The 144179-nt window shown below is 42.2% G+C and overlaps 4 protein-coding genes across 5 annotated transcripts; 1 reads left to right on the forward strand and 3 right to left on the reverse strand.

Annotated features, from left to right (window-relative positions):
- The first annotated feature begins 5154 nt into the window (after positions 1–5154).
- Positions 5155–105738, forward strand: disp1 (dispatched homolog 1 (Drosophila)). 2 transcript variants are annotated; one of them, XM_030722275.1, is made up of 11 exons: positions 5155–5286; positions 35800–35882; positions 74889–75579; positions 94646–94675; positions 95062–95185; positions 96135–96262; positions 100484–100578; positions 100871–100968; positions 101114–102703; positions 103073–103336; positions 103429–105738. In XM_030722275.1, the coding sequence occupies exons 3-11, from the start codon at positions 74930–74932 to the stop codon at positions 105244–105246; spliced, it is 4797 nt and encodes a 1598-aa protein (XP_030578135.1). In that variant the 5' UTR covers positions 5155–5286; positions 35800–35882; positions 74889–74929; the 3' UTR covers positions 105247–105738. The 2 variants fall into 2 exon arrangements, with proteins under 2 accessions (XP_030578135.1, XP_030578136.1); XM_030722276.1 differs by lacking the exons at positions 5155–5286; positions 35800–35882 and adding an exon at positions 66373–66617.
- A 5986-nt stretch (positions 105739–111724) lies between these two features.
- tlr5a (toll-like receptor 5a) lies at positions 111725–119883 on the reverse strand. The gene is made up of 5 exons (XM_030721591.1): positions 119758–119883; positions 117684–117743; positions 112946–115223; positions 112499–112587; positions 111725–112064 (listed from the first exon to the last, which is right to left on the reverse strand). Exons 2-5 carry the CDS (start codon positions 117729–117731, stop codon positions 111819–111821), a joined length of 2661 nt encoding a protein of 886 aa, XP_030577451.1. The 5' UTR covers positions 117732–117743; positions 119758–119883; the 3' UTR covers positions 111725–111818.
- A 13717-nt stretch (positions 119884–133600) lies between these two features.
- Positions 133601–135726, reverse strand: LOC115774304 (thrombomodulin-like). Its single transcript, XM_030721513.1, has one exon. The coding sequence runs from the start codon at positions 135526–135528 to the stop codon at positions 133894–133896; it is 1635 nt and encodes a 544-aa protein (XP_030577373.1). The 5' UTR covers positions 135529–135726; the 3' UTR covers positions 133601–133893.
- Positions 135727–139436: 3710 nt separating this feature from the next.
- Positions 139437–141182, reverse strand: LOC115774700 (thrombomodulin-like). Its single transcript, XM_030722082.1, has one exon. The coding sequence runs from the start codon at positions 141093–141095 to the stop codon at positions 139533–139535; it is 1563 nt and encodes a 520-aa protein (XP_030577942.1). The 5' UTR covers positions 141096–141182; the 3' UTR covers positions 139437–139532.
- Between the last annotated feature and the right edge of the window lie 2997 nt (positions 141183–144179).

A 144179-nucleotide genomic window follows, 5' to 3' on the forward strand; every position in this document is an offset into this window, starting at 1 on the left:
AATTTATTCTCCGTGTGAAGAGTTGACATAGAGGATACTTTCCCAATGAAACGATACAAAAAAGCCCGATATCAGACAAACCTGTTAAGTTGTTACTCACTGACTCTGACACCTGGACTCAGGAAAAAAAAGAGTAAGCTGTGCCTCCATATGTGTCCAGAATAACAAAGCCTATGCCTGAGAGCCTCACTGCATTATTTTAACTTTTGTTGAACTGAGAGACGCCTTTTGTGCTTTACATAATTAGACTTCAGCTATAAAGTAATGCGCAGAAAGTACAACTTGGTTTGTAAAAATATCACCACAATGCAGGCTCACACTGTTCTGGATGAGTGGAACCCCCATCCCCCCACCCTCAGATGAAATCTGTGTGGACACAGTTCTCAGCCTTGGTGAAGGTTGTTATCTGAAAGTTTATATTGTGTTTATATAACACCCATTTTTATTTATTTGTAATTAAGTAACCATAAACTGTTCCATCTATTTTCTTCTGCTTACAAAATGCAGGGTTGTAGTGACACCCAGGATGGATCACCAGTCTGTTGTAGGGTTACCACATAGAGATAGACAACCATTCACCCTCTCATTTACAATCACCAATTATCCTAACATGCAGGTCTTTGGACTATGGGAGGAAGCTGGAGAACCCGGAGAGAACACACACACGAACACACCAAGGAAAACGTGCAAACTCCACACAGAACGACCCCAGGCCGGCCAGTGGATTCAGACCCAGGACCTTCTTGCTGTGACAACCATAAACTGATCGCTTCCTAACATATACCATACACAGTTCCCAAGGAGAGGCAAGAATCATGAAGATGTCCCATAGAGGGTAAAGCTGATCCTAAATGTTGATTTTCTTGAGCTCGTCAACAAACAGGTGGTTCGGGCATCTGACCAGGATACCTCCTGGGTGCCTCTTGGGTGAGGTGTGGCAGGCGTGTTCTACTGGGAGGAGGCCCCGAGAGATTATATCTCTTGGCTGGCCTGGGAACGCCTCGGTGTTCCCCTGGATAACCTGGAGGAGGTGGCTGGGGAGAGGGAGGTCTGGGCTTCTCTGCTTAGGCTGCTGCCCCCGTGACCGGGCCCTGGATAAGCGGAAGAAAATGGATGGATGGATATAAACAAACCTAATATTTCAGATGTGTACAGGATCAAGCTGTTCACTGTTCAAGGAGGTTATCCATAAGGAGCAATTAAAAGCTGCTTAATTCTGGAGGGGAGAGGGATCCAGGTGGGTAACCTAGCCTGTGTATCCCTCAGACACTTTATCTGAAAAACGCAGCTCATTTAAGTTAACCAATAATGTTTTTGTTTTTTCCCCGCTGTGCTGTTTCTGCTTCATTTCAGCGAGCACCTGCTTTGCCTCAGCAGAGCAGTTGCAGTTGGACTTGTCATATCATTCTCTGCACCTTATGAGTCAGAGAAATTAATTTGACAGTATCAAAATAGGCGGATGAGCACAATTTGTGTCGACTAAAGTTCTATACAAGATAATGTACTCATGCACAATTTGATCCAAATGGTCATGCTGGGATGTGCCACAGTGACAGTGTTAAGTATCGTCTGATGCTGTTTTAAACATTTGTGCTGCACAGTAGAGTAGGGTGAATACTAATGCTGTCAAAGCAGCTGTCTGTGGCGACTGCTATTGTTCATGAATAATGCATAATGGACTCACGCAAGATGCTTGGCGTATTTACAGCAAGCTATATGAGATGCACTAGCGCATTCATTCTGCCTGGAGAACCACAGAGATGGCAAAGTGAATGCTGCTTTGCAGAATCTGTGCAATTTCCTGTATAGCTTGGTAGTCACACTGCCCCCATGTGACAACTACTGTCCAAAAATAGCACAATGAAGGAGTTGGTTTCTAGATGTCATTGTGTGTTTTTTCTGTATTTATGGAGAAAAACATTAAACTTGTCTTATTATAATTAATCCACTTGTATTAATGTAGATGCGAGCCATACAAAAGTTTAAATATTCCTTTAAATGGGACCTATAATGGTCCTTTTCTCCTCCATATTTGTTATTGTTGGATTCTTGAAGATCTCTGCGTGATTCAAAGTTCAAAATGATCCTTATTCATGTTATAGTGGGCCTTTATGGAGCTTGTCTCAGTTCATCCACTGTCTGAGACAAGCTGTCCAGTCCCTCTGGAAGCAAATCATCAGCCACCTTGAAAGGTCTCAGGGAGCTTGTTTGGGTGCTTCATTTTAAAGCATTGAAGTGCATGTCTAAAATCATGATCCATTTTCTTAACTGCTTATCCAATTTGGGACTGCGTGGGGGCTGGAGCCCATCCCAGATGTGACTGGGGGAAAGGTGGGGTACACCCTGGACAGGTCACCCATGTATGGCAGGGCTTATACAGAGAGAGACGGACAACCATTCACTGTCACATTCACACCAGTTTAGAATCTCCAGTTAACCCAACATGCATGTCTTTGGACTGTGGGAGAAAGCTGGAGTACCCAGAGGGAACCCACGCCGGCATGGGGAGGACATGCAAACTCCACACAAAATTCCCCCAGAACAGCCAGCCTGTGGGCTTGAATCACAGGTCCTCTTGCTAACCACTGCAGAGCCATGCCACCCCAAAATCATCATTAAAAAAAAGGGGGCAAATTCATTATTTTTAAAAATAATTTGAAAGAAAACCTTAAAGCTTTTGCTGACTTTGTGCCAAGAACACTGGTTAACAGACCCAGGACCACGAAAACCTCATACTTGAATTTTTTTTATTTAGAGTGTTGCCACTGTAATGTGACTAAATAAATAAATAAATTTGTCATTGGGAAAATGAGGCCATTTTTCCTGGTCTGAACCAAAAGAACAACATATTTAATAATGCCGGCATTTTGCTCTCGGCATTAGATGTTCTGAAATGAAATTAGGTTGCTACCAACATAATCTGAGGCCTTGGCGGCATGATTGGAAAATTTAGGGAAGCAGATGCGGATATTGCACATAAAAATGTCAAATTTGGTTGATTTGTCAATTTCTTTCTTAAAAACAGGCGACTGTTAGGATTTGTTTTCACTGTTTGTGGTCTGAGTAAAACTTGGAATTCTTGCAGGAATCCGGCCTGTTTCTCCGTGTTACACCAGAAAATAACTCAGCTTTCACTCGATATTTTTACTTTCTTGACCTCTGTGTAATCTGTTCTGCCCCCCACACACACACACACACTCACTCAACTGTCCCATCATTGATTACACCTGTGTTTTCCTGCTTTGATAAGTCGTATTAGCTCTCTTTCCTTGTAAAATCGCTGTCTATGCTTATCTATACAACACACACACACAAGTGCTGTACTGACTGCTTCAGCTGTTTTAATCTTGTGTGAGAGTCACTCTTTCTTGGTGTGCAGTGGAATATAAAAAAAAAAAACTGTCTCACTTTTATCACGTAAATCAAGCTTCCAGCGTCCAAGTTAATGATCCGACCTCGTGTGACATTATGAGTCTGATGCAGCTCTGAAACACAATGTGAAAGAGGCGTCAGCTGCTCGAGCAATTTTAATTGCACTCAAGTTGAAGCATCGAGCCGGCGTGAAAAGTGAAAGGTATATTATGAGGTGACCCTGATGTACAGCAGAGAAGAGCTTTTAATGGCTCATGCTTTCTAAGAGTACTTTGATTTTTGCCAGTTTTCTCCAGTTAGTAATTCTTGGCTTCCATTTGATTCAGTATAGATGGCAAAAATCGTGGCCAAGGGTTGAAAACTCATAAGCTTATAAAGTGTAGCATTATTTATTTATTTGTTAGCGGATATGTAGTTCTCACAGCAAATATTTATATATCAATTAATAACTTTTCTGCATGTGTTCATCGTAAAAATGTGCTTATGTATGTACAACCAGCCAGAATTCAATCACTCAATCAATTACAGATATTCATGATCTCAGACCTGCACAAGGCTGGAATGGGCTTTAAGACCATGAGGAAGAAGCTTGGTGAGAAGGTGACAACTGGAAGAAATATCAAATGACCATCATTCGCCCTAATGCTGGAGTTTCATGCAAGATCTTTCCTCACGCGGAGAGGATGATCATGACAAAGGTGGTGGATCAGCCCAAAGCTACACAGGAGGAGCTCGTTAATGATCTGAAGGCAGATGGGATCCACAGTCACCAAGAACACCATCGGAAACATGCCACGCTGTAATGGATTGAAATCTTTCAGTGTCCGCAAGGTCCCTATGTTCAAGAACACGCCTGCCTTATGTTTGCTAGTGAACATCTAGATCATTCAGAAAAGGCTGGGGGGGTATGAGTATGCTTTGGGGCTGTTTTTCTGCTAAGGCTACAGTACAAGGCAATTTCACTGCACCGAGGGGCCAATGGACAGGTCCGTGTACAGCAAAATCTTGGACGGGGACCTCCTTCCCTCAGCCAGAACACTAATGATGGGTTGTGAATGGGTCTTCTAGCATTACAGAGGAGAGGGCCAAAATCCCTCCTGAGATGTGTGCAAACATCTCAGTTTAAACAGAAACATCTTACTGCTGTGCTCACCAACAAGGGTTTCTTCACTAAGTACTAAGTCGTGTTTTGCTTGGAGATCAAATATTTATTTCACTCAATCACATGCAAATCAATTTATAACTTTTATGTAATGTGTTTTTTTTCTTGATTTTTGGTTGATATTCTGTCTCCATTAAAATGAAACTACCATATAAATAAGAGACTGTTAAGCTGCAAACTTAGTTCAGCAGAGGATTAAATAATTATTTCCTCACTGTAACTGACGCCACTAAAGGACAGACTGTGCAGCTGCTGACTGATATATTGTATGTTTCTGTGTGCCAGGATGTAATTCATATTTTTATTCAGGGGATTATAAAAGAAGACCATCCTTCCTGAGTTATTAGTCATTTTCTGTCCTTCAGTCCACTGCTGTTTAACATTTGTATCCCTCTCCCAATCCCAATCTAAACCCATGGCACCAGTTTAAGTCCCCTACAGAATAACATCTGAAAGACTACGATCGTCACGTTTGTTACAATAAAACAAAAATACTTCTAGGAGAGAGGATGCTAAGGCGCATAGTCGCCTCCTAGTGCCCTTTGAAGTTTCCTACATTGCTCCAGAAACCTCCCAATAGCTTCGGAGTGCAAACAAGAACTCAGTGCGCAGCTGCCCACCCGACATGGTTTGATGCATGGAGAGTGGATTCATCAGCATCCGCAGAAACAAAAGTAGAAACCCGGGAATACTTCTCCTATCGGCCGTTAGCGCTTGCCCCGTGTTTTGCTTCCACACCGTGGGCTGCTCGAGTGAGTATGCGGCCGGGTTGGAAGAGAAACCAGAGGAACCGCTGCTGTTTAGCCAGCTGTTCTGGTCAGCCAGGTTAGCCGGCTAGCAGCGGCACTCAGCTAACGTGAACTTAACTAGCTTGTTGAGGGGAGGGGGGCAAACATGAAGGCTGGGTGGGTCTTTTCGCAGGTAAAAAGAAGCTGTTGTGTAGAGTTTGTAGCGCTCAGACGTGATGTGAAAACGAGGTGTTTTGAGGTTTGGCTTTGTTGTGGTTAACGCTAGCTCAGGGGTCAGCTGTGATTTGACATCAGGCCGAAGCTGCAGCGATAACGGCGGATGTGTCTGTTCCTGTGTCCTAAAGTGACAGTTAAAGCACTAAGCGCTGCCCTTTACGTGTAAACGTGTTAGTTTTAGCTCCTGCTAAGCTCTAAAGAGTGAAACATTTAAAAGTGTTTATCAGTTTGCATTATTAGTTTGTCTAAAACGGCCAAACTCTATAAGCAAAGTTGTATTTTCCATTTCACTCAGAGCTGTGTAAGCTGGCACCGAGCAGCTGCTCTGTTTGCCTCATTGTTCCAGAACATGTGCTGCGCTCTCCTTTAAAGAGGACTTGCTTAAGTCGTTTATTTGAGCTGTGCTTTCCCTGCAAATACTGACTGTATTTGCTTGCCCGCCACTTCATTAGGTACACCTGTTCATGTGCACATTAAAGCAAACCTTGTATCAGCACAGCCCATTGCATTGGAGTATTTTCTTGGCACGCTTTTGGACCTGTTAGTACCAATCAAGCATCGTTTAAACACCACAGCCTACCTGAGTATAAGCTGCTGACCATCTCTAGCCCTGTATGATCAGTGTGCCCATCTTCTGATGGCTGCTAACAGCAGGATAACACACCATATCACAAAGCACAAATAATGTCAAACTGGTTTCTTGAACATGGCAGTGAGTTCACTGCACTCAAATGGCCTCCAGAGTCACCAGATCTCAGTCCAATAGAGCACTTTTGAGATGTGGTGGTGCGGAGTCACATTACTGATGTGCAGCCGACAGATCTGCAGCAACTGTGTGGTGCTGTCATGTCAATATGGACCAAAATTTCAACGTGGTATTAGCAAGGTGTAATTAATGAAGTGGCCGGTGAGTATATAGTCTGTGGCTGGGAAATGAAGTTCAATTCATTTAATCCAGCACTTTAGTTTATCAACCTGTAACTTTTTTTTATTTTGCATCTTGCTAGAGTAGCTTTGGACTTAAGTGTGTAGTAGTTTTAAAAAAATAAATAAAGATGTGGAGTAGCCTTGCTTGGTCTTCTGTCTGAAACAAGCTACTTTAGCTCCTTTTCCTTTGAGCCAGCTTTCTGCTGCTTAGCTGCACTTTGGGAACAGAAGGGGTGAACAGCAGGTGGAGGCAGGCCTTCTACCTGTGTGACTGAGACGACTATAGTAGGGTTAGTGGGCTCCCACTGACATACAGAGGCAAGATTAGAAGAAGTAATCTGAAACTGAGCATTTAGAGCAATGTGAAGTCTGAGCTTTTGGCTCAAAGGGATCACCTTTACATATTCTGACCTTGTCGTTTGAAACTTTGGACTTTGCTTAATATGACAAGCACGAGAACATATGAGAACAAATTTAATGATTTTTAACTTTAATGAAATTTATATTATTGTCTATCCTGGCTAGTTATTTTCCTGTTTTGTATAATATTTACATCACTGCTTGTTAAAAACTGGAATATTATATATTATATATTTACTTTCTGCCAAGGAACCACGTCGGTTCACTTTACAAAGTTACCCTGCCTTGAATTTGATGTATTTTCTTTCTAAACCAACTTAGACCCCACTAATATGGACCTCTGCAGACTCTTAAATCTAGTAGATGAGCCAAATATTCTGTCATAAATGTTGATTTCAAAGGTAGACCATCTATATAACCACAACAATGTTTCAGTGTTATTGCAGGGATTATTGATATGTGGCTCATGTTCATTTTAATGCAGTAATGTTGGGCCTACAGAATAAGCCTTTAATACCATGTGTTTATATGGACTGGTCACCAGGCTCTCCGTTAGTAGTTTGCTGTAAATGTGTTTTTCTCACGAGCATTAACAAACTAATCCTTGTTTTATAGCTTCTCAGCATCATACCAACATGGCCAAGAGCTCTCTACTTGTTTACAAGTACAAGTGGGAATTGAAACTCAAAGATTTCTTGTGTTCTGTGAACCATTGTATGGCCTAAATGGGGCTGCAGGGACACCAGCTGACACTGTAACATAGACTTTAACTGAGATGTGGACAGGTTAGAGAGAAGCTTCAAGCTCTGATTATACTCTGTTGTGGACGCAGACATGGACAGCTGGAGGAACAATGGCTGAGTAGTCATTGCTCTTACACTTGAAGTCTGCTTGAATTCCACTTCCTGGTTCATTACATTGTAAAGTCTCCACTGATGGGTCACAAAAAATTGGCAGGCACGTGGACATCCTGGGACACTCGCATCTGATAATGAAATTCACATTACTCTGTCCCAAGTGGACCTTAGTGGAGACAGAAAGTATAATCAACACTGAAAAAGTTTCTTTCAGGCAACATTACAGATTTCCTCACTGGTTGATCTAATGGCTCCATATGAAGGCAATGAGGACTGTTAGAAAATGTTTGGACGCTAGTAATCCTAGATCAGACACCTGGAATATTTCATTCTTTCTCAAATCTTTGTGATTTTTACCTCTGTCCACCACCACAAGAGTCAAGGTGTGATTGACGTGCAGACTTTTAGCTTTAACTCAAGGGGTTTAACAGAAGTAACGCATTAACTGTTTAGGAATTACAGCCATTTATTTCTTTGCCTTCATGAACTTTTGGGTTGCTTTTACAGCATGCTTCAGGTCATGATCCATTTGCACTGTGAAGTTCTGTCCAGTCCGCTATATCTGTTTTAGTGGAGAAACTAACTGGCTGTTCAAGGTCCAGCTTAAGATACACTATATTTCCAAAAGTATTCACTCGCCTGTCTTCACAGGCACACGAACTTGAGTGACATCCCTTTCTTAATCCATAGGGTTTAATATGATGTCGGCCCACCCTTTGCAGCTATATCAGCTACAACTCTTCTTGGAAGGCTTTCCACAAAGTTTAGAAGTGTTTATGGGAATTCTTGACCATTCTTCCAGAAGCACATATGTGAGGTCAGACACTGATGTTGGATGAGAAGGTCTGGCTCACAGTCTCTGCTCTAATTCATCCCAAAGGCGTTCTACTGGGTTGAGGTCAGGACGCTGTGTAGGCCAGTCAAGTTCTTCCACACCAAACTCACTCATCCATGTCTTTATGGACCTGCTTTGTGCACTGGTGTGCAGTCATGTTGGAACAGGAAGGGGCCATCCCCAAACTGTTCCCACAAAGTTGGGAGCATGAAATTGTCCAAAAAAACAACCCCACACCATAACCCCCCCCCAACCACCAAAATTTACAGTTGGCACAATGCAGTCAGGCAAGTACTGTTCTCCTGGCAACCACCAAACCCAGACTCATCCATCAGATTGTCAGATGGAGAAGTGTGATTCATCATTCCAGAGAACACGTCTCCACTGCTCTGGAGTCCAGTGGCAGCATGCTTTACACCACTGCGTACGATGGTTTGGATTGGTGATGTAAGACTTGGATGCAGCTGCTGGGTCATGGAAACTCATTCCATGAAGCTCTCTACACACTGTTCTTGAGCTAATGTGGAGGCTACATGAAGTTTGGAGGTCTGTAGCGACTGACTCTGCAGAAAGTTGGTGACCTCATCTGCTGATCCTGCTCTGTGATTTTATGTGGCCACCCACTTTGTTGCTGTCATTCCCAATTGCTTCCACTTTGTTATAATCCCACTAACAGCTGACTGTGAAATATTTAGTAGTGAGGAAATTTCACTATTTGACTTGTTGCACAGGTATCATCCTATCACGGTACCACGCTGGAGTGCACTGAGCTCCTGAGAGCAACCCATTCTTTCACAGATGTTTGTAGAAGCAGTCTGCATGCCTAGGTGCTTGGTTTATACACCTGTGGCCATGGAAGTGACTGAAACACCTGAATTCAATGGTTTGGACGGGTGAGTGAATACTTTTGGCAATATAGTGTAGATGTGCTTGTCCTAAGAATTTACATCAGGTATTTGCACATACCTCTAAACATGCACTGTGTCTAATATGCAGCATACCCAGTGCACACAGCCTCTAATGTCAAGGATTCACACACCATGGATGAAGTTTTCTGCATTTGAATTTCATAGCTGTCATTTGTATACTTCAAAAAGGCCACTAGGGGTCACTCTTTAGCTTATTTCTCTGATCAGCTCTGTAGCGTGTCATGAGGATTTCCTGTGTGATGGCCTGTTGTGATTTAAAGTATGAAAAATGTATGTAAACAGTGCTTGTGAGCCTGCTGCTACCTTATAATTGCCTTCATTAACAGAAGTTGCAAACCATTCACGGTTCGTCTTTGGTTGTGTTTTCATTTGTATTTCTGGGCTCATCAGATATCTGGATTTGATGTGGCTAGAGCTTGTGTGCTCTTTTAGCCTTTGTGGATGTGAAAGTCTCCAAATACTGCGCAAGTAAAGAAAAATAAAGAGTTCTAATTGATCAAATGCTGCTGAGCAGAACTCATTGTTCTTTTTGTAATACGGATCCATTATGATTTGTTGTTTTTTCTTATACAGCTGTAAGAAAGTGGCGACAGTCCTTGGAATGGTTTTCTGTTCTTTATGTCATAGTGAACTCTTAACTGTTTTTCTCTCAGCTTTTTCCACTTTCCTCCTTCCCTGCCAGCCGTTAACATCTCTGACTGCTTGTTACACCCCCCCCCCCCCCCCCCAATGTCTCTGAATCCCTTCATCCTGGCCTCCCTGCCCTTATGAACAACTGGTCAGGACAGCTGGCTGGAACAGCTGCTTGTTCTCTCACTTTGGCCTCCATCTACATCTGTGTGTGTGTGTGTGTGTATATATATATATATATATATATATATATATATATATATATATATATATAATTTTTTTTTTTTTTTTTTTTTTCTGCAGCCTGTCCTTTTCTGTGCGAATCTTTGTGCTGCTAAATCAGTCTTTGTGCTATCTTTGTGTCACCATATCAGCATATTTTCCACTCATTCAAGAATTTTTCCTATTTTTTTTTTTTTTCATGTTAGAAGCATTTGTAATGCCTCTATTTTCTCTTGTGGTCTTGATTTGTATGCGGCATTCAATAGATTACATCCTCTTTTGACTTTTGCCAGTATCAGTTAACAGAATAGCTGTGTTCTGCGTCAGCATATGTAATGCTATCAGTGTTTCTTTGTTTTCTTTTTCTGTTTGCTGCCCTTACCTTCCGCTGACAATGCCAGCATTCATCTTCATTGCCTCAGAATGAATCCCATGTGTCACTTGAGCTGAAATAGGCTGGACTGAATTGTCTTTTGTCCATTTGCTGATGATGTACTGTCATTTTTCCAGGCATTTAGTTGAGGGGAATATTCCCTGAGCTGCAACAGGAAAAAAAAAAATGAGGTAATGCACCAACAGGTACAACAGTTTTGGAAAGAATCAGCAATATATGGTAGAGCTGCATAAATGGAAAAAATGTGATCCTAAGTAACAAGACTATCTTTACAAAGAGCACTGAACCAGGGAAAATGGCAACTGAACTTTTAAAATAAGAGTCGGGGGATTTTTCGCTAATAGGATGCCCTTGTTATCTTGGACAAATAATAATAATAAATAATAATAAAACTAAAATTAGCTGCAGTATTCTTAGACAGACACAGAATTAAATTATGTTTGTGGTTGTGTATGTGTGCAAATGGGAAGGACAGCCATAATTTAAAAAAAATGAATAACAGCATAGACTCAGTGGTCACATCAGTAGTTACACCTCACTAGGACTGGACGGACCCCTTTTGCCATCAGAAGTGTCTTAATTCTCCTGTTCCGCCACATCGCAGAGGTTCTCTGTTGGACTGAGATCTGGTGACTCTGGTGGTGATCATTTGAGTACAGTTGTTATGCTGTTATGTTCAAGGAACCAGTTTGGGATGATTTGAACTTTGTGGCATGGCACGTCTTCCTTCCTAGCTAGGGTTCCTGACCATTCTCTCTGAACCCTAGCTGTGGTTCTGTGGGAAAATCCCAGTAATTCAGCAGTTTCTGAAATAAAACCAGTCCATCTGGCACCACGAACTATGCCACGTTCAAAGCCACTTCAGTCACCTTTCTTCTCCATTCTGATGCTCAGTTTGAACTTCTTCAGCAGGTTGTCTTGATCATGCCTGCATATATTGGGTTTGGTTTCATGTGATTGGCTGATGAGAAATGTGTGTTAACAAGCAGTTAATCAGATGACCAGTGAGTGTATATACTATGTAACACAGAATAAAGAAGCAGGAAGCTCTCTCTCCACATCCTGTGGATGGGCATCAACTTTTCTGCCAGCCCTTTTGAGCTTAGCATAGCAGCACCAGTTTTCCACCTGCTGGCGGCTTTGGTTAGAATGACCCTTCAGATCTCCAGAGCAGAGCAAGGACCATCTTCGCCTTCTGTGCTCCGAGATGGTGGAGTTGGATCCGACCATTGGATTTGAGGCAGCTAAATCACAATGAGGACTCTTACCATGACAACCTGACTGGCCTTCTTTTACAAAAACTTGGAAAATCCTGGACTGCTCGGACAGGAGCTAGCTGGTTGGCAGTTATTTAACTTTCAAATAGAAGCAAAAGGACTTTCCACCGGTCAGTCAGCTGTGTCAGTGTTATTGGCAGATGCAAAAATAGACGGCACAGTTTGTGCTGCAACCACTACACCGCTGTCACCTCACAGCAAGAAGGTCCTGGGTTTGAATCCACCAGCCAGCTGGGGTCTTTCTGTGTGGAATTTGCATATTCTCCCTGTGTCTGTGTGGGTTCTCTCTAGGTACTCCGACTTCCTCCCACAGTCTGAAGACATGCATAGGGTTTAGGTTAATTGGTGACTCTAAATTGGCTGTAGGTGTTAATGAGTGTGAATGGCTGTCTAGCTCTCTGTACTGGTTAGTGATAGATGGACAGTGTGCATGGACGGCCTCCGTTATATCTCAGGCAGCCTGTCAGAGTAATGTCTGTGTGTGAAACATGGGCATTAGAGCCAGAGACTGATATGGGAAGACAGGTGGTTGGAGGTTGGTTTCGTTACTGTATCATGCTGTAATACAGAGAATATGGCAGAGGTTAAACCTGCTTTAGCGCACACTCTTCATTCCCTTGGATTGGAGTTGCAGTTGATTGAACCATCAAATATCCCGATGACATGAGTGGCCTTTAGTGTTGTTGCTGATGTGCAGTTGTCGGTACTGCAATTTATCTTGCCTTGCTATGGGCTGTATCCTCTGCTATTCCTCCTCAGCGTGGCGCAGGGGTTAATCGGGTTGGGAGCTGGATGCCACCGGAGGCATGACTGCACACTTGCTGTCTATAATTCAAACACATGGCGCTGGCTCCTTTGATGTTGAGCTGAAAGATGGAGACACTGGTGGATCTTGAGGAACCCTGTGGCACCAGCATGCCTAATCTCTTGTCTGGCTTTGTAGAGACTTCACATTGCTACACAGGATGGATTTGTGTCTCCTGGTGCTGACAGGCAGGCTGGCTAGATCCGCGGAGGATTTCTGACAGAGAACTGTTGTTCCAGTTCTGACGACAAAAAAAGCCTTTTGCTATCTGGCCTGTCAAGGATATGGATTTAGCTTTATCTGAGATTAATATTTTTGCTTTCACTTGGGATGAAATCCAACCCAGAGTTCATATTTCACATTTTCAGCCTTAGCCTGGGAGCACAGACCGACTAGTCTGTGAGAATTACAAATGGGCTGTATTAACTTGTTTGAAGTCAAACGTTAGATTTCTTTTTCCTTTTTTGGCCACATGGGGGCACTAGAAACTATGTGTGAACAGATTTCTGAAAAACCATCAACAAAACTTAGCAGCTGCAACATTATCCTTAGAGTCATGTTAGTAGGCATTACATGAATGGTAGGCCGGTATTCACGGCCTTTTAGCTCTGTTTTTGGTCTCTACCAACAGCAGTTGTGTGTCTCTAGCTGTATAGCTAAACTATGTTCAGCAGGTAATTTTGCATGAAATTAAATATTTACATTAAGGAGCAGTTAAACAGCTGTACAAGGCCAGTGAGTGTGTATTATATACATATCATAGTGCTGTAAAGCTGATGGAAGTTACAATATCTAATGCATAATGTCTGTTACAGTAAAATTGAATTGCTTGACGACAAAAATGGTTCTGCTTTGAATCCAGTCCTCCAGTCAGATGGAGGACAGACATACCAGAGTTTTGATAGTGATGCCAAAAGCAGTAAATAATAAAAGGAGTGCTGCACCGTCCATATTTTAAAGAGCTTCACCTTGTGTGCCCCTTGCATGGTGTTTGCCTTAAGACCCAGAAGCCATCTGCCCTCTGCAGAAGATGGAGAGGGCAGATGGCTTGTAGAAAAATGTGAGTTTCACATTCTCGGTGATCTGAAAGGAGACGCGTCCCCTCCCCAGACGGTCTGAATAAGTGAACGACTCTTTTTAAAAATGGCAACCATGTGACTGCTGCAGTTAGAATTATCTACCAGCTTCCTCCGTGACAGACTCTCGCTCATGCATTCTTTGTTATTCAGTAATTTAGCGTGCAGGCTCCAGCTGCCTAACCATCCACTTTTATCTCTTCCAATACACGAATGGATGATCTGATCAGATAAAAACATTTTTCTTATGAGGGAGATTTTATTCACATTTTTATTTGCACATCGTAAAAAAAAAAGGGCAAATGCAGGTGTGTGTGTGTGTGTGTTTTCCTGGTTGGCTGGGCTGGAAAAGATGGCACATTGATACCACTGTGACATAGCAGGGGTTTTTCCTGGCTCAGAAGGGCCTTCGGTGGGCAACTACGCACGTAAACCCTATTAGTCCACATGTAGTTAAGGCAATGAGTGTGTGTTACTGTACTTAGTCTGTGCAATTTCCTGTTATTTCTGTCCACTTGATAAAGTAAAATGTGTTTTAATGCTTGAGTAAATGCTGCCCCAAAAGTTAGTAGTTTATATTCATATAACGGTATTGGATGGAAGGTTGCGTTTTCTTCTGCCTGTCAGGGTTACTCAAGCCTCAGCAGACAGAGGCGTGGCTGCTATCACAGACCATCCATTACCTCAGCTCCTATCTGCGTGTCTTTATGGACCTCATAATTGAAAGCAGGCAGCCTGATGGTCCCTTTTCCTTTTTGTTCCTAGGCTTGAGCTTAAACTAATCGATAGCGCCTGGTGCTCCTCGAAAAGCATATGTGAAATATTACAGGCTCTGGCCACTGCACTCAGCTTTAAGCTATTTGCCCTGGAGAGAGCCCTGTGTGGGAATAAGTGCTCTTAGAGACGAGGCTCGCCTCGGTCTTGCGCATCAGCCGGGGCCCGGAGCATCGGCGTATCACTGCCGGCACCACAGCTGTCACTGTTTTTATATTTGATATACTGACGGATGGCAGACAGGAACAGGTGCTGCACATTTGTGCCTCTATTTTATTTTACCCCTGGAAAAAAAAAGAGGCTAACTGTAGCCAATAGAGTTGTCAGAGTGTTTCGTTTTAGACGGCAATCTGTCTTTTTTTTTCCTCCTCTGTTAAGCTGTCCTTTGCTACAAAGCAGTATACTCCCAGTTGTCCTGAGGAAGCAGGAAGGGGCACTGACCCCAAACTCACATCAGAAACATGTCTGAGCAACAGACGTTCCCATCCTGCTGTCTTTTCCCGCTGACAGGAACACAGACCAGGAATCACTTTTTTATTTCTAAGGCAACGTCAGGTTTGGGCAAACCTGATGAATATGAAATATAGCAGAAGAGATAAGTCCATTGAAGAACATATTTACTGAATTGTTGTTTTGTTAGTAAGATGATAATGGAAAGAGGAGTGGGATAAATAAATTTATAATTTGAGCTGCGTGTCTGTGTGGCGGGGGGGGGGGGAGAAACCGCTGTGATAGTAAATAACAGCAGTTTGCAGCTTAATGATTTTCACTTTGATCTAAAATGTTATTTGCAAAGAAATGACATGAACGACACCAGTACGTTATTATTTTTTCACTTAATTTATCCCGGGCCTGTTTTCATTTATTTTTTCACTTATAAATATCAGCAATTCCGTTAATTTAAAGTCTTGGAAGTATTTGTTGCATTTTTGTGTTACAAAGTTAGGAAAGCTGTTTCTTTAAATTCCCAATCTCACAGTTAATCATTTATCCCTGGTGTCAGGTCAGCGCTCGGTATCGGCAGTTTGAGGTTAAGTGAGAAATTCCTGAGCTTTTGCTGCAGGTTTCCTCATTAATATGTTAGCACGCCAGCTAGCAGCTGGTCACCATGCATACTAAACAGCATCGGCGGGAACTGGAAAGCTCGGCGCTGATACCCAGTCCGGCTCTCAGATCGGTGGATTGATGATTGACATTTGACCCTTAATTTTCACCTTTTATTTGAGTTTATCAGAAATTTTCCCTAAGTTGCAAACTTGATGCCTTACATGGGGGGTATCGAACCATCTTGTTTTCCTGACGTGCTGCCTGAAGTTTCACCTGGTATTTTGTCACAGACCATGTCACATCAGCCTTTGCTTGTTGGTGAATATTTTATGCCTTCAGTCTTTTACTGGACCCATTTTTATTCTTTTGTCATTCTTTGGCCTGCAGAAAATCATTTGCCTTATCTCACCTCATCAGTCTTTGTGTGTGTGTGTGTGTGTGTGTGAGTGTGTGTGTGTGTGTGTGTGTGTGTGGGAGAGAGAGAGAGAGAGAGAGAGAGAGAGAGAGAGAGAGAGATGTTAAGGGAGTATATTGCTTGACTGCATCTTTCCTTGGTTGTGTAGCTCTCCAGACAAATCCCCACTGACAGGACCTCGGTTCCCCCCACAGAGAGCAGCCTCATTAGGATTTGTTGCACAAGCTGGAGAACGCTGTCGGCCGAGGGAGCAGCAAGGCCTTCTCTCCCGGGGACACGTGTTCCTTGCTGTGGCCTGACCCTGGAGTTCTGGGCCTTGTCGAATCATATTTGGTTCATGTGCCTCCCAGTCATGGGCTCAGTCACCTTGGAACTAGTCTCACTGAGGCGTGAATGCAAAACGGAGCTGAAAGTGGCACTAAATGGAAAGCTTGTTGAGGAAACAGAGCGTACTCATGTTTCTGTCACGAGGTCTTTTATTGTCTATATCACAGCCTGTGCTGTTACTCATAGGCTGCTGATGTAGGGAGTTAAGTTATAGTGTGAGGTGTCTGGAATGTGAGTCAGATGGTTTGTACAAGGTTACACATCAAAACATTTTGAGGAGAGGTAGAAGAATCATGGTGTTTGAAGGTGGGAGGTCTTTCCTGACTGATATAAACATTTTTATACAGTTTGTGCAGTTGCACATTCCAAGCACGTGCTGTCAGAAGCTTGAGATGTTTCTTCTTTGTTGTCTTCTGATGACTTTCAGTCGGCTGAACCGTTGCCTGGTTTTGGACCTTACCTTCAGTTCTGGGATGTTTTGCAGCATTTCGCTTGAGTCAAGTTCAGGACTCTCACTTAGCCTCTTTTTCAGCCACTCTGGTGTTGATTTACATTCTCCTACGCTTCAGCTTCACGGACTGCTGACCGAACACTTTGATACAGTTTGTTGTTCTTTCAATGATTACAAGGTGTTCAGACCCTCTGGCAGCAAAGCAGCCCCAACCCGTGATGTCTCACTGCAGCCCAGACGTGCGCTCCGTTCCTTCAGTCTTCAGTCGGCATTTGAATGTGTAACCTTCACGTTCGAATGAGCACCCCGGTCACCTTTCTGTCAAAGTCATGATGGTAATTTGACTGAGTCACACCTGCTGTCTTACAAAATACTTGTAACACAGCATGAACTACAAGCACATTCATAGATGGGCTCGCACAAGTTTCTGACTTCACCTGCTTTTTGTTAATAATCATTAGTTGTTCAGCTCTCTAGAGGACCTGAGTGGTAGTAATGTTCATATTTATTTATTTTTTTTCCTGGCATTTTAGCCTTTATTTGACTGGCTGATATAGAGAGTTGAGAGAGTTTAGGGAATGATGCCTGCTCAGCCAGGTGAGCGGTACACATAACTTGCAGGTAGTGACAGTGGTGAAGAAAGCCAGTGGCTCAGTAGTGTGGTTATTTCACTAGAGTGGATTAGGGATCTGCTGATTATCAGAGCCCATATTCAACCCTTCAAAGCTTTTTTCTGATTATCTTTAAAAAAAATTTTTTTTTTTTAATAACAATCCACCCATCCATTTTCTTCCACTTATCCAAGGCTGGATCACGGGGGTAGCTGTCTAAGCAGAGAAACCCAGACCTCCCTTACCCTGGCCCCCTCCTCCAGCTCGTCCAGTGGAACCCTAAGGCGGTCTCAGGCCAGAATGCTGATTTCTGATTTTGACACCAAGATTAAAATCTTTGTTTTTTTTTTTTTTTAAGTTTTTGGCCGCAGTAGAGGAGAGACAGGAAATCAGGGGAAGACACACGGGCTCGAACCTGCACTTCAATGCGGCATATACATGTGGTCACCGGCTTTAACCACCAAGCCACCCAGGCACCCAAGATTGAAATCTTTTTAATTAGAGTGGGGGGGCACTCTGTCACTGTACGTAGCAGTGAAAGATCAAAGGTGACTTTCTGACAGAATGATGTCACTTTAGCTGAATGCTGAAGTCTGCAAAGTTGCATATCCCATTTCTGAAAAAAGCACATGTAATTCAATTACTCGACCAATCCACTGCAGTCCTTAGTTTTTTCTTTACTCAGCTATCTGCACTTTGGCCTGTTAAAGGGGGAGAACAGCTGATGAGTTGGAAAACTGTCCAATGTCACCTTCACTTTATGAGGATAATAAAAAAGGAAATAAAAACAAACAAAACAAACCCCACAATAAAAATGGTATTTGTGCATTAAATATGATTGTGTCATGCACAACAAGCAAAGGAACAGAGGTCTTTATTGTCCAGTTCCTAGCCCTGCTTAATCATTTCCATCTCTTCTGGCTCCGTTTGTTTTTTTTAAATGAATCTTCAGTGTTTCTCATGTCTGCGTCTCACTGGGACTGAATCTTTCTGACAGCCATTCAGTGTAGAGTGACTGAAAGGGCTTGCCCCCCCCCCCCCCCCCCCCCCCACCCAATAGGAAATACTATCAACCAATGTAGTGTAATGATTGATAAGAAATTAGACCTGAGAGTTAAGTTGAAAAATGACTCAGAACAGTTTCATCACACACAGTATACCACTGACCCCCTGTAAGCTCAAGGACAGCACAAGGCCACATACCTCCAATTCTTTACTCTGCTTAATCATTACTAACAGGTCTCAGGCTGTGCCAGTTCTACTCAATGGAGACAGTTCACCTTCCAGCTAATCACCGAGATAACCATTACAGGTGAAGAAAAACAGTGTGCGACTAATCCATGAGCTATTCTGTTAACCAGCCTTGCTTGCTAATACATTGAGAAATGATTGTTTGAAAATCAGGAAATAATGGGCGTCCCCTGTGACCTTTCAACTTACTGGGCCTAGAGGCACTATGAAATAGTGTTTGTAAGAACTGCAAAACTCATATTTTGATATTTGTCAGTTCTCAGCAGACCTTCTTTATGAAACTTTGGTCATTACTCAACCTTGTCACACAGTATCAATCAATGGACACTATAGAGAGCCATAATAGAGACCTATAGTGCCCTGAGACAAAGCTGAGATGGAAAATTGGACTTGATCACAGATGGAGAACTGGTTCACTCAGATCCCGACAGACCAACACTTTTTCCTCATCTGGCTTTTTCGTCACTGCCTTAACATCAGTACATTCAGCAAGTGCTTAGCCCAGGACTGTGCTGTTCCCCAATGGCTCTTTCATGGCACCACTTTCACAGGAAAACTGTTCTAAAGAAACTGGGACCACACGCTTCCTGCACCAGGAAGCGTGTTTCACAATGATTTTGATGGGTGAACTTTACCATTAATGCCTATAGCCCCAAACGGAAGGATGTCCAGAATAGATGGTTTTGAAATTTATTTTTAAACCGCTTAAGTTTAGTAGTTCATCTTTTAGTTTGGTGTTACATGTGTGAAAAACCCCAAAACAAAACAAAAAACGTACGGGTTACATACATACATTGCCTGACTTCATATGTATAGTGCCTAAAGTTTGTTCTGTATAACATAATCTAATTATTAATAAAAAAAAATTCAGACTGTTCACCTAAGGCCTCAGTCACAAACATTTAAAGACCAATCACCAGCCTCCTGACAACCTCCAGTTGCTAGGGAAAAATGTCTTCCCTGACAGGTTGGCGAGTGGTTGCTGGTGAAATCGGTCCCAAAGAAGGTGTTTCACCAAAACCCCCTTGCTTTGGTTGCTAGCATGGAAGATGCCAAGCTTTCAAAGTTAAAGTTGTGCCTTACCCTCAAACCAAGACATTTAAAAAGAAAAAAGCGCAACTTTTCATCTTTATTTTGAAGGCACGCAGTCTCTGTTTCTGGTTTGTGTCACACTCTGCACAGTTTCACTAGTTGGTGAGTGTTTGTAGACAAGTTGCCAACTTGTCTACAAACACTCACCAACTGCTTTAGCAAATAAAATGACTGCAAGGATGGTTTTTGGTACACACTGTTATACCTCCTTGTAACCAGTTTCACAGCAACCTCCAGCAACCAATCACCAACCAGTTGGGTAATAAACATTTTTCCTTAGCGACCGGTAGTTAGCAGCAGGTCACTGACTGGACTCTAGGCCTGTGAGACTGAGGTCTAGTTTATTTTCACTATTCCTATGTCAGCAGAGTTTCAGAGTTTTTCAGAATTTCTCCTTTACCTCAGTCTCAGTCTGAGTGCTCCTCCCTCTACTGCTCCTCACACATGCTTTGCACTATGGATTAGAAGCTTAAAAGAGAAAGGTGACTTTAAATAATATTACTGAGTTGATGACAAGATGAGGAACAGTTGAACTGTATTGCAGACATACAATGAAAAGCTGCTGGTGTAGCAAGGGCTGCAACGATCACATTTTGGTCCCTTTGTAACTAAATGGCTCTTTCGTTTTCTCTCTCCACATGTCGTGAATCGCGCCTGAGTTCTGTCTGCTTTTTTGCTGTAGAACAGTTGAGAGAGACTTTGTTAGACTGATGCAAACCAGAGAGGGTTTCTAAGGGTGGGAAGGTGCTCCCAGGGAGGGAGAACGAGAGCAATCCTGGCCTGGGCCCAAGCCGCTGGACCTGGAGGGCCTGTTTTTGGGGTCACACCGCAGAGACGGGTGGATAGAAACAGATGGAAGGATGGAGAAATTGACAGCAGAGGGCTAGAGCAGAGGGTGAGCTCAATCCATTACTTTGTGTGGTTGAGTTAAACTGGACTAAAAAGCTGAGCACAGAGCTGCTGCTAAACAGGGTGAGTTAACCCGACATCCTCCTCCTCTTTGTATCTCCATCCCTCTCTCACTCATTCTTTCTACCCCGTGTCCTCTACATCCATCTGTGCATTTCCACATCCTTCTCCCTCATGTTCTCCCTTTTCACACTTTTCATTTCTTTCCTTCTCTCTTTTGGTGCTCATTTGTAAAGGAGCAGCTTTTGCACACTTTCATTGTTTGGGGGGAAAAAAATCAGTTTGTGTGTTTAACTTAATGCTTTATATCTGTGTTTATTTTATGCTTTGCTTATGCAGCCTGCTCTACTGAAGAACCAGATATTTTTCTTTCTCAGCCAGAGAGTTTCCCGTCTTCCACGTGGATTAAACCTGATGAAAAGCATGTTCGCTGCACTGCGTGCCAAGTTGATAAAGTTATAAGTACACACCTGCATGCAAACAGCCACATATGGTGCATACAGACTATGCATGCACACACAGGCATGGATGTACATACGGTATACACGCCATAGATGTCAGCTTAACTGAACTGCAGCAACATTTGGCTTGCATTTTCTCGTTCCTTGGCAGCTTCTTCTGGAAGCGGGGACGGGGTCGAGTAGATTGAGGGGGAATCCACGAGGGCAAAGATACTTGAAAGTTCTGTGTGTTTAAGTAGTGTTTCACTAAGGCTCATTGTCTCGTGGATGCAGCCGAGCTCTGAGTGGCTCCGTGTGCCCCTGGTCAGTTTCGGGCTGGCAGCTGTGGGAGCTGAGGGTTCTGGCAGAGCAGCCTTGCTGGTTTCTGTGTTTGTGTATGTTTACTGATGCCACTTGCCCGAGTGTTGGCAACTCTTCAGTCCCCGCGACATGGGCTCTATGGTCTGCACTGTGATTATGTTGGGAGCTGCTTCCTCCTTTGCTATTTCTTGCAGTTTTCATTTCTCCACGTGGATTTCTTCAGTCTGTTTAGTTCAGAGTTGAGCGTTTTGGCACCTTTTAACTAATTAAGTCGAGTTTAATACAGCAAGTGTCTTCCTTCCAGCTGATGTCATAGAAATAAACAACAAATCGGCCACACGATCCACATCCTCCTTTTGCTCCTCGTCCTCGTCACGCGTTCACACATGCAGATGTCGGTGAAGTTTCGACAGTCTGTCTGCTAGCTATATGCTTCACTCTGAGATGAGGAGAGATGAAAGTAAGAGAGGAAAAGAGGACATTTCTTTTGAAAGGTAAGGACTGTAGTGGAACGTTAAAGCTTGCTTGTGAGCTCCTAATTGATGTTAGGCCTTATTAATCAGACAGTGGCTGATTGTACATGATGGGTTGCTAAAGCTATTTCATGTTATTCTGATGTTATGCAGGGCAGTACGTGCACGCTAAGCTGGGTGATCTGCAGTGTTGTGGTGAAGTGGTGGACCGTGGGCTGGTGCAGGACAGTCTGTGGTGTTCATACCCCTCATTATGTCACTCATTTAAATTTGAGCTCATGCTGATTTTGAATTCCACCTTTATGCTGTAGTAGTTTGGGGCTGGAAAGCAACCATGACAGAATGCTTTTGTGATCACAGCCTGTCCACAAAGATTATTAATTATTGGTAATTCATTAATAATTATGTGACTTTCTAAGTGAGGCATTTCTCCCCCTGCTTCTCCTCCACCAGATCTTGGGAGTTCCCTGCTGATCTCCATCATTTACTGAAGTTTAGTCTCATAAGCACAGTAAAAACAGCGGCTTACACCGTACACTGAAAAATTAAGTTGCTCCCATCTCTCATGTTTATAGATGCAGGCGCTCCATGAAAAGAGCTGTTGGAGTTCATACGTTTTTCCTCTGTATGCTTCCAGGCACTTTGAGATAGTTAAATAGCTGAGCAGTGTGATCAGCTGGCTCTGCAGTCAGTCTCACATCCTGCTGATATACTCCAGCTCTGCTGTGCTGGTGAACCAGTTCTCCGCCTGATGCAGGCTTTGGTTCGAGTGTCCCCCCCCCAGCTCACGGAGGACCTCCAGAGCAGAAGAAGCTGCACTCTGAGGTGGAAACAGCAAGCCAGCTAGTAGTGAAGGCACGAGAGGGAACGGGCAGGACTGCAGCTGATTGGCAGCGCCCAGAGTTTGAAAATAAGGGGCTCGACACACGGGGAGCGACGTCGCTCGCTCTCCATTCATTTCCTATGGAGCTTGTGCGATGAGGCGACAATCGCTTGCCCTCCTCCAGCTAAGCGACCGGCGACGTTCGTGCATGTGAAATTTCGAGCTCGTACACGTAGACGTGCACACGCGACCAGGCGACGCGACACAACAAAGTTGGAAAATGTTCTACTTTTGTCGCTGTCGCGTGGCACTAAACCAATCAGCAAGAGTTTCATTGACTGACCAATGAGCGAAGAGTATGCTACACACTGCAGTTTGCAACCACTTTCAGCAGGAAGGAAAGCATCGTTTTAGCTGTGTTTGACTTTCCTATATTATATGACACTTCACGCAGTGATTATCGAGTTAAACATAAAAGGCAGCCATATGAGAACGTGTTGGTGCAAGACTAACGTTAAACAGACGGATAGAGAGGACTTTTGTGCAAATATAGGATGAACGCGAGGTTGTCTTTTTCTTTTGTAGAGGAGACTTAACAGCAAGATTTCTGTCAGTTCCAATAAAATCTTCAGACTCCTCATCTTTATTCCCGTGTCTGACACGGACTGCTTTGAAAATGTCTAAATCCCTCCAGTTTCATAACCAATCACATTTCTTGGAGACGAGTGACGTAAGAGCGCGATTCGCAAAGCTGCCGTCGCTTTCGCGTCCCGTGTGTTCGGTTTCACCCCAGTGGCGATGCGACCCATTCGTCGCTGTCGTTTGTCGCTCCCCGTGTGTCGAGCCCATAAGAGTGAGGGAATTGTTTATGTCCAGGAAATCGATCCTGGACGGTGTTGTTCTCACAGACAGATAAAACAAAACGAAACAAAACAAAAAAAACCCCAGATTTGCTTGGGTGGTCATTAGATACACACGGGCAGCCTGCCCAGGTAATATTTATTTTGTGGGAAAGACTCTGCCTATTTTAGTTGTTCATGTTCTGTGAACATAAAAATGAGCTTTAACTGAGCATTTTTTTTACCACTATTGTAAGTCATTTTGATTATTAGCCATTTATCTGAACCTAATGTCTTGGCTCCAGCAAAAATTGCGCTAACTCAAATTCAGAGAATAAAATAACACATAGTTAGCTGAAGGATTGCCACAATACTTATTTTAATCTGCTGTCAGATTTTATGTTAAGTTGAATTAATGAGCTTAAAGTGCTCGTTGAGACATGGGGACAGCTGCGAGAGCGGGAAAGTCTTTGGTCTGCCATCCTCCACCCACCCCACCTGAGGTGGTCCCACCAGGTAACACACAGCCACGTGTCTGCTCTGCAGCTTGAATCGCATCCCTCAAGCTTTTTTAGTCTCGTGGCTAAATAGTAAGTGCAACAACTAAACAACTGTGTTGGAAAAGATCTGGATGAGTGATGATGTGAGTTGGTAACTACAATGCTGAAGACATCTGAGACAAATTGACTCTTTAAACTGACTTCAGCTCTTCTCTGCAGTGAGAGAGTGAGGGTGTGACATGTACACCCAACACACTGATAGAAACGGTCATTGTGCGTTGGGATTAAGGCGCACTCCTTTTCTTTCTTTCTTTCTTTTTTTTTAACTGCAGACATTCTGGTATTTGGCAGTTTTTACTGCTGTTGCTGGTTTGCACTACATTATCTATAAATATCATTTGGCAGTCAAACAGTAGATCCATTACTGTGTTTTCAGTTGGTGCTACATTTGAGTTGTTTTTCATTGAGATTTTTGTTCTCCTGCCAACTGCTTAGTCTTCCTACCCCCCCCCCCCCTCAAAAAAAAAAAAAAAAAACAGATTGCTTTTACTGGAAACATAAAATATGTAATTTCCTGCAAACTTAGCAGACATACATGTTTGGATCAGAAGATATCTTTAATAAATCCAATGTATGTTGGATTATTTTTCTGTTGTTCAATGGGAAAATCTGGTCACTTGATATGAAAATAAAATAAGTTACCCTCTAAATAAAGATCCTTTTTTTCCCCCTGATCTTCCTTTTTAGTTAATTAAATCTAAATAATTCCTTTCCATATAATCAGGACCCACGTTTTTTTTTTTTTCCTGCCTACTTTAGAAACCAAGCCTTTCTGTAACATGTGGCTGGAAGCCAGATAGCTCCCTGTCTGAACGCATCAGAGCCCGTGCATGTACAAATGAATGCACACACTTTTTGGTGAGGATGTCCAAGTCTTACGTCACCCTGCAGAGCTGTAGTCCTGATTGCCCCTGGCTGCCAAGCACAGACGTGAGACTTCTCACAGGACATCCTCTGCTGTCAAGGCACACTTGAGAGCATTTAACTGCATTGTATGTGCGTGAATGCGTGATTGCATAGCTGTCCTTGTGGTTCTCTGCTTGTAGTTTTTGAGCACATACTTTGTTCTTTCAGTTGTGTGTTTTGCCACGTTTGAGTTGGAGGGATGAGACTTGATGACGTTGATCTAGGCCCTGTTTTTTGCAGTGTTAATTTTGACAGCAAATTTTGATTTAGTTTTAGTCATAGTTTTTTGACGAAAATGTAATTTAGTTTTAGTCATAATTTAGTCATCTGAATAGTTTTAGTTTTAGTCTAGTTTTAGTCGACGAATTATCGTAAGAATATAGTCGACTGAATCTACAGTTGATTTAGTCGACTAAAATATAAAAGGTGTAAAATATAAATGCTTTTTCTTCCCTTGAATTAGTCATTATACACACTTACACAAAATTAAACACTTATTAAAAGTTATGGAATATTATTATAATATTAACATTAGCGTTTCACCTGCTTCCCACACACCTGATCATTACCACCACCTTACTGAGATAATACGAGCGTTTTACAGCAGGACACGCTCTGAAAGGTACAGGGCAGTGTTCAGGACTAAGATTAGGAAAGGTTAATCCACCGCGGTGTGGAGATTTTCTCTAAACACAAACGCTAAACTGGGAAAAACACTTTACCCTGCATGACATTAAAATGTTTACCTTTGCATGGAGATCTGGGTGACTGGTTTGCAGATGTCTTTTAAGATTTGTCGTGTTTTTACCCGAGATAGTCGCCCCACATGGTTTACACATCATTTTGTTTGTCACACCGTCAAAGGATAAATGTGTCCATACATCGGCTCTTCTCTTTCTCCCTGCTGACATTGTTTATGTAACTTAGTTCTATCGGAAGTAAAGACAAATCACCGGCTAGTTTGGCCTTCCCGGGTTTAGAGCAAAGTTGCACAACTGTGCGTTTGATTGGATATTTTCCTAACTTGCCCCTAACTTTCACAAAATTAAATAAGTTCTGACTGGATGTCGTCCCTGCCGAGCATTTTCGTCTCGTTTTCATTCGTTGATGAAAGTGTCGATTAATTTCATCGTTTTATTCTTTTAGGTAGTTTTTATTCAGTTATCGTGAGCTGTGAAGGAGCTACTGCGAGCAGCAAACTGAGCAGTAAAAGTGACCTGTTTGGGTTATTTATTTATTATTTTAAAGAATCTAGTCCAGTCCATTGTCTTGGCTTTGGTTTGGTTAAAAAACTTCCACTCTGTTAGACAGTTATTGCAGTTATAGGCTGTATTTGTAGGGAATTATTAAAGCTCTGTTATTGTACTCCTCTGTAGTTGAGTTTTCATGAAAACACAGTATCCACTTCTCCCTGAACTGCTTTATCTTCAGTGTACAATATCTCGTGTAATCTGTGCTGAGGTGCTCTTGCTTTGTGTGTTTGTTAGCAAAATTAGGTGAAAACTACCGCTCAAAATTTTCTGAAACATGGTGGAGTCGTGCAGTGTGTGCAGAGAAAGACTTCATCACATTTTAATGACTTTCTTTAAAACTGCTGAACTGACCTTGGCTGTGTGTGCACTCTCCGAGTTTCCTTCCTGTTATGCCTGCTTCTGCTGTCACAGTTTAACTAATTAAGAATGACTATACTACACGTACTGTACACATATTTATATAAAGACATTTTTAATTGGTTGGAACACATATCTAAAGGCCCTTAAAGTAGCTGTTGGCTCAAAATGGCCAAAAATTGTTGTGCTTTGCTGTAATTATTTTGCCCCAGCTGTTGCACTTAAAACCTGACTTGAAAACGCTTGAAGTTACTTATGCTGAGACAAAAAGGTGCTTTTGCTTCCTTGCATTTTCATTACAGCCTGTTCATGGACTGAGGTGGAAGACAGTGAAAGGCTCCTCATATGTACACACGCAGATTTAGGAAAAGAGAGAATTATTGCAAAATAATCTGTGATATATTTTGTTCTGTTCTTTCTGTGCAGAAATCCTGTTTACTCTCTCAACAGGTCCCACTTGGGTGTACTTGTGTCTGGTCTCTGTCAGTTGTCAGCAGCAGTGATCTGGCCGGAGCTGTGGCATCGCTCCTGTTACTGTTAGCGCAGCAGGTTTATAGACCTCTGGAGACTCGCGGCTTTATTTGGTGGCCCTAATTGTGATTTGTAGCCTTGATGCATTTGGGGGTCAAGCACATTCCCGTTTATTAACCTTCAGGTTAATGCCGTGATTACCGGTTGAATTTTCTGTGACTCCCCCATGTTGAGTCTTATTTACAAAGTCGGTGCTCCTTCTCATCTCTGCAGCAACCTTTAGGAGATGCTTTGAAAACATGATAAAGTGCTGATTTAGTATTCAAAGCTCCACAAACTATAGTTTGTGGAGTTTGTACATTTTCCATATTACATATATAAAAGCACTGGCTTAGCTCCTGCATTCACATCTGTGTCTTGTTTTGGTGTTTAGTCTTCCCAGAACACTGAAGCCTAATGGACTTATTGTAGATTCAGCATTGCTTAATAGCTTAATAATTTCTCCTTATTCTCATGAATCCTTCAAATAATGACTTATTATTGCAGAGCTGCTGTCACGCTCACTTCTCCTTCCCATATTCCTCCATCACACCCTTCCTCCTTCCATCCTCTCTTATTAGAGAAACAGTGCTAGCTTTGTTTTTGTGATAATCACTTAGGCCTAAATCACATTTCCAAACCTAGGAGGTCACAACTTCCCCTATGGGGTTTGATTTAAGTGGCCCTTAGTCCGGCTACAGTAGCTAATCACAGGGATTTATAGAGTGCATCACTGAGTGGCCGACAACCTAGGAATGTTTTGTGGCACCCTGCTGCAGGTGTTACAAACCTCTTTTCTTTTGTGCCGTCTTTCTTTCCCTGATTCTATTCTAGCTGCTGATGGAAGGCAGCTGCTCGTTCCTCACAGGGTTCTGTTGGTGGAACATAATGCTGGCAGCGCCCTCCTCCTCCTCCTCCTCCTCCATCCTGTCGCCGGTCATTCCCGTGTCCGGAAAGTCCTCCATATAAAGCTTTCATAATTACATTGATCTTGAGGGGGCCTTTTACGACCTGCTGACGCATTCAATCACATTTCAGCATGGCCCTTGTTAAGGACTGCTGTGAGGTGTTTTTTGCATATTCCAAGTTCATGTCCAACCGTTTGCACTTCTCATGTTTCCGGTAATTGGGATTTTTCACATGGGCCTGAAGGAGAAGGGTAAAGATTAGAGGATGGGGGAAGAGAAGAAGAAGAAGAAAGCAAATAAGAGGGGGAGCAGCGTGGATGGACAGAGAACGGGGTTGCTGCTTAGCTGAGAGGAAGGCTGTCAAAAAGCTCCAGAGGCATGTAATACAAGATCCAGATGTTGTAACCCTCCAGCAAACACCCAACCCCAACATGTTCATGTCTACTGTACATAATCATACGTCTAGATTACATTGCATTGACAGCATCTCAGCACTCTTGGGTATCACGTGTTTTCTCACCATCATCTGTGGTGCTGCTCTGTTTTGCTTCCAGGCTTAAATACAGGAAGTGTTTTTAGGTTCTGCCTTATCCAGGGAAACATATCTTTCCCTCTCCCCCCACCTTCTTTGAATTTCCACCCGATCACGTCGTTGGTCTGGTGTGAGTGAATGCAACAGCGGGTCAGAGCTAATGAGCTTGCTGGGATCTAAGAGCAATGCCATCTATAGGCATTCACCCCCAGCCAGTTCCAAATGCTGAGCACTGGGAAGCCTTGAAATTGGGGGAGGGTGGGGGTGGGGGTGCACAGCAGAATTTAAATCTGATTATTTGTTGCTGTTGGCCCCAAGAAATGCCAAAGAAGTCAAGATAATTTTTGAGCTAACCATGAGAAACTTGGATGAACTGGTCCCAAGATGTCAAGGTGAGGGAATTCTTTCTCCTCGTCCCTTCTCCTCCCTTTCCTTTTGCCTCCCCCTTTTTCTTCCCCATCCTCGTTTTCCGTAAGTAACCTTTGGCATGAGAGGTCAGCGCTGTGTTTCCAACAGGATGACCTTTGGTAATGAGAGGGCAGGTTAGAGGGTGACCTGGAAGCGCATTGTTCGTCTCTCCTGGGAACACAAACAGTAATAGTGCGTAGGCACACAGGAACAGCTGCAAGGCTGCCGTGTTGTGTGCTCCGGCCGTCCCGTATGCCCATCCATCATTTCACTGGAGAAATTTCTGAGTATCTGCTTGATCTTTGAGAGCGTGCTGGTGTCTGAAAATGGATCCAACTATTTCTATTCAAGGCCTTTTCAGACGTGGCTACATAACATTGCTGGCTTCATCACTCTCGTGGTTTTTCATGCATAGAAAAAGTTTTGGTGCCAGCCAAAGCCACTTCAGCCAGCGCCAGAGGAAAATCGCAGCGCCAATATGATAACAATAAAGAATAAGAATTGGAGGGCTCAATGAGGCCAAGAAAAAGTGTGTCAGGGCAGTCGATTGGCCAGTTGCTGGCACATTCAGGCCAGGGACGGTTTCCCACCAAACCCAGTAATGAGTTTTGAATCTGAAATGCAAACAAATATCTTGCTGTGAGTAGCCTATTGTTACGATTCAGTAGCCCTGTTTTTTATTTTTCTCTCTCTCAACAAAAAGACTGAACACAGCAACAGTGACGTTGATGGTGTAACATGGAGCTCGGGCCGTCCTGACACACAGCGAGTGGCTGAGAGACGGAGCTGTTACGGAGATGGTGAACTCAGGTGGAGAGAGAGAGAGATGTTTTTCTAGTGTTCACAGTATCAGCGCTCGTTACTGTAATCATGATGAAAAACCTTTACTGATAAAAGGCCAACAATAGTCCTTTTATCAAACCACCTGTTTGACAAGTTTAAACGTGAAGAAACACGTGCGTTCAGCTGCTGCTTGCTTCACATGATGACAATAAAATAAAAGCTGTGTTTATGCAGAAGCTGTTAGCTTAGTTTGCGATGAGCTTTAAATTTGACAGCTTTGCTGCAGGCTGACAGCAGCTCTTTCTGTGGCGGTCATACCTGCAGCATGCACGGGTGTGTCTAAAGGGAAGAATGGGTTGTACTCAGCTGCGTTCCTGAACTATACCGGTGCAACCGACATATTGACACATTAATGCTAAGTAATGGACTAATAAAACACATAAAGCACAAATTTCTGATTAGTCAGATAATTCTTTAAAAATGCTCTAAAAGGCACCGATAGCACAAACATGCAATGAAGAGGTCCATGTGGTAGATGAGGTCCCCGCCAATCATCACAGACCTACCCCCAGTATCCAGGTAGAGTTAAACTAAATAAAACACTTCCCCACTTTATTGGACACACACACACGCACTATCCATAGAGGTACAAACTGTTTAGCTTTTTATTTATTTGGACCAGGCTGTAAACAGGATTGCTTCCTCTGTAAAGTTGGCCATTTTAACGTGGCAGTCTGTGGGGACTGACTACCTTATGGAGACAGCCTCAAGTGGCCATGAAAGGAACTGCAGTTTTTGCCATTTATGCATTGGCATTTTTCAATTCTGGAGGTTGCCCCTGCTCACTGGTAAGTGATTAGTTAATTGTCACAAAAAAAAAATCAAAACACCATCACTAATGCCATAATCTGGTCCACTTGGGCAAAGATGGCAAAGGACACTGTGCATAAATGAAAAGTTCAGGAAACATCTGCAATTTCAAATTATATCCAAATACTGGAGTGAGTTAGTTCCACTTGTGAGCAAGTGATCAGACCCATGGGTAAAAAGTGTGTGTGTGTGTGTTAGTCACACTCCCTAAAGAAAAATAAAGGTATGAACTGGATAATTGCCCCCCACCCCCAAAAGGAAATACCTTTCCTTGTTGCTAAGCCCTTAAGCCAGTATCCTTGTTGAGAACCCAGTTTTGATAGAAGCAGCACTTTTGTGATCTCTGAAGCCTCGCTTCCTGTTTATCTGGGTGAGATGTTGGCATAAATGTTCCACCCACACCAGAGTGAGGTGACAGGTGTGTATGTGGGTGAATACGTACTTGCCTGCACATGTCAGAATCAGAATCAGAAAGCCTTTTTGCCATTGTACTTAGCAATAGCATGAAATGTGGGTATTCATCTGTGGTTATTACCTCTAGCACTTTGGTCCAAGTACTGAGAAAGTCTGAAAAGGCAGGCTTTTACACTTTATGATGGGATTAAAACTGAAGGTTGAATTTATCCCAAAGTTCCTTCATTCCTTGTTGGAGCGACCGCTCCTCATCCTGTGTTCATTGAACTTATTTAGTCACCATAGCCTGTTTTGGTCTTGCTGTTACTTTGTCTCTCTCGGCCTCTCTCTCACCCTACGCTGCTGCTTTCATCACTGGAGATCTCCCATGTTGATATCCGTATGTCATTTGATACACGCTTAATCGGTTTTTTTTCTCCCCTCCTCTTCTTCTTTTAACATTGTTGCCTTTTAAAAGCTGCCTGGTCCCGTATCATCTCCTGTGTGACTTTCAGAAGCAATTTACATATCTGGCATGGAATCGAACAGCTGAAAAAAGGCACAAGTGGAGAGAGGAGCGGGTAGATGCTTCTTGGCTGGCGTCCATGAATTGCAGAGATTGCTAATCTGCTTGCACAGCCCCGCTCCCTTTCTCCTTTTGCTTGACTTTGGAGTAGTTGAGAAACAGGGTGTCCTTCCGTGCTCTTTAAAGTCCACTCATCATTGACTTGCCAGTGGAAAATATTAGCGAAGGCCAAGGAGAAAGGAAGACTGAAAGAAAGTGCCAGTTCTTGGCATTGATCCCTTATTGTGAACAGGCAGAACTTTCAGAGGGGCTGCTTGGGTTTAAGTTGATCCCGCCGCAGAGAGAGGAGAGCATGCTCTGGATTTTCACGCTCTCTTCATTTTATTCCTGAAAGCAGCACGCTCATGGGACTACTTTGATCTCTTAAATTTTAAACTTAAAATTAAACTTGTGCCAAATAAAGCAGTAAGCCCAATGGAATCCTGTAGACTGTACTCATTTAAATCATCTTTGAAAATAAGGAAAGAGCAAGGACTGCTTTAGATAGACGAGTTCCAGCAGAACAAATTCAGATGAATTGCTAGCACCACTCACGATTCTTACTGGTGATGAGCAATAAGCATTCATCCTTTTTGAGCCTAAAGGGATTGTAAATTAGATTAGGAGTAAAGGGTTAGAAGGTAGCCTGTGAGTGTGGATCTGTGCTGGGGCTTGGCTCACTACAAAGCTCTCTTTTTGTCTTGTATTGTAAATCAAGCGCATCCCTTTTGTATTACAGCAGTGCATTTCTGCTCACAGATGGACCGGTGGTTTCCAATTGTGATGTCATTCAGAGACATCAGAAGTGGTATCTGCTGATTTTGGGTAAAGTCATTTTAGTTAACTAAAACTTCTCTGGAACTAAGTATGAAAAACATCTGCTACTGAATAAAACTGATAAAAACTAATGGAGGGAAAAAACCCTGACGATGTAAAACGAGCCCAAAAGTAACTAAAATACATTTAAAAATGTAGCAGAAATAGTTTTAGGTTTTGTCCAATTGGTCGTATTTATCATCACAGCCAGTGTGATGAGGCTTCACAACATCATAATTAAAAAGACTTCCTGAAGTGAATAAAATCTGAAAACTAAACATTTTCACACAGTTTGCAGTGAAGTGAAAAATGACTGAATCTCTGCTTCCTCCAGGCTGTGCTGGGACTCCCGACTACACACTGCCCTGCAGCCTGATACTGGGCCTCGTAAACACAGAACATTGAATAGATTGGCTTCACAGATAGCCATGCTGTCAGCATACCTGATCCAGCTTTGTGAGTCTGGATCAGGGTGTTGCACCACTGGAGACGAGACACCCCCCCCCCCCCCCCACCCCCCACCCCCCCCCCCAACTGGGCTGACCTCCCTTTTGACTAATTTATTGATTTTTTTTTTTTTTTTTTTTTCCCTTTTAATTATGTCTAAAGTCCAAGTAAATTTCTTGTAAAATAAACAAACAAATGCAAAATCTCTCTTCTTGACCAAAATAATTGGGATTATTATTTTTACCATAATTGAGCAGGCCTAGTTTATAAAAGCCAGGTTACTGCTCAGTGCAGGAACACAAGTATTCATTGTGTCTGCTGGATACCGGCTTACCTCGATCCAAAGCAGGAATACAGATTTCAGTGCTGACTTGTCTGTCTGGAGATGGTTTTCTCCCAGAGGAAATGAGTCTACGATGCTCACGCATTGCTCAAATTCCTCCCCTTGTGTCATCGCTGCTAAAGCAAATAACGGCTTAGGGGGAAGGATTCTGCCACTGAATCAACAGATTGTTTGTGTCTTCAAGCAGTTCAAAGGGAACATTTTCACAATTGTGAAAAGGTAGGAATTTTGGGAGAAGTCTCATTTAGTCTCTCACTGTGAAAGCAGTGACTCCATTTTTGATTAACTTCATTGGAACAGTGTTTTTTTTTTCACAGCTAAGCACCTCTGCTGTTACATTGAAAGTTTTGGAAGAGTTTTAGAAGTGTTTGGGAGGAACTGGGAGGGAGATTCTTGGATCCCTAGGATTTGAGTGACTTTTTTGGAAATGAAAGTTGATTGCGACTCGAGCCATTGGATTAATTGGTGTATACATGCTTGGCCTGGGCCTCGCAGTGACCTGGGGTGGATGGGAATTGTCTGTGAGATACTTGTATGTGAATTCATTAGTCTCAAACTGTGACCAGAATCCGCGTGGAAGTCTGAACTCGTTCCACTCCAACACACTCACATGATCACAGAAAGCAACAGGGAAGAAAGCAGAGGTATAACGGCAAAGGGCAAAATACATGAAAACTTAAAACAAGGTGAAAAAAAAACAGCAGGTTCAATTCATTGTTTAACATTTGCAGTGAAGCACCTTATGAATAATATATTTTTTATTTATTACAGAAACAAACAGGAAGCATTGAAGCTCAAGCTTTCAGACCGTTGGGCCTTTTGTAAGCTTTGAGGTGAAAATTCTGAGCAGTTGTTTCTTTATGATGGGTCTCAATGGGGATCTGTAAAGGTGTGAATGCTTTTACTTTCTGGTTTGAATAGCCACACTTCCCAAGTTTGAGACTGGGAGTCTGGAGAGGAACTTTAAGCCATTATGCTAGGCTAAATAGGTCCATCCGACCTGAGGCTGTTGCTCTGAGGTGCCGTTTACACGAAGCCGTTTTCACTGGAAACGGTGTCGTTTTGATGCGTTTCAGCCTTTCGTTTACACGATGGCGTTTCAGAAACGATCCGCGTTTACACGAGGACATGTGAAACGATGAAAACGATGTAGTTCCCATGCCAGGCCACAAGTTGGCGTTGGTTTTCTCTTTGCAGTTTGTTTACGCAAGACGCGCATGCGTGGAGTGACACAGTAGGTAGTGCGGCAAATTGTTCATTACTTACAAAACGGCCAATGTGAGAGGTTTTGTGTGGACCGATGATGAGGTTGGATCGCTGCTGCACACAACGCTGAATTACAAAACGGTAAAAACACAGGAAAAGCATAAGAAGCACTCGTGAATCCGCGAGTACTGTTTATCAGTTTGCGCGTGCGCGAAAAACTGGCCGTCGCAACCATAGTGCGCATGTGCGAGTCGAGCGTTTTCAAATCACCCCGGTTTCAAGTGTTTACACGAAAACGCAAGCCGGTGCGTTTCTGAAACGCTCCACTCTGGACCCCGTTTCTGAAACACATCGTTTTCACTCTGTTGTCGTGTAAACAGAAGGGCGAAACGCATCAAAACGACACCGTTGTCGTGTAAACGCAAGGCCGAAACGCATCAAAACGACACCGTTTCAAAATGAAAACGGTCTCGTGTAAACGGCACCTGAATTGACTCAGTTTCCCCTCCTCATCTGTCCATATTTAAACTCCCTCTGTGGCTACCACTCTCTTCATCTTCTCCCTATTGACACACACCTTAGTAATTGGTGATGTGGACCATATGTTGGCTTTGAATGGCCTTCTGTTCTGCAGAGTCCTTCCACATACTCAAGGTCATATCATAACCTTGTTTTTAGGCTACCAGCTAGCCTCTCAGGACTGGCGTCACAGGCAGGATAAAGCCCTCCAGTCCTGCTTCCTGCTATCAGGTGTTCTCATCTTATCTTCTCTGTACTAGTTTAATCATCACCTAAAACCTCTAGTGTGTGAAACCTTTTTCCTTTTCCTGTCAGTGGGCCTAGTCTTCACCTAAGCACAACCTCTGCAGACCTTATTAACATGGTAAATGGTAAATGGACTAGTTCTTATATAGCGCTTTTCTACTCAGTATGAGCACTCAAAGCAGTGGTGTGACCTCTCAGCCTGAAGGTCAGGGGCAGGAATGGCCTTTTAGATTTAGTGTGTTTTGGTCTTTGTATTTTACTGTTTGTTTTATGAGAGTCTCTTTTATTCTCAAACATTTAAAAATTTTTTCTTCCGTGGCATTTTTTTTTTTTTTTTTTTTTTTTGCATTACTGGAAAGCGTATTTCCAGCAGTTATTTTCATGGAAAATTGGCACCAGTGATGTTTCCTATTTAAGGTATAGCTGCACCCATCATATTTGCTGCACTTTGGCTTATTGTTCTGCAGATCTTTAATCCAGTAGAATCATTTTTTTACCCAAAGCTGGCAGATTCTTTTGATTTTTATTATGTACTCTTTTAAAAAAAAAAAAAAAAAGTGTCATTGGAATTTTGTTTTTGTGTCTTTCTGCAGATTTACCAGCATCTCTGAGGGCTCTGAGAGTGATCAGTGACCGCATGAATAGATGCAGACCATGGTGCATTGTCATCCTGCAGGTAAGACCTGTAGCATTGGGTTCAAATGTAGACTGAGTACTCACACTGTGCAAAGCTGTAGACCGCAACGTGTCACTAAATTCACATCAGACATTTAACTGGAGCTTTGAGGGACAGTTTTGTCCTGTGCAGTTTGCCACTGCTTCAGATGAAAAAACAAAAACAATTTGTGGTGGTATGAGCCTCTGTGGAAACATGCTGTTGACACGGTTTGCAGTGCATGCTGCTCTGCTTCTTTGTCAATCTTTAAACAGCCAGAACTTCTCCACACTACCAGATTCCTCGTCTTTCGAGCCTTGGGCCGTGCCTGTTTTGGTGTCATGTTCTGTGACACTGTTACTGTCATTGTGTCTTTCATCTCTCTCACACACACTCCTAACACAACGGTGTGTATGGCTGCAGTAGTCCAAATATTAGCATATGTGCTCCTGCCAGCTGCTCCTCCTACGCTTTGTGGGTCAACCTAACATGATGTGGCTCTAACTCTGTTGCAACCACATGATTGGTTCAGTACTGCGCTATTTTCATTGTCACTGGCCTTTCATGTTATCTATCAAAACATGGATGGACTCTATTCTTTATATGTTGCCTCATTTCTATTGAGGAAAATTTATTTTGTAGTAATTGTCAGTTACATAAATAAAACTGTTATTTGTATCTGGCTATAAACATGTTTAACCCTGCTGTAAAGTTGGACCTTTTAACATGGGAATCTGCGGGATTGATCTGGGTTTCGGAGTCAGCCTCATGTGGCCATTAGAGGAACTGCAGTTTGACACTTAGCCTTGTTGAAGGGATTAGTACCTTTTTTTTTTTTTCTTCCTGTGTCCCCTTTTTGGACTGTAGCAATAACAGTGTCTGCAACCAAGCTAAGCTAGTGTTAAATCAGTGCTTCCATTTTTCCTTTTCTTTTTTTTAAATTTAAGTGCAGTAAATATTTAAATTTTTTTTTAAGAAGGCAAACTCATAAGGTCCTAATTTCGACTTTGCTCTGTGGCGTCATCATGCCAGCAACCACTGAAAGCATTTATTGTGATCCCAGGATAAAATCCCCCCACCTCTGGTTAATGTGCAGCACGGACAACTAACAATCAGGATGGAAAAGTCAGTACCCTTTCATCAGTGTCCTGTAATCACAAGCAGTCTAATAAAGAAAACATGCACGGAGTTAAGAACTGCTCTGTAAAGCAGCCGTTGTTGGACCTCTTCCTTTCCCCCTGCCTCTGTATGGCGAGTCCAGACAAGCCTCCAGTAAAAGGTGAGGATGTTTGTTCTTCACCTCGCTACAGCCGGGTCAGTGAGCAAGGTAAAAGGTGTTTACCCATGTTTCACAGCTCACAGTGGATTCAAGATGGATTCATGGTGTTTCTTGGGAAAAATATAACTCTCATCCCCATTTTCATTGTTTAAATTATGTTCTGGCCACACTGAAGTGCAAATTGAGGGTCATTTTCCTCTCAAAACATGTCAGATGGTTTGTTGTTATAGCAGTGCGTGGTGGGATATGACCATTCACAAATTATCCCCACCAAGAAAAATAGTATCAACAGTTGAGGTTTAACTGCATCCTTTTACTTTGTCCAGCATATGATTTCATGTTGATGTATAAATCTCAGCTCGGGGAGCAGTGCGGCCTTTCGCACACACGTAATCACTAACACGCACGCTTCTCTAACTAATCCAGTCAGTCGTGACTTGGTCGCACTGACATATGCACACAAAGATGTATTTCTTTTACACTCACTCAGTCCGTGTTTATGGTTCTTCCTGCCCTGACCTGCCGAAGGCTTTTCAGGGCAATGGCAGCCAGCCGGCACTCTTCAGGGTCTCAGCAGGTTCCACATGATCCAATCTGGCCTCCCACCCCGTTCCTTTACATTGTCTGCTTTGTCAGGTTATGATGAGAGGACCACAAGGCAGTGTGTGGACATAAAATGGGTGCTCTGCATAACGTCAGAGAACCATTTTTATTAAAGATATAAGGGAACTGCTGTTGCAGTATGTGCTTACTTTATGCTAGCTATTATCAAAGAAAACAGTGATGAGACACAAGTGTGTTGTGCGCTATTGTGTTGCACTGTTCTGTCATATTTTGTACAGTCGAGAGACCAAATCACACGAGTAGAAATGTTAGTTGAATAGATTGCTAAAGTATTTAAGTGGCTGACATGATTTATAATAAATCATGTCAGCCAAACCGGTGTACTGGAACTCACGTGTTCTCTATGGGTTAGTGAGCCTCGACCGCCTGGTCAGCTGACAGCCGGCTGTCGGACTAATGGAAACAGCCATCTCCGAATATGTTGGCACACTTTTGCAATTAAGCAAATTGAGAAGACATTTGAGGTTTACACATCTATATTGGGACCTGAAAACATCTTAAAGGTTTATTTTGTGTCACAGAAACAGTCCTATTTTAAACTTTTTAGCTGCTCTCTTCCACCATTTTGAGTTTCGCTGCGTAATGAATCATGAGATAGGATGAGCCACGAAGGATACACCGGAGCTGTCGTTCAACTCCGGAGAAAAGGACACATAGTCTGTCCTATTTGGAGGAGTCTTTGAATTTGGACAGCCTTCATCACGTGACAAAGTCGTCTTTATCTACTCAGTTTTGTCAGTTTATCTATGTTAACGGGCAGGCTATTAATATTAGTCTGATTTGAAAATTAAATTAAATAATCTTTTTATAATACAAAATGCCCTGCTCATGTTGATTGTAGTTTTTCTCAGATTTTGACTAAGTTTCCGATTATTCTTCTGGCTAATGTTAGCTAACCTTAGCTTACTGATTAACCCAGGTACATTTTTTTTTTTTTTTTTTTTTTTTTTTTTATACCTGGTAAAGCAGTAAGCTGGCTAATGTTATTAGCAAAACTCTAATTGAATCCTTATTAGTTTCTGTTTTGTTTTCCCTTTATGGAGGTTATGCTAGGAGCCAGATATTGGTAGACTCCATTTCGAAGCTACTGTTAGCTAGTGTTGTTTGCTGTTAATAATTTGTCCTGCTTCCCTCATTTAAAAATCCCTCTACAGGTTAAGAGGCAACCAAAACAGTCATATATGACTAATCCATGAAATGTTTCTAATACATGGAAAAAGATACATGTGAGCAAATGTGTACACTTTTGTATTTAAAGGGACAACTGCATAGTACGTGTGTGCCTGGATACATTTATTATTCAGTGTGATCATTTTGTGTGCGTGTCTAATCAGAGCTGAATTTGGGAAACAGCTAGAAAGCAGCAGCTGTGGCTGCTCAGTAATGTGGACGGCGTCTGTTGTTGATTCTGCTGGACTGGAGGGCTGCTCAGCCCAGCTGCATGGACGCGCTCTTTATCAGACTTTATAGGCGATGAAAAGGTTTTTATGCCCTGCAGGAACAAAACACTGATTTGGTGGAAATCAGCAAAAATAATTGTTATTTTATTTATTTATTTTTATGGTGCTGAACAGCTTTTGGCTCTGTTCAGATGCTACATACTACCCATTTGAAGTCAACTCAAATCACTTTCCTCTAAATGTGTCATTTATAATTACATAGACCAAAGTCTCACAGAATAATGTAGTGGTGGGGTAATTAACTTCAAGAATTTGCTCAGAATATCTATAGTCAGTAAACTCTATATGATTATAATTATATTTTTTTAAGTTGACTGTTGGTTCTTTACTTTTATTTAATTATTTTTAGTTTGTGTTTAATACTAGGTGTTAGTTACATTATATTAACGCAAAAATCCCATGAGTCATCGAGCCTTCAAACACAGGCAACTGCTTCCTCCAATACAAGGAAACATCAAATAGTTGCTGCGTCTTAATTCTCCAGGTCAGAGCACTCTAAGTTGTTAAGGAGGGTTTTTAGCATCTAAAGACTGTTACTGAAGCTGGACTACTTGGATATATTTAATCCCTTATTAAGCTGGTATTGGCATATATTGACTGATAAATCATTGCACTATTAAAAAAATGCTAAAAGAATACATTTTCTTTTTTTTAAAGTCTGACCTGCTGATTTTGATTTATAATATATAATTGACAGCAAACACAGTATAATATAACATTTAAGTATATGTACAAATACAGTTTCAGTACATCAACTATATCTAGTATATTATCCAGTTTTACCCACAATGCTGAGCTTCTTTATGCACATCAGACATTGTCAACTGTGAAAATGTGCTGAGCACGTTGGAGCTGGAATCAATATATTTTAAGCAACAGTTGAACAACAGTAGAATTGACTGAGTGAATACACAGATTGGGAGACCTCTGAAAACCAAGAAACATGGCTGTCTGTGCTTTTAGACTTCTGCACTGAATCTATGTAGAGCCTGTGCAATTGTGCTAGACAATTGCTAGCATGTATGCCTGTGCATGGTGTGCTTGTGTTGCTCTGCAGCTTCACCACCAAAACAGCTGTTGGTGGTGGAGTTCCTGTTGATCCAGCCTCCTTCCACTCAGTGCTGAAAATGGCAGTAGAAGTAGCCAGAAATCATTACGAGGAAACAATGAATGAGTCAATCAGTTTCTGACTGCATTGCTGAAACATGTCGTTGTATTTCTATGGAGGCGAATGTCAGGTTACGGAGTAGGATTTCTGAAGGGTTTGCTGTTACAGTGTACCTAATGGTGTAAATTTTACACTGAAGTATGAATCTCACTTAATCCTCCACCATCAGCCCTCTGCCAAGCCCGGAAATCATCCACCCGCCAACCTAGTCATATATTTGTAGGAGGCTACAGCCACATCAGATTGAAAACAGGAGGTAATGTCAGAGTTTCCAGACCAAAGCAATTTACAGATATCCTCTCTTGGAATACAACATTGAATCTACTGCATAGGCTACAGCGTACATCTTCTCAGCAATCCAAGTAGACATTGTAGACCTCAACAGCTCTGATCACTCTATTGGCAGTCATACACAGTGTTAACACAATATATTGATTACCACAAGATGAAAACATCTGTGTAACACAACGTAATAGGCTGTCATTGTATTTAGCTCAATCATTATGCTAAAGCAACAGACAGTATTCTGTCAGTGTGGACATATGATGCATTTCTCATTTTCATAGCTCTAACAATCCATATATAGACTCACTCAGATCAGACGCCTTCTCACCTTCCTAATCAAAGTTTCACTTGTGATGTTGGAGCACACATACCAGTTCATGTGGTTAAATGCAGGTATTACTCTCCATCTGTTGTGAACTTTTGTGTATAGTCTGACTTTAAAAAAAAAAGTGTCTTTGGGAACTGTGTTGAATAGGGATAATGTCTCAGGATATTTTGCATTGTGACCACTTTAAATACGTTGTGGAAGCATATCAGTTTCATTGTGTTTGCATTTTCTTGATGATTTTTGTGACTTGTGGGCAGAGGGAGCATGAGTGGGTAAGGCGATTGGACCACTAACCGGCTCCTTTGCAGGGTTGTCTGGCTGTATTTTTCAGAATGCCATCTGCCAGCAACCACCTCACTATAATATTGTATAAGCATTATGATAAAGCCAGCCCAATAAATGTCATGCAAGTCAATAAGCCATATTTATATTGAGTTATAGGTTTACACTGTGATGTGCTGTTCATGACCAATGAAGGTAGTTTATCCAGTCCTTGCTTGATATGAGTCCTGGTTAAAAACCATCCATTAGCTCAGCCTGTAACCTAGCCTAAACAACCTCATTGTGTCAACATGGCATTAATTGTCAATTTTGTTATTATTGCAATAATTGATTTTATGTGAGTGGTTTTCTAATTTCCAGTGACCGTTGCCATCCAACTTTCAGAATGTAGCAAGAAAATCTTAATCTTTTAGCTATCATGGAAACTTGAATCACCAAAAGAAGGATTCCATCCATCACCACACCACTTTCAGTTGGTTTTATCTAAATGCCAAACACTGGACATGCACAACCCAAAGAATCCTTTCTGAAGGGTTTCGTGCTTTGGACGAATGTTTCTTAGCTTGCTCACTCAGTTTTCCAGTAACCGACTGATCCACCCTCCTCACTCTCCATAAGCAGCTGTGTTGACTGTCTCGTGCATGGGAACCCTTGATTACTAGGCTGACTGTACATTTGGGCTGAGCCTGGCAGCCAGCTCATTGTGCCTCCCTAGGCCAGCACACAAAACACAGCTTTCTTAACTTTGATCGTGGAGAGTTGTAAATGACTGCTGCTCCATCATCCAAAGCCTCGGGTTATCCACCAGGCTTTATTAGCCTAATGAATGGTTTGGGGATGTTTGTCTGTGCTACAGTACATCTGCCTCTTGTAGCCAGTTCATGCCCAATAACCTCGCATTGGCAGCCAGTCGCACGCTGTGGGCTTCAAAGCTTCAGCTGCGATGGCTCGGGATGATGTCTTCGTTAAACTTTATGATTTGTTGATTTTAATAATCTGTTGTGTTTCTTGATGTGATTGTTAGGGACACATTAGCAAAACACCATTGCTTGCGATAACAAGATGCAGGTGCAATAAAATGACATCAGTGCATAAGCTCAGCTGGAGGCAGCTCTCCAGCGAAAATATGATTTATTTATTTATTTTATTTTATGATTAACCTCACTCTGTGTAATGAAACCACATCTTCGAATCAGAGGAGAATAGATGTTTGAGAAACTGCTAATATTAAAAGTTTTGGACTATTCTGACAGAGTCTTAGTTGGTGATCAATAACAGATGCTTTGAAAAATCTCAGTCCTGTTTTTCTAAATATTTGGATCTATTTAATCTTAGTTTTCCTATTAGGCTAGTGGTTTACACATTTGCTTAACAAGTGAAAGATCCCAGGCTTGATTCTGGGAGGAGATACAGGTCCCTTTGGGGTTGCGTCGGGAAGGACATCCGGCATTAAAAAAATCTGCCAAATCAAACATGCAGAGCTACCTGCTGTGGCGACCCCTTACAAATAAGGGAGCAGCCAAAAGTAGCTTTTATTCTCATTAGGGGTGGAAAAATAAATCCTCAAAATATGGGTTTATGTATGTTTATTGTTTCTGCTGGATCCGTTTTTAAAGCATCAAATGTTACATGTAGATTAACTTCTAAAATGTCCAGATGGATTATGATGAAATCCTAATTATTATCACTGTATTACAAGCATAGCCGAGCATTTCCTGCATGTTATGCAATAAAATGAAAAATGTGAGGCATAATCTATCTGGATCTACCCTCAAGAGGTTATTAAAGGAAAAATATACAGTATGCTCATTGGGAGTTTGATGAAGCAGGATGGAATCATCAAGGTCTCGGATACAGATGGAGTCGTACCAGATGTTGGATCCTGCCAAATTGCTGCATAGAGATATGCACAGTAGTGGTTTTGTAATCCACATTGTAATGTACACTTTCATATTTACTTGTTCTAATGAGGCGCGATGAGGCACAGCAGGGTATGACGACATCTTCAAACTCTTCACCTAGTGTCCTGAGGCAGTCTACAAGAAGCACTTAGTCTGTATATCCATGAACATTTCTTGATATTTGTGTTCCCAGATGTTGCAAATACTTGAGGTTCATGATGGATATATAAGCTTTTTAGTTGTGCTACCCATTAGATGGTATAAAAGATGGATGCAGTCACTGTGACATCACCTGCTAGTTTGTGAAGTATCGTTTTGAAGCCTCAGGATGAACGTTTCTGCTGTCGCCATCTTAGCGTTTTGAAACCAGCAAAAGTGGATCTTAATGTGAAACCACAAGCTAGATAAGCCTGGATAAGCGTTCTGTCTGACTCTTAAAATGGCTGAAATTTACAAAGTTGACTTAATGTGTTATTCAGTATGACCTCAAATGAGTGACTGAGCCCACAGACTCACCAAGAAAGGTTGTTTTTTTTTTTTTTTTTTAATGTCAAGTCAGAGGGCTGTTTTTCCATAGACTTCTATAGGACCCAAAGTCTTTTTGCAGCCAGAGGAGTCTCCCCCTTGGTTAACATTTAAAAAGAAGTTTAAGGCACCTCAGCTCTGGCTTCAGTTTTCAGCCTTATACTGTCTATGGTGCTACCTTTGTGGCTTATACAGCCATTAAACAGACTAGCTTTAAAAAAAAAAAAAAAAAACCTGTAAATTCTGTTACAGAAATTCATGGTCTCCAAGAAGTAACATTGGAAATCCCTTGAGTAAAAATGTTAACAACACTAAGTTAAAAAGAAACTACTATACCTAAATGAAACCTCTTTAGTCTAAACTCCTAGTCTAGGAGTCTGTAGCTTAGTTGAGAGAGAGAGGAAAAAAAACATTTTAAAATTTGTTTGTTCTCTATGGAGAAACACTAAATTTCTCAGTGCAAAAGTATAAGAATTTAGCTCAGATTAGACACTCGCTAGCAGATTGCTGCTGTTTGCATAAAAGATATGAAATTGTCTGCTAACTAGGGTCGCCACTATACTAAAATTTCACCCTCGATAGTGATACCCAGGAAAATAATACCACGGGGAAAATTTTTGACCCCGTCCTGTAACAACAGCTAGCTAGCTAACAGGATTTTTTCCCCAGGCGCTGCAAGTAAAACCACACAGTTACACATGTTACTTCATGTTCATTCATATTAAATAGTGCTACAAATGCTTACTAGCTAGCTAACAGCAGGAAAAATTTCAAAGACAATGAAACAAGTAAAACCAGACGTTACATGAATGGTCGCCGTTGTTTAATGTTGTGTGATAAATTGTCATCTTAGCTGGGGTCAGAGGCACGACGGGTTGTAAATGTTCACACTGTTCAGTGATTCTAATTCAGAACTTAAAACCTTCAAAGCATTATTTCTGCAAACTTACAGCTCAACCGTGTTCAATTTGAGGGGACACTGCTACATCAAAATACATGTAGTAAGTGTACTATGTGAACGTGTATGAATGGAAGCATGTGAAGTGAGACTCACTCAGTGTGTGTGTGTGTGTTTTTTTTTTTTTTTTTTTTGTCTCTTAGATCCTCAGTAAGTAGTTTGACTGGTCTCCTGTATAATTCAGCTCAATAAACATTCGCTTTAAATTCACAAACTTCAGCGTGTCACAGGCAGGAACAGATCCTCTGTCCAGGTCACGGGAGAGGAAATGATAAATAAGGGAACAGCACAGACAGAGCTTCAGATCAATGCAAATCTCAGCTCTGTTTATTGTTTTATGCGCTGAGGATTTTTTTTTTTTTTTGCTTTGATCACACTAGCAGGCAGCTCAACCTATACGTCTGTGTTTGACACCTGGTATGTGCACAAGTGAGGGTGTACAGGAAAGATTTTTTTAAGTAAGCGTTATCCAAATATGTAGAGGGGTGAAATTACAGGAGGGGTAGGGGTCTGACCTGAAGGCTCAGATGAGTGAGGACTTACTTGTGTTCTTTCTCACTGGATTTCCCACAGGCCACTACCAGCAGCAGTTCTTTTTTGCCTATTCAGTAAAGTACTGTAACTAAACAAATATTGATGCTTTGACATAGACGATTTAAATGTGGCCGCCCCTGGAAAGCCTGCTTTGTTCTGCCTTGGAAAGATGGTTTCTTTTGTCGAGTGGTGGGTAAGTGGGGAGATGAAGCCCGGAGGGACATGTGCATTCATAACATCAGTGTCTCTTTTCTTTCGCTCTGCATTGTCTCCTGTTGTGGATCTTCTTTGCTGTATTGTCTTGCGAGTTCCTCTGGTGGTCTCTCATGTAATCGCCTCTCAAAGGGGACTCTTCTCCTCTCTTTTTCCTCTGGGCCTTTCTCTGTTTCTGTGGTCACCTTCTTGACTGTCTGCCCCTCCAATCCCTCATCTATTTTTTTTTTCTCTTTTTTCTTTGTTTCCCCATCTCCATTGCACACCCACAAACATCCCAGCTCAATCCATTAGTGGCAGTGGATCTGTCCCAGCTCAGAGCTCATAGTGTATTGAGGCTGTAGGTGCCAGTGGGGAAGGAAGGACCCTGCTGGCTTGTCAGCTTCTCTGACCCCTCTGCCACAATGGGTCCCTCTCTCCTCCCACTCGTTTCCCTGCCAAGCTGGGAAGAGTAAATATTTATCAGCCCCCAAAACAATGGCCAGCTCAGAGGAGAAAGAAGCTCTGACCAGAGCTCACGCAAGGCCCGAAGGCTCGACTGGTATCAGTCGAGGCTTAAAGATGGACTGCAGGAAGATTAGCACAAGCCTCTGAATAGTTTGGCAATAAACACTCATAAGTTGTTCCATGGCAGGGCCAGCCTGGTGTTCTGACACTGAGAGTCAGTTCGAAGCAAAACATGTTTATTTACACAGGAAATACAAATGCAGTAATTGTCTGACTTAAATCTTTGAAAACCTTGGCTGCTGTTTCTAAGGACTGCATTTGCTAAACTCATTAATTATATTGCTAATGAATTATATTTATTTCATATAATTATTCAGTTCAGTTTTATTTATATAGCCCCAAATCACAACAGTCAGTCACCTCACAGCGATTTGTATTGTAGGTAAAGACTGTTAAAAACTAAGAACAGGCCATTTTACTTGGTTTCTGCGTGTTCGTTTATCGAACAGGAATGACATAAAACAACAGAAAGTAAAATGAACTGTACTTGGTTTTCAACAAGACCCTACAATAATACAGAGAAAACCCAGCAATCAAAAACGAACCCTTATGAGCAAGCATTTGGTGACAGTGGGAAGGGAAAAACTCCCTTTTAACAGGAAGAAGCCCTAACTATAAGCTTTATCATAAAGGAAAGTTTTAAGCCTAATCTTAAAAACAGAGAGGGTGTCTGTCTCCTGAATCCAAGCTGGAAGCTGGTTCCACAGAAGAGGCGCCTGAAAGCTGAATATTGCCCCCTGTCAAAGAGAATGTAATACAGTCGTCCCTCGTTATATCGCAGTTCACTTATTGTGGCTTCACTTTATCATTGATTTAAAAAGAAAATAAAATTACAAATTCTGTTCCACGGAGTTTTCATTATATTGCGGGATTTTGCGGTATATAGATATTTCTAAAAGCATTTGAGGTAAAACTAGCGCTGCTTTTGGAACAAGTGAAAAAGCACAACTTCATCCATCTCCCTGCTACCCAAAACCTCTCTGCAGAGAACCCAGCGGTCCCGTTCCCAACTGAAAAGTGTGTGGAAGCACTGGAAATGCTGAAGGCGGAGTTCGGTGTGCGATTCCGTGAACTACATGTTAATGCAAAAGAAATCCGTCTTTTCCAGAACCCCTTTGTTGCCGACATCGATGAAGCCCAGCCTTCTTATCAGTTTGAGTTGGCCGAGTTACAGAACTGTGATGTTCTGAAAGACGCGTTCAAGCCCAACAGTCTTATTGACTTCTATGCCGCCCTCCCAAATGACATGTACCCTAACATAAAAAAACACGCAATGAAGATGTCCACACTTTTTGGCAGCACGTATATCTGCGAGCAAACCTTTTCACACATGACACTCCTGAAAACTCCGATGAGATCAAGATTGACAGATGAACATCTGCATCAGTGTTTGAGACTAGCTGTGACTAGAATGGAACCTGACATTCAACTTCTCACCAGCCAGATGCAGGCCCACAGTTCACACTGATGAACATACATAGGTAAGCCCACTTTTCGGACTTGAATGAGTCATTCTGAGTATAAACAAATATGATCATAACAAAATCTACTGGGATAAAATCCATCCCCACAACCATACTGGTAGTAAAATGTAATGTGCTGTGTAGGTGCTGTATCACTGAGTTTGGTTTCTCAGCCTGCTTGCTTTGTGGTTTTCACAGGGAAGTTGATGAGAGAGAAAGCTGCAAACAGCGGTATCTACAAGCCTTCTGAAACCTTCCTTATAAGGAAGGAAGACAAGAACTTTGAAAGACTGCTCATATGAGTCATTTAAGAAAGAGATTCTGCTCTGACAACTTTACCTGTTAAGATGTGCACGGCACAACATAAAATTAATGTTCCACAGACTTTTTATTTCTGTGAAGAACCCAGAGAGGGTTATTTGGTTATTATTTCATAAATAGTGTTATTTATTTTGTAAATAGTGTTATTTAGTTTGTTAATAGTGTTATTATTTATTTCCTGACTTTTTTTTTTTCTGTGAAGATCCCGGAAAGGGTTATTAATGTTTGGTTATGTGTCGTTTTCTGAAAACAATAAATGTTTATGTTGAGGTACCCCTGCAATTGTCACACTTTTTCTATTTCAAACTGACCCGGCCCCCCATCAGAGAAGGGAAAAGTTATTTGGCCCTTGCAGGAAAAAGTTTGGGGACCCCTGGTGTAAACGAAAGGCTGAAACGCATCAAAACGACACCGTTTCCAGTGAAAACGGCTTCGTGTAAACGGCACCTGAGAGCAAAGTGCTCTATTGGTGTGATATGGGACTCGAAGGTCTTTGAGATAAGATGGTGCCTGATTATTCAAGACCTTGTATGTGAGGAGAAGGATTTTAAATTCTATTCTAGATTTAACAGGGAGCCAATGAAGAGAAGCCAATATGGGAGAAATCTGCTCTCTTTCTAGTCCCTGTCAGTACTCTAGCTGCAGCTTTTTGGATCAGCTGAAGGCTTTTCAGGGAGTTTTTAGGACAGCCTGATAATAATGAATTACAATACTCCACCCTAGAAGTAATTAATGCATGAATTAGCTTTTCGGCATCACTCTGAGAAAGGATGTTTCTAATTTTAGAAATATTGCGCAAGTGCAAAAAAGCAGTCCTACATATTTGTTTAATATGTGCATTGAAGGACATATCCTGGTCAAAAATGACCCCAAGATTTCTCATAGTGTTACTGGAGGCCAAAGTAATGCCATCCAGAGTAAGTATCTGGTTAGACACCATGTTTCTAAGATATTTGGAGCCGAGTACAAGAACTTCAGTTTTATTTGAATTTAGAAGCATTAATTTAGAGGGCATCCAGGCTTTATGTCTTTAAGACATTCCTGCAGTTTAACTATAGTTTAACTATAGTTAAACTGCAGGAATTGATGTGTGTCATCTGACTTCATGGATAGATAAAGCTGAGTATCATCTGCATAACAATGAAAATTGATGCAATGCTTTCTAATAATACTGCCTAAGGGAAGCATGTATAACGTAAATAAAATTGGTCCTAGCACAGAACCCTGTGGAACTCCATAATTAACCTTAGTGTGTGAAGAAGACTCCCCATTTACATGAACAAATTGGAGTCTATGAGATAAATATGATTCAAACCACTGCAGTGCAGTACCTTTAATACCTATAGCAAGCTCTAATCTCTGTAATAAAATGTTATGGTCAACAGTATCAAAAGCTGCACTGAGGTCCAACAGGACAAGAACAGAGATGAGTCCACTGTCAGAGGCTGTAAGAAGATCATTTGTAACCTTCACTAAAGCTGTTTCTGTACTGTGATGAATTCTGAAACCTGACTGAAACTCTTCAGATAAACCGTTCCTCTGCAGATGATCAGTTAGCTGTTTTACAACTACTCTTTCAAGAATCTTTGAGAGAAAAGAAAGGTTGGAGATTGGCCTATAATTAGCTAAGACAGCTGGGTCAAGTGATGGCTTTTTAAGTAGAGGTTTAATTACAGCCACCTTGAAGGTCTGTGGTACATAGCCAACTAATAAAGACTGATTGATCATTTTTAAGATAGAAGCATCAATAATTGGAAAGACTTCTTTGAACAGTCTAGTAGGAATGGGATCTAATAAACATGTTGCTGGTTTGGAGGAAGTAACTATTGAAGTTAACTCTGAAAGATCAACTGGAGCGAAAGAGTCTAAACAAATACCAGCAGTGCTGAAAGCAGCCGAACATGAAGAATAATCTTTGAGATGGTTATGAATAATTTTTTCTCTAATGTCTAAAATTTTATTTGTAAAGAAATCCATGAGGTCACTGCTAGTTAAAGTGAAAGGAATACTCGGCTCCACAGAGCTCTGACTCTTTGTCAGCCTGGCTACAGTGCTGAAAAGAAACCTGAGGTTGTTCTTATTTTCTTCAATTAATGATGAATAGTAAGATGTCCTAGGCTTTTTTATAGAGCAACAAACTCTTTTTCCAGGCTAAATGAGCATCTTAATTATGATGATCAGTGTTTTCAGTAGTGAAGGCCTTACTGAAAGTACTGTGTAAGCATGAACTGAATTTAGTCTTCTGTACTAACAATTAGTTAGTATTGAAGGTTGGTATTCTCTCTGTTTCTCTGTTTGGATACCAGGAAGTGGCAAACAGAATGCAAAAGTGGGGAAAAAAAAAGGTCTTCATGGACTACACACTCAGGAAGAGACTCGCAAGGATGTGGTGAACAGGGAGCATGTCATTTCAGTAAAAGTTAGCATAAAGCTGGGCATTTTGTTTATTAACTAATCATTTTTAGTTAAATAAGTCCTTTTTAAATCCAATTTCCTTTTGGCTTCCAATGATTCTTAAAACCAGATAGTCTGTGCACTTCCCTAAAAGCCCAAACTGCAGAGCGATGAGCAGCGAGCTTCCTGTGTGTGTGTGTGTGTGTGGGTGTTTATAGTAACTCAAGTCTTTTTAATGTATTTCTTAACAAGACTGAAATTTTGACACTCACTAAAGCTGTTCTTGGGCACAGCCATGTTTTAGGCTAAATGCCAGCTTGTTCCGCTGATGGTGCCAGTATGGCTAAGAAAAGTAGACAAACAGTTATTTAATTTGTTGAAGCGTTAGAAAGATTTAGACTATTTGTCTTTTTCTCCTCCCTCAAGCCCCATTTTGTTTCCATCTCTGCCTTCCTTCTCAGTTCATTAAGATTAGTGTCTATTAAACTCCACCACAGTCCATCACAATTAAAAGCTACATGTTGAGGAGAGCTGTAAGAAAACAGACGGTGCTGAAGAGGGTCTTTGTTCCCTGCATCATGTACCATCGCTCTCCAAGTGACATTAACGGCCTGAAGCTGGCAAGATAGACGATAGTTTAGCTGTGTGGTGTAGCTTGTGCAAAGTAAGACAGAACAAAACTTAGAAGGGGGGGAAAGAGCAGTTAGAAACAAACGGCACATTATAGGATGGCTGAAGGGACACGTCATCTCGTGAGTAGAACCTGACGTGCATTTGCAAAGCAGTATTCAAGCAGCTGTACAGAGATGAAGCTGAAATATGTCGTGTAATATGTGATGAAGGAAACACCTGCTTAAATGACTAACAGAGTGTGTTGCAAGCAGGTGCTTCCCCACATGTTCAATACGAGGAGTAATGAGGGCAGTTAAATGTTCGTTATGGCCTCGTATAGAATTGTTGGACATGCTCGGTTGCTACATATTTTGGTCGATGTTTAAAAAAACAAAAAACAAAATTTCAGACATTGCAGCAGGACACAATGTGCTTCTGAGTGCTTTAATTCTTACTGTTTATAGGGAGAAATTCTGTGGTCAACACTGTCAACAGTACTCTTGCTGAAGAGTTTTGCTGAGTGATGCTGTCTGACATTTCTGGCACTGGCTGATGTAATGCTGCGTGACAGAAAACTCATCAAACTGGTGAATCAGCACATTTCACAAAGGCAACAGCTAAATCAAATCAGTTTGCCTGCCTGTGCGCTGTGCCTCTCCGTACGCTCGTTAATTGGCCCTGTAAGATTTCTCTTGGCGGATATCCACGATGAAACACTAATATGTCAGATATGGTATGAAATGGCTGCGGGTGAAGGGTTGGCACACATCAGACTGGTGCCTGCCAGAGGACTTATGTTTATGAGATGCTTTGGTTTTAAGGCTTTTCTTAGTGTTAATCTTGACTTGATGTTTTGTACGTTCTATAAATTGGTGTATTATTGGAGTTTTTCCAGTATATGATAAGTTATACTGTAACGGTTAGCTGTAAAGATGCAGCAGTGAACTGTTTGCTTTTAAATGCAGTTGATTACTTTAAATGCTGATGTTTGTGCAGTTATGAGCGCAAAGACTCAAAGTGAATGGAAATGTTTAAGAGCAAATCGTTAATTCAGAATTATTTGAATGGTTATTTGGACTTTGTTACGAAGTGTGGTGTGGCTTCCAGTGTTGAGACATAGGTAACATTAGGCAAAATGATTATAGTAAACTAAAACAGAACTACAACTGGATGGGGGGGGTTACTGGAATAAAAATAAAAACTAGACTTCTGAGGGAAAAAAAAAAAAAGAACTGATAAATACTATGTACTTAAAAAAATTAAGAAAAGAAATGAGAGGATAGAAAACCATAATTACTCATCCAATGGGCCGTCATGACCAAGACGTCTGCAGAGATTATTCATCATTAATCATTCAGAACAGCGTTCATCTACTGGGTCATTGTTTTATCACTCCTGTGCAATATTCATTCACCAATGTGCAAAACCTCCCCACTGTACATCATGTTATATATATACACACTATGTGTGCACTTCTCTACAGTTTGGCACTGAAACAGGAGCAGCCTTCAAATCTCATTGTACATTCTGTATAATGACAACGGCATTCTATTCTATTCTATTCTATTCTATTCTATTCTATTCTATTCTATTCTATTCTATTCTATAACGTTGACTACAGCAGCATTTCATAACTGTGCAGTACAAGGAGTAGGAGAATCATGACAATAGCAGATATTTTCATAGTTTAAGAAATACAACAAACCCAAGTGTTCATGATTGAGATCCTGTTCAGTATTGAAAAAGTGTTTTTTATAATTTAGATATTCATTTACTGTACTGTAAGACATTTATGGTAATAAGCTGTTGGAGATTACAGTATGTCAACAACAGAACTGACAGTATTTTACTGTAAAATGATACAGCAGGGCACTTTAATATATTTACAGTAAGCAACTTGTGGTCGGTAGATATACTGTAATCTAACACTTTAACCTTGGCAAATCAAGCTTCCACTACTACACTACTTAACTGGAAAAAGACCTGATTAAAATGATGAATGCAGCTCTGTGAACTTGGCTGGCCTTACTGGACTTATTACAACCTTCACACAGGTTATACTCAATGCCATTAAGAATTATCCTTTAAAACTGAGAATTAATAAGAAAAAATTTGCATATCATAGCATTTTGCATAGCGTTTTGGGAATTTTGATGCTTAATTTCTGGTGTTTCCAGGCTGTCCAGCAGCTCAGTGATGACCCTGGACAGGACCTACATTTTATTGCCAAAAGTGTTCACTTGTCTGCCTTCACATACATATGAAATTGAGTGGTATTCTATTCTTAATCCATAGGGCTTAATATGATATGGGCCCACCCTTTCCTGCCATAACAAATTCAAGTCTTCAGGGAAGACTTTCCACAAGGTTTAGGAGTGTTCATGGGAATCTTTGACCATTCTTCCAGAACTGATGTTGGATGAGAAAGCCTGGCTCACAGTCTCTGCACTAATTCATCCCAAAGGTGTTCTATTAGGTTGAGGTCAGGACTCTGTGCAGGCCAGTCAAGTTCTTCCACACCAAACTCTCTCATCCGTGTCTTTATGGTGTGCAGTCATGTTGGAACAGGAAGGGGCATCCCCAAAATGTTCCCACAAAGTTGGGAGCATGAAATTGTCCAAGATATCTTGGTATGCTGAAGCATTAAGAGTTCCTTTCACTGGAAATAAGGGGCCGAGCCCAACTCCTGGAAAACAACCCCACACCATAATCCCCCCCTCCACCAAACTTTACAGTTGGCACAGTGCAGTCAGTCAAGTACTGCTCTCCTGGCAACTACCAAACCCAGACTCATCCATTGGATTGTGAGATGGAAGAAGCATGATTCATCACTCCAGAGAACACGTCTCCACTGCTCTAGAGTCCAGTGGCAGTGTGCTTTACACCACTGCATCGGATGCTTTGGATTGCGCTTGGTGATATAAGACTTAGATGCAGCTGCTCAGCCATGGAAACCCATTCCATGAAGTGTATGTTCTTTGTGAATGAAAAAGAACTTTGTGATGACAAATAATAATTAATAAATACATTTAAAAAATAGGCAAAATTTAGTGCCTACAATGGAAAGAAGAGTGGGCCCCAAAATGGAAGATGCATGTTAGTCCACATAGGTAAAAGCCCTACAACTCTTTTACTGTTTCTCAGTGAGTCGGTACAGACAAATTGACCAAAACATTTGAGGAACATAATTTTTTATTTGGTTAAAGATACTGCAGTTTAGCACCTTTACAAAACTGCTACTGCAAGATGTTTTAATATGATGTTCATGACGTCGTGAATTAAATTAAAACAGGCAGCGTGAGGAAAACCACAGATCTGATTTAGGCTTCTTCCTGTTAAAAGGGAATTCTTGCTCTCCACAGTCACCAAGTGTTGCTCATAAGGGATTGTTTGATCTCTGGTGTTTTGTTTCTAAGACTGTAGGGTTTTTACTTTGTAATCCGTTGTGAACCAGCACTAAATAAATAAAAGTGAAGCGATTTCAAATCTACGGTACTAATAATCACAGGTTTTCCTCCAAGTGCAGGCAACAGTCCGGTGGGTATATTGTACTGACTGGAACCCTGTCCACACTGTCACAGCTACATCCTAACACAGGACCTTTTTCCCTTCTCAAACCTGCTGTGTTGCCTGTAAAAAACACCCTCATTTCATTTTCACTATACACCCAACTTGAGAGTTCACAGAGCTGGAGGAGCTCCAGTGCCAAAGCTCCACATATCATTGGCGTACCTCTGCTCCTCCCATTATTATTCCTTTTGGGGGAGGCCCATTGACCCCAAAGCATGATGTAATTCCATAAGCCTGTCACTAATAATTTCCCCCTCAATTTTAATGACTCAAAGATTAATGCCAGACCGAGACTAGGCCCCCATTTTCAGGGTGTGGAGGGGTTTTTTTCCCCCCTCCCTCCCTTGTCTGCTTTTATAGCAATTTTGCACTGTTTATAAATATTTATGGACACATACAGACAGCTAATAAAGTCGGTGTTGGGGAAAAGAAACTGGACAACTTTCCACTTATTTTCATTTTTTGAGCATTACTGTTCCTCTCTGCTGCCCCGCTTCCCCGTGCCAAAAAGCTGTACCCACCATTTGAGTCATAATAATAACGACTTTTTTCTTGTTTTCTCACATAGGAAAAAAGGTGGAGGAAAAAAATTGCAAACAGGCCTTCGGTCCAATAATTATGCATCTACATGCCCAGCATAGATAAACATACCCTCATGTGCCCCATGGCTTTGGTCTGCTGTGCTAGTGGCAGCATGGGGCTGAGGGGTGTCAGACAGATACACACCTGTGTACACACACACACACACACATGCAGACACCTGTAGACTTTTCTTCACCATTTGGTACTGTATCAGTTTTCCTTTTGATGTAGAGTTTGTTTTTGCCTGTCGAGGCTCAGTGGCTGCAGAGCAGTCAGATGTTGCGTGAAGCAGGAAGAGAAACAGGGTACCGTTATTGTTTCAGCCCAGGTTTATCTTTTAAGGTGTATCTTTAATCACAGTACATGCATACAGTAGGTTATAGAAGTTTTTTCTTTTTTCCTTGCAGTACTCTCTTCACTGTATTACTCTGTATGGGTACATGAAAGACGCAGTAGTGCATATATGGGATTAACGCTGGGATCCATTTATCATGGAGCCCACTGGTGTCAGAGCTGCTGCTTTCCCACCCCATCTCTATTACGCTCTGCTGGTACTCACTTAGACACTCAACACCTGACCTGACACACATACACAAACTCACACAGTCTCCCGTATGTGAAACCCTGACAGGAGGAGGATAAATGAATAAGGAAAAATGACCCTGAAAGAGAGACAGTTCACAGTCCTACCCTGAAAGAATTCCCTGCTCTCTTTTTTCCCTCCTGTCTTCTTTGTCATGCTTCACTATGCCTGGATTCATAGAACTTCTGTTAGGCACTAAATCTGCCGTAGGCTTGTTTGTATTCAGTTCTTGCAGTGCTTTTGACTGATGAAACTGGGTTCCACTCTGCTTGTCATTATCTTTCCTGTGATTTACCTGGGTTGAAAGCACTGGGTGGAGGAATACAGTCAGCCTGATGGAGGGGGCACCCAACCCCCGGTGATGGCTTTTTTTCCTATTGCTGTCTGCTTTCAGTTTTGTTGTTCTGTACAGTCTCTTGACACTTGCTGTTCCTCCTTTGCCTTTCAAATGAAGTTTTATTGAAAGAAACCTATATATTTAAAAGATGGATGTAGCAAACCATCACCAGTTGGTTTTTGGACTTGGCTGCAGTGACGGCATGTTAGCCATTTTGGCCAGTTTTTGGAGCCAGACGTGACCATAAGTTTGGGCAGTCTGCTCAGAAGTATTATTTCTCAGCTAATAAGGGACCAACAGCATTTAAAAATTGCAGCTGTAAATTAGACCCACCTGGGTACCTGTCTCTTAAACTTCCATCACTTATCTGACAGCAGCTAGGGTTAAAAAAAAGAAAAGGAGAGAATATGATTATTTTTTCATGTTGTCAGGCTTTCTTTTTGTGTTTAGTGTATGAATGTCTTATTTAATGCAGTTCACGTTGTAAATTTGTCTGGCCTGCAGTGCATCGCTGCAGTTTCTTGTGGTGGAAAAAATAAGTTGAGCTCTGAAACCAAACTGATTTTTTGATGATTTATTGAAAGTAAAGAATTAACCTTTGCAAAGGGATCAATACAGCACGAACAGCCTTCGCACCAGCATTGAACAAAGCACAGAATAACACCCATTCCTTTATACTATTGTGTTGATACAATCTTGTTCCACTAGCCATGGGGAGTTCAGGTTCCCCCCCACCATGTAGCACCTGCATGATAACAAAATGCGCTATGGCCTTGGACACAGCCTACAGTCAAGTTGTTTTTCCCATCTTCACACACTCGGTCTTTGTGCTAGAAAATTACAATTACAGAGAAAAAGTACACAGAGGTTATTCGAGTTCAGAAACAAATTTTCCATTACATTTCTTATGTTTAACTGTTAGTGTATCCTGTAGAACAGCTTCTTTGTTTTGTCCTGTTAACTCAGATTATGGAAAGAAATTGTGAGACAAAGAGAGAGACTGGTTAATGAGAGAGATATTAAATGGACACAGTGTTAAAAATGACGTGTGTGTGTGTGTGTGTGTGTCTGTGTGTGGAGGGGAGAGCAGCTGCAGAGGCCCTGGTTCTCATCTCTGGTGCACACCTCTCCCCAGGCAGCGGGCAGGGCTCCAAGCGCCCAGAGCTTACCACCCCCAGAACCAGAACTCGCACCATCACACACACCCACACTCACACACACCCACACTCACTCACTCACGCACATGCACACACAGGCCCTGTCACTGTTTCAGTGCAGAAGCTTTGCTGACACACACAGCATTACCACAGCATTTCCTAAAGAGGTGCACCTCAGTGTAACAACAGTTTATATGCTGAACATACATGCACACACAACAGACCAGCTATCTGGAGCCAGGAAGCTCTTTCACTGAGTCCACTTCAGCTCCCTCCTACCCAGCTCTGCACACCCCTCAAACCTCAGAAGGCCCTCCAAGAGCTCCCTTGTCCTTCAGTCAGATGACACAGGATGAAGTCACTCCATTTGCTTTGGCACCAGGATCTTTGTTTCAGGCACTGGGGTGATGTGCCAAGGGCTGTGTTCTCACAGCAGAGCGTTCTGCCCACTGCTGTATGAAAGGGACAAGGCCATAAAAACTAACTAAAGTGTCCTCTGTGTAGCTCAACAAATTACAGTGTAAGACACACTGTGCCAAACCCGAGCCCGGCAGGAAACTTTTTTTTGTTTGTTGTTCACAGGGGCCAGCACATTGCACAATACAGCTGCATTGCTTTCTTACTCGCCAGCTGCGTTTGAACATTTGGTTGTATTTTTTTTTTTTCATCCACTTTCAATTAGTCTAACAAATATGTTTTTACATTTTCTCCTACTTAATTATTGACAGTAATCTTTAAAACGTTACTTTTTTTTTTTTTTTAAAGTTTAAGAAAAACCCACATTTTTCTAATTGGGAGTCACTTGCTTGACTTCCACAAAAAAGAAAAATAGATAAATAAATTAACCTTTTATGTCTGAGTGCTGCTGGTTGCAATTGTGGAGGTTCAGAAAACAAATAATAAAAGTACTAAAAAAAGACAATTTCTCTGTTTCAAAACAGAGTTCAACCTAAATGTTCAGACTGAGGTCACTTTATTAGCTTTTCCATGAGAGAAATAAATAGCTGCTTAAGTGTAAGCTTAGTATAAGTATTACATTTTATTTAATACTTACAGCTTGAGTTTCTGACTCCCCGTCCATCCATCCATCCATCCATGGCCGGGTTGCGGGGGCAGCAGCCTAAGCAGAGAAATCCAGAGAATTCCCTCTTCCCAGCCACCTCCTCCAGCATATCCAGGGGGACACAGAGGTAATCCCAGGCCAGCTGAGAGATATAATCTCTCCAGTGTGTCCTTGGTCTGCCCTGGGCCTCTTCCCGGTAGGACATGCCCAGAACACCTCAACTGACTCCTTTCGATGTGGAGTAGTAGCAGCTCTACTCTGAGCCCTTCTTGAATGACTGTACTCACCCTATCTGTAAGGGAGATAGGCCACTATTTGGAGGAAGCTCATTTCCGTTGCTTGTATCCACAATCTCAGTCACTACCCAAAGTTCATGAGGTGAGAGTAGGGACGTAGATTGAACAGTAAATCGACAGCTTAGCTTTTACGCTCAGCGCTCTCTTCACCGTGACAGACCGGTACAGCCTCCACTGCAGCCACAGCCCCAAAATCTGTCAGTCTCTCGCTCCCCCTCTCCTCTCACTCGTGAACAAGACCCCTCTTAGCGAATCACCACCTTATCCTGGTGGAGGGGTGTGTGTTTCCCAGGGATCTCAGGGGCTATATTGTTCCTGTTGGAACCAGGGATGTCGCCCCCTGGGGGCCATTAGAAAGAATGCAGCTTTAAAACACATGTGTTTCAGACCTGCTATATCCATCTTTTATATACAGTCTGTAGCAGGTGGTTGGGGGTTGCTGTGCTGTGATGCTGTCTGTGATGACCTTTTAAGGGAATCCCCACCCAGGCATAGGAGTAGGATTTAGGCATCAATCATTGTATAAGTACGTACTGCAGGAAATGAGAGGCTAGGTCCACTTTAAGGTAAACTGTAGTGATGCAAGATGATTGATTAGTCATCCCATTATATGATATATATGAAATTGTAAGTCTGTGAGTGTATGAGTGAACCTGGAAATGGGCTTGAATTGGAACAGCACCCCTGTTATTATTAGAGAAATTGTATTTTTTGGGGCAGACTTTTTTAGCAGAGTGAACTCGTGCAGTGACACATTTCAGAAGCCTACATATTTGTGGTGGTTGCATCTGGGGTGAATAACATAGCAACACAGGAAAACAGACAGTTGCTACTAGAAATAAGTTTTGTGGCAGCCCGGGCTGATGTACTCGTGGTCAGACATAAACAAAACTACAAATTGTTGGGAAAACGCTGCAGCGGATAAGATCTGAACACTTGATGGAAAACAGTCTGGGAGAAAAGATTACTTCACAGGGCATCTATGATACATTAATGTCATATATTAAGTTCAGCAGTTTGAGATAAGGTGAGCGATATGACGGTTCTCATAGAGGAGACGATGGCAAGCAAAAGTGCTCTGAAGTGACGTCAAGAAGAAGTTTCTAGACTGGCTTTGTCTGGATTTCAGCTGCAGCCGGTGGTGACACTTCAGTGACACTGCCTCTCTTTCTGCTACTTCTTCCCTCTCCCGCTGAAGTGTTTTCCATCCTCCTTTTTCACGGCTCGTTTCATTTTTCATTTCCCCCACACCTTCACCTCTCCGTCTCAGCATTTCTGACTGCCAAAAGGTTTATAACAGCAGGATGTGATCTCACACCACCTCCAGCTTTTTCATCCATACAGAAAATGCCAGGATTTCGGCCATCCAACGCCCCCCAAACCCTCAGAGGCCCTCGGAGAAATTTGACACATGAATGTGATCTTTCAAGTTCTATCACAGATTTTCTATAGAGCTGTGTTAGCCCATTTCTGCTTTAGGTTCTTACTGTCAGACATGAGTATTTAGGGCTTGTTTTTCAGGTAGTTTTTTTTCCCACCATCAATATTACAAAATTACAAAAAACACTAACAAACACAATAAAGTTGAGCGGCAGTTATATGAGCCTGTCTGCTCAGGTAAAGTTTATGTGCAGGAAATGCTGGATTATCAAGTAGCTGTTAAACTCTGTATGTAGATGGAGGAGCTAAACTGCGAGCTATACCGGAGCTGATTTGCAGCACCTGGGAGGGGGAAGGAGAAAAAAAAAAAAAAAACCTGTTCTTCTGCAGCTACAGAAATGTCACCTGTAGACTTGAGAACTGTGATTGGTCAGTTTTTGCTGTATTTCTCTGTAAGCCTTGTAATACGGCTGGAAACCTTCAAATGGAGAGACTGTGTGATCATCTCCACCTCCACCGCAGACCTCAGTGTGATGGCTGCTCTCTGTCACAGTAATCGAAAGAATCAATAGTGACCCCGCCACTCCCACGCAATGAAAATAACTTAGTATTGCTGCACAAGTACGTGAAAGAATTAAACAGTTTGAGTACTGATGCTCCTTTCCTTTAGGAGGTCGCACATGCACACACGGTGGAGTTTGTTGAGGGGGAGCTGCCTGCTTTGTGTTTGGGCCTTTGCTCAAAGGCTCTTGTCCTCCTGATGAGCAAACGCTAACTTTGTTCCCTTCAAAGAGGAACTCTCTTCCATTAATTCACACACAAACATCTGTCCACCAAATTCCTCCTACACAGCCCTTTGTGTGAATAGTGCGCGTCTCTCTTTTCTGCGTGCTTTCGGCCTCTTTTCCAGCCGTGTTCCGACTTTGCCTCTTTCTTTGTTGCCGTATTTGTTTCCGAGATCAAACGAGGATTCTCCTCTAACAAATTAAGACCTCTTTTCTCTCTTTGCTCTATTTTGTGGACACTCCTAATTCGCTGGGCTCTTGTTCCTCTGCCGCTTCCTCCTCCTGCTTCATAAGAACTTTCTGTTTGCATACTTTCCCTTCTTTACTTTCTCCTCTCTCGACCTGTCCCACCCAACGCCGCTGCTCGCCCTCTGAACGGCAGCCGAAAAGAGTTTTGACTGAACTGAGTCTTTGCCCAGGATGTTTCTCAGTTGCGTGGAAAACTGAATGTGGGAGAGGTTGAAAGGAACATTAAAAAAAAAGACGGGTGATCAGTGTTAAAGAAGGACAAAGGCTTCTCCAAAACAGATTTAATGAGAAAGTTGGGCTTAAGTGGTGCATATTTTTAATGCATTAAATAGAAATAATTGGCCTCCATTTCTAACTTCTAAACATCGTCTTGAATAGATTAAAACTTTCCACATTTTTGAATCAGATCCTTTCTTTACTGCCGGGCCGCGCCTCCTAAAAGCTGGGTTTCTTTTTTTGATTCGGCCTCGAGGCTCCATCAGTCTGTAAACTGTGAAGTGAGCGAGGCAGTGGGAATGGGCAGCATGCCCATTTTCTCAAATTATTTTGAAATCAAGCCACAATCAACAGCTATTCTTGCCTTTTGGTTTTGCACCTGCCAATCAGTGTGATTCAAACACGTGCACGTGAAGTCATTCACACCACTTAGTTGCCACTCAGCACCTCAGGGAATAATGTGGACGAGAAGTGCAGCTAAGCTCTTCTGCGAGTCTCTTATAATTCACTTTTTTTCCATTTTCTCACTGTTATGTGTGTGTGTGTGGTTTTTTTTTTTTGTTTTGTTTTTTTTAAATCTATGTGTTGTATATAAAAGGAAATTATAGACAGGTCTTCGGGATACAGCATGAAATCACAACAAGAGGCAAATATTGGCTGTAATTTGGTACATTAACCTTCTGTTTCATGAAGGTAAGGTGTCAATCAACGTTATCATTTAAGTGAAAACTTCTTTTATTTCTTTTTTTAAATTAATCGTCATGAACCTTGCTTTGTTGTATAAATTAACTGAATTTCGGGAATCCTCTGACTCTTTATTCACCTTTGACTTTAGCTTCTCTGGATTTTAAGTCATTTGTTGAACAGTAACAATAATTCTGTCCAGTCCATGTTAGACCCGTTTCTAACAGCTTCCTGCAAATTACCTGTCCTCACTTTGTCAGTATCCTTCATAACAGAATTGTACCAAACCCTGAACACAACTGGACTTTAGCTTCAGTCAAACCAGGAAGCAGCGCTACCACAAGCTTTTAGAAGCTTTGTGACTACTCAAAGGGCTGTTGACCAGTTGTTATAATTAAGTATTCCTTATTAAGGTTCCCATTTGATAACTTTTTTCTTCACCATCTGATGCAACAAAACCTGTCTTCAACCCATAACCATCATTGGTGCATCAAAATGGCAATAAGTCTGCTCTCCGTTTGTGATTAAAGGGGAGCAAATTGGCAATTATATGCAGTCTGTTTTCAGTAATACAGCAATTAACTGATAAATCAGTGAAAATTGCTAGTCTTTTGCCATCTGTTGAAAAGCTGTTACCATCTGCATACACAGAAGTTCACATTAAACTGAGTTTCACAATAACTGATTGCATACAGAGTCCAGCCAGAAGCTCACAGATTTGAAATGAAAATTCAGAAATTCCTCCACAAATACTGACATTGCAGTTTAACTGGTAATAGCATAGCCACTGCTTTTATATAGGAATATAAACAGAATACAACCAGCTGGTAACCAGTTGAGTCGAGTCTCCTGTTACAAAGAGACGCGTTGCAGATGAGTTGTGCTCATCAGCACAGAGTCAGATTATGACAGTTTGCCCCCCCCCCCCCCCAAAAAAAAAAAAATCAGGTGACCTGTGTGATTGCCTTGTGATTGAAAATGTTCACAACAACTTGCAATCACTCTCCAACAGCAAAAAATAAAAATAAATTAAAATTCAATCAGCAACCAACCACCATTTTTTTTCCTTGTTGCAAGGAGGTTGCCATCCTATTTTTACTCTACTGTGACTGAGCCATCAGGCAGCAAACTTTACATAACACATACATATAGAGCTACAGTGGCTGCTTTTACTTGGAAACATTACAGAGAAAATGTACAGTAATTTGCCAAAGGCCGTCTCCTTACAACAAACTGAAACATGTGCACATGTGTGCGACATATGGCTCTTCATGAGTGCTGAATCAAGCTTTCCAGATGCATCTTATGTATAATAAATTGTTCAGCTTTGCAGGGGTTAAAAGAGATGAAGAAAAAAAAATCAAGCCACATTTAAAGGCTCTTGTTTCTAAATGTGAATACTTTTGCTTAACTGGAGCAGAGGACTGTAAATCAGCCCTCACTGGATGCTCAGTGTAGATCGGGTGGGAGATGTCCGTCCACACAGCCAAGGTGTTGAAGGGATTGGGTTTCCTTGCACCCCCCCTGTGCCAATGCATCCAGTCAGTCACTTTTTGCTTTTGTTCATTCTGCTATCATCACTCCAGCACTTCTTAATATTTCTTTCATCATCTGCCTTCCTCACTCTCACATTGTCACCACCGTAGGTAGCTGCAGTGCTCCTGGGACTTCTAGGATTACCTGCGTCCTTCCTGCATGTATGACCAACCACATTATGACCTGTGTGCTCTGCTGTTAGATTGCTCTTAATGTGCTTTCAAATAACACAGCAACGAGTTGGATCATGTGTAAAATTTCAGGACAAAGCCTGGCAAAGTTTTTTTTTTTTTTTCCCTCTTCCCCAGGTTTCTTTCTTTGTTGCAGCTGTTTGAGGTTTTGTGCCCTTTTCTCCTTGTTGGGAAGAGAAAACAAGTTAGCTGTTTGAGCTTCTCTGTCACATTTACTTTCAAATCCACAGTGAGATCGAATGGTAGTCATTCTAACCCCCCACATTTATAATTAGTGCTCAGAAAAATGATTTCAAACGTTATTCTTGACATGTCATGTCAAAGCCTTAAATGGTTTGGAAACATCCCGTCCTCTATCCTTCTCCCCCCTCATTTTTTTCTCCTGTCTGCTAAACCTGTCACCTCAGTGAGTTGTGTGCAATCTTCTCAGGGGCCGTTATGGTTGCACCAGGGCCTCCGTCCTTCCTGGTGCAAAGCAGCCTTTGCTGTAGTTCCTTCTTTAGCTCCAATGCGGGCAGACGAGACCCGGGCCCTGGCTGGAAAAACCCAAACCTGGATTCTGCAGGCGTTTCTACACCACATTTCAATCAATGATGATTTTGATAGAGGTAAAAATCCAGAGCGGGTGGTAGTGCTGAAATTCCTCGGTGCTGTTAGAGGAAGTTGTCATCTTGAATAATTTGGGAATCAATCAGTCAGCACCGGCTGTGCAGTCAGGTTTGGTGGCAAAATGTCAGACATGTCAGTGTAATGTAGAACCGACACTTTAAAATGTGCTTTTCAAGAGAGAAATGCAGTGCCTGACAATGAACTCTACTTATTAGTGCCTGGTTATTATTAGATGATGACTCCAAAGCCCTGAACAGCTTAGGTCCCAACAGGCCCCGGGGCCAGCTGTGAGCCAGCGCCTCACTACTGCACATGATTACAGCTCGGTGTATGAACTGTGCCCTAATCCTGTCGGACAGCTGAAATTAAAGCCAGGTACGACCCTCTGCCTTCCCAGCATCCCCTGCGATAAACCACCTCCCCTGCTGAGAAGAATCAGTTGTCTGTGAGCAAATATGGAAGCATTTCTAGAACGTTCTCCAGTTTGTAAGCACAAGGCATCTTTTCAAATTGGAGACCACCGAGAGAAGCTAAAAGAATACTTTGACATGATTAAATTAGGGTTTGATTTCTGCCTTGTGCCCAGCATCAGTTTACAATTCAACTCTGACAAACTTGGGTTTTAAATAAAGTCTGGACTCTCATGAAGCTTGTTTACTGAATTTGCAAACATTGCATGCACCACTTCTTTCATAATCCTTGAGTCAAAGACCTAACAAAGTTTTTTTTTTTTTGGCTGTGCATGGCTTATTTCAAGATTCTGTTCTGTTGCAGCAGCAGATCATAAAATAACTTTATGCCCTGTATGGACTTCCATACTGATTTCTATAACATATAAACCCACAAACAGGTTCCTATTTTTTTTTTTTGTCTGCGTTCCTTTACAAAGTGACTCATGAGACGTCCTTCACCTGGACCAGCTGTTGTATATTAAACTCATGAAGTAGTGTATTAATTTGGTAAACCCAGTTTTGTAGCTTGGGTGGGGAAGAGAGAGAGTACTTTAAAGTAGCTACTTAAGTAAACCCAGAAGAGCAGCTAACACATCTGAACACTAATGTATAATTTACGTAATCTGATGCGTTAAGAATGGGTGCAGCCTTATTAAGGAATTATGTGGTAGAATTTCAGATAATTAAAGGCTGTTTACTGTCTGCGTAAGGGCGGTTGACGACAGCTTACTCCAGCCAGTTTATCACATTTTCACACAGATTTTGACTCAGTTGGCTAAAACAAATAGTCATTTTTCAGATAGCTGTATTAACATTTGACTATGGCCATCTTAATGAGGACTCTAGTTTAAGAGTTTAAGGTAAGTTGCGACTTTTCTTTAACACTGGACCAACATAGGGAAAGCTTAGACATTAAAAGAGCTGCTGAGTGTATTTGCTGTGCAGTCTGCTTAGAGAATGAACCATGGATAAGGTAACATCAGTCAGTAGGGTATGCTGGTGTTGATTTTTGTTAGCCAGCTGACTTAATGACTTACATGCAGGCTAACCAAACTTATGTTTCATCCATCCGTTGTCATCCACTTGCACAGTTCAGGGTCGCGTGGACTGTGGAGCCTGTCTGCACTATTATAGAGTGAAAGGTGGGGTACATGCTGGACAAGTTGCCAGTCTATTGCAGGGCTGACATATACAGACAGGCACCCATTCACACCTATGGCCAGTTTAGAGAAGTCAGTCATTATTAAGTCACATGATAGTAATATTTAGGCAAAATTAAGACTGCTCTAACCCTACAGACTGGTCTAAACGGTCTTTGTAAAACTCCCCTGTTGTTTAAACTGTTAACTAATGTTATAAATAACTAATATGAACAGTGTCCAGTGGTGTGGCTTTTTCAGGGCAAGAAGCTGAAGCTGTAATAAACATTCTTCGGGTAAAAAAAATGAACATGTTTTATTGTTTTTCATTTTAACTACCCTTTGTAGTTTTTTCAAATGTAAGATTGAAGTTTTCTTTTTAAGGCGCTTTTGCAGCAATACAGATACAATTAAATTAGTTATGCTAATGTGACACCAGTAGTTTAAGTTTTGAAACTAAATTGAACCGTGTGCACCTGCATCTTAATTTAAATCATCTGCTCATTTCCACACACATTTGTGTACTCATACTGCACCTTGTAGCCTTTACTGTCTCCCAGTCCAGTATTTCCTTATTCCTCGCTGCTGCTTTTTTGTTTTTCGCGCATTGGTTTCTATTTTTCTCAGATCGTACCATAGCGCGCGTGAGCAGCGCGTCCGGTGGCGCGTGCCCCGCTGTGGCAGTGAGCGGGTTAAAGCAGACGGGATGACCGTCCTATCAGCGCTCCTCGGCGCAGTCTCAGCCCACCGCCTCCTGCCTCTGGAGAGCAGATAGCTGGAGCTTGTGTGTGTGTGTGTGTGTGTGTCTGTGTGTGTGTTTGTGGCTGTTTGTCATTCTGGCAGGACACACTCCCACGATAAACAGTCCGCTGTCCTCAAGACTTGTTGCTGTTTTTTTTTTTAACCCCTCGGGTTGTACGGTTTGTTCCTGGAAGCTTGCGGATATTTTAACTTTACCGGAGCAGGTTTATTTTTTATTTGTATTTTACTTAAATTTGGGGTTACGCAGCCTCGCGCGCTGCGGATTCCGCCGGCTATAACGAGCGAAAGCACCGGGACACACACACAACACGGTAGGCACTGTAACGCTGACCACCCTTCACCCTGCTTCCACAGTTTATCCGGACTTCTCTGAGCTTCGTGGCGTAAAAGTTTGCGAGCTTCTGCCGCGGTGTGTGCTCGGAAGTAGTAAGAAAATGCGTGTAGGGAGTTGTGTGCTGTTTGGTCCACGCGTCTCATTTGTTGAGCGTCAGTGTGGCTGTCCAAGTGGTTTGGTTGGAAGCGCACTAGACGAATCGCAAAATTACTTTCCCCCTTTTTCCTGTGCACAGCCTCAGTTACTGTACTTGGGGAAAAATTTACTACAGTTTTGTTTGTAAATGAGCGGATCGGCTGACCTCTCAGTCCAGTCGCCAGAGCAATGTAGGGACACTTTAAAATGTTTTAGCCCTTAAAAGATGATTAATAGCTCTGGCACAGCTTGCTGGTACCCCCCCAAATACTGTCCCACTCATGTAATTTCAGTTTGATCTACTTACCATGATGTATAGGCTTAATATCATCAAGATTTATGTGAGCCCATAAAAAGCAGCCAAGTTGTATTTAAGTGAGTTTACTATCCACTTAAATTTGGATGGAGGGATCCATTCATTATCCTGTGTATTTGTTGATTTAGTCTGGATTACACTGATGTAAGCACTGTATAACATGCAAATTTAGACCACATTAGTAACTGTAGCTACAAAGACCCAAAATAATTTATGACTTTGGGTAAATTTGGAGCATTTCATATAAACACACAGTCTCTATTCTAACATTTTTATGTGGACTCATGATTTTTTATTTTTTTTTAAAGGCCAAATCAGTGTTGTGTATTTCTAGGGATTATATAAATTGTAATAAAGATATATAAATATAGAGATATAAACATGGCTTGATTTCTTTGAGCCACCCCCATCCAGTTGTTGTTTCTAACAGCCCGGCTGTAAGTGAGCACCTTTAACAACCAGAAGCATGGCAGAGAATATGTGTCCTGAAGCCGTGTCAGGCATGTGTGCAGCTCGCAGGAACAGAACGCCTGCCGTTGATGTTCTCATTATTATTAGAGGCAATGTTGGTATTAACCGTCTCTTGACTGATTCTTGGTAATTGCTGCCTATTAGCTTTAATTAAAGGGATGCAGGATGCCTTGCCTAGTGGTGTCGCCTAAGGTCTCTTCTTTTCTCACACCCCATAATCATACACCTCACATGAAAGACGGCAGGAGTCGCAGACGAAGAGCTTCGTCATCACCTGCGTTATTCCTTGCACTGGGAATCTTTTTTTTTTCTTTTTCTTTTAAAAGTTAAATGTACTGAATAATTCTTCTTACCGGAGACCTTTGGGGTTTGAGGAGAGCTGAGCGTAGCTTTATCCCTGCTGGGGCAAGTAATCCGTTAAAGCTGCAGTTTTTTTTATAGCAGGAATGAAGGGGAAATGACACTTCATCACGTTTGCAGAGTCTAGACAGAGTTTGACATGTTGGATTAAGTAGGAGTGATGGTTTACGATTCAGGGTCACTGTATTTCACACTTCCTTCTCAAAGCCATTCAGAGCCTGTCTGTAAGCTTATTTCCACCAGAGCTGGACGATCATATCTCAGTATTTTCAGGCTGTATGGTAATACCCAACATTTATCTGAGAAATTAAAGCCATGTACTGCTGTGTGCTTTTAGCCATAGAGAAGAAATCAGTGTGAGTGTTTTCATCCCTTTTCCCACTGTTCGACACATCTTGATGACAAGGAAATGAAGCCGCCAGTTTCCACCAGACTTCATTTAACTTCACAAAACTCAGGAGTTGTTCATCTGCTGCTGATTCTCTTGGTTTGTTAGTTTGTGTTCTTGTGTCATGTTGGGAGTTTTGAATCAGAACTAGCACGTTGGAATTCAAAAGTCTCAAACAGGTAAACCAGCAGCCCCAGTGTTAAAAACTGCTGTTGTCAGTCTGCTCGTTTTGAACAGAGCGACTTCTTTCTTAGCAGGTTGTTTCTGTAAATCGGCAAACTTGGTCATCTGTTGCCACGCGTGCAAGTTTAACATATACCTTCAAGCTAGGAGTTATTAGTAATTGATGGACCAGCACAGAGTTTCCGTCTGTGCACCAGGAGAACTTTGAAGGGGAGATTAAACATTTGTATTTATTTATTTTTAAATTAAGTGTTGCCACCTTCTTTTTTTTTTTTTGCACTGATATATCATGCAGCACTTTGATGAACACCAGCAGAAGTTCATCCAAAAATCGATGGAATGAGAGAAGTAGGAAGCCTCACTCGTAGTTGTTCGTGGTGCCGCTTGGTCCAGCTGTCAGCTTTTATTTTGAAGATAGACACAAGACCCAGCTTGTGTCTGCACAGTCTGCCTCAGATGTCTCACCTGGCTGTCTGCACTCAGAGTGAAAGCTCAATAACTTTAGAGCACCCTCTTTGCATTTTTTCTCTTTGTGCTCTGGACCTTTTTTTTCCACATTGAATCTTCTTCAAGCTCTGCTGCTTTCTAAGCCCTTACAGGCTTCTGACAGCTGTGGGAACCAGACTAATGACTTCATCTGGGTTTCCCTCAGTTTTATGCTATTCTGAGTTCTCTGGAGTTATTCTTCCTCTCTTCTCCCCATTTCCTAACCCTTCCTCAGCCACCCTTGACCCAGATGGGGCTGCTGCGCTCATGTTTCGCCACTCACTCATGTTGAGGTGTCACATATGCTGCATGTTTTGGATGGGGGAAAAACAGACTGCTGTGATCTATCACTTGTTGCTCAAATGCAAGGACATCCATTTTCTTTGGGTCATTGTTGGAATGAAATGAAAACCCGAACCTTCCAAGAAAGGGTTCAGATTGAGGCCAAAACTCAAGGTGCCCACATTGAAATTTAACATCATTCCAGTTAAATTTTTAAGAGGTGTCGGCAGTTTCAAAGTGGTTAAGTTGCAGTGACTTTAGGTGGCATTATATCAGTACAAAGGAATCATATTTCACAGGATGCGGGAGCATTTTTGAAGCACTACAGTAATCAGTTTGGGTCTGAAGCATCTGAAATGTTTCCCACGTCATCAGCCTCCACTTCCATGCTTTATCTCTCCACTGCATCGCAGATCGCAGAGTGTTCATGCATCAAGAACCACTCATTCACAATACGCCCTGAAGCAAACATAAACATGTGATGCTCAAAAGTTTTAAAGCTAAAATGCTTATTACAAAATACACTGTTATCTTTCAGGATTCCTTTAACTACTTAATGCTCATTGGGTTATTCTCTTTGCCATTTAAGCAATTTCAAGATACAGAAACAGCAGCAGATACAGTCAACACTGCTGTCAGACCAAAAATAAGAAGGCAACAACTGCAGTACTAAAGGCCTCATCATCATCAGTCCTAATAGGGTCATGCTAGACGAGCAAATGTCCTGACAATCCAGTCCAAAAGACATTTTTCCGTCAATAATTACCCAGCGGGTGTAATTTAAAATTAGCTGGCAGTATTAATAACTCTGGTACAGATGCACAGAGCTTTTCAGTCCTGCCTTCACTAGCCAATGAGCATTTGCATTGAACGCATCATTTATTTATTTATGTGAAAATATTGCACTTGATTTGCACTGATCACTATCCTTTCATATAGCCAATTAAACTGCAAAATGAAAAGTAACTTTTTACTTTAGTGGCTAACTTCAGGGTATACCCGGTGCACAAAGAGAAGGACACGTTACCAGTGCCGGCTACCTCCATGTGCACAATGCAAATGTGTGGTTTTTGGGAATGATGATGAAACAGAGAAAACAAAAATATACATAATTAATATTCCTGGAGCTCATCGCGCCAGTGGGCTGAACTTAAAGCAGTACCTGAGACACCGGTGCTGTGTTCCTTCTGTGATGTACCTGTGAGCTTTGCCCCCAGTGGTAACTGCTACTATGACTGGCAAGTTGCCAGTAACATGTATATTATAAAGTAGGTAATGTGCTGGGTCACTGGGTTATCACTTGAATATCGGCTGATATCACGATATCAACCAGCAAGATAGCATTTACCAATGTCAGTGACCAATATGGTGGGATTTAAGAACTGAAAAGACTTGGAAAAAAATTGCAGTTGATTTTTATAATGAAAATCTTTGCTTACCAGACACAAAGGGAAAAATAACACACACAAAAATACCAGCATCGAAACTAAACATCTTTATTAGAGATGCACACCGACTGCAATTTCTTTCTTTTTTTCTAAGTGTACTCTGCTGGTGCTAAGAATTATAACCGATAGCAAAAATCAGCTTTCTTTCAATGCAGATTTTTTTTTTTTTTTTAAATAATAAACGAAACTATTAAACTTTACAATTTCCTTTAAACTGCTCTAAGATATGAGAGGTTCTCGCACTGAAACAGCTGAAAGTGAAATGCTCTGCTGCTGGACAGAGGAACAGATAATTAACTGAAAATGAGCTGTCGTACACTCACCTCTACCTGACACAGTTTTCTAACCAAGCAAAAATAGAGTAATAGGTTTATATAACAAAGCGTGAGGGGAGAGAGAGACAGGTCCTGCCTTTGTCCATGTAGTTTTTTCCATCGTGAGGCTGTAGTTTGGGTTCAGTTCCAGCACCACGCGTCAACTCGAACCCGCCTCACCTGTGAAACACTGCTCAGCTGCTTTTGAAGTGTGTCAAGGATATCTTAGCACAGTGCAGACGCTTTTTTTCCCCCTTCCTCAAATCACAGAATTCCGTTTTCACATTGTGGCCTCCTGTGAGTATTTTTGTAATCTAAGCTGAAACATGGGGGCTCAAACTGTAGCATAACATGAACCTTCTGTTTTTCTGTGCTCTGGAACTATTTTTTAAGCCTCCCAACAAAAAAGTGTCTCATTCTTTCTGTAATCCATAAAATCTCTGCCAGTTCATGCCCCATAAATCAAATTGATCTAAAATGGCCCTCATTTAAGACTTTTGTGACTTCAATGAGAAGACAGGAAAACTGGGTCAATTTGCCAAATATTTCAGAGGTGAATAAGTTTTCAGCCTTTCAGTTTTGGCTTTATCATGCAGGTGTGTGTTTTGGTTTTTTTTAGATCTGCATGCCTACCTTCACAGGACTTCTTGTTATTTTTTGTTTCCATACTTTATTAAAAAGGATGAAAGAGTATGCTGTGCATTTGTGGATTTAACAGTATTGCAGTCCAGAACACCCCCCCACCCGCTTACGCCCCATCCCGCAGGAGTCTACGTCAATGTATGCTAGTGCAGCAGTGTAGATAGGATTGCAGTGAAAAGTGTCCCAAAATTAGAACATAGAGCTAGCAAATGAGCTACAAGCATATTTGTTAGCAAAGCCCATTAAACCAGCATTCTTTCTATAATGGCCAACAGGGGCAACGACTGGTTCTAACCCACCAAAAAACCCTTTGGTTGCTTGATTTATGACTTAAGACACTTTCCTAATCAGTTGGTGATCTCAATCACTAGCTGCAAAATTTATTGGACGCATTATGTTCACTTTGTAAATTAGGGTCCCCATTCAGCGTGCAGTGACCCTCCTTTCTCAGGGAAGCCCACCCTGACCCTGTCATGTCTGCTGTAAAAAAAAAAAATAAAAACCCTAAGTATCCCTTACTTTAAGATTTCAGTAAATAGGGTTATGGACTTAGTTGCTAGTTTCACATCCTATTTAATACAATATGGCCTACCTTGTTCTACCTTGTGATTAAGTTGCTACCATGGGAGTGCAGACTAAGTTGCATAGTTCCATAATTGGAAGACTCTTTGGAAACGTCTTAATTGGGTAAGACACAAGATGGCTTGCAAATGAATGGCCTGCAAGTCATCAAAGAAATTTGGTCCCGTTCTGGCTGGGAAATACAACTCTGAGGGGAGTTCTGGGTGGGAAGAAGTTATGGCTGCGCTCATCGAGGAGTGGTTAAAAAACTGTTGCTTTATTTGTGCCTGCATCATCAAAGTACCAGTAAGACTGGCGTTAGTCATATATTGTGAAGGAGAGAGGGGCAAGGTGCTACATGTCAGAGCCCGGGGAAAAAGGAGAGTAGACGAGTTAGTCCTAAACGATCTCCAGAGGAAGTAAACCAGAGGCTTTAAAAGTTTATCCACTTAATGAATCAAAGAATGACTCGTGTCATGAAATATGTAAACTTAACTTGTAGACCTGAAAAGGAATCAAGTAATATTTTAAAGAAAGGCAAAAAATGTTTTTCTTTTTTTCTTATTGAGCTGCAGTAAGAGAAAGTTTGACCTGCTGACAGTGACTGCTGAAATTGAACAGAGTGCATCTCTGCTGAGCTTGGTTGGTTTGCATTCCTGGAAAATCAAGCTTTTTTATTAAGTGTGCGCTTGTCCAGTGCCAAAGTGGACACTGCACAACAAATGTTGTCTAATTTATGTGTTGAGCAATGGGAGTTGAAATGGCTAATTCAGAAAAGTTGAGAGAAGTTTTTATCTAAATGTTTTTGCATCTGTAATGTCATTAGTGTGTTATTTTTGCTGAGTGTACTGCTCTCAGCTGTCCTCTCTCCTCCCTCTCTTGGTGCCCCTCATTGTGAATGGAAAAAGATTTTCTGCTTAGTTTCTCAGGACTGGTAGATTCGAGCTTTTAGGAGACTGTCCAGTCTAATAAGTAAATAAACAGACAGACGAGGCTTTTGTTTAAGACTAGATGAGCAGATTATCCTAACAGACTTTTCTTGGGAGTAATCCAGACCTCTTAAATAAAATCAACATAAATATGTCTGTCGGTCTACAGTTGGAAGAACTTTTTTAAAGCCCAGAAACCGGAGAACATCCTGGCTCTGTCCAAAGACTAAAAAAGAAGTAGATAGCGCCTCCAGAGCTCATTTACATTTTTGTACAGATAATAAACGAGAATAAACATCCAAGTGTAAGAATGACTCTGTGCTTTGCATTTGTGGATTATTTGCTGACAGGGAATGGTGACTTTGTGGAGTCGGTTGTGTCTGCTTGGGCTCTCGCTGTGAGGACAAGACTCCAAAAAGTCATTGTTCCCCACCAAGAAGTAATCAGTCATATAACTCCATGCACATTTTGGTTTTCTCTGGATTACACAAACAAGAAGAAGAAGAATTGTTTTTTTTCTTTTCTTTTCCTTTCCTTTTTTTTCCAAGTTTCTGCTAGAGGTTTGAATCACAGAGTAACTTGCAGTACAATACTTTCATGATGCATGGCCAGGGAGATCAGCAGCATCAGCACAGAGATTCTGCAGTTAATAAATATCAATAGATATTCTAGATTCAGTTAAATCAGCCTGGTTTCCATCAGGAACCCCAAAAATCAGATGATCCCCTGTGAGCGAGCACTTGGTGATGGTGGGAAGGAAGAACTCCCTTTAACAGAATCTTCCAGTTGGCCCGGGTTCAGGGAGGAGCAGCTATCAACCACAACTGATCAGGGGGGAGAGAAAAGAAGGAAAAATGGAGAGCAGAGCAAGAGATGAGGACATGGTGCATCGTTTGGTGTACAAGTGGACAGTGGGAGTGCAAGTGGAGTGATAGCTGATAACAACAGAAGGTCAACAATCATTATATTTGCATTTTCTTTTTCCCAAGAAGCATAACTTCTTTCTTCTTCTTGAGTTCTACTCAATCTTTCAGGCTCATTTTTGGTGTGTGTTGAAAACAACAGCAAGCCCCTTAGCTTACATTAGCTAGTATAACAGTTGTAACTTGTGTCTTAAGAAAAATCTTAAAAATATAAATCCCTGATAATCAGGCTCAGCAAGGGTCGTTCAGGCCTAAAAAAAAATTCAGCATCAGTTTTAAGTAATCAAACATCTTAGGACTCGTACTGACCCTCCTGACTTTGTTTGTGCAAGAGCTTATTTTTATTTTTATTTTTATTTTTTTTTTTTTGAATGCACCTTTTTGATGCCTGTACTGTAGTTGTTTGGTTTTGCATGTTTTTCTTGTAGCGTCTAATCTCACTGTAGCGCACACTTTACTGGTCGCACTCTTGCTTATTAGCAGGGCGTCCAGTTTTTGTTGTTTTATTTTTATCATGTGGCCGGCAAACAGCTTGTAGGGACATTACCACCACGTTTACATCTTACCAGGCACCGGTGACAAAAGAGGGAAAATGTACATTTTAAAAAAATGGTCAAAAACTGATTAGAATTTTTGAAAAATAATATCACTAGATTAGAGCAATATTGATGGTATGACATGTATTTGATGCTGTCAGCACAAAAAATGACTTCATAATCAGCTGCACCACATGTCTAAATGTCCGCTGCAATGCTAAAATCTAAATTCTGGAAAAAGAATGACCCCAAACTTTATCACCTCTTTCCCCAGAGGAGTGACGGTGTCTGTGCCAGGCCCACTGGGAGAGGACGATGGCTCTGAGCGATGGAATCAGCGACCCTCTAGCCCTCAGCAACGGTGGGCACCATCCTCTTAGTGCCAGTGGGAATGCGCCTTCAAACATCAGTACACCAGTCAGCAGTGGCCAGGACCCTCTCACATCTGCCTTTGACAGTGACTGCCTGACAGCCGAAGGAGATGAAGATACTACAGTTAAAGATGCAGCATCCAAGATGCAGTCGCACGTTATTCGGCGAGGGAGCAGACCGAGTCAGAACGGCGGCATGGTCAAACAGAACGGTTCCCTGAGGAATCTTACCCCATCGTTATCATCATCGGCCACCTCTTCCTCTCCTGCTGTCTCAGACTCCCAGAGGCTGGCCAGAAGTCACCTTCCCTCCACTATGCCCCCATCCTCTTCCTCTCCTCCGCTCTGTTGCCAGCACTGTCACTTCCCCTCTCCTTTGTGCTGCCCCTGTGGCCGGCAGGAGTGCCCACTCTTCCAGAATCCAAGCCCGGGGCCCGACTCCATTCCCCATCCAGGGACCGCTTCATCCTGCTCCTGCTGCCTCTCTGCCTGCACGTACTCTCACCCCCATCCTCCTCACCCATCTCTCCACCACCACCATCAGCAGTGCTGGCAGGAGCACCTCCAGAGCCAGACACATGCACCAGGGATCAGGTACGGGGGGTCTCTGTGTTGTGTATTTTTTTTCCACTTCTCTTGTTAAAAAAAAAAAAACACCAGCCAATTTTTCAACCACCTTAGTCTAGGTTGACTGTAAATGATCAACTAGAGCAGCTGAGACCTTAGTGTAGGTCTTTTAGGGTAGTTTTTGTCTTTGTGCAAGTTCATAATGATGTTTTACTGCAGGTTTTTAGCTCTTATGTGTGTTCACTGTGTTAGGCATACAGACTGTTGTTGCCTGACCTTGTCTTTGTTTTATGGGTGATCGTGTTGACCCCTAAAGATGCTCTTAGTGTGGCTAGCAGAGGGTCTCACGGTTTTTGAGTTCCCCCTGACTCCCACACGCCTGAGCCCCTGTGCCTAAAAACCTGTCAGATCTCAGGACGTCTTAGACTGGAATGCAGCAGAAGTGGATGTGGGTGTTGGGAACTGATTCCTAGTCATTATTAATATAAATATTAAATATTTCTACTATAAGGTTTTGGATATCTTTGTACCTCAGCACTGCCCGTAAAGTTAATTCACTTTTTTTTCTTTTTTTAAAAAAAACTGAATCTGTTATGTCTCTATAAAAAGACGTTGGCAGATCCTGAACCCTCACGGTCTGTGATTCATGTTGAATTTCCCTCTTTGAACATTAGCTCCTTCGCAGCAGATGGATGTAGCTGAGTTTATGGTTCATAGTTGACATCTTTGGGGCCTGTGTTTAAGGGTTGGTTTTCTCTTGTGACTGTACATATCAAAATGGCTAAAGCAAAGATAAGGTGGGGGAATTTTTCCAGTTTTTCTTAATTTAGTGGACCCTGCTGTGCTGTAACTCCACACGTGGAGACCATATTTGCTCCATATGAAGCTGAATTTTTACATATGTTGGCAGCCCGTTCCTCAGCTGATCCATATTTAGCGAGTTGGCTCTTTCCTTTTTGCTCCCAAACCACAGGCCTTTACCGCATGTGAAACTGGAACCATTTAATGCCTCTTGTGCTCATTTGCATAATCCTATATTTACCATCTTCGCAGAGAAGGGCAGGCAAGAGGTGAATTTTTGCAGAAGTAATTATTTACTCATGTCAGCTCCCTTTTTTGGTCGCAGGTCGCTGCGGGGAATCCGATTTTCATCAGGCTTTATTTCTTCTTACTTCTCCACATGGAATTTTCCTTACTCAAACACGGTCGCATCCCCCACTCATAAGTTTCATTAAAAAGAGGGACGTTGTGGGTGGTGTTGAAAGATGAGGTTTGTGTAGCCTCAGTGGGTACACACACCAAAACCTGGCACGCACACATTAAACCCTGGGTGGGCAGAGGGAAGCAAAACACGGATTGTGTTGCAGGCATTTAGATGCATCTACTGGTCTCTGTGGTTTTCTCTTTCTCTGCGCTTTCTGTTACTTTCATTTTTTTTTCCTCTTTCTCAGTTTTTCTCTCACTCTATTAACACTCTTTATGTCTCCTTTCCCCACCCGCCCCTCCCTCCCCCTTCCATCCCCCCCCCCCCACCCTCCCCCCTCCCCCTTCCATCTCTCCCCCCCACCCGCCCCTCCCTCCCCCTTCCATCTCTCCCCCCCACCCGCCCCTCCCCCCTCCATCTCTCATTCCACATGAGAATGGAGAGCAGATGTGGCATGGGACGTATGCATCTGTAATGTTGAACCTCTCTCTTATTTACCAAACAGGTCCCTCTTGTTCAGTGATGACAGGTTTGAATTACAGACCCTGGGTTTGTTCCAAAAAGTGCATCCCCCAACTCCCCCCCTTTCCTGTACAGTGCTGATTTGTGTGTATGTGTGTCAGATGGTGAGATTAGACACAGGAAATGATATACCTGTCTCAGTTGTGCTGTTTTGCCCTGAACCCAGACACCAACAACAGCCTTAAGAATTTCTCTTCCTCCCTTGTACTGCTGGAGTTTAGTGGTAGTTCAATAAAACCCTTTTTACGAATAGTTTGATCATTTGGAGGCACGTAGTCAGACAAGATGGTGTCAGATATCGTTTTGATCTGCCAGATTAGCAGGGGGATTACCTCTGAGATCACAGCACACTTGCGTCTAACGCACATTCTCTCTCTGCTTCTCACACACACACACACACACACACACACTAATGTTCCCTCTTTGGGGGGACCTTTTTATGTCTGTTTCACAACAGGGGATTTTTCTGCCCCTGTTCTCGGCTTCACAAAACATTAATCCATTTAGCGAGATTAGCCCATGCTTGCTTTCCTAATGTTTCTATTTTGAGAACGATCAAAAGCCGACGGGGTCTTTGTACACGTATGAATTAAACCAAATCCTTGAAAGGGTCCGAGCACAACTCAGCCGATCGGGGTCTGTTAAAAGCATTAGAAGCATGTTTGCGTCTGCACTGTAAGATTAGCTATCACAGCCATTTTATGTGTTTTTATTTAAAATTGGGTAGAAGCATGGTGTCCTTGGGAATGACTTTACCAGTCAGTGTGCATTGTCTGCTGACGGGTTTGAAGGGCTTCAGGTGAAATTCTTTAAGCTTCAGCAGTGGGGAAGTGGTTGAACCCCAGTTCCACATGCTTGAATTAAAATTTAACTAGAAGGGCGCACAGAGCGCATACCCCACCCAGCCCAAATTTTCTAGATTGGGATCCAGATCACCATCAAAATGTAGTTGTTGTTGAGACTGTTTGCAGAAAGGTTGCCTCTGACCTGTGCAATCACTTTGCAATCAATGGTCATGAGTGTGCAACGTCCTCAAGCCCTGGGCAACCGTTTAGTTACCAGAAGTTGGAGTCGGTCACAGAACGTGAAGAAACTCAATATAATCACCCAGGTACCACCGATTTTATTTAGTGTGTTGTACACATAAGGAGGTTGCTGTCCTTTTTTTTTTTTTTTTTTTAAATTAATTTTTTTACTCATGGACTGAGTGATCAGGCTTGCTCTGAATTAGGAGTTATTTTTGTCAAGCTAAGTGTGTCCAGTGTTTTTAGAATGCTTCATTTGAGTAAATTATGATTCATACATTATAAATACAGTGTATCTCTCAGTCTAGTTCAGTGCACACAAATAAGAACATGGAGAAGACTGCTCGCTTGACCTTCGTCCAGATGATGATCACTGACAGGTCATTGCTGAAAAGGCTGGCTGTTTGCAGAGTGGTGTATTAAAGGATATTAATGGAAAGTTAACTAGAAGGGAAAAGTGTGGTAGGAGAAAGTGCATAAGCAACAGGGATGACCTCAGCCTTGATGGGATGGTCGAGAAAAGTTGATTCAAGAACTTGGGAGAGTTTCATAAGGAGTGTACTGAGGCTGGTGTCAGTGCCACCACACATAGATGCCTTCAGGAAAAGGGGCTACAACTGTTGCATTATTAATGTAAAGCTACTCTTTCACCAGAGACAGTGTTAGAAGTGTCCTACCTGGGCTAAGGAGAGAACATGGACAGTTGCTCAGTGGTCCAAATTGGTATGTTTTGCATTTCATTTGGAAATCAAGGTCCATAGTCTGTGATATTTGGGGTGCCATGCCATCTGCTGGTGTCAGTGGTGGCTGGTCCACTGTGTTATATCAAGTCCAGAGTCAATATAGCGATCTACCAGAACATTTTAAAGTGCCTTCTGCTCCCATTTGTTGAAACACTTAATGGAAATGTCAATTTCCTTTTCCAGCAGGACTTAGCACCTGCTCAAAGTGCCAAAACTACTACTCAAGGGTTTACTGACCATGTTATCACTGTGATTGGTTGACCAGTCTACACAGCTGACCTGAACCTTAAAAAGAATCTATGGAGTATTGTATTGAACTACTGTTCACAAGATAGCAACATTATGTGCAAAATGTGTGTAATATTAAGGACACACATGAACATCATGAGACATCAATGGGGAGCAACATAAAGAAAAATCCAGTAAACTTAAACTCCCAATAAACTCTTATCTCAAAAATTGAAACATATTAATAAAAATATTTATCTCAAAAATATATTAGGAATAAATTGGACTGGCCAGCACTAGATGCAGGTACAGCTTCAGTGCAGTAGATTAACATGACCTCGCATGTGGTGTAAAACATCAGAACACAGTGAAACATAAACAAGAACAAAGTGAACTCTGAGCTGCTCAGACATGCTAGCTTGGTTAGATACTCACTATTAGGCCTGAATTAGTCTGCTGTGCGTCTTTGTGGGTCTTTGTGGGGGCTATGTGCACAAGTGGCTGACGTCTATTATGGCTGTGGCTCAGGAGGCAGAGCAGGTCATCTGCTAATCAGAAGGTTGGTGGTTTGAGCAGCCAGGAATCACATTCACACCTACTGCCAATTTAGAATCACCAGTTAACCTAACCCCACTAAGAAAATAATTAATGTTTTCGCAAATTGTTTTTTTGGCCCAGAGGTAACCACAAGTTTTATACAGCTTTCATTTTTGTGCAGTAAATGGTTAGCCTAGCTTTGCACAGACGCTGTAAGCAAAGGGAAATAAGTGTTTGTGGATGTTCACTTAAGTGTCATATGATTTATTTATTATCTCAATCTCCTTAACCTGTGTTCTCAAAGGTGAAGAAATGAGAAGAGGGGAGGGGTGAAAATGAAGGAGATGGAGAAAAGGTGGAGGAAGAGCAGGCTATTTTTCTCCAGGATGAACTGGAGAAGCAGCAGAACCTCTGCAGAAAAACTGGACGTGCTTTTGCTTCTTTTTCAGGCAGCGTTCCTGTAAATCTTTGTTCTGCAGGATGAGGGTTTCACACATCATTTCTGCATATTCTTCTTTAAGTTTCTTGCATCTTTTCTCCAATTCTTCTAACTTTGTGTGCTTTTCTGCATGCTTTTCCCTCAGTTCTTTATATTTCTCTTCCTCCACTTTCTTTGCCTCATGCATGTCTTTGTTGCTTTGTTGTACTTTGCCATGCATGTATTGTAACTCCTGATTTCTCCTCTGCACACAGCATGTCTTTGTGAGTTTTCTCATGCTGTTGCGTCTCCTTCTGCACTTCAGTGTTTTTGTTCTGTACTTAGTCACCGTCATTGTAGTTGTGTATTTTTTTCCCCACCATTTCTTGGATCCTACACTGCATCTCTTTGCACATTTTCTCCTATTCTACCTTCTCTGTCTCCATTTTAACATTTTTGTTTTTGACTTTGTTATAAAATACTTGTAGTTCAGTATTTCTCCTCTCAAAGTCTTGGAGAATCTGATGCATTTCTGTATTTCTTTCCAGTACTTGATCAAGCTTTACTTGCAAACTTTTCATTTTTACCTCATTTTCCTGGTATTGTGTCTCTTCATATATTGCTTTCACATCTTGGAGCTTGCACGCCATGTCGTGTTGGCGTATCGTTGGTGTTTGTATTGTGTCTCATTGTTTTTTGAAGAGTAAAGTTGTTGGAACTTGTATTTCTTCTCTTTGTATCTTTCCTCTAAGCCTTGGAGTTTGTATTGCAAGTCTTTGTTTATTGCTTCCATTTCTTGGGGCCTGTAGTTAATTTCTGGCATTGTTCTGTTTCCTCTCTAGCATCAAGTTTGTAATTTCCCCAACCTTTATTTAAGACCTGTAAGCCAGGCTTGTATTACAGATCTTTACCTGGTTGGTCCTGTTTGGAAATTTTTCCGAGGTGTTTAATTTGGGCCTCCATCTCTCTGTTCTTCTCCTCCAGTTGACTTTTCTCCTCCTGCATTTGTTAATTATATTGTGCAGGTCTTGATTTTCCTTCTTAATGCAATCAAATGCCCTTCTGAAGGATTCAGTGTCATCTGGGACATTTGGCTGACCACCTCAGTGAAGAAGGTCAGCATAATCGCTCTGTCTTGGGTGCTGAGACATGTGATCGTGATACACTGACTCTGTAAAAGAGCCAAACGTTTCCAAATGTTTCGTAGTTCACGCTGAACATTTGAATGCTGTGAACATAAAAACTGTGTGTGTGTGAGAGAGAGACAGAGAATAAATCACAGAATTTCCATGTAAACATGTTTGGTGCAAGTGATAAAGAAAGATAACTTTTGACATTTAGCTTCCCAACATCATCCAATCAGAATGAATTGGTTTGAATTTTTAATTGTTGCCGAGCAAAGTCCCAGGCATCCTGAGAGTTAAGCTACGTGCAGTTCTCACTCTGCAGTCCAGAGTGAGAACTGTCATGAGAGAGGAAGCATTAAACATTGTGAAGCTTCAGGGCACCTGAGGTTCAGCTAACCTGCTTCTACCTGCATCCATGACCCCACAACAGCCACCAAAACAACTCACTGACACTCAAGCATTCAGGGTCACTTGGAGTATTTAACCTCTCTGCGCTTGCACTCTGCTTTCCTTGTGGTTAAATGCCACTCCCTTCTTTCCTGACTCCCCTCGCAACAACTTCTGTTGTTTATGGCAACCGCAAGTTTCACTTAGATCAATGCTTTGTAAGATTGCAAAAATTCCCGTCTCACTCCCTCTGATGCTGTCTCAGGAAAGGTCAGCTTTTATAATCTAGAGCAAGTCTGAGATTTGTGGTATTTGTATTCTGCAGGTGGTTTGGTTGCTATGACACATGGGAAAACTCCATGAAAACATGACATCTCCAAAGTGCAGAGCACTTCCTCAGGTGTCATTTTGGAGCTTTCTGTTGATTTATATTATTTTCGGTGGACTGTATGTCTCTGTCCAGCTTTTATTTGTTTGCCTTACTGGCAAGGCATCAGTCTCCACATTTTTATTTTGTCTTACCTTCTTTTTGTGTCCCTCTGTCTTTTGCTATCTGTCAGACAGCTGCAAGCTTCAACCAGCAAGGGTCTGTTTGAGAGGGATCCATTTGCTTGGTATTTTAGGGGGTCAGCTTGATGAGGATTTGCACATTATTAAGAACAACTGGTTGTAAGACCTTTGTGGTAGCATATTGCCGAGCTTTGCCAACCAGATCGCCCAATAAGGCCCGTTTGTGGTGATATGTCCTGTTAGTCTTTGTGTATGAATACAGTAGGTCAGTCTTTTTATACACAAAATCTCCACACAAACCGTTTGCCCTCAAACTTAATGTGCAAGAAGGAAAACTAAAAAGCAGGGTCTATTAGAATCATGCCATTTTAACTGTTTTTGTTGTTTCTGTCTTTGTCTTTTTCACTAAATATTGAAGTAGCAGCCCGTGGTACAGATTGCTTCAACCCATTTCAAATGAAATGATTGCTTGGCTGCATGTATGTGTGTATCTTGTGGCTCCCGGGGCGTAACTGAAAGCTCTGTGATGGATGGGAGAGATTTACTGGCATCCTGCGTGTCTAATCCTCAATATACTGTAGGAGAGCTTGGAGCTACAAGGTTATTCCAGGATACATGAAGTGTCAGTATAATGACAACAAAATTGACTGGCAACCAGTAGAACAAATAGTAGATTATAACATTGCTTGTTTTTCTAGCAGTAAGGTTAGCTGTCATTACAGTTAGCCAGCTAGCTAGCTGGTAAAAGAATGTGAAAAGGCCAAGGTAATTTATGAGCCATATCAACCCTCAGGGTTCAGGTGATTTAGTCGGCCTTAACCCTCTCGACAATATTTTGCAACTGGTCCATTAACAGGCAAGCTAGCATTAGCTAAAATTAGCCTGAAGAAATTTTTGAAGGATCTAATTTTTCATGCTGATGTTTGCCCTAACTTTGGTCACATTTGTGAGAGTCTGGAAATTTTAATGTGGCCATCCATTTTCACATTGAAAATGAAAACTGATTTATAACATGAAAATACTGCACTGTGCATGTTTAATCTGAAGAGACGGTCTCCGTTTTATAGTGACCTCCTGCTTGGCTGGATTACAGTGGCCTGCTGTTGCAGGCTGGTAATATTATCATAGCATTTTGAAAGGGATAAACTTCTGCTTCTTTCCACACTGTAGCAAAAGGCATGAGGGTTTGTAGAGGTTTGTTTTCATTGTTCTGCTTGTGGTGGACTTCACTGACTAGCTGAGCTGAACAGTGTCCAATCAGTGGACATTATGAAGAATGCTTGTTTCTTCTTGAATATAATAGTAAAATACTTTATCAGGCTCTAAGCCCTGAACATACTGTATCAAATGGCATCAATAATAAGTAGATCATTGCGCTATCATCTGTCTTTAGCAGGGTCGAGGCAGAAGGCTTCATTGTTGTGGCTGCAGTAGCTTTATGGATAAAATCAGCACCGGTTTTATTTTTGAAAAAGTTTACTTGTGCAACCAATCCTCCACATCCAAATGAACCTGCTTCACCAAATGCAAATCAGTTTTAAGTTCAGTGGCAGTCTGGCCACTGGAACTGCTGCTTCTCTAAATGCTGATCAGATGTGAAGACCCAAAAGGCATACAATAAATGAAAGACAAAGAAAACCCCACCCATAAATAAATGGGCAATTCAAAGATGCATACACTGCTGAAAAAAATTAAGGAAACACTTTTTAATCAGTTTTAACATCAAGTCAATTAAACTTCTGGAATATTGATCTGGTCAATTAAGTAGCAGAAGGGGGTTGTTAGTTTCAGCTGCTTTGGTGTTAATGAAATTAACAACAGGGGCAACAAGAGTCTCCCCAAGAGCACAGAGGAGATTCCAGGAGATGGGCAGCTACTCTAGGAGCGCTGGACAGGGTCATAAAAGGTCCTTAACCCATCAGCAGGACCAGTATGTGCACCTTTGTGAAAGGAGGAACAGGATGACCTACAAAATGACCTCCAGCAGCTACTGGTGTGAATATCTCTGACCAAACAATCAGAAACAGACTTCATGAGGGTGGCCCGAGCGCCAGATGACCTCTAGTGGGCCCTGTGCTCCCTGCCCAGCACTGTGGAGCCTGATTGGCATTTGCCATAGAATACCAGAATTGACAGGTCCATCACTGGTGCTGTGAGCAGGTTGCTCCTGGTGGGCGACAGTGCCCGGCCTCATGTGGTGAGAATATGCAGGCAGTTCCTGGAGGATTAAGGAATTGATACCACTGACTGGCCCCCATGCTTGACTGACCCAAATCCAATAGAACACCTCTGGGACATTGTGTTTTGGTCCATCTGATGCAGCCAGGTTGAGCAGTATACATCTACATTGCCTTTTTTTTTTTTTTTTTTTTTTTTTTTTAAAGATCAGTTTTGAGCTTTCTCTCCTTTTCACTAGTGATGCAGCTAATGTTCATTTTTTCCTTTATCAGTTAATAAGTACGAGCAGCAGTTTAATATTGTATATAGCTATACAACTTTATATTTGTCGCTTTTTAAATGAAATATCTCTCTAGCTGTCTGTTCTTATCTAATCTATTGATTGTGTGTATGTATGGATAATACATACCAGATCTGTGCATTTAGACTATTAGGTGTGTGTGTGTGTGTCTGTGTTTTTCATATTAAAGTTTGTTTGAAACTACCAGAACCAGGCAACACCCATCTGGAGATAAACAGGCTGTTTCTTATGAACTGCCTGGTTTTTGCTTCTATTTCCTCTCCTGCACTTTTTGAACTTTTGCTTGGAATTTTCCAGACTCCCCCACCCCACCGCAACACTCTCCCTTCCTAATGTGAATACACACAAACACATATACAGTGTCTCTCTGTGAGGGATTTAAAATCAACAGATTATGACTCCAGCAGCATCATTTGGCCCCGTGGGATCAACTGTTAATAGGTTTCCAAAAATGATCCTTGATCTGTGTCAAATGTAACTGGAGCATGCGTTTGCTACCTCAGATGTTTCTGTATCTCCAACAGACGTCACAGGAATGCTCCACAACCAATAAGAAAAAAATCCTACCAGACAAAGGTTAGGAAATGATAAAGTGAGACGAGTGATTGATAGAGACAGAGAATGCTTGAGATGAGGCACTCAAACAAACGGCGACCCTGGAGATATCGTGTCCTCAGACGGCCCAGAGTCAGACACAAAGGGATGGCGACAGAAGCACAGGGGAAGCTAGATTGATGGTGCAGTGCAATGAAGTAATAATGGAATCAGGAAAGCGGTGCAGAGTGAAAAATTAACCTTCCGCAAAAAAAAATCTCGACATCGCCCTTTTCTTTCACTACCTTGTCTGCTAATGAATGAGATCAAAGAAGGTCAAAGTGAAGCTACAGGCAGTGTCTGAGGCAACACAAGATCATATCTCAGTTGGCGGTTGAGGAATCTGTGTAGGCAAAATTTAACACCAGGGCAGTTCATATGTGTTATTAAAGTGGTCCATTTACTCTAATTTCCAGCCTTAATTAGCTTACTTATACTGAGGCATGGTGCTCATCTTTCTCCTCCTCCTTTCACTTTATTTTAGGCCTACTTTGTTCTCATTGGGTGCCTCTGACTGATCCGAAAGTAGAAAAAAAACTGTTATAAATTGAGTCTTTGGAGCAGTTTTTGTCTCCCATAGAATTACTTTTAGATGCAATGACCTCATTATTTTACATTTTGGCACTTTAAAAAGTGTATATGTGACAGAAAATTAGGAAAACCAAAACGGGTCCCTTTAACATTTTGTCTCTAATTAATTAATGTAATATACTTATATAATATACTTTAAAACCAGTATAGTGGCAGTAACTTTAAACAGATGATGGTTTTTGCTGCTGTGGTGGAAATTGAATAAAAGTGGTTACAGGCTTCATTGAAGTGCGTATTTCTAATTTATGCATTAGAAACCAGCTGTGCTGCCACGCATTGATGCGGAGGTCAGATTTGTGTCTTCACATCTGCAGCCAGTAGTATAATCAGTCTCTGAATTGTGCTGCCTTTGCCTAGACCTGTACCCCTGCCTTTTATTTCCTGTCGAAGTTCTTAAAGCAGCCTTTCTATTAAATGATCGCTCCTTAATGACTCATGTTTGCTTTGAAAGGGGAATTCACTGTGGAGGAGAGGCTCCTGAATAAAACGAGCTTTGTTTTTGCAGAGGGGGTTGGTTTTGTTTGAAATGCGTAGTTTGTCTAACTCCTTGCTTTTGTTGCACAGTGATCATGTTTTGATAAAGATCTGTGATCATTGTCATTTCTGGTGCGTTGGCACTTTTTTCTTTTCGTTTTCTTTTAGTAAGCAATACTCAACAGATGCCTGTGGTAGGAAGCTGGAGGATCCAGCAGCAGGTGGAAAGCGTTGGTTCCACCTCTGGAGGTCTCACTGACCACATAGACCCTCTGAGCCGCAGTCAGCTGTGCTGTGTAAGGTTGGCAGGTCGGGAAGGATTTGAGGATTCAGATTTTCTGGCTCATTCTTGAAGATTCCTGCCCTCCAGCTATTGAAAAGTTTTGCTTTTAAATAAAAAGCATACTAATGACACAAATGGCTATAACTTTGGCTTTTCCTGATGTAAGAACTGCTTAAAAATGATCTTGTGTAGATCTTCTTATATCATGACAACAGCCAGGCCTGTAATCATTTCTGGGTGTGAGCTTAAAGCGATAAAGGTGAGGAGCAGCCACAATAAAGACGTCACGCTGGCTGACAGCTTGTAAGTACTGGCTACAGTTCTCAAATCCCGCATGTATGCTTGGAATTTGTGAGCGCCCGTATTTCACCTCCAGGAATCCAAGGGAATGGCAGGTGCAGCCAGAAAAGGCCACGTTCACCAGTGGATGCAGTCATCCCAAAAAAATCCTATGTACACATATTCAGAGGTGTACACTGACATCTGCTTTCACTCCCCGAGATAAGAATCAATATGAGAGCAGCAACTAAACCCACCAGCTACCAGACCAAAAATTAGACACTACTTCCTGAGGAAGCTGAAGAAGGCTGGCCCGGGGACCAAAATCATAACAACATGCATCACGGTGTGGTGTGGGAGCTGTTCTGCTGCAGACAGGAAGGCTCTGCAGAGGCTGGGCAAGTCTGCAGAAAAGATCACGTCACAACTGTTGAGGACATTTGTGTCAGCAGATGCAAGAGCAGGGTTGCCGAGATGATTGGGGACCACACCCACCCCACCGACGGACTCTTCTCCCCACTCCCCTCAGGTCATTGATGACGCACCATCAGTCAGGTCAACCAGGTTGTCAAACAGCTGTTAGAGGGGCAGAGTTTATGAGTCTAAGGTCAGTTCACTGACAACATTCATGTGCAATAAAACCAGAGCCATATAACAATATGATGTGCAATAACAATGTGAACCGCTCAGGTTCCAGAACAGAATTTTCTTTATCTTTTCATAGTTATTTATTCTATTCTGTTTTTGTAAATGATTCTGTTCTCGTTTGTAAATGCATAACTGTAGATGGCTTTCTTTTTTTGCCTCTTGCACTGGAGAGACCTGAGAAACAGAATTTTTGTTCATATCATGTTTTTAATGAGAAGAATGACACTTAAGCTTTTTGAATCCTGTAAAAACGGCAAAATGAAAAGTTATGCAGAGGTCTCGCTCATGTAAAATTCAGAAATGCTAGCAATGAAAACAAACTGCTCCACAGAGGGTGTTATGATATACCTGGATTGAGTTAAAAAGTCTGCCGCTAACGGCATTTGCTCACTGCTGAGGCTGTTACATCGTTGTATGAAGCAGTCTTGAGGACTTAATGCTTGCCTTCCCCTGCTGCTGCTTCTTGGCTCCTCTCTGCTCTCTGAGCGCTCCGAGCCAGCGTTAGCTGTTCGATGGGTTTGCAGTTTGATTTATTGCACCAAGAAAACAGTTTGTGGTTGACTTCATCTGCTACAGCCTTGTAATATCAGCCATCCGTTTTCTTCTGCTTATCAAATTCCGGGGAAGGGGGCTGGAGCTGGAGCCTTTCCCAGCTGTTGCAGGTTGAAAGACGGGGTACACTCTGGACAGGTCGCCAGTCTGTCACAGGGACAGAGAGACAGGCTCACCTTCACAGCTAACCCTCACCTATGGCCACCAAGTAACCTAACCCCATGCAAGTCTTTGGAGTGTGGGAGGAAGTTGGAGAACCTAGAGAGAACCCACACAGGGAGAACATGCAAACACACAGAAAGGCCCCAGCCGACCACCAGTATTAACCACTGCACAAACCACATAATATATATATGTTTTGTAACAACTCGTACAGTCCACAATTTGCATTCAAAATATTAAAAGATTGGGCACTGCTACAGTTCACCTGGTTGAGCAGGTGATGCTTTTGCTGAAGACTAATGCAGGCGCCATTTCTTGCATTTCGTTCCACCTCAAAAAGAATAAATATTATATTCTAAAGCCAAAATCATGATGCTAACATCGTGGTTCCACCTTGATGCCTGCATAGCTGTTTAATAGTGTAAGTGTGGTGAAATCTGTCACTTTTGCATATTGGTAAGGTAACAAATGAACAGTAAATATATCCTGTCAGTTTCTTTTGTTTATTATCCAACAGTATCATCTTCAAACTAAATCAGCCTTGTTGAATGTTGTCGGTTCATATCGTCAAATAGGATTACATTTACCAGTGTCAGTGGTCGATATTCACCTTTTGTTTCACATCAGTTTTCCCTGGATAAGAATTCAAAGACTTTGTGTTTGTCTAATGAACATCGTACTCTATTAAAGCAGGAATTAATAACTTAAGATTAAAATGCTCTTTTTTTGCATTTATTTACTTTTTTAAATAATTCATTTCCTCAGAATTCCCAGGGTAATTATTTTTACAGTCTGATATAATGGTATCATAGTGGTATCTGTGATAATACTGGTAGAAATGCCACGTGTTTACGCTCCCCGGGATATTCTGGGAACAAGAGCTGCATGTTAGCATCCGTTGATGGTGAGTAACTAAAAAGGAGATGCTTCAACAACCTCCAACAAAGCACAGCATTTTTAAGTTACTTTAGTAATGCTGCTGCTGACACCTTATTTCAGTAGATTCACACTTCCAATGAGTAAGCATGTCATCAGTGAAAGTAGCTCATTGGAAAAGGATGGATAGTGCCCTTCATTTAGTTACACTTATAAACCCTGCAAGCATCAGTAAAATGTTCAGTATTATGTTTCCTCTCTATATCATCAGAAATATCGTTAACTGTCTTGAAATATCACAATATAATTTTGAGGCTATATCGCCCACTCCTATTGGCCAATCTATCTTTTTGTTGTTGTTGTTTCAGAGACTCAAAACATAATCAGATTTCCTTAATATTTGTTATGCGTAAATGTATATTTACTCGTTCATGCTTGGATCAGCTTGTTGCTCTAAATGTGTGTTGCCAACAGGGAATAAATTGCAGAGTGCCCTCTGGTGGACAAACTGTGGCGTCAACGTGGTTGAAGGGTGTCTCTCCCGCCTCTTCTTTTTTCATTTTCATTTTCAAATGCTGATAAATGTGCCCACCTGGTTCAGATTGCCCTTGTATCAGCCATGTTTTATTTTTAATCATTCCACAGATATCACATTATTATGAATTATTAATATGAATTCTTTTGGGCACAATATCATGACTGCTCTAATGCACACATTCAGGTAATCATATCCATAATAGCACTCATACAGTGGTTGCTGCACTTTTTCCTGGGAACATGTCTGGTTGTGTTTCCTCCATGTGATAATGAGAGGAGGGTGTCCCAACTGACCTCTGTTTAAACTTTGGTTAAACAGCCCAGGCCCGTTTCAGTGTTTATTGAAAGCTTGTTAGAAACATGATGCCCTATGAATCACTGTGTGCCACTGCTGGGGCTAACTGACCCCCCCCCCCCCCTTTCATCTATCTATAATCTATATTCAGCTTTTAAGTGTATTGACAAAGAAGTGAAAGCAGTGTGTCCACTTTATTGCACACAGTTAGCTGCTCTTGATTGGTGTTTCTTTGATGCATGTGAGTAATAGCTTTAAAAGTGTTTACAGTCTTAGATTTTATTATCTGTTTACAGCAACACTGCTGGGCTAATTTCCACACTCATTCATTTTCAAGCCTTTTGGTCAGACACAAAAAGCTTTCTAAATGCCTCTGCCTGGTCTTTGCTTGCATTATTTATTTAGAGTTATTTATTGAACAGTTTCTCTGTCACAAAATCATTATTCCTTACACCCTTTGGGCCTTGTATCTTATTTACAGCTGTGCTGCTGTAATCCAACCACACATATAGGCTCCCTTTGGGGATTGCCGATACCTCTCACAGTATTCTTCTTTAGCTCGGGCTCACTTATCAGGCACACTGTGGTATTTTCTGCCTAACTAGTTTCATGATGTCATTTGAAAGGGACTGCTGGTAGCCTGGGCCTATTTCACGGCTAGGTCGAGCCTCTAATTGAGTGCAGCGTTCCGGTGAGGCACTAATCAGGGCAAGGCGGGCCCAGCAGCCTGATGGTTGACACTAATTGCTCTTGCTCCGACTTGAAGGCCTTGTTTGTGAAATATTTAGCTGCCCGTCTGTTGACAGTTAACTCCCTCCTCTGGCTCTGAACTCTGAACCCCTCCCGCACACATACACTCAGTTATTTATTTTAGAAAAGATGTCCACCTTAATATTTAGTCACTTCTTAACCATTTGTAAAATTCAGGAGGTTTTAGAACACTTAATACAAGTTTCAACTTGTTTCACACAGACCTGAAAGGCCCTTAGAGCTTAAAGCCAGCAATTGCTTCACATCTGTTACAGTGCGCTCTGAGACCTCCATTTTGGATCAAACCCAAAAGGTTTCACCACACTCCTCTCGCGATCGTCTACTTCCGTCTGGGACGAGCCAGAGCCAAAGCCGTGGTCTGTAGAAAGCAGACCCTCAGTCCCCAGCTGCTTCTCTGTTTCTCCCTTCTGTCAGCACTGTGCCGAGTGAGCGGCTGGCGGTCTGTGTTTACCTTATTAATTAGCCCAGTGATCCAGAAACACTCTCCCTCTGGTAAATAGAATAACAGTGAAAGGTTACACGGGGCCGGAGGAGGGAGAAAAGGAACATAAGAGAGCAGGCAGAAGCTAAGCTAAGCAAAGGAACAAAGGGAAGAGACTGGACGCAAGCAGACAGTCTGCAATGTGAGTTTGGTTTAGAGGATTCATGAATCGAAGTGATCAGAGAGTCAAGGAGGAAAACTGGACATGGCAGGTTGCAGAATTTAGAGCCTCTGTAATCATCAGTCAGCACCAGCTCTGTGTTTCTAACCACCACCTTCCCTGCTGGCTTCCTTACTCCCTTTATTCATTTTGGTTTGCATGTGATATGATATGATATGATATGATATGATGGTAAAGTGCAATATTCTCAATTTCATTTGGTTTATTTTAGAGCTTGAAAACAGACTGAGCTAAAATAAAAGTTCTCAAGACGATATTGACCCCAGTAGCAGTTCAGTTTGAGGTTTATAAGAATGGGATAAATTATTGCCGTGAACTTACGATAGATCACAAATCCATGATCTTTGCCTTTTTTAAAAAGTCGTCAGGTATGCTGTGCGTCTTTCCAATTGGCTGAAATAAATTCATATTGGAGCGTTGCAGACTGAAATTCAAAACAGAGCTCTTAGTAGACAAATAGATATGCCTGACAGCACTCTTATGAATCTGTTCCAAGTATTTCCAATAACTCGACTCCTCCATTTGGGGCCGTATCTCTGTCCTGAGGTCTGCAGTTCAAGGCCATACATGGAGAGCCAAGAGACGGCGCTCAGTAAAATGAATTACATTAGTGATACAGAGTTTTCCCTTGGCTACTTCAAAGAGGCCTGGGGAAACGTGGCTTTCATTAGGCACTGCTGGTTTAAATCAGGTTAAAGGTCACTTAGCAAGTTGAAGGGCAAAACTTGATCAAAATAGTGAATAATTTAATCTATAAGAGCAGGAATGTTAAAAGAGGAAAACAAATTGTAATCTGTAATTTGATCAAGTTATATTATTATAGATATTATACATATTTGGTGGCTTTAAAACAGCCAGCCTAATACGGATGCTAAAACAGCTCTGACATATCTGCATGTTGACATACTGTTTTTCCCTTTTCTACTATTGTGGGCAGTAAATCCTGTTTCAGCTTCAACATGTATGCTCGATCTGATTGGGATTTGATGGCCGTCTCAAAACTTTGGGCTCTATGTGGCACTCTTCAATCTGTTCCATAGTGCGGTAGGGACATAAATACCAGGAGCATTGTAGCACAGCGTTGCACTGTAATACTGCTTTCTCCAGAGCAATGTGAGCGATGCCCCGTCTGTGTCTGTGCATACCTGTGCTGGCAAACTGTGTTCTGAACCTGCACCACTTGACGTTTGGCGGTCACGTTTAAGTGCCCAGTGAAACTTTAAAAAAGGATTTACAGCCCATTTACAACCCTGTGGGGTAAAATTCCTCGTCAGTACGTCCTGTTCATTTGTGCTTCCCATTATGACTTTGATGGTAAAACAGGCCAAAATAAAAGCAGAGAACTTGTTTGGCCCGTGTGCCGTGTTGCTAAAAGCACTGATGTCCAGAGTGCCATCAGCCTGATTAGCTGCACAACAAGGTGACTTTAGGACTCGCTCTGTTTCTTTGTACCTTTAGAGACATAACTTTTGTACCTTTGAGAAGTAAATAAGGCCACTTAAAGATAAAGTAAAGATATGAATATGATGTACTAAAAATGTATTTACAGTCCTTAAAGCTTTTAGTTAAGGCCCCGCGTTGATCTTTCCAGAGACTTTGTCTTAAAAAGGGTCCAATCCCTCTGGCCTCTGTCTAATAAGAAGTCTGTCCGCTTATTAATGTAGTCACAGATGCTGCAGTCCTGAGACCCTTCTGCACTCATCATTATTAAAATATATATCAAAGATTATTCCTTCATTTTGCGTCAAGGTGCAGTGAGTAACTATATAAAACAAGAGCACCTGGCTTTTAAACTGGCTCTTTATTGTGTCTATGGATAATCTCAGCCTTATTAAATATCATCCCCATCAGTATCGGCCCAGGTAAGCCCTCTTATCGAACACTGATATCTGCCAGTGTCGGCCGTATTGAGTATCGGCTGATGCCAGCAAGTAACTGTGTCAGTTGCCATATTTACTTATGTCAGGTTTTTTTTATTTGGTCGGGTAAACGTTCAGCCCGGGTGCTGAAATGCAGACATTTTATTCTGTTCTATAGTTTTTATTCCTGATCTTATGCTGTGGAATAAACTTTCATTAAACAGGAAAAAAAAAAGTCTGCATTGACTTATTTTAAACATTGCCATCAGTGCAGAATTTCACAATCTGTGCATCCTTGGCTTTCGCTAAATCTCACCAAGTTCAGTTTAGTTGTTGGAAGCCAAGTTTGGGCGTTCCATGTCAAGCTGTCCTTTTCCACCCTCTGTATTTTCTCCACATAGACATGTGTCTCTCTCCCTTGAACCCCTTTAGCCTTGATCATTAATCTCCTGTAGCCCCACTGTGATCAGGTGGCCGTATCTGATTCTCCTGCTTCCTCTTGTCGCTCCTCTTCCCTTCCACCTGGCACGTCTGCCGCTTCGCCGGCATACCGGACGCTCCCCCCACTGCTCCCAGGAGGAGTTGACGAGAATTCCAGATAGATCCTAAAGCAGCTGAAGGCCTCGTATGTGTCTGTGGGTGTATTTGGGTCAGCCACCAACAGGAAGCCTGATTTCAGAATGTGATAACATGTCTTTGTGTGCAAGCGTACGTGTAAAGTTGTAATCTGAGACTTAGCACGGTGTCTAGGAAGGCCTGGTGTGCATTAGAGCTCTTTATTTATCGAACAGGTTTATAGTGCGCTCTGCTTCGTGTAAGTTTATATGAAGTTTTAAAAATGCTGTTTAACAGTTATCAGGAACATTTGAGGCTTTATTTGGATTCAAGCTGATATCCTTTATGGATTTGTTTCAGGATCAGACAGAAATCCTCCAGGATCAGTTTGAGCCCAGCAGGAATTTTCAAGCCGGCGTCGGCCTGTAGTTTAGGCATTGATACCTCGCTTAAGTCCTTAGATGTCTGCGTGTGGCTCATGTAAATTAGAAACACAAGCCCTGTAAGCTTGTCTATCACACCAGAGGGAAGGTTGACAAAGGAGCCAGAGTATCAGAGACGTTCACTGGAAAGTGGTTTTGACAGCCATGTCGGTTTTACTGTCTTCAGTGGTCCAGTATCCAAGGTGTGTGCTCCCGCTGGAAAATGAAAAGCAGCAGATGATGAAGAAAAGATGGCCACTTTTTCTCAAGTCTCCTCAAATCTGTTTTTGATTGGCTGTTGCTTTGACTTCAAAATATAAACCTGATTCATCTCCCTCTTTTTGATTTTTCAGCCCTGCGAGGCCTTTTCGATTTCCCAAAAGGTAAGACCTGCCAAAAATGCTCTCTGTTCTGGATTGTAAACTCCTCCTACCTTTTTTTTCTGTCATCCATCCATCCATCCTTGCTCTAGTGGAGCCATCATTCCTCAGCAGTGAGTCACGAGTTATTGATGGGAGCTGTGTATGTGTTTCTGTACATATCTTCTGATAACCAGCAACTTAGATCCCCTCAGTTTGTTCATTATTCTGCAGTACAATCTGACTCTTGAAGAAAAAGCATATTTTCCTTTTTTTATTCTGAGTGTCTAAATTAATGGAGGATTTGATCTTTTTCACTCTATATATAATCAGAGGCACGTGTTGTTTGAAATGAACTGTCACAGGCCGTCTTCTCATCAGTGTACTTAAAGTCTGTCTCTTTTTCACAGCTATGCTGAGCTAATAGCTGATTGGCCAGTGGTGGTGCTGGGCGTATGCACAGTGCTTATTGTGATCTGTGCCCTGGTGGGCATACTGGTGCCTGACCTGCCGGATTTCTCTGACCCGCTGCTGGTGAGTACACAACCATGATGGTCTCTCTTGTAGATAATAGTAACAATCCTCTTTCCAGACCTGGAGTATTGAGTTCATATATAGGGATGCACTCATTGGGCCAGTACAGGCTTAGTAAGTTATGTCAGGGCCTGTTCTGTTATAGCATGTATTACCAGCAATGTATAAGTTGCTAGCAGGAGCAACACTAAATATTGATATCAGTCTTAAAAGTTCAGTATTGGTTTTCTCTGTTAGCCGTAAACAGTGGTCAATGAGTTGGCACACCTAAAAAGTTCCATCAATGACTCTTTCCCTGTCAGCTTCTCTCTCATTATTTTATTCAGTTCAGTTTTATTTATAAAGCTCCAAATCACAACTTAAATATCCTAGGAACCACAAGTAAGCCAGCAGTCTGAGAGTGAAGTGCTCTATTGGGGTGTTAAGGGACTATGAGGGGGCTGATTATTCAAGACCTTGTGAGAAATTCAATTTTTGATTTAACAGGGAGCCAATGACGAGAAGCCAATATGGGAGAAATATACTCTGGGTAACATAAAAAGTTATCGTGGGAGTAGGTGCTTCCTCAATAATGAGAGGAGAAGCTAGGGTGATCAAAAATAACGTATTGCTCTGAATTATTTTACTAATACATTGTATGCATTTCATTTTCAACATTTTATTTTCCAGAAATATGAAAGGAATGTGTCAGTGAAAGCAGATGTTGTATTACACATAAATTATTCCCAGTCTCTTCCTCACAGTGAACTCTGGTACTGCCCAAAGAAACTGAGCAGGACAATATAAAAAATAGGTTTCAGTAAGCATCCGAATTTTCACACAGCTTGACAGATACTGATGACTAAAATGATCGGTTTGCCATGTTAATAATAAATAATAAAACATGTTAATCTACGTGAGCATCATGAAGTCAGTAAATTGCTTATGTTTTATCTTTTTTTCCTAAAAGGGTTTTGAGCCACGGGGAACTGCCATTGGCCAGCGACTAGTCACATGGAACAATATGGTGAAGAACACAGGCTACAAAGCCACACTGGCCAACTATCCCTTCAAATATGCAGATGAGCAGGCCAAAAAGTGAGTCCACACACATCTTTTATGCTATCCAGAAATGCTGGAGTGCTTTCTGAAGTTCTGTGTGGCAACAAATCTCTGTCACTGTTTATCGCCAAGATTTTAGAAAAGGACGTTGCTAATAAGCCGCTTACAGCTCTTCTGGACAAATACAGTTTTCTGGCTTTCGCAGAGCTCTTTCTGCTGAAACAACGCTTCTTAGAGCTTCCAGTGACATTTTGATACAGAGTGATGCAGGAGAATGTTCTGATTTGTTGATGTTGGATCTGACCTCTGCCTGACACCGTGGACCACCACACTTTGCTTGATGGGCTGAAACTCGGTGGGTGTATCGGGGTCTGCTTTGGAATAGTTCTCCTTTGGTGTTTGGGACCTTTGTTGGATCTGCTTCAGGAGAATTTTCTTCAGCACATTTTGAGCTCTTTTAAGGACCTCTTATCACTGCTATGCAGACGACATTCAGTTATATATCTCTTTAAAGCCCCAAGATGTTTTTAAGCTACAGGTCTTCCATAGTTGCTTAGACTCTATTAAAATTTGCTGACATTTTTCTTCAAATTAATGAAGAGAAAAAATTAATTTTATTTGTGCCCCTGTAAGATTTGTGCCCAAGTTAATTTAAGCTCGCCATAGTTACTAAATCTTCTATCAGAAACTTTGGGGTAACTTTTGACTCAGCTGTCACTCTGGATGATCATGTTTAATCTCTGGTTTGCTTTTGCTTTCATCACTTGAGAAATTTTGCCAAGGGGAGTTCTATTGTATCGCACTCTGAATTAGAAATTGTTGTTCATGCATTTATTTCATCACATCTGGATTATTGTAATTTCTTATTTACTTGTCTCAACAAAACCTCCTTGGAACATCTGCAAGTAGTTCAGAATGCAATTGCAAGGCTTTTTAAACAGCCGAGACTCCAGTGGAAACACCGCCCCTTTTTCTGGCTTCCTCCTCAGACTGTTATTGAGGTTTTTTTTAGTTGGCCTTTTATTTTCTTTTTTGCCTCAGTGGTGCAGGCTTCTCTTGCAACATTGTCACTGCTCTCTCCACTTCACCTCCAGGTAAACACGTTTCCTTCTATAGAGAAATGGGGGCGTGGCTGTATGCAGACAGTTTGCAGGTAGCGAGCCCACTCATTTAGAATGAGTCTGATTTTACTAACATACACATGGTGCGAAGAACAGAATTGGTTGTTGTGCTTGAGGGTAAGATTATTTCCATATGCACATTAGCAAGTAAGGCTCACTGACTACAAGCATTTACATCAAATTATTAAAAATAATTCTAATGTTTAGATTTATAAATGTTATTTATTAAGTAATAATCTGTCTAAATACCTTTTTGGACCTGTAAAATTGAAGGAAAAGTTAAAAAAAAATGTAACTCTTCAACTCATCCCTGTGGCTTACACTATTAGCCCATAATGGGTCAAAGGGGAACCAGGGTTCGAGGCGTGGGGGTTAGTGGTAGGGGTCAGGGTTGAAGGATACTGTTGACAGACTTGCTACAAAGTCTGAATCTCAGCCTGAAAGAAGAGAGGGCATAGCAGAGATTTGCCCATCCACAAGGTCATCCTCTGTCTCCTGTCTGCGGGAGTCTGCTCACTAATCAAGAGCAAGTCGTTGCATGCGTATGTGTCTCTATCTGTCTGATTGCTGTCACTCTGCAGCTCCTCAGAATGCTGATATCTGGTTTTTCTGCTTCTCTGTGAGAATAACAACTCAATAACAAGTCAAGAAGATTTTGCTTATTTGATGAATATCATCATATTTATGAGCATGCAGATTTGGCATGATTAAAAATCAGTGTTTTTCAGCAAGACTGACACCTTTGAATCAGATTTTTTTTTTTTTGAGGAGAAGATATTGTATCCATGTGGCTAAGATTAGAGCTTCTAAAAACCGCAGCTCCCTTCTGCTGATTAGATAATGGGTCTTCTCTCCGTCTCCCTCTGTGTCTGTGACTGCTTTTGTCTGTCTCGCTCCACGTGTCTGTCTTCAAATGCAATTTTGTGCTTTTGTTCGTACGGTGTTCCAGAAAGAGGCTCCTGCCTCTGTCAGCGAACTCCCCGTCTCACCCCCTCTGTCTGTCATTCTCTCTGACAGCCACCTGATTACCCTGGCTTCCTTTTTCTAGCTAAAGATGTGGCTCATTTAAAAAAAAGAAGAAGGGGGTGGATATAAACACAATACATACACATACTCCAAAGACCCATCTGCACGTCTCCCCCCTGGGGCCCCCTGCTCAATCAGAGCCACCATTATGATTATTATAATAATGACAGCAGTATCCCACTGTACTGTAGAAGATGATTTAGCTGATTTTTGGAGGGAACAATTACTGCCGCTTATTTCATTACTAAGCCCCAAATTTCCTCCTTTTGTTTTACGCAGGCTTGCAGCCTCAGACACAGCAGCATCCGTTCTGTTTCATGATTTATGAAATAATATCACAATTCTTTCTTCATTCTTTCTGGTTTCCAAGTTGCTGCTGACTGCTTATATTTGTAGCATATTAAAGTGCTACAATTATTATTATTGTTTTCCTCATTTTCTGTCTTTAAAACATGAGTTTTAAAGACTTTATTAGGTACCAAATGATCCATTTTTCCTCTCACTGTGCAGAAGGAACCATGCATCTACTCTGACAGAAGGTAACAGAAATGGTGTCCCCTCAGCCGAACTGTAGCTAGCTAATGTTATTATGCACTCACTGCCCACTTTATTTACACCTTGCTGGTACCAGATTGGACCCCCTTATGCCCTCAGAACTGCCTCAATTCTTTGTGGCACAGATTCAACAAAGTGTAGGAGACTTCAGAGATGACATGATATAATGACAGTTGCTGCCATGTTCAAAGAACCAGTCTGAGATGATTTAAGCTTTGTGACATGGTGTGCTGTCCTGCTGTAAGCAACTATCAGAAGATGGGTACACTGATCATTAAGGGATGGGCATGGTCAGCAATGATACTCTGGTAGACTCTGGTGTTTGAACAATGCTTACTTGGTAGGAACGAGCCCAACGTGTGCCAAAGGAAATCCCCAAAAGCGTAACTGCCAGCAGCTGCCTGAAACATTGTTACAAGGCAGCATGGATCCGTACTTTGATGTTTTGTATGTCAAATTTTGCACCTACCATCTGAAGCTTCCAGCAGAAACTGAGATTCATCTGACCAGGCGATAGAGATGTTACAGTACGAGCAGAATTACACGATTCTTGAAACCCAATTTGATACCAAAACAAAAACGATCATCCCACATACTTAACAATCTCCTTTACTAAAAAGTCATTTAAAAACATTTTTTTTAAAAAGGTTAACATTTTAAGTAAATGTCTTGTCAACTATGGCATGTTGACATAGTTAAGCTATGAAACAAAGTTAATTTCACGACGCCAGTACCGGGTGTCTCAAACAAAATGGTAAGGCGCATTTCAGGATAACGTAAGAAGGATAATATTCTGGATGTTACTGTGAATGATGTTATTAAATTCTTCAAGTCTTTTAGGTGGTTCGCTAAGCTGGAAGTGTTTCTTCTCTTGGACCAAAAAACATGATGACATCATTTGTTTGTTGCTTTTTGCAAATCAGGTACCATCCCTCTGCCCCAGAGAGACCAAAGGAGACCCTGTTGTCTTGACCATGTCTGTATGCCTAAATGCACTGAGCTGCAGCCATGTGATTGGCTGATCTAGATATTTGAGTTATCAAGTCAAACAGATATCTATAATAAAGTGGGTGTATGCTGTTATAGTGCTGGATGTTCGTATTAAACATGGCCAAAGTTTCTCATTCCTCATAGATGCAAGTATTGAATCCAAAAGGTCCGACTGCTCCGAGCACTCTGGCTTTATTTTTTTCCCCCTTTCTTTCCTACTCTTGGTGGTGAATGATGTCAGAGGGGTAATCTCGTGCAGAGCTCTGGCTGTGAGTGCAGAAACCCTACCCACCTGCTGTTCAGACCTTCTGTTTTTCAGGAGTAGCCAGTCAAAAAAAGGTTGTCTCAAAGGGATGTGTAAGGATGCTTAAACAAGAGTGGGTGATTTGATAATATAGTGATAACTTTGAACTGTGACTCCATGCAAAGCAATTCTCACGGATTACACAGAACAGTCAAAATACTTGAAAGTGAAATCAAAGTGTTTTTGTTTGAGACTCAAGTCCTATGCAGCACCTTACTTTAATGCTTAATATTTGCATATTCCTCTTTTATCATTCTCTAGTCACCAAGAACCCCGGTGGCCCGAAGACCACTTTGACAGAGACAAACGGCAGGCTGAGTGGGACTTCAGTAAAGACTTCTTCTGTGATGTTCCAGGTGAGATTCTCAAGAGAGAGCAGGAAGAATTTAGAGATTACACTAGTGCACCTCAGACCAGGTAAAACTCCGCACAACTACCACAAGATTTTTGGTTTCATATCATTAAAAATTGTCTCCACAAGGATGAGAAGACGTGGAACAATTGTGCTTTTATTATGACACACTGATGGAAATGAATGTGAAATGTCAACAGAAACAAATGGGAAATTTGTCTGTCAGATGGTCAGACCATTTTTGTCTTAGAAATATGGTTTCCTACTTAAGTAATAAAATGCTTTCCTTTATGCAGGTGACAGTTATTCTAGACTGGTGTTCTCATCAGCTGAAGGGAAGAACCTGTGGAGTATCCAGGCCATTAAATCCATGTGCAATCTGGACAATGCAAGAGTATGTATAAGAGCACCGGAGTCCTCTCTCATGGTCAAGACTGATAATGATGGAGTTGCTGGCATCAGTAAAGTTATTTAAATCTGTTTTTGTTGTATTTTTTGTTTTTCCTGTTTGTGTATTTATTTATTCTTTCTGTCCTCAGGTGCGTTCCCACCGTGACTACTGGAATCTTTGTCAGCGCACCAATGCTGCCGCCTGCTGTCCCAGCTGGACCCTTGGTAACTACATTGCCGTCCTTAACAACAAGTCATCCTGCCAGAAGATAACGGAACGCGACGTATCGCACACACTCAAGAGCCTACGCTCGTGTGCCAAGTACTACCATAACGGCACACTGGGACCCGACTGCTGGGACATGGCCCTGCGGCGGAAAGACCAGCTGAAGTGCGCCAGTGTGCCCCGCAAGTGCACAAAGTACAATGCCATCTACCAGATCCTTCACTTTCTGGTAGACAAAGACTTCCTCAGTCCCAAGAGCCTGGAGTATCCTCCACCTGTACTCAAGTACAGCATGCTCTTCTCTCCTACAGAGAAAGGCGAGTCTATGATGAACATTTATCTGGACAATTTTGAGAACTGGAACGCTTCAGATGGCATCACCACAGTCACAGGGATCGAGTTTGGCATTAAACACGACCTCTTTCAGGACTACCTCCTCACAGACACAGTGTATCCTGCCATAGCCATAGTGATCGTCCTGCTGGTCATGTGTGTGTACACACGGTCGATTTTCATCACACTCATGACAATAATAGCCATCATCAGCTCACTGATTGTATCCTACTTTCTCTACCGAATGGTTTTCAACTTTGAGTTCTTCCCCTTCATGAACCTCACGGCCCTCATCATCCTGGTAGGCATTGGTGCGGACGACGCCTTTGTGCTTTGTGACGTGTGGAACTACACGAAGTTTGATAAGCCGCATGCTGAGTTGGCAGAGACAGTCAGTGTGACCCTTCAACACGCTGCCCTCTCTATGTTTGTCACCAGCTTCACTACTGCTGCAGCTTTTTATGCCAACTATGTCAGTAACATCACTGCCATTCGTTGCTTTGGAGTCTACGCTGGCACTGCCATATTGGTCAACTATATTTTAATGGTGACGTGGCTGCCCGCTGTGGTAGTGCTTCATGAACGCTACCTGCCGAACATGTTCGTCTGCTCCAAGCCTCAGCACCAGCAAAGAAGTTGCTGCACACAGATGCTCTGGGCTGGCCTTTGCCAAAAGGCTAACAAATGCCTCTTCACATTTTCTGAGGCGTCTAGGATCTTCTTTGAGAAGGTGCTGCCCTGCATCGTCATCAAGCTGCGCTACCTCTGGCTGTTCTGGTTCCTTGCCTTGACAGTCGGTGGGGCTTATGTGGTTTGTGTAAACCCAAAGATGAAGCTCCCCTCCCTGGAGCTGGCAGAGTTCCAGGTGTTCAGATCCTCTCACCCTTTTGAGCGCTATGATGCGGAGTACAAAAAGCTTTTCATGTTTGAGCGAGTCCATCATGGTGAGGACCTCCACATGCCCATTACTGTTATTTGGGGGGTGACCCCGCTGGATAAGGGAGACCCCCTGAACCCCAAAAACAAGGGAAAACTGATGCTGGATAGCAGTTTCAACATTGCCAGTCCAGCATCTCAGCTGTGGATTCTCAACTTCTGCCAGAAACTGAGAAACCAGAGCTTCGTCTTTCAGTCAGAGGAGCAGGACTTCACCAGCTGCTTTATTGAGACATTCAAACAGGTCAGTACTGCATGTCTACTAGTAATATACAAGGCAAACGCTAACCTAAAGGCGCTCTTAGCAATTAAAAATAAATGTCATTAAACCCTAACTGACTTGTTGCTCCATGTAGTAGCCACCTGGCTCTTTGCTTGCTAATGTTGTCACTGATAAAACGGTCCCTGAACCCACATGTTGCTGTCCATTTCTAAGCTAGCATTATGACTGTTTATGCTGAGCACGACGAGGAGTGTTGACACAAGGCACTCTGGCCACATTCTTCAGTCCTTCATGTAGAAATCATTTCACAGGCCATAAAGCATTTAATATGTGAAAAAAGTCGTATAAGCAACCTGACAGAACCATCTTTGCCTCTTCTGATTTTAACAGTGGATGGAGAACCAGGACTGCGAGGAGGCCTCTGTCTACCCCTGCTGCAGTCAGTCCACCTTCCCATACAAACAGGATGTCTTTGAGTTGTGCATCAAGAGAGCCATCATGGAGCTAGATCGGAGTACTAACTATCACCTTGACAGCAAGACCCCCGGACCGCGATTTGACATCAACGACACCATCAGAGCCATAGTTCTAGAGTTCCAGAGCACCTACCTCTTCACGCTGGCCTATGAGAAGATGTATCAGTTCTACCGTGAGGTATGCACAGCTCCATTATTACCTGGATACAATATCTTCTGTGGTCAAACTAATTTTGTTTTTATAATGATATCAATGTTATTCTGTTTTAGGTGGATGCCTGGATCACGGAGGAGCTTCGCTATGCCCCAGCAGGCCTCAGCCACGGCTGGTTCATCAGCAACCTGGAGTTCTACGACCTCCAGGACAGTCTGTCAGATGGAACGCTGGTTGCTATGGCGTTGTCAGTCGCCGTGGCTTTCAGTGTCATGCTCCTGACCACCTGGAATTTCATCATCAGCTTGTATGCCATCCTGTCGATCGCAGGGACCATATTTGTCACAGTTGGCTCTCTGGTGCTTCTGGGCTGGGAGCTCAATGTCTTGGAGTCTGTTACCATTTCAGTGGCGGTTGGACTGTCAGTGGACTTTGCTGTCCACTACGGCGTGGCCTACCGACTTGCTCCAGAGCCCGACCGTGAGGGCAAGGTGATATTTTCCCTCAGTCGGATGGGCTCTGCTATTGCAATGGCAGCACTAACCACCTTTGTTGCCGGCGCAATGATGATGCCCTCAACTGTACTGGCCTACACTCAGCTGGGCACGTTCATGATGTTGATCATGTGCATCAGCTGGGCCTTTGCCACCTTCTTCTTTCAGTGCATGTGCCGCTGCCTGGGGCCCCAGGGCACCTGTGGCCAGATACCGCTGCCCAAAAAGCTGCAGTGTCAGACCTTCACTGAGACCATGTCTAGCAGCCCCTCATCCCAGGGGAAGAGTTCTGGTCTGGGGAAATACCAGCTGGACAGCAGGGGTGGGGAGGTGGAGCATTATGAGCTGGAGCCTTTAGCATCCAGTCAGAAAGCTGAAGATAAACCGCGTGAAGAGCGTGATTCGAGTACTCAGCTTTATAACGGAATCTCTCCTTACCACCACTCTGCTCCTTTTTCACACATTCATTACACGAGCGCTGACACCAGCAGAAACGGACCAGAGAACGGGCTTGTAGCCACACTGGGCACACCTTCCAGGTGCCAGTACTCCCAGAACACTAACTGCACATGTGGGGATCCTCCTCGTCTGCTTCAGCAGTGGAACCGTCATTCCTGTGCGCAGCCTCCACAGGATTCTCTCTCCTGCTCTCCCGCCCCTCAGCTTTTCCCCCTCTCAGGAAACCCCCTGAACAAACAAAACACAACCCTCTTACCTACAAACCTGGACCCGACCTACACACACATGGAGTGCTGTATGCACTACATCCACTGTCCGCTCACCCATTTCCACCACTGCTCGCAGGGAAGAGTCGTGACCCCCAGGCAAGGAGCTGCCCACACCTGTCATCTCAGGAAGTACTGCATCCATACTGCAAACCTGCAGGCTGCCTCAGTTGGAGAACAGAGACCCGCGAGCCCAAACCAGGACACAGGCCCGGCTCCGGGACCAGGCTCTGGCTCTGAGACTGCAGGAGAAGTAGTAGTTCATAGACACGAAATGTCAGTTCCTGATAGTAGCCAAAATACCAGCACCACAGCCCCAATGCAGCCTCACGCCCCATGCCCCTCCCCCTCAGCAGACTTATTACACATAAGTTGTCGTGAATGGGCGAGGGACAGCAGCCATTGTTGTGATAACCACGTATCCACCACGAGAACTGAAACAGCAATGCACATGGATGCTTGTTGCAAGGTCCCTGGCAACCAGGAGCAGCTTGAAAGTCCTCCAGTCACACGGGAGGAAGGTGTCAAGATGTGTAAGCAGAACTCAAAAAGAGAGCGGGCGTCCTCTGCCTCTCCAAAGAAACTCAACTGTTTCAACAGGACGTTGAAAGTGAAGTGCAATTCAGCTTCACAGTTTAACGTGCCAAAAAGTGAAGCCAGCGTGCCTCCTGTTGCAAAAAGCACTAATAATCAGTCTTCTGAAAGCTTATGCTGACATTAAGTAAAGTCAATCCAGAACATAAACCAAAAGTCCAAGAAATATTGTGCAATCGTACAAGGTGTGGGGATGTGTGTTAACCAAGTGCCTCAGTGTGATTCATAAAGCACGGACTCACTACGTATATTCAGTTTACAGTTTTGTTTTCTACGTACCAGCCTTTCACGTGCCAGATTACATTTGTGATTGTTCCTTTTTTTTAACCTTGAAACAAACAAATAAAGTTGCGTCATCGTGGGAAATTATTGGCCTTTTTACAGGCGCCGCCAAGAAATGTTTATAAATTGAGTGTTAAATATACACGTACAGCAGCCATTTGCACCGACATGAAATCATACAGTGTCTATAGTGTATTGTGTCGTCTTGAACATGTGGCCAGCGCCACATCTTACAAGCAGCTTCGAGTTGTTGCCTATCACTTTTTGTATTTGTGGGAGTTAGTGTTAAATTCTCAGTGTACTCTTGTTGCCACATGCCTCAGATAAAAGCTGTACTGTATGATTAAAGTGTCTTTTTTTTTTTTAATTACCATTGTACGGCTGTTATGTGTATACACACACACACACACACACACACACACACATCATGAAATAAGAACAGGCTTCATTCAAAGAGTCTTAAATTGTAACAGTGTACACCTGTTTCATTGTCTCATAACTGCTGGCGCCTTCGGTGCTATCTGTTACATATGGCTTGAGGTCACTGGCTGGATTTAAACTGGGTGTGGCTGCCCGCACATGTACACTTGATTTATACAAGAATAACGGATCAGATTTTATTTCTTGTAGTTGTGATTACAAATCGTACTCACAAGGGTCCATCTGCAGTATTTCTACCCAGAAACCATTAAAGGTTAAGCGTTATATGCAGTGATAAAACTACCAAAACGAATTTTAGGAACCGAGTTCATGGATACTTAAAAGAAAAAACAAACTTTAATGTTTTGAGCTTCATTACATTACATCATTACACCCAGTAAAGAAAGTGCTCTACACCCTACAGGCTTGCTGAGGCAGAATGCTTTAATTACAGGAGACGCCACTTTGCCAGGAAAACACTAAGAAAGCAGCCGTGCTGCCATCAGCAGCAGTTTTACTCATCTAATACATTTTGAATGAGTTGCTGTCACTGTTTTTTGAGATGAGACTGATAACATGCATTAGCTAACCTAATGGTGGTAACTTCTGTATTACAAATGGATAAATAGAATAATGGTGCTTGGGCCACATGGGTGAAGGGATCCAATACACTGACAGAAACCCTGCAGTCTAAGTGACATAAAGGGCAAAGAGTGGAAAATACTGAGCTCTTGCATTATACAGATGCTGTGCAAAACTCCTGAGCCACCCCTCATTTCACAGGGAAACCGGTGCACCGATTGAAACACATGCAAACATACATGGAAATACAGTAAATAAGGCAAAAGCAGAGCTTTTCTTCAACACAGCCTGAACTCTGAGGCTTTCTTGTCATTTCTTTAAGTAGTCTTCAGGAAGAGTTCTCCAGGCTTCTTGAAGGACATTCAAAGCTCTTTGGATGTTTCTGCCTTTTGTTCTGTTCTCTGTTGAGATGATCCTACACCTTTTCAGTAATGTTGAGCTCTGGGGAGGCCGATCCACGACTGATGGCATTCCATTGTGTATTTTTCTATCCAGGTATGCTTTTACTGCGTTGGCAGTGTGCTTGGGATCATCGTCATGCTGAAAAATGAAGCTGTCGCCAATCACATGCTTTCTGGGTGGTATTGCATGGTGGATCAAAATCTGATGGTACTTTTCTGCATTCAAAATTCCATCAATTTTAACAACATCTCCAACACCACTGGCTAAAATGCAGCCCCAAACCATGGCAGAGCCTCCACCGTGTTTTACAGATGGCTGCAGACATCAGTGGGGCTGAACGCTGACCCTGGGAGCTCTAATTTCAGGAATTGTACTCTTGCTGCAAGGTTTGCCGTATTAACTTATGATGTTACGACAGGTCCACATCCACCCCCGGCTCCATGGTTGGAGGTTAAATTTACAAACACTCGCTGAGCCAACAGAGCAAATTTCAAGTCTGGAAGTCAAAACTGTTGCAGACTGAGCTGCCTGTCTGAACAGGTGACAGATACACCATCTCTCCTCCTTCATCCCACGCTGCTCTTTTTCTTCTAGTAAAACTGTGCAGAAAACACCTGTTGCCTCAGGAGTCAAACTGGGGGGGGAGGGGGACACTTTTCACTTTGTGGTTAAAAGTGCGGCGCTTTCGTGGAATTCTGAAAAACTCGACGCAGGACATCAGTTTCCACCACAACCTTGGCTCATTAACACACGGAGAAAAAAAAGGATGACGCCCAAATCCTCCTCTGATTAAAACACATTCCCTCTACCGACCATTCTGTGTTGTGGGAGGGAAAAGTACCACTGTGCATTTGCTGCTGCTTCTTTCCTCCCTGTCACACCCCTCAAGCCTGAAACAAACTTACACATACAAACAAACCCTTTAAAATGCATTACATAAGTAAACCACACTGGGCTCATTTGACGCTTCTGTGCTGAAGGAAAGATCTTATTTTGACTCGTACAGCTCAGCTTGTGTTCCCTTCAGCCTCTGATCCCCATGGCTACGGTTCCTCTCCTCCACAGCTCAGTCCCTGCAGTGAGGAGTCCCTCCTCAGGCTTGTGTGAGCATCCCTGTATTTGTATTTGTTTAAATGCAGGTCAAATATTAGCTATGGTCATGGGGCAGGGTTTATTACATTTCCCCTTCAAGGGAGAATTTCAGAAGCGTGTGCATCTGTTCTAAGTATAATCTGCAGGCCTGGAATAACTGTGACGAGGCCACCGAGCTGGAGAGCTTGTTTACAAGGTAAACATTTGCTTCCACTTTTCAAATTATTTTCTGGAGGAGCCTCTGGATTGCTCTAGATTTATGGAAGTGAAAAAGGCTTTGCTTTTTTTTTTCTCCTACTTGTTTTAATCAGCTCTTTTCTCACATGGGGGTCCATTTATTTCCCTTCAAAGTAACCAGTATATTCATTAGTTCAGGATAATATTTCACCTCTGACTGACACATTTATGTCCAAAACTCGTTAATGGGTACCACTGGTGACACACACACAAACAGCAAAACATAAGGACTTTTGAGGGAAATGTGACCATCCCAACATTTGCAGTGTCACTGAATGACTTCAGTGGCTCAAAATAATATTCAACATCCCTTTAAAGAATAAGAATAAGTGTTAAGATAAGACTCATCAGAGCAGGGAAAACTGTTCTGCATGGTTGAGGTCTATCAAGACTGGTAGTGAGCCATGATAGTGAAGCATCTATTACACTCAATGACCACTAGCTCCATAGTGTCGTGGTTGAAATGAAAGATATCTGGTTTGATGCCACGAGGAAACACCCCTTCGGGGGATGGGTGTGCAGTATAAAAATCTGCCAAATCAAACATGCAGAGCTATCTGCTGTGGTGACCATTGTGAACAAGGAAACCGCTGAAAGTAGCACTTAATCTAACCTACTCACTGGCTCCTTTATTGGTTATGCCTTGCTAGTATCAGGTTTTGAGCTTTGTGACATGGCACGTTTATCCTGCAGCCTTCAGAAGATGTGTAGACTGTGGTCAAAGGGATGGACATGGCAACAATACTAGGTAGGCTATAACATTTCAGCAATGATGAGTCAGTACTAAGGGGCCCAAAGTGTGCCAAGAAAATATCCCCCACACTGTAAAACCACCATGACCAGTCTAAACCGCTGATACATGGCAGGAGGGATCCATACTTTCATGTTGTTGGCACCAAATTCTGATCCTACTGTCTGAATGTGACAGCAGAAATTTAGACTCATCAGACCAGGCAACATTTTTCTAATCTTCTGTTGTCCAGTTCTGGTGTGCTTGTGTGAATAGTAACCTACGCTTTCCGTCCTTAGCTGACAGGAGTGGCACCCGGTGTGGTCTTCTGCTGCTGCAGTCCATCTGCTTCAAGGTTCAATGTGTTCTGCATAGCTTGGTTGTAACAAGTGGTTATTTAAGTTAAATTTGGCACAAAGGTGGCTCAAACTCAAGAATGAACTGATCAGATTTTCATGGTCAAGGTTTAGCTACATTGTGATGTCATAATGTTCAGAATAATTTTTTAAATAACAAATCTAGTCATCATCTTTGGAATGATACTTTTGACTCCTTTTTGGGAACATGAACAGGAACACTGGCTTAAAAAAATAAATAAAATAAATTAATCAGGAAATAGAAACAACTCCATAATAAAGACAGGGTGGACAGATGTTAATGTTGCACTGTGTCCAGATTAATGGACTGTCCACAGTGTATAAGCAGCAGGAGCCTGCAGACTGGCTCTAATGTTCAGAACAGCTGGCTCATAAAAGCTGGGAGGATGCAGACGGCCGGGGCCAACAGGACGGAAGCTTTCCTCTGCCCAGTAGCTTCCTGTTTTCAGACACACAGCCCAAATGAAAGGAAACTGGCCGACCCCTTAAGCCTGACTCTGAACTTACTATCCAACAAACCGAGAGCTCAGAGAGATGATTTGTAGTCACTGTTGAACTCAAACAGCCTCACTATGTGACACACCCATTGCAATTATGAACAGCGTTGATGTGGTGACCCCCAGACCAACAGTTATTAACACTGTGGGTACTCACTGATCACTCTCGACTGGCATGAAAGGGGCAAGAGAAGAGGCAGCTCGCCATCTAGTGGTCAAAAATAGTAAATAATAGGACAGACTGTATACATGCACATTACTTTCCAGAGTTTCAGTGCATTTTCATTTTTTTCTTTATTTTCCCCCCAAATGTGATATCTTTGCATCTGATTTAACCTCTCTGTCTAAGAGTCATTTATAAAAACCTTTATTCCAGCATGGCAGTCATCATTACATCGTTTATCTCCACTTCTTTTGCTTTACTGGCCAAATATCGTAATGTGAAAATGCTGGGCTGCAGATGCAGTTTAATCTTTATTATTTTTACATGATTTATAGAATTCTGCTGTTTAAAATTAAGCATAACAACACTGATTTATTACTATGCCACAAATCACTGCAGCCAAGGTTATTAAAACTTTAAAATATTCAGCAGGGTCAGCAGCAGAGCAAAATAACAGCTGGTCTATCTCAGGCATGTCAGGGTTATTTATTTATTTATTTCCCTTCACACATTTAACCCTTCACTTCATCGCTATAAAAAAGAAAATAAGAAAAATCAGACCAGACGGCCCATTTTAAAAACTCCTACTAAAACATCTGAGTATTGGCTTCGTGGTGACATTTGGTATAGGCAGGTTGCTGTGGTCAGAGTACACTTGGATCAGGAAATATTTGATCCACTTTGAAATTGTGCCAATGATTAAAACAACAGCTTTTTTTTTTTAATCACTTACTGAATACTTTGTGAAACAGGTAAACCCTATAAAGCCTCAGTGGCTTATATTCCTCCTTCCAGCATAAATAACTTCTTTTAGGCAGTTTGCATAATTCTGTATCACTCCAACACTGGCCGACTGAAAGTTTTGATCACTCTTTCCAGTAAATCTTATTCAGCTACAAAATGTTTGATAATCGTTATTCTGCTGAAATGCCTGTTTTGGGGCAGGTAGTTTCTCGTGATCTTTAAGCATGCTATGATGCAGAACGCACAGTCGAATCGATGACTGCAAGCTGCAGAGTTCCTGAGGCAGCGAAGCAAGACCAAGCCACCACGCTTCACAGCTGGTATGAGGTTCTTCTCCTGAAAATCTCCTTGGTCCGAGCCAAACAGATCCATGCTTGATTCATACGTCCAGAACAATGTTGTGAAAGGCCAAACGCTTCATGGCTGAGTTTCTGTCGTTCCCAATCACCTCCACTTTGTTAACAATACCACTATCAGCTGACTGTGGGTAATTTCCTCACTACTAAATATTCCACAGTCAGCTGATAGTGGTATTGCACAAGTGGCATCCTATCACACTGGAACTTGCTGAGCTCTTAAATGTGACTCAGTCATTCACAGATGTTTGTAGAAGCAGTCTGTGTGCCTAGGTGCTTGGTTTGATATTCCTGTAGCCATGGAGGTGACTGGAACACCTGGATTCAATGATGTGGATGGGTGAGTGAAACCTTTTGGAAATACAGTGCACTTTGACACCAACAAGAGTTACCTGCCTAAACATCCTGTTGGGAAGTTTAGGCATTCTAGGAGAGTTCTCTTTGATCACAGGGTCTACTTTTAGGGTTGAATTAGCTTGAGTGGACATTCAGTTCAATTTTATTTATATAGCACCAAATCACAACAGTCGCCTCAAGACACATGTGAGTCATTCAAATCTGCCCCATTTGCAGATGATTTTCCTTAAATTGGAATTACTGGTTTCAAATAATGTTGAGATCCTTTATGCTTTTTGTCTAAACTGGAACATGTGATTCTGATTTAATGGATTTAATGAGTGAAAAATGCACGGAAGCACAGGAATGAGTATCTCACCTTTACTGATTGGCGCTGTTTTAAAGAGGATCAAATGTTTCAAATGCAAAAAAAAACAAAAAAACAAGAAAATATTCTTAAACAAACTGGCAGAGTTCACATGGCAGTCTCTTTTATGTTCTCTACCTGAACCCTGTCATGAGTGTCAGGCTGAACTTCAGGCCCCACAGACTCAGGTTTGTCCTCTTTGAGCTTTTTCACCTTGCTGTCTTTGAGTATATTTGAGACGAGTCGATCATAAAACCATTCCATGTCCTGAGGGTCCTCTGGCCAGGTGAGGTACTCTTTCCTCTGGACAAAGGCTCTGATTGCATTGCACTTCATCAACTGGTAGGGAGCCACCTTTGGAGGTAATATGATAGATTCAAGGCAAGAACTGAAAACTGAACTGAGTTCAGTAAAAATCAACAGCACCATGTTTCTGCCCTGTGGAAATCAAAGTTAATTCTAAACTGCATGCAGGCTGACAGCTGATGGTGGCAAGTCCGTGCAGAACGTTCTATTATCTGCTGACCTGTTGTCACATCTCAAACACGGTTTTGTGAATCAGCTATAATTGATATTTTTACATTAAAAAATGATTAACACTGATCAACACACACTCAGCTATATAATTTATTTCACTCAGCAGTTGGTGGAGACCAAAATTAGAACTACAGCTCAGTGATTATGAACCACTCTACAATTGTAATACTGCTCTTTATCTGCAATATTTGCAAACACTTTGTATGGGGATAATACATTAATGCTAAGATCTTATTAAGCCTGATACTCACCTTCCCTACCACCAACATAACCAAGACATCTGTCAGCTCCTCCAGCATCCGGCCCTGGGCTAAAGCAAACCCTTCCAAGCACCAGCCATCTACAAAGAGGTACAACCCAATATTAATCCTGCTCATTTTAAGATTACCTTGTTAATTTAAAAAATTTTTATTCAACCCTCCTGTAGAAGATGGTTAGCTTAGCATCAATATAAACCATCTATACACTGTAAAAGGTGGTTAGCTTAGCATTTAGTGGTCACCACAGCCACTTCAGTATTAGTTTTATTTTTCAGACCTCTTGATGTTCATTACCCAAATTTGAAGACATATGAGTGATAATTACAATAAACGCATTTACCTGAGACTGTAATATATGTATATATTCAGGGTCATAAATTAGCCGTAGTCTGTTACAAGTCATCAGTTAATCAGTGAAGAAAAAAAAAAAAGAAGTACCTTTAAGAAACTCCTTGGAGACAATAAACACAGTCTTCCTGCTGCTCCAGATGGCATCTCTGATGTTCGAAAGGTGATCCTCACCTGGCAGGAAGTCTCGGGCCTCGAAACAACAGTGGAAGAGATTCTCCTCTGAAAACTGGTTATCCAGCTTTTTCAGCAAAGCACCTTCCACCCACCTGTAGTCACTGTTGCTATAACAGACAAAGGCGTCATATTTCATCTCATCTGCAAGAGGAGTCTGTTTTGGGCCCTCAAGAACCCTGCTGGCAATCTTCTTGTAGATGATAAACATTTGCCCTCGTAGATGGGCGTAAGTAATTCCAACGAGGATGACAGTAATGATGTGGCAGGCAGAGAAAATGAAGACAGCAAGCCTCAGATCTTGGACTGCCTGCGTGTCATCTGTCTCGCATGGTTCAATGATTGTGGAGTAATTCAGCAGAGGAAGGTCATGGAAAGCAGCTGGAAACGCACATCTTAATTCCTCAATTGGGTTCAACAAGATGACATCAGTTGTGTTCAGCCACTCCAAGAAGCTCCCCAGATTGCAGTCACAGTAGAACCGATTTGCTGACAGGCTGAGAGAGCTGAGAGACTGAAACGTCATAGGATCAGGGGAGGCTAGGAAGTTGTTTGAGAGATGGAGCATTTTCAGGCTGACCGGAAAGACATCTGGGTGCAGAAAGGTCAAGGCATTGTACGAAAGGTCCATCTCTATGATTGAACTGAGACCCCTGAAAATCCCTCGTGGGAGTGTCATGAGTGAATTAAAGCTTATATTTAGACCAATCAGACTTTCAAGATGGTCAAACAGGTCAAGGCACTGCCCCTGCGCCCAAATTATCTGCAGGGAACTATCATGAAGATCGAGCACTATCAAACTATTATTATAAGGTACTGCATTGCCCTTATTTAGTGTGCACCACCTGATGGAGTTGCCACCATAGAATAACTTCTCAAGTCTTGGGAAATTAGTTAAAATATCATAAACATCCTCCATATTTGTTAATCTGTTGTTTGTAATATCTACATGGACACTGTTCATGCCCAATTCATTGATTCCACTGATATATTTCAACTTATTATCTCCCAAATAGAGATACTGTACGTTTGGTAGTGACACAGGAAAACCCAGGGTTCGCAGTGAGTTTGATGTCAAAAATAAATATTGTAATTTATGAAGACCACTGAATGCCTTGTCTCCCAACACACCAATGTGGTTGTAGGACAAATCCAACGCTTTAAGTTCAGTCAGATTGGTGAATGTGTGCGAATGTATTTCTCCTAGAAGGTTGGACGACAGGTTGAGTATTATTAAATGATCCTGAAGGCCATCGAAGGCATTTTTGTTAATCTGATTGATTTTGTTTAGGGACACATCGATCATCTTTGAATCTCCGAGATGACTGAAAACAGCACTCTCCAAAGCAAATATGCAGTTTTTAGACAGATCTAAAATATTAACTGAACTGTTTTTCAGCCCTTCAAATAGGCCTTTATCTGGATCTGGGATGTTATTATATGAAAACCCTTTGCCAATGACTCCAGAGAATTTAAGATGATAAATTGGAGTCCCTTCTATTGCTTTGAAGAACTGTCTAGTTTGGTCCACATTTAATCCACTGGAGGTTAAATCAAGAACTTGGAAGGCCAAACCTTTGAAAGGGTTCCCGCAGCTTCCCCGTTCATCATTTTGGTATAAACCGCTGGAGCTCAAGTCCAGGAGTTCAAATGTTTTACCCCTGAAACCAACGAGATCCTCTTCACATATGTTTTTGATCTTATTTAATTTGAGGATCAGCTGTGTGAACCTTTTGAATCTTGAAAAGAACAGACCTGGCTGGAGTCTCACTATCTTGTTAAATGAAAGATCAAGCACTTCCAAGGACAGAAGTGGCTCCAGATAGCTTTCCGATAGTATGGAGTCCGTCAAGTCACAATAATACAAAGACAATTGTTGTAAATTTAACAGTCCTGCAAATGCCCTCGGCTCCAGCTTAAGGCCCAGATTGTAGCCTAGGTCCAATTTCATTAATTTTCTCTGCCTGAGGAAAGCATTGTTCTTTATGACGAGCATTCCATTCTGATATCCAAGATCTAATACTAGTAACTCCACTAAGTCTCTGAGCGAGGTGCTGTTGATCTCACTGATAAAGTTGTGTCCCAGAAAGAGGTGGGTGATGTTGGGGGGCAGAGCAGGAACCCAGTAGTGGTTCTTAAAGCTACATGAAGCACGTTGTCCACTCACATGGCATGGTTGGTAGGATACAGTTACCTGCAGATAGAAAGGTTACCATGATAATAATCAAGAGATTAAAACTGCAAAAATACATCTATAGAATAATTTAATAAGAAAAAAGTATCAAAAACATGTTTCATAATTCCTCAAAGTTGCTACAATTTCCTCTGAATCAGCTTTATGAGATCTTCATGTGGAACTTCTCCAGCTTCTTCCAACTATATTACTGCTTGTTTGCATATAATGTAAAAAGTGCTAATGGAACTTTAATTTCCCTGACAGAACCCTCCCAAAGGGATTAATAAAGTTTAATCTAATCTAATCTAATCTAAAAGTTTTGGCCTGCATAAACCCTGGGTGTGGATTGGATGATTAAGGACTCCAGGCCATGCAATGCATCACTCTATTACTCTTTGATTTTTCTTTTACTTTTTGATTATATTACCCTTGCATAGCATAGTGATTGTTTTTGTTCATGGTCCTGCTGAAAAACCAATGTTCATGCTACAAAGTGTAAACCCAATGGGATTGTGTGTTGCTGTGGTTAAGAGTTGTCTTGAATTCCTTGTACATGTTTAATAGCAACAAGGGAACAGCAGCTGTGTTCAACGTAAGACCCGGGCCAACAGAAATAGCGTGAAGATCGGTATCCTGGGTTGGATGCTTCCCCGGGATGCCGCTGGCTCTGTGCTGGTACCAGCTCGTCCACACTTAGTGTCCATGTAAGGTCCATTTGTGTGTGCATGAGTGTGTGACTGACATATGTGTGTGTATGAGTATATGACCTGTATATGTGTGTATGTGTGTGTGTGTGTGTGTGTGTGTGTGTGTGTAGCTACCTCTCTACCTGTATTTATTTATTTATTTTTTGGTTTTGTCCCTTTTTTATTTATTTTTTTTATTTATTTATTTTCCCCTTTCTCTCTCTATCTCTCTCTTCTTGCCCCTCCCTACCTGCCTGTTAGACGTGGCATGAATAAAAGCAAAAGCAAATATGTTTGGTATAACAGTGCATTGCCAGACATGACAGGCTTGAAAAAAAAAAAAAAAAAAAATAGCATGAAGATCAGATGATAACTGGCCCTCATTGGTCTATATGTTCTTACTATTGACAGTAATGAGTTAGTTCACCTGTGATGCTAACTGGCTAAATCCAACTCTTTACTAACAAATCCATTTGTCTTGCAGTCACATTTTTTTACCTTGTAAAAATAGCTCTGATTATGTAGTTTTCCTTAAAATGCCAGCTGCTGGCCAAACAGCACCTAAGTGCACCATATTACTTTTTTTTTTTTTTTTTTTTTTAAATTGCTAGCTAACTGGGTGCTGTGCTGGTGTACCGAACTCCTAATACCAACCTGGTTATTGGCACCCATCTAAATCTGAGGATAGGTTTGGGGCTTTATTAGCATCTGTCCCTTTGGAATATGCAAATAAATTTATTTATACTTTATTTCCATGGAGCCAGATTTCCCTGTAATTTTTTTTAAGTGGTCTGAAGCAGTAGTTCTCCAGGCTTTCTGAAGGTCTAGGACTTTGTTCCTAGTGGTCTGTCAAAAACACATCATTTGTTCCCATTTCTTTTAGTTTATTCAGTGAAAAATGCCAAATATAGCACAGTCTGACAGGCATAACATAGTATTTTTGCATGGACAAAGTGATTTCCAAAGAGCTATTAGCCTAAAATTTTGCATAACTCAGCATTATGTGCAATGTGTCCTTAAAAGATATGAAAAACTGGACAAATGAAGGACCAAAGAATAAGTCGCAAGCTCAAAAAACTATCTACAGAAAATGAACGTTAACTGAAGGTCATGTCCTTATGAAACAGGAAATAATCTAGCAAAGATTGACACCGGACCTGAGAGATGCATCTGCCACTTCGGCTGATCCATCTACAGTTCACTGGAGCGTCAACAGAAATGGTGGCAGTCAAGAAGCCATTCTTAAGGAAGAGAAACAGGGAGAAAAGGCTGAGGTATGCAAAATTATAAAAGAACTGAAAATCAATGGCAACAAGGATGATTCCATATTTGAAATTTTGGTTCATAGTGTTCTACATATGGAGGAGAGTCAGGAGAGAGGTGCAACAGTGAGTGTGTACAGCTGTCTGTAAAACATGGTGGAGGCTCTGTCATGGTTTGGGGCTGCATTTCAGCCAGTGGTGTTGGAGATCTTGTCAAAATTGATTGACACACAATGGAACACCATCAGTCATGGATTGGCCCCACCAGAGAAACCTCAGCATTATTGAAGTCGTGTGGGATCATCTTTGAATGCCCTTCAAGAAGCCTGGAGAAGTGTTCCTGAAGCCTACTTAAATTATATTATGAGAAAGCTGCCTCAGAGAGGTTAGGCTGAGCTGAAGAATAAAGGTGGTCACACCAAATATTGACTTTCAAGCTCGTTAGAATTGCACAAATTCTGTTATTGACTTTATAGTCTGTATTCCCATGTATGCTGAAGTCAATGATGAAGTCAGTTTAATATACATACCTTTAGGTACAAACCAGCGCAAATCAACTGAAGGATCAGCATCCACATTCTGTCCTCAACCTATGCAGATATTGACAAAGAAAAAACAAATAAAGCTTTAACAATGGAAATGTGTTGCATTGTCTTAGCTGAACAAATATCTGCAACAAAAAGCAGGTATGTGAACATTTAATAAGGTGAGTCAAAAAAAAAAAAATCCCAGTGTCAGCTTGGATAATAAAGCTCCATTTGAACAGCTGGCATGTTTGCCTTGAGCTAATATGGACAGCAGAATGTGTCATATTGCAGAGATTGTTGCTGGTGCTGCACCACTTTTGATATGGTTTCATTATATTAGTGTTTGTGCTGGCAAAATGTTTGATCCGTAAGTTTCATGAGTCAACAAAAAGTGTCAGATTAAATTACTGTTTGATTTCAGACAAAAAGTTACGTTTACGCACCACTGGGAGCAGATGTGTATTGATTTGGAGGATAACAGAACCTGTGCAAACTATCTGAAACGTTTGAGATGTTAGCAGTCTTATCTTTTCCTTTGCAACTTTTCTAGCGGCTGGTTTTTTCAAATCAACAGCATTGGTTATTATTGATCAAACTTGAAATATGTTCTCTTAAAAAACTAGTACAGTGGTTCCCAAAGTGTGGACCGCTGCCATAACAGAAATTGAGTGCGCATAGTTATTTATATAAATGCATTTATTTATATAGAAAGTGAATTAAAACTGGTAATAGGAGGTGTTTACTTTGTGATAGTGCTCATTACTCTGACCTAAATGTACTGCTCTTCTATTGAACTTTGTGTCCCAGTGGTAGTGTCATGGTCCGCGGAGCTCCCCCGCGCATGCCACCTGTTTCTTTCTTTTTTTGTTGTTGTCCCGCACCCCTCCCCGTTCTATGTCTTCGTGTTTGTGGGCGTGTTTTGTGTACATGCTGCTGCGGAAGGTGTCCTCCCTCAGCTCAGTGATTTAAACTCGATTCAAATTCCCTGCAGACCAAGCCCGCTCCAGAAGACGTTTGAGCTAAGGAAGTTTTAGTGTGCGTGATCGCCCACGGATCCTCCGACCCGGTGTTACGTCGATTCGCGTTTCCCCATCAGGTTCTGTTTCCCCAGCGTCTCCTCGCCGCTCCGCGTCGCCCACGCGGCAAAAAGCGGTGTCTGATGGCTGTCATTCGGGTATCAGTTACCGTTCCCCCAGTTTATTATAGGGGGAACGGTATCTGATTGGTGACATAAAGCCATCAGATACCGTTCCCCCTGTAATAAACTGGGGGAACTGTAACTGATGACCCAATGACCGCCATCAGATACCGTTTTATGGCGTTTGGGCGGCGCGGAGCGGCGAGGATACGGTGGGGAAACAGTATCTGATGGGGAAACGCGACTCGACGGAACAGCCTGTACCAGAGGAGGGACCCCGGAGGGAAACTGTCTTCTTCCTCCCAGTTCGCATCAGCTCCCACAATAAAGTGGTTTCTGTTCTGGGTTCTGTGTCCCGCAAGTGAGTCCTTCCTCAGTCCAGTTCATGACACATATTGGCAAGTTTGGACACACTTCCATTCATTTGAATGGAAGAGTGTGTGTAAAAACCTTTGACTGGTACTGTATGACTGGGTAGTATTACCAATTTATAGCCAACAGCCTGTGTTGTTTATGTTTTTGATCAAATTTTGAAGGAAATACATCTTTTTCTCTTGTATTTTGATGAGAGTGAAGAAGATAAATTTCACAGCGCGATGAAACGACCGGAAGCGGGGATGTGGGATTTGTGGGGGTCCGCAGCTCCGTGGGAAACACTGTTCTAGTGTGTGGTATCTGGGCTGAACGCTGTATTACACGAGGGTGAAATCTCCCCCCGGTGCTTATTAGCTGTTTCCTGCTGTTTCCCTGTCAGCTTAAATCCGAGCAGACGTTTGTAACGTGTTCACAGTCGGAGCTCTTCATCACATTTACAGGCTTATTGACCAGCGCGATGATCGTGAAATTATTTGAGTCCGAAACAGCAGACGACTGTCAGCGACGAGGCGGAATAAAGGTTTCGGCTCATAAATAAGCGCGATAATGAAGTGAAAATCTTACCTGTACAGCACGAACTGGCCGAGACACCTTCACCGTGTCGGTGTTTGTAGAGTGGGAAGAGTCGGTGAAATTCACTCCTTCCTGCAGACCTGTCACAACACACTCCCCTGACAACACTGAGCAATGTCGAAATTTCACAAGCAAACAAATGTCCTTCCCGTTTCAACTTCGCCCCCTTGTAACAGCCTCTTTGTACTCCCTTCTAATTGTATTAGTATGTAGCATGTATGTATTTAAATATAAATGGCTAAACAGAGATGGTGCAGTTCTAACAAGCTTGAAAGTCAATATTTGCTATGAACACCTTTATTCTTCAGCCTGAACTCTCTTTGGCAGCTTTCTTCTCATTTCTCTAAGTATTCTTGAGGAACAGTTTTCCAGGCGTTGTTGATTGGATGCTTTCCAGATGCTATTGAATATTGGATCAAAATCTGCTCTGCATTCATTCCTGGCTGAAATGCAGCCTCAAGCCACGACAGAGCCTCAGCTGTGTTTACAGACACAGACACTCACCTCCCTCCTGAGTTCACACCAACAACAATTTTAAAAAAAATTTTAAAAATTGGGTTAATTGCTGCACCAGACCTGTTGCCACTGATTTTCAGTCCAGTTCTTGTGTAATGTGCTATTTTTCAGCCTTTCCTCCCTGTTTCCCTTCCCTAAGAATGGCTTCTTGACGGCTGCCCTACCACTGAGACCATTTCTGATGAAGAGCCCAGTGAACAGATGATCTGAAGGGCCAGATGTCTCTCTCAGGTGATGTAAATGGTCTAGTTCTTATTTAGCACGTTTCCATTCTAGCTCAGCACTCAAAGCAGTTTTATACAACACGTTTTTATTTACCCATTCACACAAACACTGTTTTCTATTTTAAACTGCTTTCTGTCTAACATTCACACTCCAACAGTTGCATTGGAGAGCAACTTGGGGTTCAGTATATTGCTCAAGGATACTTTGGAATGTAGACTGGAGCACCCAGGAATCGAACCATCAACCTTCTGATTAGTAGATGACCTTGTTGGTGCAAAAAAACACAATTTAATGCAGGCCCGGTTCTAGCCCACTGTAGTTGGGTGGGCAGACTGAAAATGTAGGTAGGCAAGTATATATATAATATGACACAAAATATTAGGCTATATTTGTTTGTTTTTTGGGAGTTGAGTACAGCCCTAGTAGGCACAAAGATATACATATACCCTCTCCATTTATCTGGGTTTGGGACATCACAAAAAGTACACAGATTTGAATAGAATAGAATAGAATAGAATAGAATAGAATAGAATAGAATAGAATAGATTAGAATGCCTTTATTGTCATTATACCGGATGTACAATGAGATTGGAGGGCCACTCCTGTTCAGTGCCATGTAACAGAAAATCAAACTCTCTAAAATGAAAATAAAAATATTATAAAAATATTATAATCTAGTATAATCAATATGATCAAGAGATATACAGAAAATAAACAATGTGTAAAATATACAAAAAATAGAATGTATAAAAATATATACATACATACCTACATTGGTGCATCTGTACATTGTAAGAAAGTAAATGTGTGTATACATATAATAATGAAGATGATGAATATTGCACTTGGTGAATGAATATTGCACTAGTGAATGAATACTGGATATTACACAATATAGGAATGTTAGATATTGTTCAGTATGAATGATATAATATTGCACAGAGATGTGGGTGTTGCACAGTTACAGTGGGTGAGTGTGTGAGTTCAGGGTGGTGATTGCTCTGGCGAAGAAACTGTTCCTGAGTCTGTTTGTTCTGGCTTTGATGCACCTGTAGCGCCTGCCAGAGGGCAGCAGGTCAAACAGGTCAAAGCCAGGGTGTGAGCTGTCCTTGATGATGTTCCTGGCTCTGCTGATGCAGCGGGAGGTGTAGATGTCCATCAGGGAGGGGAGAGGGCAGCCAACGATTCTTTGTGCTGTCTTGACTACCCTCTGAAGCCTGACCCTGTCTGCCTCAGTGCAGCTGCCGTACCATACTGTGATACAGTACGTCAGCAGGCTCTCAATGGATGAGCGGTAGAAGGTCAGCAGCAGGTTTGAGTCCAAGTTGTTCTTCCTGAGGACCCTCAGGAAGTGAAGTCGCTGCTGAGCCTTCTTGATAACAGCTGTGATGTTATCTGACCAAGAGAGATCAGCAGAGATGAGGACACCGAGAAACCTGAAGGTGTGGACCCTCTCCACACGCTCGCCGTTCATGTAGAGGGGGGCTGGGTCAGTCCTGTGCTTCCTGAAGTCGATGATGATCTCTTTGGTTTTCATGGTGTTCAGTACCAGGTTGTTCTCTGAACACCAGGCTGTCAACTTCAGGACCTCCTCTCTGTAAGCTGCCTCATCTCCCTTTGAGATGAGTCCGACCACTGTGGTGTCGTCAGCAAATTTGACGATGAGGTTGTTATTGTGGGCCGGACTACAGTCATGGGTGTAGAGGCAGTACAGGAGGGGGCTCAGCACACAGCCCTGTGGGGAGCCAGTCCTCAGTGTGCGGGTGGAGGAGAGATGGGGGCCAAGTCTCACAGTCTGGGGCCGGTTGGTTAAGAAGTCCCTGATCCAGGAACATGTGAGAGGGGGGAGGCCCAGGGTGTGCAGTTTGGTGGTGAGAATGTCCGGGATGATTGTGTTGAACGCTGAGCTGTAATCCACAAAGAGCATGCGAGCGTAGCTCTGCTGCTGCTCCAAGTGGCTCAACACAGAGTGGAGAGCTACAGCGATGGCGTCCTCTGTGGATCTGTTTGCACGATATGCAAACTGATGGGTGTCGAAAGTGGGGGGCAGATGGTCTTTGATGTGCTGGAGAACCAGCCTCTCAAAGCACTTCATGATTACTGGTGTGAAGGCCACAGGGCGGTAATCATTTAGGCTGGTGACAGATGACCTTTTGGGCACGGGGATGATTGTGGCTGTTTTTAGGCAGGGGGGGATGACTGCTTGGGCCAGGGAGAGGTTGAAAATCCTGGTGAGAATCAGGGTGAGCTGGTGGGCACACGCTCTGATCACCTTGCCAGGTACTCTGTCTGGTCCGGCAGCCTTCCTGGGGTTCACTGCCAGGAGCACGCGCCGTACCTCATGCTCCTGGACAGTGAGTGGGGTGCAGACTGGTGGTGTGGGGGGGGGGGCAGGACTGGAGCAGATGGGTGGTCCTGAGGCATCTCAAAGTGAGCAAAGAAACAGTTAAGTTCCTCTGCTAGTGAGACACTCAGGTCTCCTGCAGTCACATCACAGCCTCTGAAGTTTGTGATGTTCTGAATGCCCTGCCACACCTCCCGTGTGTTATTGCTGGACAGATGGGACTCTATTGTCCTCCTGTAGTCCGTTTTGGCTTTTTTAATTCCTCTTTTCAGGTCAGCTCGAGCAGCACTGTACAGAGCTCTGTCGCCTGACCTGAAGGCAGCATCACGGGTTTTGAGGAGTGAACGGACCTGGCTGTTCATCCAGGGTTTCTGGTTAGGGAAAACCCGGATGTTTTTGCTAACAGTCACATTTCCGATACAGAACTTAATGTAGTCCAGTACCGTCCCTGTGAATGTTTCTAGGTCCTTGTGTTCGAATAAGTCCCAGTCTGTGTATGCAAAGCAGTCCTGTAGGTCGGAGAGTGCGTTTTCGGGCCAGGTTGTAATGGTTTTTACAGTAGGCCTGGCTCTCCGTCTGAGGGGGGTGTATGCTGGGGTGAGCAGCAGGGAAAGATGGTCGGACTGGCCGAGGTGGGGGAGGGGTTTGGCTCTGTAAGCGTTCTTAATGTTGGAGTAAACATGGTCAAGAGTGTTCTCCCCTCTTGTGGAACATTTGACATGTTGGTGGAATTTCGGGAGTACAGTCTTTAAGTTGGCTTTGTTAAAGTCTCCTGCGATAATAAGAACACCGTCGGGGTGGACCCGCTGCTGTTCGTTAATGGCGTTCAGCAGGAGAGAGCGCGCCATGCTAACGTTAGCATCGGGAGCTATATACACAGCTGTGACGATCACTACTGTTAGCTCTCTGGGTAGAAAAAAAGGCCGACATCTTACAGACATGTACTCGAGGTCTGGGGAACAATGTTTGTCTATGATTGTTCCGTTGTTACACCAGTCCTCATGCACGTAAATACAGAGACCCCCTCCCCTGCTCTTACCGGAGTCCTTGGTCCGATCTCTGCGTAGCAGAGTGCAGCCTGCTAGCTGCACGCTAGCATCGGGGTGTTTAGCCAGGTCTCGGTGATAATCATTACACAACAGTCACGAACATAGCGATTTACAGCCAGCTCTAACTCTAGGTTGTCCGTTTTATTTACCATGGACCGTTGGAGAGATACAGGCTCGGCAGAGGAGGCCTGTGTGGTTGGCATTTCAGCTTCAGCATAAAGCCGGACCTGCAGCCCCGCTTCTGCTTCCTCTCCCTCCACCGTCGGCGGCGCCTTCCAGACCCGATAACAATCCACGGAGCACCCGGCGGTCTCGCTATGTTGTCTGGGATGTTATGAGTGTAGTGAAAATCACTCGATACTGATATCTTGTGCCGGTAGCCAATGTCCACAAGATCCTGGCGTGTGTAGCAGTTGTTTGCAGAGACAAATGCACCAAAACTAACAAATATGAAATACAAAAAGTACAAAAAAGAGCACTGAAAGGAAGAGCCGCGAGCCGCTGCGTCTGTGCGGGCCGCCATCTTGAAAGCGTGTTTTCTGTGGCCTTCTGTGGCTGGAATATACATTTTATTTATTTTTTTAAATTATTTTTGTTTTCTTTTTTTTAATTATACAACAGTACAACAGAAAGAGAACAGCAACTGCAAAAAATGCAAAATGTGAAAAACTACAGAATCATTCTTCTGTTTTTTTTTGGGGAAACTTTGTGACAAATTCATTCGGGAAGCAGAAACGTGTCCTGAGCCACAGAGTATTCCAGCCGAGGTCTAGTGCGGTACCACGCCGAGTTGAATGAGCGGAACATATTGGCGAAGGCACGATAGTTAGTTAGTACTGGCTGTGTGGGCCAGGGTTATAATAGTTTTGGATTTTTACATTATTGTTTAGTTTTAGTTCATTTTTACTTTTGTTTCTCTAATTCAGTTAGTTTTCATTAGTTTTCAGAGCGGTTTTGCTTGTTTTTTATTAGTTTTATTTTAGGTTTAATGCTTAGTTTTAGTTTAGTTTCGTTAGTTTCAGTATTAGTTTTAGTATTTTCATACTTTGTCAGGTGCAAGATTCAATGCACCAAAGTGACTATTATGTAATAAAAACTCAACAAAAGATACCATAAAGAAATATATTCAACAACCAACAGTTCACAAGACAGAAGCACTACATGCTAAATGTGTAATAATTAGGACACGCATGAACATCAACAGGGAGAAACAAAGAAAAACATGAACTCCCAAACTCAATGACTTCTACAATAAACTCCTAATAAACTCCAGTGTCAGTGCAGTAGATTAACAACAGCTACATGTGCTGTTTGACAAAAGGTCAAATCCAGCTGCATCCTGATGTTCTCACCACCTGAAGCTGCTTCTGTTAGCTTGGTTAGATGCTCGCTGATTAGACTTGCAGGGTCTTTGCAGCCTCTGTACACAACAAGTGTCCGACCTCATGTCCGCATTTATGCTTGTGTAGCTTTGTGTGTTGTGTGTGTTAATTACCTTGTGGTCGTGTGCTGCGGTGCCAGCTGGGACTTTTTTTGGTCCTCGCTCTTTGTGTTCAGTTTTTTGGCTGCAAACATATTTGTCCCTGTTTTTCCACTTCCTTCATTTCCTCACGTCCATTCCGACAGCAGTCTCCCTCCAGGAATTTGCTGACATTTGTGAGTCCTTATACTGATGCTTTGATTATTATTCCTGATTGTTATTCTCTCACTGATAAAGTAGATGGAAACGCACAAGAACTGAACAGGTTCATCACAGCGTTGTGGCAGCGTGGACCCGCTCTGAACCCGATCGGTTCAGAGCGACTCTGCCGCTTTCTCGTGCACACGCACGCACACAGCTGCCCGACGGCGCTCCCAGCTTAAACTCGGAGAGCGGAAAAATGATCAATCCACAATAATTTCAGTTAGTTTTAGTTAGTTTTTTAAACTCACAATACAGTTTTTTTAGTTATCGTTTTTTCCTTTTAATTGTAGCCTTTATTTATTTCAGTTAACGACAATGTTTTTTCAATTTCAGTTTTCGTTATTTCGTTCGTTTTCGTTAACTATAATAACCCTGGTGTGGGCACAGTGCTATTCAGGTCCGCAACGGTAGGACCTGGTGCTGAAATGGCCAGAGGAAGGACCTGCTTTGGGTCTGGGGATGTGGCTAGAGTAGGACTAGCATCAGGGGTTACATGCAGTTACATGTTACATGCAGAGAAACTAGTCAGCAGATTGTCTGCTGATCGGACAGAGGAGGAGACGGAGCAGGTAACCTCTATAACAGCAGAAATTACTGTAAAGGGACATTACAACTGAAAATAGGACGTTTCCAGGCTGCCAGAAAGTGATTGCCTCTCATAACATGGGTCTGGGATCTTGTTTCTCCCTCATGTTTGCTTCATGTCATTCAGTACCATCATGTGAGACAGGTTATGCCTCATACACACCCTCTATAACAGCAGCAGAAATTACTGTAAAGAGACATTACAACTGAAAAAAACTCTGTTTTCCAGCTGCCAAAAGTTGAAAAATATTAAGTCACTAGTTATTTTTCTCTTTGGTCTTTGACCAGTAATTATCTAGCAACCCCTTATATTTTTTATTTGTTTCATGAGTTTTTAGAAATGTTTGTAAAGTAGTTTTAACTTGTTCTACTTCAGAAATGTCAATTGATAACATGCCACCCATACTATGTCACCACACTACACTGCACTAGTGTGTGTAGTGTGGTGTGTGTAGTGACATGCTGAGGGAGAAACATCACTGCACTACACATTAGTGTAGTGAGGCAAGGAACTTAGACACAGGGGAACAAGACAGACACTAGAGTACAAGATGCAAAGAAGACAACACAGAACATATATTCAATTTAAATAACTATAACTAATAATAGGGCCTAAAACGTATAATGAAGTAACAATCAAAACCCCATGAAAACTGTGAAACAACACAAGAATCTCAAATGAAAACAGAACCTAAAAGAACAAAACACTGGGCAAAATGGCCCAGAACCATAACATAAACTAACAAATCAAAAACAGGGACACTGAGGACACTCGAACAATATCTTAAACCCAGAAACCCTGGACCGTTTACTGGCATGCTTTGCAAAAAACTTTTTGTGTTTGCTCATGCGGGGCTTCTTCACGCAACTTTTGTGGTACCACCGTGGGCGAGCGTCACAGCTGATCTAAATTAGAAAAACACGGACACACAAATATTATGGAAAAATTACTAATGGTTGCTAAATTCTTAGATCACAAAGAAGGCCATCATGCTTAACGACTACAATAAGTCATTTTCAGTGATTACATGTTCTGTCATAATTTTAACTTCATATTTACATATTTATTGTAAATGATCATATCTCTTAAACAGAACCTGAGAAGGACACATAAAACATAAGCATTTACCCAGTGATTGTCACCATCTGCCAATAGTGGCAGAGGTCAGTCAGGTCATCTATAACAAGAGGACAGTAATTTACTTTTAATAATTATAAACAGTGTTTGTCCCCGATCCTCTTGTTATCCTGTGTCTGTATTTCAGTCCTCAGTCTGTGTCAGTTCTTTGTCATGTTGTCAGCTGTTACCCACTCTGCTCCTTAGTTTATGTTGAGTGCTGGCACCCATCCAGCCCCAGTTTATTGGTGTTCAGTATTCCTTGTTGTTCCCCTAAATAAACATTGCTAAGTTCACTCCTGCCTTAAGAGTCCTGCATACTGGGTCCAACCTTGCCTGCCACACAGCTCACCATGATGGTTTAGGTCTGTTAGTGTTTTCATTTTTACTTTGATTTATTTTGTGAAATTTGCATTGCCTTGGACGATCAAATGCAGTCTTGCTTTATGTTGGCAACTCTGCCTTCTGCGACCAGCAAAAAGAAACTGCACTATAACATCACTGCACTACACTAATGTGTAGTGCAGTGATGTTTCTCCCTCAGCATGTCACTACACACACCACACTACACACACTAGTGCAGTGTAGTGTGGTGACATAGTATGGGTGGCATGTTATCAATTGACATTTCTGAAGTAGACATGAGGCTTATGAGCTGTAATAGGTTTTTGGCAGCTGTTAAACTCCTTGTTCTCAATTGTTGCTTTCAAAAACAGTACAAAGTCATAAGTATGGATGCGCATGGCGTCTTTATTTATTTATTTACCTACCTACCTACAACAGCTACAATCTTTGAACCAAGGTAAACAAAGATAGTAAACATACTATTCGATAGATATAAATTATATTGTGTAATTCGTTACTGGGCTGTAAACTGCAAACCACGTCATCTTTCGGTTTCAAGACACACTAAAGTTCCATGCATACATACATGCATGCATACATACCTTTGCCTTATAAAAAGAGCATAAAATTGTAGTTATTTGCACGTTATGTCAGTTTAATCCTGAAATGAGCAGCTGGTTATGTACGGTAGGCGTTTTAAGCTAGTCGCTGCATCTTTAAGGAGCTGCGTGCTCCCGCGGACCGCGTGAACGCGGGGCAGCCGTAGCTTTAAGGAGTTGCGCGTTCCAGCGGCACGCAATCAATTTCTGGCAGCCGATCACTTTTTAGCACAACACCTGAGCCCGTGCCGTAATTTGAACCATGAGGCGGGTTTTTCCGCCGAAACACTCGGTGCTCGGCCGAAAAACGAGTTCAATATCGGCCCCGCAAACTAGCTGGTCTCGAACCACGAAAGCGTGTGAGAAAGTGTGAAAAATAAAAACTATTGTAGGCGTAGCTTGATGGGAGTACTATTCGCTGCCCGCAGGCGGTATGGGAGATTTTGATTGGGTGGGCAAGAATCAGATTTGGGTGGGCTGAGCCCACCCTTGTCCTATGCTACCGCCGGCCCCGATTTAATGTCTTCCAAACTGTGTGATTTTTGCCGTCTGTCTCCATAACTGTATCTACATTTATACTGTAGCCTGTGTTAACATAATATTGCATCTTTTTTCAATGAGTATTGACATATAGGGATAACATTAGTGACTGAAATTTGTATAACTTTTAAACAGCGTGTGATATAGAGTGAGCTCCAACTATCAAACAAATACTTAACAATCTGCAAAATGCAAACAGGCTGGTGTGTGCATGTCTTAGCTATAGTGTTTTTAACCGACCTGGACACATGTTGTCTAACGCTACTTGTGTGTCTAACAGAGACAGAGGGGGGCAGGCTGCATGTGCGCATTTCTGTGCATCTTTTGGGTGTGCACCCACACATCTCCCACTCCATTACACCACCAGCAACAACAGTTTTAACTGTTGATACAAGGCAGGATGGAGCCATGCTTTCATGTTGTTTTTGGCAAATTTTTCCCCTACCATTTCATCGGAACAGGCAAGATTTTTCCATCTTCTTCCATCGGTTTCCTGTTCTTAGGTGACAGACATGGCACCCGGTGTGGTCTTCTGGTGCTGCTACCCATCTGCTTTAAGGTTTGAAGAAAACATGAATGTGATAAAGTTGATAATGGCAACAGGAGAGTAGGAAAACTTAAATGAGAAGCAGTGGAAATCAACCCGCTCAGTGTTTTAGCGAGAGTTTGATTGGAAATATTTCATAAAAGCTGCACTTGAACAGTCTGAGGGAAAGATTACGCAATGTTCTTTTTTTAACTGTTTGTAGCCAGTCACACCCAAGAGATCAGCAAGGTTTTAAGGCACACTTGTACTCATATCAGTGCAAAATCAACTCTGCAGTATGTCAGTTCACATGTCATTAGTTCTTGTGATTGTGTTCTTACACAGATGCACCTTTGACAGCCCATTTGCAGCATCTGGACCTAGTCTGAGACCTGCATGCATTTTATGTCTTTTTACTGTCATGGTCCAGTAAAAAAACAGATCCAAAAAGCAGACAGACTACAGTCAGGAGCTTTATAAGGTTTATTAAGAAATGGCAAAGCACTCTCAGGTATGAGACTGGTGGCCAGGAGTTTCTGTAGTCCTGAAGTTTCTGAACACGGGAGCTCTGCCAGAGAGGCGACACGCAGTTAATAGAGGTTTGGAGGGAGTCTACAGGTGGGCAGTGGGTTTCCAAAACAGAGCAGAGGAGGCAGGCAGAGAGTGGGCAGGCAGGTGAGCAGGTGAGTCCTTCCTTTAACAGGTTACAGAGACCAGACTACAAACAAATAGGTTTGGCTGGAGGCTGAGCGATGGGTAGGCAGGATCTCTGAGCAGGTACAGAGTCTGAGCTAACTCTGACTCTTATTTGTCAAATATCTGTAGACAAATATTTGTAAGCAACTGTTAACTTAGTGTTCACTGTAATAGCAACAAGAATCTGGTGGAAAACTGCCGACACCTCCAGCCTTGATATCCTCATCACATGATGGACAGATGTGAAAGGGGTGAATGAAGGATGGCTCACGGTTGGCCGAAGGTGCGGAGCCTGCCCATCAACTCCACCTGCAACTTATAACAAAAGATTAGAGAAAACAGAAAAGCAAATTTTAATGACTGCCTCCAGGCAGCCTTTTGACTTGTCTGAATGCTCCCTGTAAAATCTGTGATTAAAGAAGGGTCTAAAATGAAGAACTGGAGAAGCCATGACCTTTCTTCTGGTCCCTAACCCTCTAAGTCCACAAGGTAATTTAAGGCAAACAGCAGAGGGATGAATTATAGTCTCTATCAAAAGGGTCCCAGATAGTGAGGAAATCTGCTGAAATTTCACTGCAGCAACTCAAAAATGGTACTCAGTAGTTTGTACGGCTCCCACATTTTTGTATGCATGCCTGACAACGTCGGGGCATGCTCCTAATGAGACAACAGTTGCCGTCCTGGGGGATCTCTACCTAGATTTGGATCAGGGCATCACTGAGCTCCTGAACAGTCTGAGGTGCAATCTGGCAGCGCTGGATGGACTCAAACATAATGTCCCAGAGGTGTTCTATTGGATTTAGACCAGGTGAGCATGGGGGCCAGTCAATGGTATTAATTCCTTCATCCTCTAGGAACTACCTGCATACTCTCGCCACATGAGACTGGGCGTTGTCGTACACCAGGAGGAACCCAGGATCCACTGCACCAGTGTAGGTTATGACGGTGGGTCAAAGGATTTCAACCCAGTACCTAACAGCAGTCAGGGTAGAGGTCTGTGCGTCCCACCAAACCGGTCATGCTGAACAATATAACAGGCAGCATAACGTTCCCCACGGCTTCTGTCACATGCGCTCAGAGTGAACCTGCTTTCATCTATGAAACGCACAGAGCACCAGTGGTGGACCCGTGTCATTCTATGGCAAATACCAATCAGGCTCCACGGTACCGGGCAGTGAGCACAGGGCCCACTAGAGGATGTCAGTCCCTCAGGCCACCCTCATGAAGTCTATTTCTGATTGTTTGGTCAGAGACATTCACAGTAGTGGCTGCTGGAGGTCATTCTGTTCCTCCTTGCACAAAGAAGCAGATCCCGGTCCTGTCTGTCTCCTGGAATCTCCTCCATGCTCTTGAGACTTGATCCTATACTCTGATTAAACATTGTTCTTTTAATTTTTTGAGCTGGGATGGCTGTGAAGATACAATGTACTTAAATGCAGAAGTACAGAAAAAAGTGCTTGTATGAACATGTGTGAATGGGTGAATGAAGACACTTAAAATACTGATTCTATATAAGAACCAGTCCATGTACCAGAGTACGATGGGCCATCTGCACTGGGTTTGGTTTGCTCCACATACACAAGAATGTGAACTGCCTCCTTCCAGTGAACTTCACTATCAATCAGAGTGGCACACTATCATAATTCCACTACCCATCAAATGCTCTAAGTTTCCGTTTGACAGACATTTTCTTAAAGGAATCAAAAATATAGCATTGATGCAGTAAATTAAAAATACATCAACTTTTTGTGTACTTCCATATTACACTAAATGTGTTTTTAAAAAAAATATTTCCATGTCATTTGTGGTTGTCGCCCAGCAGTACTCCCAAAATCTATAATAATGGCTCCTTAGCCTCTCAAACACATATATCAGTGATGTTCTGCAAGACTTTGGATATCAAGCTTTAAATCTGACTTTCTGCATAATAGATAGGCAGTGTGAGGGGAAGGAACCATTTATGTGTGACTCATCACTGTAAACAGTAACGTTTCCTGAAGCAAAGTTTGGACCCGGGTCCTCCCCTGTGCCTGTAAGTCACCTTTTTCTCCACATGATGGCGCACTCATGAAGGCCAGTTTCACACACTTCTCATCCCACATAACGATAAAGGAAGTATGCAGCTTTTCCAGTATAGATTGCAGCATTTGTGCTGCATGAGAAAATGTTGAAAGTGTCCAGTTATATAACTGTATATGCTGTTATTAGTCATTAATTTTCTGTGCACAGTATTGTTTGGTCTGTTTGTGCTGTTGGTAAACAGAGAGAAAAAAAAAGAAAGAAAAAAGAGGTGGCAAATGTTTATATAAATAAAAGATAAGACAAATAATGGACTCGTTTGTTTAAATACAGCAAAATGTATTCATGTCGCTCCACGATTAAAGGACCATGTCTAAAAAAAATAGGAATACTACTGCACACATCAGCCAGATACTACGCACCCCAATTAAGTGTGTGATGCTATATTTACCCATAAACTTTCATAACTTACCTTTCATTATAGTATTATGGTTTGCCTACATGAACCTGACAAAAAAAAAAAAAAAAAAAGACATGCTGGAAAAAACAGATGAATAATTCACGTGTCTTGAAATCCCGCCGCCTTAAAGGACATTTATGCAGTTATTTATCTGATGTTAAACTTTTGATGTAGTCCCTAAATACAGTAAACCTGACTTCATAAGTTAATATTTCAAATGATGTAATGGTGATACTGTAAACGTCACAATTTGGAGATGAAAACAATTTATATATTCAATATTTGCTAGCTCCAATGTTATTATTGTGGAAAAAAAATGATACCATGCTTTTATAAGGTGTTATAGGTGCATAAACACCTATAACATATATACCTGTAACACAGTATCTGATATAGATAACCTTCAGGGGCTTAAAGGGTACATGTGTGCTCAATTACTGATGATATGGGAGGAGCCAAAGGCTTCACGTTTTTACGCTAAAATGATCAGTCGCGCTTCCTCCTCATCTACCTTTTTGGATCTTTCTAACGCAGCTTACTTATACAGACATTATAGCACGCTGCATTAGAAAAATATGAAAGTGAAAACTTTCAAGGGTGAATCCTAGAAAAACTGCTCTTATTTATTAGAATAAAACAGACACTTATTTCAGGAGGGAATGGAAAACGTATTTACTTTCTTCGGTTCCTTTTTGTTTCATGTGAGTTTGTGTTCTGTGAATAAGAACATGATTTATCAGTCGCTCAAATTTCCCCAGAAATGACTGCGCTCATCTTCCTTTCAGATTCAACGTTGGTATCAAACTCTCGCTGGCTTATATCGAAGGTATCACGTGATTAGCGGCAGCAGTAAACTAATCTGAGTAATTCTATTTAAGAAATGTGTTGTAGCTGCGTTTATTAACTTCTGCTTCCTGCTGTTGACTTCATGCATCACTTCATGCATCACTGTGCAAAATGGGTGTTTACGGCTTTTCAGTAAAAGTAAATAAGCTCTGCAAATTGTGTCCAAGGAGGTAAAAAGTGTTTACGGTGACTGAACAGGTTTAGGGTGCTGTGCATTCGGTTTAAAGGGTGGCAGGATGTCTTTCATCAATTCAGAAAAAAGTGGAAGGAAAATAAACAAACATTTATTTATTTATTATTTATTAATAGCTTAGAATTTCAAAAACCGCAAAGTCCTTTGTCATTACATGGCATCTGTCTTTGAATAGTAAATGAAACGTAGGGAATGTCCTTACTCGAAGAAAACTGTGCTATTTGTATCATTTTTCTGTCCTACTGTGGACTCGTAGTGACCTTCCCTTCTGAGAGGTGATCATATTCCTTGATTTTTTTTTTCTTATAGTTTTTGGAAACTGCAACCTTCCAAAAACCGTCACTTCACATTCACATGTCACGCTTAAACCGTCTCTGCGAAGCTCAGCTTTCACTGTTCACGGGATGTAAGCCTTGACCTTCGCCCTCCGCAGCTTTGAGCGCACCGCTGCTCCTCGTCTTCCTCCTGCGGTTGAGGATGCGATCAGCCAGAAAGACCACCAGCACGATAAAAACCACAGTGAAAATTATTATTGCCGCCAAAGCCCCCGGCGGCACCCCCGAAGGCTGCCTGGTAGGACCTGGGTATGGTACATATTCTATTGTGGGGATGTTTGTGGTCACTCCAGAGCCTTCTGTGTAATCATCCTCGTTTTTTACGCACTTGTAATCGTCAACTAGCGTATATCCTGGAGAGCAGTAGCACATGTAGCTCCCGAAAGTGTTTGTACAATGCTCATCACAGAGGGAGTCGGTACACTCGTCCATGTCTATGCAGACCGTACTTTCGCCCCTCTCCTCTGATATGTAACCCTCAGGACAGTAACACTGGAACTTATTATTCGGGTCGCACTCCGCAGGGCATTCCTCCTTCCCGCAGAAAAGTTTACACTTATTCGGTGACAATGGGTCATTTTGATATCCAGAATAACACAAGCACCTGTAGCTACCAGGGGTGTTTTGGCACTCGTGCTCACACGGACCAGACGCGCACTCGTTCCTGTCGACGCACAGGCCGCCGCGCATCTCGTATCCATTCTTGCAGACGCAGTCGAACCCGCCGAGTTTGTTGACACACTCAAAGTTGTCCCCGGGACACTGCCGCGGGTCACTGCAGTCATTGAAGTCCACGCACGACTTGCCGTCCTCCGCCAACTGAAAGCCTTGGTCGCACGTGCATGCAAAGGAGCCTCCATTCTGGTAACAGGCATGCTGGCAGCTCAGCGCCAGGCACGGGTCGCCCGTGTGGTGCGTTTCGCAGGTCACTTTATTTACGGGATTAATAGTCTGTCCAGGTGGGCAGTAGCAGGAAGGCGCGCTACTGGGAGGCGCTGCGCATTTATACTCACACCCGCCTTTGAGTATCTCGCAATTCCACGGCGCCGGCTGCCATTTCTCTTCGTAGCACAGATATTTGGTCTCGGATGGCGTACGGAGAGCGGTGGTTCCAGGAGGCACAGACAGCAAATCGTAACCCGTGAAATGAAGAGCAGTCGTGTAAGTGACAGACTCGCCTGGTGACTCTTCTAGACTTTTGCACATGTCACTGAAGGCGTGCTCACAGAGAAAGCCAGCCGCTTGATCCAAGCATGTTTTCTGGCTCCATTTAAAGTCACCCATTGGGGAAACTGAGACGCAGCGGTAGGAAGAGCAGCTGCTGTCAAAGCTTGACAGCCAGTTGGAAAAGTCGCTTTCTCTGTCTTTGGTTACCCACTCATAGCCCTTCAGCTTGGCAGCAGGGTCTGGACAGCCGAGTGGTAGATGTAAACCGATCCAGAAGTTCCCCGTAAAGTTTCCCAGCAGAACAGAAAGTACATCGTGTGCTACAGATGAGCGCACAGTCATTAAGTGACCACCTTGGTCTCTACATTGTTCTCGCGCTGTGTTGAAATCGCTCGGGTCTCTGAACACAGTGAAACACTGGTTATCAATGCAGTATCCGCTACTCGGTGCAACGCTGCCGACTCCTTCCAGCAGCGAAGCCAGCAGGAGGACAAATAACCCCATGACATGATTCATGTTTGAACGTCGGCTGTGCTCCTCTAAGTTCTTGCGTGTCCCAGCAGTCTATGGGCCTGTTTGCTTGAGGAACTATTTCGCTCACATTTATAAACCATCAACTCCATGTCAGTGTCCCGACGGAGGAAGGAAGTCGCTCTTAATCAGGTTGCTGCGCCTTACGATGTCCCTCATCACTCTGAGCGAGGGAGACCACATCCCCACAATTACGCAAGGCTTTTACGCACATACGCAGAGAAGCCGCGCTCACGTAACGGGGGGGGGGGGGGGGGGGGGTGTCGTCCAATGCCCCCCTGTTTACAATAGCCCCTCCCATCCCTCTAGCATAGCATGTCCGTTATCGAGCAGCGTAGCAGTTCTGGGGTCAGACTTTTGCCCCAGCTAACGGTTTTTACTCGTTTGTAACATCTCCGTGAGACGTTAAAATAAGAATGAGGTTAACATCCGTTAACTGTTAACTTTTATGTAAAACAGGAGATAAACTTTTAAATGCATAACTTCATACATTTGGCTGGTTTTTGTCATCTGTAAGGACATTTTCTGACTGCTCTCCCCTCAGAGCCTCAGGGATGCCCCCCCCCCGCCCCACACACACACACACACACACACACACACACACACACACACACGCAAAGAGTGAAATCCATTGCCCACCACCTACATCAGTACCACCAATATTAACTGTATTTTGCACGTTTGAACATTTGTGCATCAAACATCTAAAACCACATTATTTTAGCGTGCTGCAACATAATAAAATAACATTACAACAGCAATTTAACATAAATCTAAATATTTTTGTATATAAAATGCAAATGTAAAAATAGACAGTATTCAGTACTTTAAATAGAAACTTAAATAGAACAACGCATTAAATGATTAAAATACAACCTTTTCATTAGGAAAGGTGCTCCTCATTTGCAGAAATGGAATAAAAAAAATAAAAAACTACAACCTGTGTCATGTCATATTAAAAGCTAAAGTATTTGTCAATAATTAAAATATCTCACAGACTAGTCCACTTTAATGTGGCAGGAAAACTCACCTGCTGTACTGTCATCATAGGGAAGCATCATGAGCATCATGAATCCTCTGGCGGTGCTTCTGGGGAAATAGAAACAAGATGAGTTCATTTTGCCAACTTACAGCAAAGTTTAATACCTCAGAGAAAACAAGTAAAACAACATGCAAAGCAGGTTCTACTAAAGAGCACAGCTAGCTAACTGAGGTGCAACAGTTTTGGAATATAACTGCAAAAAGTGCAGAATGATAACGTGTGCAAAGTGAGGCTGTTATCAGAGCCGAGTCTCTGAGTCCCAGCCTGGCAGTGGGATCTGCTGAGGCAATCCTGTGAGCATGTGACCGTTCAGAAAACTGACTTTCATTACATAAAAAGTAGCCTAATCAGTAACAACAGTGCATCTAGCTAATGCAGTATTTTACATTATAATATATAAAACATGAAGACCACATGATGCTCTTTAGTCTGCTTGCTTGATGCTTCTCTTTCACTGATGCCATTGTGAGTAAATGTTTATAAGAAACTGTAATCACTCATGGAAACGTACCTTCGTCATTTATCCTGCTGCTTTTTTCTTCCTGTTTCTCTTTTTGTTGGTTTTCACGCCCAGGAGGATGAATCTCTCTCTCTCTCTCTTTGGGGGGGGCATACTTGTTGCGATCTCCTTGGCAACAGTTAAAGTGTATTTGAATTGACCCCCCCGCTCTGAGACAGAGTCGGGGAAATGGATGAACCACAGGGTTAAGTCAGATTGTTAACATATTTATAACAATATATTGAATTGGCTTGTATGAGTACTACTAATATATATTCATTATTCTGTCTTATGGCCCATTCAGCTGGTTTTATGCCTCTGGCTGGCTCTGGAAGCCTCCTCTATGAAGGACAGAGGAGGAAAGTGGAAATACAAATATAGGAATATTCATTCCTGTATTTGTTTTGTGCCCATCTCCCAAATTGTAATCACTGGTGCAGAGTCAGCTAAATGCCTTCATAAGAACAATAATATAAATATAAATATTGTAATAATCAGTGGCCTGTAGACCAAAGTTAACTATTCACAAGGAATTTAAACCGCACTGCACCGGCTATTTCTGGGGAAAAGAAAGGAAAATGTAATGTGAATCATTTAATATTGACTTCAAAAACATCAAAGACTGCAACAAGAGAAAGCAAACATTGAGCCTGTTGCACAGAGTCGTATGAGTCTCTTTTCAGAACAGCTTTTATGCACGAAATCATAGCAGCACAGATTTACATTCATGATCTTACAGATCGCCCTGTTAAACAGTAACGCTAATAACATTCAACCTCAGATAAGTGATGAGTGTTAGCAGTGCACAGACAGTAGTGAGACGTATAATGTATTTTCGTTCTCATACATAGAGACAAAAATAGACAAAACTTAGTGAATATTCAAATGGTTTCTGTTGTAGTGACAGTCTTTCAGGATGCAACACTTTACAGTCGCTGATCTCAGTCCACAAGGCCAATATTCAGCTGATATATCAGTGCATCCCTACTTATTTGTCAGACACAATCTCTCGTTTTTTTGTCACGTGTTCCAACAATTAACAAAAAAAAAAAAACAGAAATAAAAAAAAAATCACAGTTTAATGTCCAGTGATATCATACATAAAGAGAATTTAGGGATTTACTCCAAAACATCCACTCAGAGGAAACGGTCTGTCAGTTATTGTGCATTTAGATGGTTTAAATTATTTTTTAAGTAAGCTCTGATATCTCGTTATCTTTATTGGAGTCGGAGCACAGCTGCTGTTGAGGGTTAAAAGTGGTCCCTTTCAAACAGACATGACTGCTGTGTTTGTGAGAGATTTTGTGAGCAAACATCAGCTGCAGTAAGTCTTCAAATGTTGCAACTAAAACTAGAAGCCGAGAAGGTCTCAGAGCAAATAGCTGCTATCATCAGGACAGTGTGGACATCATGAGCTCGTTGGGAATGAAACACTACTGCACACTAACGTTTTAGTACCATTACTATTACATTTCTTTCAGTGTAACGGCACGTTACCGTTTATACATTACTGCAAAGTGTAATTTATGGAGGCCCATTTGTGCCAAAATGATGTCCTCATGTCTATGTCAGCTCCACATGTAATAAAACAGTTTACACGTTTCAGCTTTGAGGTGAATTGTAAATGAATTTGTGTCAGAACAATTTGAATCATCCCTGTACATTTTCCCCACGACATCGCCTGTCTTTGTGAATCCTCCTGTTTAGCTGTGCTAGATGCCACTTACATTTTTGTTGCAGGCCATGTTTTGATTTCATTTTCATTATTATTTTAAATTAATTATTTTTCTGGCTATTATTATATCAAATTCCAGTTCATTTTTCTTTACAAATAACAAGAAGAAAGACATGTCCAGATGGCATTGATGAAAAAAAAACCAAAACAAAAAAAAAACCCCATTGAAGTCACATCAGGACAACATTCTGAACAAAACAGCCAAATGAGAGGAAGCACAGCAGGAGGACAAAAGTAAAGCTGCGTTCAACAGTTTTGGCAACATAATTTTGGGACACATGAAACTCCATACCAACTGAGGAGAATTTGTTCTATTGTAAAACAAAGGTCAATAACTGCACTCCCATGTAGAAATCAGCAGCAGCTTAAAATCATTAATATGTGCAGTGATTATACTCTGACTTTACAGCAGGGATCCTCAACTCCAGGCCTCGAGGGCCGGTGTCCTGCAGGTTTTAGATGTGTCTCTGCTTCAACACACCTGAGTCAAATATAGGAGTCATTAGCAGGACTCTGGAGAACTTGACTGCATACTGAGGAGGTAATTCAGCCATTTGATTCAGGAGTGTTGGATCAGGGACACATCTAAAAGCTGCAGGACACCGGCCCTCGAGGCCTGGATTTGAGGATCCCTGCTTTACAGTGTTCCATCTATGCAGTAAGAAAGGTGTGGATGAAACCTCTCAGTGCATTTGACTTGAAATTAAAGAACTTCACAGGTTCAATTCAAGTTTCTGGGAGTCACTTTTAAACTGTTTCTCGAAGGACAGCCTCTTGTAGGTGTCTGTGGTCACCTGCTGCAGGTAGAAGATATCTATATCTGGTCGTTTGAGCGAGGAGAGCTCAAATTTGCCGCAACGTTTAAAGGCGTTCCGGAGCAGGAAAACCAGCAGCCCTGCAGCCAGCACAATGAACACGGTGATTCCCAGGACGCTGCCGGTTTTGATGTAGGAGGGCAGTAAAGCCGGGTAAGCGCCGGCTGGCGTGCTGGGTTGTGCGATCCCTGGAGGAGGTGAGCCCGATTCATCACCATCTTCTTCCTCCTCCACGCACTTGTCTTTGTCCTGCAGCTGGAAGCCTTCGCGGCACGAACACCTGAAACCACCGAATAAATTTTCACATATGTGCTCACACATCACTTGAGCCTCGCATTCGTTTATGTCGGTGCAAAAGTCTTTGCCGTCCACGGTGTCTTTAACGTAGCCATGGGGGCATTCGCAGCTGCTTCCGTCTTTTGAGATGCATCTGCAGTCCCTCTCGGTGCAGTTCTGACTGCACTTGGTGGGGTCTGAGGGCGACACCATGAAGCCGTTCCTGCACACACACTGGTATTCACCGTTGATTTTCTCACAATCGTGCTCGCAGGATTGACAGATTACTACATTTACACACACTCCCTCCTCCAAAACAAAGCCGCGTTCTTTGCACCTGCACTCATAGTCTCCGGGCGTGTTCACACACACCTGACCCCCAGTTGCGCACCTGCCCTCCTCCTTGCATTCATCCACGTCCACACAGCTCTTCCCGTCCCGGTCCAGCCTGTAGCCTTTGGGGCATGTGCACGTGAAGGTCTCACCCACCTGCTGGCATTCTCGCCCGCTCTCTGCGCGCGGTCCTGCGGTGCAGCTGATGTTGTTGTGATGGAGATGTTCCCCAGGGGGGCAGACGCAATTGCCTGAAATACGATTGCATTTGCTCTGACAACCTCCATCCATCACCTCGCACGACCATGGAGCTTTAATCCACTGGGTGAAACACAGATGCTTCGAGTCCGGATAGTTACCGCCAACCTTTTGCGCTACAGCGATGGTTCCCGCTGGAAAAACCTCCGAGTCGTCGAACTTAAACTCCATAAAGGTGTACGTCACGGGTGAGCTTTTTGGAGCCCCCAAAGGAGCGCAAACCTCTTGCATCTTGCAGAAGACTCCGTCCAGCTTTCTGTCTTGGCACGGCACCGACACCACTGTGACGTTCTGTCCCTCCATCACGGAGACGGCGGCGCAGTTCGGACCTTTCCCGTCGGTGCTCTGGAGCCAGTATCGACCGCTGGACCCGCTTAAGAGAGCTGTTAAACTACCAGTTTTGTCTTTTGAGCTGAGCTTATATAACTCTCCACTATATTTTTTACAGAGATCTTCGGCGCCTTTAAAGTCCATGACAGATTTGAAAGCACAAATTTCATTCTTGGAACAACGTCCGCTCAGAGAAAGGAGCGCTTCCCGCGGCCTGCAGAGGAAAACCAGCGTGAAAAGCAGCGTCTGTGTTTTAGGAATCATGGTGCCGATTTTAAAAACGCCTCCGATTGTGACCTTGATGGTGTAGACGTCTGTATTTGACGATCTGAAGCTGATACAAAGACTGAAAGCTGAACATAGGCCGCATTTATAAGCGCGTAGACCTGCTTTTTTTTTTTTTTTCTTTCTTCCTTTTTTCCGCAGGACCAGGCGAGGAAGGAAGTTCCAGTGTGTTTAGGTCCGTCTGATTGCTCAGCCCCCTCACTGTCCAGAAAGCTTATCTCAAAGAAAACTGGTGTATCAAAGAACACTCACAGTCGTGAACTTTAATAAGATGAACCAAATCACAAACACATGCATTATGAAGGATTCTTTCCTCTCGATTTAAATGATAAAGTTTTTATAAGAGAAAAATTTAAAAAATCACAAACTGAATATTTGCTATTACGCCCCCCCCCCCGTTTTATTAGGATTATGATTTTTAAACCACCACAAGACAGCTAAGAATTCATCAAAATATCTCATTTATCCTCAAACGTGAACATTCCTCATTTAAAAACGTTTATTTTCTTTGTCTTTACCCTCCTTTATATTTGAACTGATTGTGGGATATTTAAAGAAGACAGGCAGTTAAAGTAAGTCAATAAACTAGGTTTCAAACTATTCCTCGCAGTAAGCTTTAGGGCTAGGTTTTGTTTTTCTTTGCAGTCAAAGACTATTCATTCAATCCAGCCTTTACAAAAAACTAAAAAAAAAAAGAAAAACAAACAGTTTGAAAACTTGACTGCAAATATTGTTCTTTAATATTTTAACACCATATATTTGTCAGAACTCTTAAAGAACAAATGAAATCAGAGCTTATAATCAACATTTGTAATTCAGAAGATGATAAAATAAATAAAGTCACAGATTTATCACCCAGCTCTGCGGCTCCCTTCAGCTTTGGGTTCTTTCACTTCACAGTTTTCGATTCACCGCTCACAGTTTTACTGTTCTGCTTCAGTCTCATGGCTCCCATCAGCGACTGCACCAGAGAAAAGTTAGCGACTAGCTGTTTGCACATTTCGCTGTTAAAGAAGTGGATATTTCCTTCAGGAACAGGGCAGGGCAGTCAGGAGCGGCCATGGAAACTAGAATGTTTTCCTTTTATAAAATTATTTGTATTTTTCAGTCACAGATGTTTAGCTATCAAAACTGCTTGGTTAGTTTTAGGAAAAGATCATGTTTTGGGTTAAAATACACCCCAAAACATTAACCAAGTCTTTACAGTGAAGTTTGGCATGCTGTGCATTTTAAACTCTGAAAGCTTCTTTCCGTTGCTCTCTTATTTACAAAAGGTTACCACAACAGACGGACCGGCGTGTTGGCACGGATTTTTGAGCTAGATGCCCTTCCTGACACAACCCTTCCAGGGATTTGGGTCTCCTGCCAGTCTTGTACTGAGGATCATGTGTCAGACGCTAAGATGGACATTAAAAACTTTTGACTGTAAACTCAGGATTTTCTAACCTGATTCTGTGAAGTCTTTCTTTCAGAAAGTGGAAAGCACTTTCAAAAAATACATGACAGAGAAAAGAGCAGGTTATCATCATCTACCACACACAAACTACAACCAGTCAGATCAATGAATCGTAGAAAGTGGAGGGATGGAAAAAAAAAACTTTTAGAGTTGGAGGAGCTTCGAGGGCTCCTGAGGTGTCCGTGTAGCAGGCTGTGTAGTTAACATGTCAGAAAATTCTTGCTGTCTGCAAGGAAACATTACACACAAGTGAGACACCGATCGGTCCAAACTCCAGGCTGAAGTCTGGCAAGATTAATTCTTTTGTGATTGTAATCTCAGGAATCGTTTGAGAAGCTGCTCCAGGAAACGGTCTTACAGTGGAATTTACAATGTACTTTATAATAGAAACATTAAAAAAAAAAAAAAACTCCTTCCAGGAGAGATACTGACTCATGCACCTGGATGACCCAGCCTTAGGTTCAAGAATAGCCACAGAGGTAGAGAAACAATTGTCTGAGTTCTGGTCAGTATAAATCAGTCATCAGTCTCAAACTGTTAACGGTATTCCCTCAGATGGGGAGGCTTTTCCTTAGAGTGGATGGTGCCTGGAGTTTGGAGAGGAAGTAGGAACAACAGGGCTGAATAGACTTCCCATATTGCCACAGGATACAGAAACAGAACGTGAATAGATTACATAAACCTGTTATGTGCATTCTTGTTGAGTGAGCTGCTCGGTTTCTAGGTGGAGTATCAAACAGACGAGAACGAGCGTGATCGCCTCTGAATGATGTCCCTACCGAAGTGACACAGCGTGATTCAGTCCATGCAAACATATTTTAATGGATGAAAGTTTTGAACTTTTGAGGAAATCATTCCAAAAACACGAGATCTGACATCTGATTGGAGGAGTATATGACACATGATGGAGCTGCCCACAATTCACAGAGGTGGTCAGCACAGTGCTATTTCAGTGGCTCCTTATTTCCCCTTGTGAATGGGGTGGGGTGGGGTGGGGTGGGGTGGGGTGGGATGGGTGGAGGGGATGTGACTAAAATTCTTTGTTCACACCATAGAAACAAAAATAATCTATTGAGTGTTCTGAGCGTTTAACTCTAAGATTCTGACCTTTGCCAGCAGTGGGCGGCATGCGTTTATTCCAGCAAGTGGCGCACACTTTGCCAGCTCAACAAACCCGGGGAAACCGGTCCCTGTAAATATTTTCTTTTGAATGCCAACTCATAGTAGATATGCCCCAAAAATATTTGCTTTGTCTGAATCAAAGTCGGCTCTTTCTGGTCTTGGATTTCACTTTGTTTTCATAGCCAAATAACGATGTTATCACAATGCGGTGATCCTGTGATACTCTGCAGGAAAATCATCAATGACACATCGCATATCTACGTGCACAAAAAATGTGTGTGTGTGTGTTGGTGTCCATCAGAATGCTTCTATTTAAATTTTAGCTCAGTTCTGATTCATTGCATAGTTCAGGTTTGTTCTGTTCACTTCACACTCGCTCACTTGATGAGGAGTCATGAAGTGGTGACACTGGTGAGCTAAACGGGTGAGAAATTTCTGCATTTTCTTTTTTAAATATTGATTTTAAGTATAATGATACATTGCAG

This window comes from Archocentrus centrarchus, chromosome 24 (assembly GCF_007364275.1).
Source record: "Archocentrus centrarchus isolate MPI-CPG fArcCen1 chromosome 24, fArcCen1, whole genome shotgun sequence".
Lineage (NCBI taxonomy): Eukaryota > Metazoa > Chordata > Actinopteri > Cichliformes > Cichlidae > Archocentrus > Archocentrus centrarchus.

Excerpts from the sequence above, each read along its gene's own strand:
- disp1 (XM_030722275.1), top strand. The coding sequence starts at position 74,930 with ATGGCTCTGAGCGATGGAATCAGCGACCCTCTAGCCCTCAGCAACGGT. Across the intron at positions 75,580-94,645 it reads ACACATGCACCAGGGATCAG|CCCTGCGAGGCCTTTTCGAT; the intron begins GTACGGGGGGTC and ends TTGATTTTTCAG. Across the intron at positions 94,676-95,061 it reads CCTTTTCGATTTCCCAAAAG|CTATGCTGAGCTAATAGCTG; the intron begins GTAAGACCTGCC and ends TCTTTTTCACAG.
- tlr5a (XM_030721591.1), bottom strand. The coding sequence starts at position 117,731 with ATGTGGATGCTGATCCTTCAGTTGATTTGCGCTGGTTTGTACCTAAAG. Across the intron at positions 115,224-117,683 it reads GCGCTGGTTTGTACCTAAAG|GTAACTGTATCCTACCAACC; the intron begins GTATGTATATTA and ends TTCTATCTGCAG. Across the intron at positions 112,588-112,945 it reads CTCCAAGGAGTTTCTTAAAG|ATGGCTGGTGCTTGGAAGGG; the intron begins GTACTTCTTTTT and ends ACCTCTTTGTAG.
- LOC115774304 (XM_030721513.1), bottom strand. The coding sequence starts at position 135,528 with ATGAATCATGTCATGGGGTTATTTGTCCTCCTGCTGGCTTCGCTGCTG.
- LOC115774700 (XM_030722082.1), bottom strand. The coding sequence starts at position 141,095 with ATGATTCCTAAAACACAGACGCTGCTTTTCACGCTGGTTTTCCTCTGC.